Source organism: Schistocerca serialis, chromosome 1 (genome assembly GCF_023864345.2).
Source record: "Schistocerca serialis cubense isolate TAMUIC-IGC-003099 chromosome 1, iqSchSeri2.2, whole genome shotgun sequence".
In the NCBI taxonomy this organism is placed as follows: Eukaryota; Metazoa; Arthropoda; class Insecta; order Orthoptera; family Acrididae; genus Schistocerca; species Schistocerca serialis.
Window position 1 is genome coordinate 686,335,159 of NC_064638.1, and position 144,179 is coordinate 686,479,337.

Consider the following 144,179-nt stretch of genomic DNA (forward strand, 5'->3'; position numbering starts at 1 on the left):
TAATTAACCCTAACTAACCTAAAGACATCACACACATGCATGCCCGAGGCAGGATTCGGACCTGCGACCGTAGCGGTCGCGCGGTACCAGACTGTAACGGCTAGAACCACTCCGGCCGGCTGTGTAAAAGTGTGTGGGCTTTAAAGGCTTGCTTCTAATATGAGTAAATAAAAAAAGTCCAGGGCCTCTATGATATAGCAGTTGTGCCATATTTTATAGTTCTCGTTTGGAAACAGCTGCCAAAGATCACACAAATTACTTAGAAATTAATTAAATTTAGAAATCTGCTGACTCATGTGCCTTATAGGAGATGATGTTTTGCAGGTTTCATCAAAAGGTTTCTTTCTGAGTTCATCAAGTACTCGAAACGAATACCTCGTAAATACGTGATACAGAACTGTCATGTTGTCTTTTAAGGAAATTTGATGACGAGGACAGTGAAGTCTTTAGCACCCATGCTAAAACTTTATGAGAACAGTGTGGTTAAAGTCGCAAAAGTGTTGCCACGTGAAATATTGACTAGAACGTAGAGAACGCCCTAAAAGTATGCACACACACTCACACACGTTTTGCATCACCCGATTCCATGACTCCTGTAGATAGACGTTGACTGTGGATAGTGTATAACAGACACAGTCCCTTTGACTATTCAGAGATGTCACTAAACCCGCCCAAAGATGCAAATAACCATGGATGAGCAGCGCCTGTTAGTCGCAGAGGGTCCGACAGCCGATCAGTTCCAGTCATTCCACCAGGTAGGAGGTACACGGATCGTGTTGTCTGTAGTTCAACCATGCCTAGACGGTCAATACCTCGGTTCGATCGCGTCCGCATTGTTACTTTCTGCCAGGAAGGGCTCTCAACAAGGGAAGTGTCCAGGCGTCTCAGAGTGAACCAAAGCGACATTGTTCGGACATGGAGGAGACACAGAGAGACAAGAACTATCGATGACATGCCACGCTCAGGGCGCCGGAGGGCTACTACTGCAGTGGATGACCGCTACCTACGGATTATGACTCGGAGGAACCCTGACAGCAACGCCATCATGTTGAATAATGCTTTTCGTGCAGCCACAGGACGTCGTGTTACGACTAAAACTGTGCGCAACGGGCTGCATGATGCGCAACTTCACTCCCAACGTCCATGGTGAGGTGCATCTTTGCAACCATGACACCATACAGCGTGGTACAGATGGTCCCAACAACATGCCGAATGGACCGTTCAGGATTGGCATCATGTCGTCTTCACCGATGAGTGTCGCATATGCCTTCAATCAGACCATTGTCGGAAACGTGTTTGGAGGCAACCCTTTCAGGCTGAACGCGTTAGACCCGCTGTCCAGCGAGTGCAGCAAGGTGGGGGCTCGCTGCTGTTTTGTTGTGGCATTATGTGGGGCCGACGTACCTCGCTGGTGGTCATGGAAGGAGCCGTAATGGCTGTACGTGAATGCCATCCTCCGGCAGATTGTGCAACCATATCGGCAGCATAATGAAGAGGCATTCGTCTTCAAGGACGACAATTCGCGCCCCCGTCGTGCACATCTTCCCAATGATTTCCTTCAGGACAACGACATCGCTCGACTAGATTGACCAGCATGTTCTCCAGACATTAACCCTATCGAACATGCCTGGGACAGATTGAAAAGGGCTGTTTAAAGACGACGTAACACACCAACCTCTCTGAGGGATCTACGTCGAATCACCGTTGAGGAACGGGACAATCTGGACCAAAAGTGCCTTGATGAACTTGTGGATAGTATGGCACGACGAATACAGGCATGCATCAGTGCAAGAGGACGTGCTACTGGGTATTAGAGGTGACGGTGTGTATAGCAATCTGGACCACCACCTGTGAAGGTCTCGCTGTATGGTGGTACAACATGCGATGTATATATATATATATATAAAGTGAAAAAAGCGGTGGAAAGAATTGTTGAGGGATGACCAGCCACTCTGCAACGCACTAAAACCTCCAGCCTAAAAGCGTAGGCCACGATCCGGGTTCTTCAGAAAATTTTAAAAGCTGAACCACACTTGTCATCAGGTAACATAGAGGGCCAATGCCCACTTAAATTTGATTCTGTTCACTAATCACAATACAAAATGCACTCACTTAAAATGTGGCATACAGTAATTTGAATGTCACAGATGTCTCAGACTGGAGGCTCCTCTTTCCGAATAGGAATACAAGTGTTACAGGACTGTCCCCAATTCGGTGGTAGTTCAGGTCAACTTCAACCTGTCGGAGTGACCGGAAGGAGGAACGCCGTGTCCGTCTAGTTGGCTTCACCACCTGCATTTTGTTGACCCCAGTGCCATGCACTCCTTCCAGAACAATTGCATGGATTTCCAACTCAGCAGCGAAATGATATCTAGTTGGAAAATTGCATGTTGTGCCACGATATATTCCCTGTAGGCTTCCTTGGTGGCATGGTCAGCAAGTTCATTTTCCCAGCCCCCCAGATGCCATGGAGGCCAGCGGAATTTTACTTGGCATCCCCACTGTTGAAGGAAGTACAGTTAGTCCAGTATGATCTGCATTTTCTCTGCCCGGTACATATGTTGCAGTGATTGTAGGTCACTATGGGTATCGGAGCATATAAGAAACTGTTTTTCCTGAAGACGCCTCATCTGCTCTGGTGTCTTCACGATCGCATGGAGCTCTGGTGCAAATACAGTACAGTCACGAGGAAGGACAAACCCTGGGACACTGTCAGAGAATGCTCCTAAACAGCCAAGCGAATCCCTTTGTTTGAATGCATCAGTATACACAACTTTAAAACCGTGATATCCAAGTCTAAAATAACTCTGGACCTCTATGTATGCCATTTTAGCCGCCACAGTCTGATGACTCACTTAAAACTGGACGAACACTGATTTGGTTGGTTACAGCCTCACACACAAAAATGTTGTATATCAGGGTGCTGCTATCTTGTACAATGCTTGTGTGGAAGCTTATAAATCAAGCTGGAAGACAAGTGTTAAGTAATTTCTGACGTTATGTTTTTTACTCAGACTTCTTAAAGTATATAAATGTTGAACTCACCACTAATTCTCACTTGCTTCATTTTGTTTATAGAGGTGACGTGACAGGGTTTCAAATTTTTCTAAGAACTTACGAAATTTTCCTTGGGGGTCTATGAATAGTAATAATAGTGTGACTTCCCATTCACATGCTAGCATTTGTTCTGTACAGAAACTACTACACTGTGCAGAACTGCTATAAGGCTATAGTTCTGAATTTGTTATTACTTGACACGTACATCCAACTTTTGCTTTCTTGATATTGCTTGTGGGGTAGGGAGCTGCCAATTTATAACCTTCAACACTCAATAGTTCCTTTTCTGTGTTTACACAGAGCACAGAAAGACCATGTTCTTCAACAAAATTTCCCCTCCGCAATTCATTTAGGCAGGTAATAAAATTATTAACTTTTTCGTTCAGGCCTCTAAAATATATTGGTGCATGATGCTAAAGCGTATTCCCAAATCTCTAGTCTTTCAGTATTTGTACATCAGTTACTTGAAACTCTTTCAGTTCTGCGTGTCTGGTTGAAGATGGTAAGCTACGAAAAGGCGCTCCTTCCACAGGAATATTTTCAGTAGTTTTGTCATGTGTCAATGAGTCCCCCTCATTCTCTAGGCTTTCTTTCCCCTGCCTACTTACACATAGGCCATACTTCATGTATTCCTGTTTCCCAGCACCACGAACTGGGCCACATCCAATGTGAGGTCCCTCCAAAGCCCACAGTAACCCTCTCAGATCTCTTTTAATTGTTTTCCACCCTTGTTAAGATAAAAATGATCGTGCCGCTGAAGAGCTTGGACAAGGCTAACGATTGTGTCCACCGCTAATGCTCAGGTCACTCCTAATCCCGTATCTCACATTGTTCCTGGTCAGACCCTGTACCACAGTTATCAGTCGTTCACACTCTCTATTCAGAACCCTAGATAATGCATTAATGTCTTTACGACGTGGCCAAGGCTTGCACTTGGTTTCACAATAACTATGTCCTGGAATCGTAATACTGATTTTTCCTGCAACTGTTGATCTGCAGGCCTTCCCCGACTGCTACCTCTCAACAAGCCTTTTGTTTTCGTGACCGGTTTTACTTTCTATCCAGCCGAAATATTTGTTCCGATGCCCCCTGTCCTCATCTGCTGCTCGATAAGTCTCTTTACCCCCTATCTCACGTGACAAATCATATTTGTTATTCAGTCTACCACTGAACGAGCTCTGCGAACTAACGTCTCTTCTGCCATTTCCCGTTACATTCTGCCATGTCCCTGTTTCTTTTTCTTTCCTTAACTGCCCTAATTTAAATTTTGGTTGCTTCTTTTTCTCTATTAACTGCCCTAGTTCAAGTTTCGCCTCCTTGCTATCTACTTGAACGTCACTAATTCTGACTTCCATTTCTGCGATTTTTCTGTCTCTATTCCAAATTCTGCACATCCACTTTAGAGTCCAAATAGCTACTCCATTTCCTACCCCATTGCATTCGCCCTTACGAAACCAGAATTTACAGTCTCTACTGAACACCGCATCACTTACTAATCCACGACAGCAGCAATATTTAATGCACAAGACAGAATACATGTTAAAAGACACTAATGTTAAAGAATCTACAGAACTTAAATTTAAATTGAAATGCGGACATAACGTAAACAAAGTAACATTTGTCAGATATGTACCAAAAGTAGTTGACTTTCAAGTTTCTCTTGTGAATAAATCCGAAACCATTGTGTAAGAACAAATGATCATCGACTAAAATTTCATCCAAACCGCAACACGAATTCGGAAGTCATATATGCTAACGTGCATCTGCGAACAAACCCACTCGGGTAACGAAAAGATACTGTTTCCTGACGTTAATGAAATTAATGTAGATTAATCATCGTACTAATGAAAGTATCTGCAACGATACCGATAGGCTACGCTCTGAATTTACCATATAAAAGGTCCAGACCTTATACTAGTCACTAAAAGTAATGTCCCATGGTTGTGCACTCCCTTAAAGATTGTGTCATCATCCAGTTTCACATTCCTGAAGATTTATAGGACATGAATCATAAAACCTCAACTGCTATAATATCAACTGAAATCAAATTCATATCTGGCCTCATGACTGACAGAAGCAATTGATATAAATCTCCATGTTGAAATGATTCGTAAGAACTGTTCACGTTTGGCAAAGCATATCACCTAAAATGACAGGCCCCATACACCAATATACCAGGTACTCGTTGTCTAATTCTCTATAGCCTTACGATGACACAGCACAAAAACTTTTTCTATACACAATTCAGTCTTCAGTAAGCAATCTGCTGTCTCAACATTAAAAATCTTTTATGTATACTGAGAATATTAGAAGACCTGCCATATTTCCCTGGGTCAGTTCCAGCGTTACTTTTATGTTATGTTGCACATTTAGTTCCCAGAACAATGTATTGCATCCTATTTGGGTCCTACTGAGGTAACATTCTTCGAGCAAAGTACATGTTTGTGACGATACTCTGCATGATAGATTCTTTGGTGTTAGTCGACAGTGTCGTGCAGTACCCCTCCGATATCGAGAAAGACTGCAGCTATCAGTTCACTTTCACCTACTACGTGCAAAAAAAGTGAGCGTTTATTTCACGCTTCGTTATGGATCCACGATCACTTTTGTGTTGGGGTGAGTATGGTCCTCTACTACTTCAGTTAGGTAATATTCCAGTATGCTGTATTACGACATTTGCCATAGTTAATAAACAGCATGTCTTTCAAGAAAATTTGACAAGTTTTACTGTAGTCCACCATCGGGCGTAGCATCAAAATTTCGTAACAACGTTCAACTTGTATTTTTACAATTAAAAATGGTTGTACACAATGAAAAGGTTCATCCCATTGGTTAACTCTTACACCTTGTGCCCGAATAGCCCCGAACACCCACACTTTCATATCATCACCAGATCTCTAATTCACTGGAGACTACATTAGTGGCATAGTGCTCGTTCTAAATTATTTCCTCTTAACTGTGAAGAAGCTATAAAGTAAGAACCGCGTCAACAGCGGCAAATTTATATAACACACTACTGGCCATTAAAATTCCTACACCAAGAAGAAATGCAAATGATAAACGGGTATTCATTGGACAAATATATTACACTTCAACTGACATGTGACTACATTTTCACGCAATTTGGGTGCATAGATTCTGAGAAATCAGTACTCAGGACAACCACCTCTGGGCGTGATAACGGCCTTGATACGCCTGGGCATTGAGTCAAACAGAGCTTGGATGGCGTGTACAGGTACAGCTTCACATACAGCTTCAACACGATACCACAGTTCATCAAAAGTAGTGACTGGCGTATTATGAAGAGCCAGCAGCTCGGACACCAGACACTTTTAATTGGGGAGTGATCTGGAGAACGTGCTGGCCAGGGCAGCAGTCGAACGTTTTCTGTATCCAGAAAGGCCCGTACAGGACCTGCAACATGCGGTCGTGTATTATCCTGCTGAAATGTAGGGTTTCACAGGGATCGAATGAAGGGTAGAGCCACGGGTCGTAACACATGTGAAATGTAACGTTCACTGTTCAAAGTGCCGTCAATGCGAACAAGAAGTAACCGAGATGTGTAACCAATGGCACCCCATACCATCACGCCGGGTGATACATCAGTATGGCGATGACGAATACACGCTTCCAATGTGCGTTCACCGCGATGTCGCCAAACACGGATGCGACCATCATGATGCTGTAAACAGAACTTGGATTCATCCGAAAAAATGGCGTTTTGCCATTCGTGCACCCAGGTTCGTCGTTGAGTACACCATCGCAGGCGCTCTTGTCTGTGACGCAGCGTCAAGGGTAACCGCAGCCATGGTCTCCGAGCTGACAGTCCATGCTGCTGCAAATGTCGTCGAACTGCTCGTGCAGATGGTTGTTGTATTGCAAACGTCCCCATCTGTTGACTCGGGGATCGAGACGTGGCTGCCCGATCCGATACAGCCATGCGGATAAGATGCCTGTCATCTCGACTGCTAGTGATACGAGGCCGTTGGGATCCAGCACGGAGTTCCGCATTACCCACCTGAACCCACCGATTCCATATTCTGCTAACAGTCATTGGATCTCGACCAACGCGAAAAGTAATGTCGCGATACGATAAACCGCAATTGCGATAGGCTTCAATCCGACCTTTATCAAAGTTGGAAACGTGATGGTACGCATTTCTCCTCCTTACACGAGGCATCACGACAACGATTCACCAGGCAACGACGGTCAACTGCAGTTTGTGTATGAGAAATCGTTTGGAAACTTTCCTCATGTCAGCACGTTGTAGGTGTCGCCACCGGCGCCAACCTTGTGTGAATGCTCTGAAAAGCTAATCATATGCATATCACTGAATCTTCTTCCTATCGGTTAAATTTCACGTCTGTTCCATGTCATCTTCGTGGTGTAGCAATTTTAATGGCCAGTAGTGTACTAGTACTCGGCCACGTGTTGCAGTCGTTCAGTCCAGTTAAAGGAAAGGGAAAAAACATGTTCCTAATACACATGGGAATTGGATATACGTCACAGTATTCTCCCCCTTGTCCCTGTCCATCTTCCCCCTCCCCCGCCTCTCTTCGTCTATGTCATGCTCCTTCTCCCTCTCTCTATCCATCACGTCCTCCCTCTCTTTCTGCCCGTCTTCTGCACCCCCTCTCACTTCATGTCCCCCCCCCCCCCTGCCCTCTCTCTCTGTCCTTCTTTCTGCTCTGCATATCCATTTCCTCCCACAACTCTGTCCATCTCCTCATCCGCCACCCCGTCTCTGACCTTGAGCCTAGTTTATTGTTATTCCAAATTCAGATTCAGTAGTAGTATTCCATCATTGCCCAGTATGCTAGAAATACAATTTTGCTGTTTCCTGTGACACCATCTGTGAGGAAGAAAATAAAACAGCACAATATTCTGTAACGAATTTATGTTTATAAATTTGTATAATGAGAAAGAATATATAGGAGAAACAATTTGTCTAACGCATTAATAGAAAACCTGGGCATTGTTGTTTAAAAATACATGTATTTTATGTCTGTCTGAATGTTTAATATAATATAGTTTAAAACTTGAAGTAAATCGGCCAATAACTCTTCGAGACTTGAAATATATCAGAACATTCTGGAGGTATGGTTTGGGAGAGAGGGATAACTCACGCCAAGCTGTGCAGAGAAATAAAGGCAAGTATGTCATCGACTTTATTACATTGAAGCCACACAGCCGGTCTTGCCGTGAACTCGGCGATGACGCCGCGCAGCGTACCCCCTGCTCCCTCCAGTGGGACTCGTGGGCCCTATGTAGAGGGCCGAAGGGAAGCAGCCGACCGCCGCCGTTGTAGTGAGCCTCAGCAAACTCCGGCCATCTGCCCATGGCAACTCGTTCAGTGTCCGCAGCCTTGCACCCGGGAGGCTGCGAGTTCGTGCCCCGGCCCCACCCCTGCGGACGGCAGTTTGCAGTCCACCAGACAAAGTAACCAAGAGAATAGAGGCCAGCTGCCCTGTCACGCATCGTGCCGATGTAGCTCCTAGGAGAGACTCACCTCGCCACAGTGATGACGCGTCCGTGCAGTGGAAGCTGGAAGTGGCTTCAGAGGACCAGTTGGCCGCCGATATCCATCACCAACAGATTGTCGCTGTTGGCCTCCAATTTAAATAATCGTCATTCTGTCTTGTTCTAGACTCTGACAATATGGCGACATAACTGTCTGCTTTGAGCCTCCAGGCTCGCTTATTTATACATCTCTTCCCTATGCCTCTAACGTAGTTCTTCTGGAGAGGTGGGGGTACTAGTGGAGTGCTCTTTGCTAATTACGTCGGCTTTCTTCAGCCCGCTTTGGCCCCTACATATAGGTCACTAGCCGTTGTTGTAGCTGCAATATATGAGTTCTTCGCAGCATGTCGTGTCCTCTGCTGCCCTGATTATTTCATATTTGTATATAGCGCCTGCCACGCTGTGACTTCCCGCCTGTGAGCAGTTTCATAAATCTGCCTCGTAGAATCGTTTGCAAAATATTAACATTGCCCGTGCCTACCATCTGATGCGTCAGCCGGTCTCTCTTAACTACTGCCTTCCAACCATAGCTGCACGAGATTTACAAGAATTCCCCAAATCCACACCTTTACTTATTTGTGACGCAGAATATCTCGTACTTTCCGAAGAGATTCGTCCCGAATCTTTAACATTATGCTGCATCATCTTAACTCTAATAATTTATAAATTGAGGACAATCTCCCGAATTCACCATACAGGACTTCTGCTCACATTTTACTACTACCATGCAACCCTTATCGTACCCTTATACAGTAATTAAGACCTTAAAAATAATTGCTTCCCCGACCAATGCCGGTCAACCATTCTACTGGTAACTTGTGTGTTGGCACGTTTACAGTACGAAAAAGTCTGCTAGAAACACATGACAACTGGTGACCGACACACTCACCGCTAATACTTTATGCTCCTGTTCTTCCCGGAAATGGTGTACATGCTGCCACATTTGTTCCATCGAAATTTCCTCTTGCTTGGACGTTATTAATCTGTCCAATGACTGCAAAAGCTCTGTATTGAGTGAGTCATTTAAATATGTTAAATTGTGGACACGGATTACTCTCATTCTGACCAATACAATGTATTCCGTGACAGAGTCATAACAGCTGAGCCTGTGAGCGTAGCCAAGAGACGAATATCCTTCCCGACTACCTCACAAGTAATGCCATTAATGATCATTCCACTTTCCCGAAGCTCGAGTTTTTTCAACCCTACCGATCTGTCTCCATCGTAGCAATTCAACAATATATTTTCCGGCGTGAATACGGACTATATCCAATGAGCATTTGGGCTGTAAGAAGCTACTTCCCACAATTTTTCCCATTTACTTCCCCAGAAACAAACTCGCTTCACATGTCCACATTTGTGGACATCCGGACAGATCACAAATTACTCTATCACCCTCTCCCTCTTTCTGAGAACGTACAACTCACAAAAAACTGTATCATTTGTCATAACATGAAAAACCGACAACTCCGCAACAAAGGAAAACAACAAATATCCCTACGGCAAAAAAAAAACAATATTTACTCCCTGATGCAATAAACCAACAAATCACAACCATGCAACTTACTTACGCAACCTTAACCCATACGGCACATCGTGCACCTTACGTTGCTAACCAATTCCAGGTTCCTTCTTTTCACCCTTTGTAACATTCACTTTCCGATTAGCTGCCGATAACTGTGGTTTTCCCCCTACCATTACTTTAAACGGTTTTATGCGACTGACGTGTATAACAGAAGTTTTTGCGGAGAACTGTATCTTCGCTTTGACTGGTGAGGTCATTTCCATGACCTGGTATGGTCCCTGGTATTTTGTCAAAAATTTCTTCGTTTTCCCCTTTGACGTATAGGGACTAGTGACCATTAAAAATTATCCCAAGTGGTACTGCAGCAATTTGCCCATGCATCTGTGTGGTTTTTCCTAGTGTTCTAGCACCTATGTGTTTGCCTTTTGCACATTCCTCCAAACTTCCCTAATTCTCTGGCAACTCCCTCACCCACTCACCATCAGGTCATAATTTAGGAATCAAAACGTCAAAGGGAGGTGGCAGTTTCCTACTGTACACCACCTCAAATGGTGACAGGTCTGTTGCAGTATGAACCTGCGAATTATAACCACACTGTAAATAAGGTACATAGGAGTCCCTATCGTCGTGCTTGGAAGCTATGTAATAGCTTCACGTCTTTGCAATTGTCTTGTCTACGCAATCAATTTTCCCATTAGTCTGTGTATGAAATGAACTCGTCCGTAACTTCGTTATGCACAACACACGAGATAGTTGTTTCATTAAATCCAAGACAAAATTCGTTCCTTGGTCTGTAATTATGGTCTTAGGCACCACAAACTTGAATATGCAGTTGTTTACAAATGCTTGCTGGCATCGGTACTACTGCCAAAAATCGAGAAAAATGGTCGATGGTCGTGAGGACATGCTTATTTTCTGCAGGTGTTTTATCAAACGGCCCAAAGACATCCAAGCTCAACATAGAAAATGGGCTGGACGCCTCTGTTAGCCTTTACAATAGCTGTGTAAAATTTCTGATGTGTCATGTTGACCCTCTGCGTGCATGGCACACAGTCCTTAATGTAATGCTCCACGTCACACTTCCTGTTCCTCCACCAAAACTGCTCTGCTACATGTTTGTCCATTGCACGTCGGCCACTCTGACCTGACAACATATGGTCATTAGCTTTCTGCAAAACTTCCTTCCAAACTCCCTCTGGAATCACCATACGTGGTCCACACCTCGTTATTCTACACAACAAGCCCTCATGCGTAACGAAATGTGGCTGTGACTTAAATACCTGACACTCCTTATCCCTTGCCTGTGCCTGCTGTCACTCTTCAACACTCTTCCCTAGCGTACTTAACATTGCTATCCCGCGGCTTAACGAATCTGCATTTGTGTGTGATCACCCTGGTTTAAGGACTACCTCGTACTCGAATTCACTGTGCTTAAGTGCCCATCGAGTGAATCTACTAGATGGATCTTTCAAATCAAGCAACTATTTCAGTGAGGCATGATCCGTCACGACCTTAAGCTTCCTACAATACAGATAACATCCAAAATTTTTAATACCGTATATGAGCACCAACATCTCTTTCTCTGTTAAATAGTTACGCTCTGGCTTGTTTAACTGTCTTGAAGCGTCAGCCACCGGATGTTCACGACCACGTACCATCTCTTCCAAGACAACCGACTGCAACGTTTGAAGCATCACACGAAAGGATAAACTCTTTCTCGAAATCCAGGAAAACCAGTAATAGATCTGAAACTATTTTTTTTTTTTTAGTTCTTCAAATGCTTCCTGACATTCCTGCGACCAATGGAATTTCATCCCCTTCTTCAGTAGCTTGTCCAAGGGTCTGGCTATTTCCGCAAGGTCTTTCAGGAACCATCTATAATAATTACAAAGGCCACTGAACGACTATACTGGATATCGGATAATTTTGAACTGCATCTGTAAGACGAGGATCTGTCTGTATGACAAGCTCACTAATCACGTGCCCCAAAAGGTTTACCTGAGTTTGCGCAAAAGGGCACTTGTGCACACTCTTAAAGTGGAACATGCCGATTCTAGTCTACTAAAGCCATCATCCAAACGTCTCACATGCTCTGGTAAATATTTTGAACAGACAGTTATGTCATAGAGATTGACAAGTTTTTGGATTTATTCCTCTCAGTAGCCCATGTAACAACCGCTGAAAAGTTGCCGGGCGTTCTTTAGTCCAAATGGCATGTATTTGTAATGAAAATGTCCTGCTGGGACGGTAAACACGCCTACCTTCAGGCGCCATCTCCAATTGATGGAATCCACCCCTTAGGTCCATAGTTGTAAAGAACCGACAGTGACCCAGATTATCCAAAGTTTCCGTCATGTTTGGAAATGGATAAGCATCTGCAGTGGTTCGCTCGTTGAGATATCTGTAATCACAGCAAAATCCGTATTTCCGTATCCCGTCCGCTGGCCTTTGTGACACAATGACAATATTTGCACTCCAGGGAGTATCACTCGGTTCTATGATCCCATCCTGTAGTTGCTCAATAAATTCTTCTACCACTGGTTGCAGTTTCTTTGCTCTATGGTATGGCTTCCATTAAATTGTTGCACTTCCCCTATTGGTATGTGATGTTGCATCAGTGGGGTTGCTTGTAGCCTTCAATTCGCACCCCGGCCGTGGTGGACGAGCGATTCTAGGCGCTTGTCCGGAACCGCGCAACTGCTACGGTCGCAGGTTCAAATCCTGCCTCCGGCATGGATGTGTGTGATGACCTCATATGTTAAGTCCCATAGCGCTCAGAGCCATTTAAGCCGTCAATTCGCACAAAATGATGAAACCTCAGCAACAGGTTGTGAGCAGCCATTTGATTACTGCCCTTCAAATAATCTACTTTCCCTCGTAACACTTGCTTATCGACGTTTTGCTTATGGCTTTCCTCTAGGCTAGACTTATCGATTTCCTCGTCTTCCAAGACTTCCAGAGTTACTATTATTGTACCCTTTGTGAAGAATCAGTTCTCCTCCGCCAAAGTCATTCACACTAATCATAAATCATCTTTCACCATTAATGTCACTCACATGCGGATAAAACAATGAGAACTACCCAACTTTTCATTGCTTAAGAGCGGTACAACTACGTATAATGTTTTCTTCGGCAATAGATATCCACTGAAACCCACACCATCTTCCAGTACCTGCCTATATTTTATCCTGCTTATCGATCTTTACTGAAAACGTACGCAGTATAGTTGGTCTCACTCCCATGATAGATGAACGTTGTGCCATCGTCTCAATTGCAACTGCTCCCCCAGCTGAAACCAATCCCACTGAGTTCCCCTGTGCGTTTCAATAAATCAGTCTTAGCGTGATGTTTGTCGAGAAAGTCTAGCCCGAGAATCACTGAACAACCTTCTCCTACGCATGGTAACGCCTCCATGCGTTCGCTGAACTTAGTTTCCTGACTGAAAACTCCAGTGCTGCTGTACCCAATGATTCCACCCTATCATCGCCAACTCCACGTAACGTATACCGTGTTGGCCCCAGTCTCCTCCTCCTCACGAGGTCCAGACATAATTAACACATTCGCATCTGTGTCCACCAAAAATCTCTGTTTCTTGCCACTCACTAAGCCCACCAAGCTACATTCCATCCGTGCACTAACTTGTGCCCTGTTATGGTCTATCGGGACGGCCTTGCGACAGTTGAAGCAGTCCAATTTCCATTTAAGGGCTGCTTCCCTTGCCAGAGCTTTCCATCTACCTCTACACTCAAATGCCCTGTGGCTCACTATGCCACACACATAGGACTCTGGTACGTTACACTTCTTCTTTACATGTTCCTCCCAACTACAACAAAAACACTTGACTTCAGCAGCGAACACGCGATGGTCCACTCTCTTCTTTATGGCCATATCCGCTTCCTCTATAAGTGTTGCATCCTAAGAGCTGACTTTAAGTCATCTGGGTACCGCATCCGTACCCTCCGTGACATTTCAGCATGTATACTACGCAAAAAACCATCCATCGCTCTATTTTCTGCCTCCTGTAACAGTACCCTGTTAGTTTCTGCATTCTGGATCTGTACATATGTCTTTGCGTTTAGCTTAAATATTCTACCTGAGAATACTTCCACTGACTCGTGGAGCTGCATCAACAACGTAATTTCTCCCAAAAAAATCACGCACTTCTCTGTGTTTGGTACTGTTGGCTCACTCCTAGGACGTATGTGCTTTACTCGATGCCTCGTGGTAGACAACATAGGTTTGGCGTTCCACGCTAAACGCATATTAGCAACATACAGGTTTACTTCATCTGACCACCCGCGCTTCCGCAGCGTCCCAAATATCCTTAACGAAAATTGTTGCCCTACCCGAGAAAGGATTAGTCACAGGGACCACTGCCAGACAATACAGAACAGAAGGCACTCTCAGTCGTGACTTACTCTCCCGAGACTCCGATTTCGACTGATCATGACTCTCTTTACGAGCCTGTAACCCACGATTAAGTTCGAAATATTTATCCTTCATGCTCTCAAAATGCAACTGCATCTTCAGTAGTAGAACGTGTTTCCACCATTTTGCATACTCTACTTCGACCTTAATTAACCTGATTTTTTTTTAAAAAAAAGACAAAACACAAACTCCAATTTAATCCTACACAAAAAATGTAAACACAAATTAATTCTTCTGGCAAATCATCGCCCATCTACACTCAGTACAACTACTAGACAGATGACCCGTAAGCCTACATACAGAACAAACAGCTGCTACAGCTCTGGTAGACAGCAGCTCGTGCCCAGACAAACTGACACGTTGCTGGCACTAAATTATCCTGTTTACCGTTACCTCTAACCCAGGGTAAACGTATTGTGTTGGATAGCGAAACTTCGATCAGTTGTAGAATTTTGGAACACGTATTAGGTTTGAGTCAAATGACTTTTCTGGAGACTAGAAATCTACTCTGTAGGAATCAGCATGGGTTTCGAAAAAGACGGTCGTGTGAAACCCAGCTCGCGCTATTCGTCCACGAGACTCAGAGGGCCATAGACACGGGTTCAGACGTAGATGCCGTGTTTCTTGACTTCCGCAAGGCGTTCGATACAGTTCCCCACAGTCGTTTAATGAACAAAGTAAGAGCATATGGACTATCATACCAATTGTGTGATTGGATTGAAGAGATCCTAGATAACAGAACGCAGCATGTCATTCTCAATGGAGAGAAGTCTTCCGAAGTAAGAGTGATTTCAGGTGTGCCGTAGGGGAGTGTCATAGGACCGTTGCTATTCACAAGATACATAAATGACCTTGCGGATGTCATTGGAAGTTCACTGAGGCTTTTTGCAGATGATTCTGTGGTGTATCGAGAGGTTGCAACAATGGAAAATTGTACTGAAATGCAGGAGGATCTGCAGCGATTTGACGCATGGTGCAGGGAATAGGAACTAAATCTCAATGTAGACAAGTGTAATGTGCTGCGAATACATAGAAAGATAGATCCCTTATCATTTAGCTACAAAATAGCAGGTCAGCAACTGGAAGCAGTTAATTCCATAAATTATCTGGGAGTAGGCATTAGGAGTAATTTAAAATGGAATGATCATATAAAGTTGATAGTCGGTAAAACAGATGCCAGACTGAGATTGATTGGAAGAATCCTAAGGAAATACAATCCGAAAACAAAGGAAGTAGGTTACAGTACGCTTGTTCGCCCACTGCTTGAATACTGCTTAGCAGTGTGGGATAGTCTTTTGCATCCCTCTGTTAGACAGGGCCACATTGTGTCCTTTTTAATTGACCTACATTCACGTGATGGATGTATGATCCTCCAAAACACGTAGCTGGAAGAACAGTGATCTGCATTTTCAAACTGATACACATTACAGTCACGTCCAAAGTTCTAACTACAGCAGTCACATTTAAAGCAAGTGAATTCATTTGACGTATTACGTTGTATGTTCTATGGCGATGTGACAGCTTGAGTCATCGGTAACGTGCGCATTTTCAGTAAGGTGCTCATCTGACACTTTCGCACCACAGAACCTCTCTACAGCTATCTGAAGATCTCAGCGTGTTTTACTGCCAGAAATGTTCACAGAACAAAAAACTTATACCAGAAGATCGAGTGAATAGAAATCAAAAATGTTCGGTTGCATACTTTTTTAAAATTGTTATTGATCACTGGCTTTAACAGATCAATTTATATACCGATGTTATACTGTCTTAATCCACAGCGTCGCTGATATACACTGCATTTGGCTCGTTCGCGGCTTGGTCGGCTACGACGCTCCCCATTCTGCAATCAGAGGACTCTCCGGCCCCGATCACCGCAGACCAGGCCTCGTGGCTGGCTTCCATCAACTCGCTGACGGGGCTGGTAGCGACGTTCACCGCAGGCTACGCTGTGGACATCATCGGCAGGAAGAAGCTGATTCTCTCCGCCGCTGCGCCACTCCTCGTCTGGTGGCCAATGGTCGCTTTCTCAAACTCTTACGCAATGCTGATGGTTGCCATGACGATAGGAAGCTTATCTGGCGGCCTCATGGGCAGTCCTTCCACTATGTTTCTGTGCGAAATCGCTGACACCGAATTACGAGGCACGCTCATGATGATTCACACCGTGTTGATGAACTGCGGCAGCCTTTTCATGTACTGCATAGCGCCCTACTTGTCCGTTTCGACTGTTTCCTTCATGTGCACTGCCGTCCCCATTATCTTCATTGTCACATTCGTGTGGATGCCCGAGTCACCGTACTTCTTCCTTCTGCGAAACAGAGAATCTGAAGCTGTGAAGAGTCTCGTAAGGTACAAGGGCGAGTTGACACCAGAGGAACTGCGCTCGGAGCTTGACTCAATGTACAGAGCAATCCGACAGAAGCAAGAGACCAAAGGGAGGCTGAAAGACCTTTTCTTGGTACCAGTGCACCGCAGGACTCTGCTGATAATGTCCGGGTTCGTCTTGCTCCACTTGTCCACTGGTGCAATAGCGTTTGGTACCTACACGACGTACATATTCGAGAAGAGTGGAAGCGGTTTCGACGCAGATGTGTCTTCCATCATCGTAGCGGCCGTTATGCTTGCATCGAGTATTTCGTCGTCCTTCATTGTTGAAAGAGTTGGCCGGCGGCCGCTCGGGATTCTGGGCCTTACCGGGTGCGGTGTCTGCCTGACCGCCATGGGCGCCTACTTCTACGTGGACGAGGCCCAGGGTGAGGTGCCCTCTGCCTTCGACTGGGTGCCGCTCACAACCGTCATCGGATTCAACGTAAGACTGTTTTTATAAATATTTATGTCTTTTTTGAAACTTGGTTGCTGGTTCTACTACACTTTCACCAAAGAATGTCTTACGTGACAAATACGAAAACAACTGGATTTATGGAATAACCATGACAAGCTGTGTGGTTTGATACTTTCCATTGCAGGTGATCTATTCTGTGAACAGATTGTCCTCCTCAGTACAAGGAGAAAGGAAGGAAAATGTGACGAAAGGAAGTTAAGAATGAAGATTAGATCCTATTGACAACGACTACATTAGAGACGGAGTACGTGCCCGGATCAGAATGAAGGGGTAGGAAATACACCTGCATCTTCATGACTACCCTGTAATTCAAACTTAAGTGCTTGGCAGATGGTTCATAGATCCACTTTCAGACCATTCCTTGACCGTTACGCTCTCAATTAGCACGTGGAAAAAATGAACGCCTAGATCTTTGCGTGCGAGCTCTGATGTCTCTTATTTTTTGACGATGCTCATTTCTGCCTATGTAGGTGGGAATTAATAAAATATTTTCACATTTGGAGAAGAAAGTTGGTGAGTAGAATTGCGTGAAATGGTCTCGCCACAACGAAAAACGCCCTTGTTTCAATATTACCACCTTGAATAGTGTATTATATCCATGGCACTCTTCCCCATTTCGCGACAAAACGAAACTTACTGCCTCTCTTTGAACTTTTTCGATGTCCTCCATCAGTACCATATGATGAGGGTCATATAGTGCAGCAATACTCCAGAAGACGATAGTGTAGATGTAGTGTAGGTAGTATCTTTAGTGTATCTGTTGCATCTTCGTTCTGCCATTAAGATGCAGACTTTCATTCGCCATCCCCACTACATCTTCTATGTGGCGGTTCGAGTTTGGTTTCAAATGGCTCTGAGCACTATGGGACTTAACTTTTACGGTCATCAGTCCCATAGAACTTAGAACTACTTAAACCTAACTAACCTACGTACATCACACACATCCATGCCCGAGGCAGGATTTGAACCTGCGACCGTAGCGGTCGCGCGGTTCCAGACTGGAGCGCCTAGAACCGCTCGACCATCCCGGCCGGCGGTTCAAGTTTACGTTATAATTGTAATCCTGGGTATTCCGTTGAATCGACGGCTTTTACCTTCGTGTGATTTATCGTGTAACAGAAATACAACTGAACTTCTTTCCTTTTCTGGTACTTACGCGGGTCATCTCACTTTATACTGTTGATGTTCAACTGTCACTTTTCACAACATGCAGAAGTCTTGTCGGCATCATTTGTAATTTCCGTTCAACTTATGACGTTTTTATTAAGCGGTAACCGACAGTATCATCTACAACCAATCTAAGAAGGCTACTTGTTTTGACTCTTAAATCGTTTATGTAGATTAGGAACAGCACAGAGGATAACACATACTTAGGGAAACACGGATATCAATCCTGATTCATCCAGTGACTTACCGTCAGTTGCCACGAACTGTAACATTTCTCAAAGGAAATTAATAATTCTGTGTCAAAACTGCGGCGATACTCCATAGACACACATTTTGATTAGAAGCCGCTTGTGAGGAATGGTGTCAAAAGCCTTCTGGAAAGCTAGGGATATGGAATCAACTTGAGATCCCATGTCGATAGCACTCATTACTTTGTGTGAATAAAAGCCAATTGTGCTTCACAAAAAAGGTATTTTTCGAAGTATTTCATAATGTTTGAAGACGACGTGCGTTCCTAGTTCTACCGCAAACCGATGTCAGTGATATAGGTCTATCATTCAACGGACTACTTATTTTGTCGGCCGGTGTGGCCGAGCGGTTCTAGGCGCTTCAGTGTGGAACCGCGCGATCGCTACAGTTGCAGGTTGGAATCCTGCCCCGGGTATGGATGTGTGTGATGTCCTTAGGTTAGTTAGGTTTAAGTAGTTCTAAGTTCTAGGGGACTGATGACCTCAGATGTTAGGTCCCATAGTGCTCAGAGCCATTTGAATCATTTTGAACCACTACTTCTATTACCCTTCTTGGGTACTGGCGTCACCCGTGTCACCTCCCTCTCTTTAGTTCAGTCTATAGTAGGAATTTTGGTATGGTTTTCAGTAATAGGTAGACTGACTCCAGAGGAAGGTTTCGTCCAGAATTTATACCGCTGTGAAAACGGTGCCATTGCCATCTAGCAGTGAATAGCAGAACTCTTTGAATTCACGTAATGCTGTCTAACTGCATTGCAGCGCCACCGCCACGAGACGGACACGGGCTACTGCCAACTTCCTTAAACGAGTTGCCGTGCAGGACGTACCTCGACATTAAGCTGATAACAACATAGTTTTTTGTATAGAGTTCATGTTTAAGTGGTGTGAAGGGAAATGCGGGAAAATCTCAAACAGAAAATATAGCTTGTGCCGAACTGGCAAAGGCCTGTAAACGAAATTCCAGCAATACGCACTGAGAGCTACACATGCGAAATTGGGGCAGATATCTAGCGATTGCTGAAAATGGAACGATTTCATCAGCATACACCGAAAGAAATCTTACTGTTGTACAGTCTTGACCAGAAGACTTGCTTTTCTTGGGTGGTTTAAACCGCTTCGCTACACCGAGAAAACCTACTTGTAAATCACTCAAGTGGATAGCTGTTATTGGTTCGAATACTGGAATGTTCACGAAATCTTCTTCGGTGAAGAAATTTCGTGAAAACTATGTTTACTAACTCCGCTTTAGTGGCACTGTCGTCGGCAACATTACCGTTGCAATTGCACAGAGAGAGTACTGATTGTCTCTTGTCGCTTGTATAATTTACATACTAACAGAATCTCTTTGGATTTCGACACAGTTCCGTTGCGGAAAGTATTAAACGCATCTCGCACTCAAGTCCATGCTGAATGTCGACCTACTGTAAAACATCGCCACTAACGGGGATTTTGTACTATTTTTAAAAATCTGGCCTACTTTTTCCGTTGCTACAGCAACAGTGATCTCATTATTTTGTGTACCATGATGGATTTGTTCCTTCGTTTTTTAATTTACTTGATATGAATCCCTCAATTGCGGTCGATGCTATTTCCCTGACTTTGTCACATGTGGTCTTCACTTACATAGTTACTTTGGAAGGCGTCAAGAAAACTTTTATCTGCTTGAAGAACCGAGGATCTCGGACAAGACGAGACGATTCCTGCAGAAGATCTAACCGTTATGAACTCACGACGACTTGAACCCAGTACGAGAAAAACTGAAGTATGTACATTCCATCTGGCAAACAAACAAGCTAATGCGGAGGTCAGAGTGAAACTTAACAGAAACACTCTTTGTCATAAAAATACTCTAAGAACCTTGGTGCCACCCTTGACCGCACCCTTTCATATAGAAAACATCTTGAAAATACTGCTGCCAAGATAAAAACTTGTAACAATATTATTCAAAAATTATGTAGAATCACGTGAGGAGCTTCAGCAGATACCTAGAGCACATCGTCCATTGCGCTGGGCTTCTCAGCAGCCGAGTATTGTGTCCCAGTGTGGCTAAACAGCTGCCACACCAACTTGATCGACGTCCAGTTGAATCCCACTACGCGGCTTATAACTCGGACAGTCCAACCAAAACCGATTTACAGGGTTTCTCTGCTGAGCATCATCCATCCACGCGCAGTCCATAGAAGCGAGGTTTTGCTTAGGGAATACGGCAAGCCACAGGAGAATTTGGAATTACCTGTACCGGAAGACATACCAAGTCTACGACAAAACAGACTCCGTTCAAGAAGCCCACCATTATGGCAAGCAGAACAGCTAGATGCCGAGACATGTGGAATCGGTACTGTCAACTTACTGAAAATCATATAATACAAAATATAGTGCAAACTGCCAGACACATCCATTACATCTTTGTATGGTAAATGATTACTTTTGTACGTTACCGAACTTCATATGTGTATTTGCCTGAAGGTTATTTCGTACATTTTAACCTGAGGCAATTTTTTTCCTTTTGCTTGTTCTTTCAGGTCTGAACAACCGAAATTTTAAGATTACACATTACTGGTGATCTAGACAATTTAAAAAATTGGATTATATGTTAGAAAGAGAAGAAAAAACTGCTCGCGCAGATTCAAAGTGGGTGCAACACCTTGCACTGATTAACAACATTCTCCTCCTCGCCCCCCAGCTTTAACATTAACAACATTCTCCTCCTCGCCCCCCCAGCTTTAACTGTAGGGTACTGCAAATAACGTAAATGTCAGTGCAAAAAGTAAAAACGTATGAACTATTGAAAAACAATGTTGAAATAAATAATAGGAATCCACGTAAATTAAGTCATATAATGGAAAACTTAAATAATAACACTAAATCTCATAAATATTTAAAAATTTTAAAGAAATTAGTTTCCTGCTTCAGCTGTTATGTATTTCCTTTCTATTTCTATTCTGCTTACTGCTATGATTCGGCTGTGAAGCCATTCTCAAGCAATTACCTACGTAACAGGAAAACATAAACGGCATACAAATCACACAGCAACCATTGATTGCAGTCACCAGAATGAAATCAGACTAAAAACAGTATAAAAAGAGCACATACAATGTTTAACCCCTTCGCTGAGTATGATCTGGATTACAGTCATTTTCGTAGAGAGTCCGTGGTTGACCGGCCGGAGTGGCCGTGCGGTTCTAGGCGCTGCAGTCTGGAACCGAGCGACCGCTACGGTCGCAGGTGCGAATCCTGCCTCGGGCATGGATGTGTGTTATGTCATTAGCTTAGTTAGGTTTAATTAGTTCTAAGTTCTAGGCGACTGATGACCTCAGACGTTAAGTCGCATAGTGCTCAGAGCCATTTGAACCATTTAGTCCGTGGTTGGCATGACTACACTAAAGCAGATAAAAATTAAATATTGTTTAATTATCTGTAAAAATAGTAAACAGGCAAGACTTGGAAACGTCGTATAATAAAATGGTGCACCACATTACTTGAGTTGAAAGCTTAATGTAAATATTGTGTGACTAGGCCTCGCGTCGGGTAGACCGTTCGCCGGGTGCAAGTCTTTCGAGCTTGGATGGCGTGTACAGGTACAGTTGCACATGCAACTTCAACACGATACCACAGTTCATCAAGAGTAGCGACTGGCGTCTTGTGACGAGCCAGTTGCTCGGCCACTATTGACCAGACGTTTTCAATTGGTGAGAGATCTGGAGAGTGCTGGCCAAGGCAGCAGTCGAACATTTTCTGTATCCAGAAAGGCCCGTACAGGACCTGCAAATGCGGTCATGCATTATCCTGCTGCAATGTGGGGTTTCGCCGGGATCGAATGAAGGGTTGAGCGACGGGTCGTAACACATCTGAAATGTTCAAAGTGCCGTCAATGCGAACAAGAGGTAACCGAGACGTGTAACAAATGGCACCCCATACCATCACGCCGGATGATAAGCCAGTATGACGATGACGAATACATGCTTCCAATGTGCGCTCACCGCGATGTCGCCAAACACGGATGCGACCATCATGATGCTGTAAACCTGGATTCATCCTAAAAAAATGACGTTTTGCTATTCGTGCACCAAGGTTCGTCGTTGAGTACATCATTGCAGGCACTCCTGTCTGTGATGCAGCATCAAGGGTAACCGCAGCCTTGGTCTCCGAGCTGATGGTCCATGCTGCTCCAAACGTCGTCGAACTGTTCGTGCAGATGGTTGTTGTCTTGTAAACGTCACCATCTGTTGACTCAGGGATCGTGACGTGGCTGCACGATCAATTACAGCCATGTGGATAAGATGCCTGTCATTTCGACTGCTAGTGGAACGAGGCTGTTGGGATCCTCCTGAACCCACTGATTCCATATTCTGCTAACAGTCATTGGATCTCAACCAACGCGAGCAGCAATGTCGCGATAGAATAAACCGCAATCGCGATAGGCTACAATTCGAGCTTTATCAAAGTCGGAAACGTGATGGTACGCATTTCTCCTCATTACACAAGGCATCACAACACCATTTCACCAGGCAACGCCGGTCAACTGCCGTTTGTGTATGAGAAATCGGTTGGAAACTGTTCTGTACATAGTTCCGCGTAGTCAGCGTGTACGCAACTTTCCCACTAGAGCACGCCCCGCTAAGCACAACAGCGCAGGCCCAGCGCTCGTCCGTCTCCGCACTACGAGATGGCGCTGCCATAGAGACAGACCAAATTGTGTTTCCGCCGATCCGCGTATTAATATGTAACGCAACCAATGAGATTGCTGCTAACGTAGAACCTTTTCTCCTCGCGGATCACACTCGCGCGAGGTATTATTACAAGTGTACAGACCTCTGATTAGTCAGTCTGCATTTGTCTGCACCAGTCTGTACCAGTCTGCATTTATCTGCACCAGTCTGTACCAGTCTGCATTAGTCTCTACCAGTCTGTATGAGTTCTACATTTGTCTGTACGAGTCTGTAGTCAAGTTTCAGTCTGCGCCTAATAAGATTACCATATTCCTGTAAGATGGCGGCCACTGAGTGACGCGCGTTTCTTTGGCTCGCGAGTTTTTCCGCTCATTGAAGGTGTTACAGAGAAGTGCGGCAGTCTACAACGTGTGCATCGGACTAAACAAGTGTTACTTGCCGTGGTGTGTTGTTCTCCGTTGATTACCACAAGTGATAAGTGAGTGAAAAATGGGAAGAGCACGAGTAAGCGGCAGCAGGCGAGGCTACAGGGGCGCAGGCAGCGCGGGCGCCCGGTCTCCGGCGGTAGGTGAGGCCTCGCTTCCCGACATCGGGGAGCTCGTCCGGTCCCAGGTGAGTGCGGCGCTGCACAGTAAAGACACGCTAGACGTAATAGTGCAATCCATCACGGCCTCTGTGACGGCCGCGTTAATGGACAAACTGCAAGATTCTGTCGGGCGCAACAGCACCGAAATCCAGTCTCTTAGAAAGTCCCTGGCCGCACAAGAGAAAAAAGCCGCCGACCTAGAAGCTAAACTGTCTGCGGCCACCGATGAAATTGAGCAGTATCAGCGAAGGAACAGCTTGCGCTTGTTCGGGGTAGCTGAAAACGATCGTGAAAACACCGAAGACCTGGCCATTAGCCTCGTGCGTAAGAAACTTGGCGTGCAGATCGACGTGGCCGATATTGACAGAAGCCACCGTGTTGGGCGCAGGATACCAGGTGCGATGAAACCCAGGCCCATAATAATTAAATTTGTGTCATACCGGAAAAGAGCTGAAGTGTTTGCTCAGAAAAGAAAACTCGCCAAGAGTGGGTTTACCCTGAGGGAAGATCTGGCGCGCGAAAGACTAAAAGTTTTGAACACTGCGATCACACAGTTCGGCCTTCAAAATGTGTGGACCCAGGATGGCAGGATCGTAGTCAAGACGGAAGGAGGGAGGAAAACGGTGACGAACATGTCCGAACTGAAAGACTGAGCGAAATCTCGCGAGACACAAAGTCTCATATTGTACTCTGTCTAATATAAGTTAATTTTTATTCTTTCTTATCATTTTTTTACGTAAATATTGCTTCGTTATTTCTATATGCACCATAAGTACTCTATTTAAAATCAGTAAATTGTTTCACATAAATATTGCTTCTTTATTTGTTTATCATAAGTGCTCATGTATATTCACATTGTCAGTCAAACGGGAATTAACATTCTCCATTAACAGGAATCTCCTTAAAACCGCCTTTCTATATCTGTTATTTTCATCCTCGTCACTACCACTACTACTAGCTACTACTATTATCTTTTTCGTAACCACTACTGCCACTTTCCATCTTTCTTTTCGCTCCCTTCTCCGATACCTCCAGCTTGTCTTTCACCTTTAGCCCAGAGACGCTTGAGTCAGTCACGACCTTGGACACACCTGTAAATATGTCTTCCCCCGCGAAATCCAGTTTTTGTCCCTCTTCCGGCCAGCAGGTAGACGGAGCGCGCTCGGTCCTACAGGCGGCCACAATGGGACGGACCGGTTCCGGCGGCGGGCTCTTTGTGGCCCACGCGAACGCTCAGTCGCTAACGGCTCACTTTCACGAGTTCTGTGACCTGTTCTGCCAATCGCTGTTCCTTATTATCCTCGTCTCTGAAGCTTGGTTGAAACCAAACATTTCTTCCGACGCTATCCGAATCACTGGTTGCTCTCTCCTAAGGGCAGATCGTGAAACACGACGCGGCGGTGGTGTGGGTGCCTATGTTCGCTCTGATCTGAGACCTACTATACTGTGCACATCGGATGCAAAGGGCGAAGGAGAAGCAGAGTTCTTGTTTTTCGAAATAAATACGTCAAATCAGAAACTGCTAATTGGAGTAATCTATAAACCTCCAAACGTCGGTGCTATGTCCTCCTTTCAGTCTACCCTGGCCTCGCTCGTGACACTGTATGAGCACATAATCATTATGGGCGACACAAACATCGACTTACAGTTAAAATCTCCCTCTGCAGAAAAACTAAGGAGAGTGTTCCACTCCAATGATATGAGTTTAACACCGCTGGACCCAACTCATCACACGCCACACAGCCATACACTCATAGATATAATAGCAACAAAGCGATCAGATAAAATAATTCGCGCCAATCAGACATCCGCTCCAGGACTCTCTCCTCATGACGTGATATTCTTAAATTACTCAGTACATACTACCAAAGAAAAATCTCACCTGGTAACCCACAGAAACCTAAAAAATGTTAACCATGACGCTCTTCAAAAGGATTGCTCAGACATCCCTTGGCATGATATAAGCAATGAACCGACTTTAGACGGAAAAATTCGGGAATTATGTCGCAAAATTATTGCACTGTATGATAAACATGCTCCTCAACGCACTGTTAAGGTAAAGAGAGCTCCCGCTCCGTGGCTCACCACTGCATTACGCCAGTTAATGGAAAAAGCTGCGCAGTATCGGTTTAGGGAAGCGAAGATCTGACGCTGTTTATCAAGCGTCTGCAGAAGAATTAAACGATTTCTTCTCAACAGCTGTAAACTGCCACGCAGCGACAAATTACCAGCCCCAAGATACCAATCTCTCGAGAGACCAGTTTTTCCTAAAACACGTCACTACCGGCACAGTACACAAGGCAATTATGAGAATCTCTTCCGAGGCAGTAGGAAATGATGGAGTGAGCATTGGCATGATTAAGAACGTCGTAAACACTATTACTCCAGTTATCACAGACATCTTCAACCTGTCATTGTCAGTAGCACATATCCTCCTGAGTGGAAGCAAAGTTTAATTCAACCTATACCCAAGACTGACAACCCTAAGTCGCCAGGTGACTACAGGCCGATCAGCATACTTCCTGCAATATCTAAAGCCCTAGAATACATCGTCCATGAACAGCTGACGGATTACCTCAAAACTCATAACATCCACGACAAATATCAGTCAGGCTTTCGAAAGCACCATAGTACAGCAACTGCATTAATCAAAGTAACTGATGACATTAAACATGCTGTGGACAGACGTGAAGCTACCATCCCAACACTGCTTGACTTTAGCAAGGCTTTTGATACAGTTGACTTTGATATATTACTAATTAAAATGAAGCAGCTGAATTTCTCAAACAGCACAATACATTGGTTCGACAGCTACCTCAAAAACAGAAGCCAACAAGTCATTTGTGGGTCGGAAAAGTCATCATGGAAAAACGTGCGCTCTGGAGTTCCCCAAGGCTCCGTCCTTGGTCCATTACTCTTCTCACTGTACATTAATGATATTTCTTCAGTGATTCACTCCTGCAACTACCATCTATATGCCGACGACATCCAACTGTACATAAGTGCAAGCCCCAAGAACATTGCTGAAGCAGTAGCGAGTATGAACGCAGATCTTTGCTCTGTTTCTCGATGGGCACAGAACCTAGGTCTGAAACTAAACCCCAAGAAATCCCAGGTCATACTTATATCTCATCCAAAGTTAATCAGTCGGTACTTTCGCGAAATAGTCCCTCAAATACTCCTCAATGGTACCCAACTACCATACCAAAAAACAGTAAAAGACCTTGGAATAATCTTGGATGAACACCTAAACTGGGAAGAACAAACAGTCACAGCTTGCCGGAAATCGCTCTCCTCCCTACAGGCGATTCAAAAATTTAGAAAAATATTTCCAACCCATGTTAAACAAAAATTAGTCCAAACACTAGTCTTGCCTAATCTTTACTACTGTGATGTAGTTCAACACGGCACAAATAGTGAAAATTCGAGATGCCTCGAGCTAGTGATGAATGCTTGCGTTAGATACGTAAGCAATTTACGGTTGTATGATCATATCAGTCCTTCATACTCCCAGCTAGGTTGGATACGCCCACATAAGCCACGCGATTTCCACACGATGTACTTACTTCATCGATTTCTTAGCCACTGGTGCCCCCAATACTTATCTTCTCACATTAAACACATATCATCATTCCACAACCGCAATACCAGATCGGATACGTCTAGCATCTTGGCTGTACCTTTACATAACACAAAATCTTTCTTTGTGTCATTCTCCATCTCAGCCATACGACTATGGAACGCGCTCCCCTGTGATCTGCGTCTTATCCAGAACCACTCAACATTCAAGAGGGAACTCAAGACTTACATATTAGGGACGGTATAGCCACCATTGTTGTGCCCCTCTCATCTTTTTCATTCTCCTCTCCATCATAGCTTCGAATTTTACCATTCTATTTCTCTTCCTCTAACCTATCTACCTCTTCTATATCTCTTTCACCCCATTCCATCGTCTTATGTCTCTGCTTGATGAGAATAACTCACAAGCTTCAAGAATATAACGAGAAAATTCCCAACTAGCAATAGGACTGACATTCATAAAAGAAAAATGTTTACTTTCATATACATAGTCATTATTATTATTATTATTATTATTCTTGATTGTTATAATTATTTTTTGATTGTTATAGTTATCATTGTACTACTTTTATAATCTCTATTTTTTTTCTTTAACATTAATACTGTATAACATGTTATATGTCCTTAATGTTCCGTAGAAACTGAAATTTGTTGAATCTGAATATGCCTGGTTAGGTGTAAGAGAGGGCCTGAAGGCCCTAATCTTGCCAGGTAAAATAAATGCATAAATAAATGAATAAATAAATAGCCATGAAGATAAATGTATAGACACCTTTGTCAAGTATCAGAGATATATGTGAGAATGAGATTAAGGTACCAATACCAAAGGAAATTCAGACTGTCAGTTGGAAATAGCATCCAGAACCAAGTTAAGTAATTTTTATGCTTGTTATTATTTTAATAAATGTGTGTGAAAATTAATCAAGTTCTGTTTAAAGTTGGTCACCGTCAATCTGCTACTCTAAGCGTGCAAGTGGCATTTCTATCGTCTGACCTAACGGCAGAAGATAAACACGCCACGATAAGACCACGAGACATATTGCTGACACTCGCCTACTTCGTTAGAGCGACAAGTCAAATAATCTGATGGTGTGTGTACTGAAGGTCATACAGCACGCTCACCACAGAAACTTTCCTCATATCAGCACGTTGTACGTGTCACCACCGGCGCCATCCTTGTGTAAATGCTCTGAAAAGCTATTCATTTGCATATCACAGCATCTTCTTCCTGTCGGTTAAATTTCGCGTCTTTAGCACGTCATCTTCGTGGTGTAGTAATTTTAATTGCCAGTAGTGTACTTAATCTACACTATTATGTTTCACGGAAAAATACTTGTGAAGACTTCATCGAAAACTTGCCTCATGAGGTCCTGAGCTTCAGGGGTGAAGCACATTTTCATTTATCTGTTTGTGTGAATAAAGAAACCATCCGATATTGGAGTGACACGAACCCCCAAGAAATTTATGAACACCTTCTGCATACACAACGTGTGGCTACTGTGCATTATGCAAATTTGGTATTATTGGTCCATGGTTTCTCGAAAAGAACGGTGGGTCAGTTAAGATCCAGCTGACTGAGGAGCTTTTTATTCCTAAACTTGTGGGAGAGGTCTGGTTACAACAAGATGGCGCCACGGCTCACACAGCACGAACGTCAATGACTCTCTAGCACGAACGTCGATGACTCTCCAGCGCGAACACTTTCTCGAGAGTCTCATGTCTTTATGGGGCGATCTGCAGTGGCCAGCGCGCTCGTCAGGTTTATGCCCCTGCTTCTTATGAGGCTGTCCTAAATCCTTGGCGTATACCAACCATCCGTGTACTCTGGGTGAGCTACGAAACAATATTTGTACTGCTATTGCCAAAATAGCTGAGACGCAGGACAAAGTCGACCGAAACTTCCGATATCGACTGTCCAAATACATTCAGCAGAACGGAGGCCACCTTCAGGGTATCATTTCCAAACCCTAAATAAATAAAACTTTAAATGTGCCTCTATGTAAAGAAATGAGAATTAAAGTGATATCTTCAACACTTCCTGTTCTATGGTTTTTTTTAAAAATAAAGGAAGTTCCCGCACCGCTCCCTGTATAATGTGGTGGCCATCGCCGCGTCGAGCTTCAGTACCATTATATCATAAAACATGCAACCAGAGCTTAATATAGCCGTACTTTTGTAGTTACCAAGGTGCCTTAGCTCAGTGACCTGAAAGTAGGGTAATAATACAAAGAGCGGATTATTTCTGTTACAGGAAAATGTGGTACTGAATGAAATACACTCCTGGAAATTGAAATAAGAACACCGTGAATTCATTGTCCCAGGAAGGGGAAACTTTATTGACACATTCCTGGGGTCAGATACATCACATGATCACACTGACAGAACCACAGGCACATAGACACAGGCAACAGAGCATGCACAATGTCGGCACTAGTACAGTGTATATCCACCTTTCGCAGCAATGCAGGCTGCTATTCTCCCACGGAGACGATCGTAGAGATGCTGGATGTAGTCCTGTGGAACGGCTTGCCATGCCATTTCCACCTGGCGCCTCAGTTGGACCAGCGTTCGTGCTGGACGTGCAGACCGCGTGAGACGACGCTTCATCCAGTCCCAAACATGCTCAATGGGGGACAGATCCGGAGATCTTGCTGGCCAGGGTAGTTGACTTACACCTTCTAGAGCACGTTGGGTGGCACGGGATACATGCGGACGTGCATTGTCCTGTTGGAACAGCAAGTTCCCTTGCCGGTCTAGGAATGGTAGAACGATGGGTTCGATGACGGTTTGGATGTACCGTGCACTATTCAGTGTCCCCTCGACGATCACCAGTGGTGTACGGCCAGTGTAGGAGATCGCTCCCCACACCATGATGCCGGGTGTTGGCCCTGTGTGCCTCGGTCGTATGCAGTCCTGATTGTGGCGCTCACCTGCACGGCGCCAAACACGCATACGACCATCATTGGCACCAAGGCAGAAGCGACTCTCATCGCTGAAGACGACACGTCTCCATTCGTCCCTTCATTCACGCCTGTCGCGACACCACTGGAGGCGGGCTGCACGATGTTGGGGCGTGAGCGGAAGACGGCCTAACGGTGTGCGGGACCGTAGCCCAGCTTCATGGAGACGGTTGCGAATGGTCCCCGCCGATACCCCAGGAGCAACAGTGTCCCTAATTTGCTGGGAAGTGGCGGTGCGGTCCCCTACGGCACTGCGTAGGATCCTACGGTCTTGGCGTGCATCCGTGCGTCGCTGCGGTCCGGTCCCAGGTGGACGGGCACGTGCACCTTCCGCCGACCACTGGCGACAACATCGACGTACTGTGGAGACCTCACGCCCCACGTGTTGAGCAATTCGGCGGTACGTCCACCCGGCCTCCCGCATGCCCACTATACGCCCTCGCTCAAAGTCCGTCAACTGCACATACGGTTCACGTCCACGCTGTCGCGGCATGCTACCAGTGTTAAAGACTGCGATGGAGCTCCGTATGCCACGGCAAACTGGCTGACACTGACGGCGGCGGTGCACAAATGCTGCGCAGCTAGCGCCATTCGACGGCCAACACCGCGGTTCCTGGTGTGTCCGCTGTGCCGTGCGTGTGATCATTGCTTGTACAGCCCTCTCGCAGTGTCCGGAGCAAGTATGGTGGGTCTGACACACCGGTGTCAATGTGTTCTTTTTTCCATTTCCAGGAGTGTATGTATACACAAAACTGGCTATGAAAATGTTTATTTTCGTTAGTATTACACAGGGTATTCATGCAAGGTCTTACAGTTGTTTCGTACGTATCATCCCACAAGACTATAACTTCATTTAACTGAGTATGTAGATGGTACGGATTTGAAATTAATTGGTATAAGATTGAAGTTAACTTCCATCATTATTGTGCCTCATACATATAAAATTTGCGTAGCCCACATCAATTACAGTAACATGAAACATGTCCTATCTTTACCACGCCAGTAAAAAGACCAGTTCTTCAACGTACATTGTAACGTTGTGTAAGACACAGCTATTTTCTGAATGAAGTATCAACGTGCTAAATCGTAATAAACGTAACTCATAAATAGAATGAAAGTACCCCACTGATTAGTATATGTGAGAGCCACTCTGCCACAACGTTCAACATTTGACCCAAATAGATTTTGACAAGCCAACATGACTCACCCGCGTTTACCAATGCAAAACTGTTCAGAGTCGGCGTACGAGAGGAGCTATATTTAAAAAACATCACACATGCAAACCATTGCTGCCCCCAAATGTAAATATATCTCTTCCTCTGCATGTATTAAAGCAGCTGCTTTCGATAGGATGCCACTGCACACTGGAAGAAAGTATATCTTGTCCCTACCACGAACAAAATAGGAAGAAGCCACCGTTCTCTTCTTCATTTTGCAAAAGCATGGCCAGCGATTGCGCGCCTAAGCACCTCATTGGCTAGGCTGTTCACACGCCAGAGAATATCATCATCAACACTACCGCAGCAGGCGCCGTAACGAAAATCGATCAGAGGGTTCAAAGATAAGAGCAAAAGCCTTTCGGGATAATCGACTTGGAATAAATGGCTCTGAGCACTACGGGACTTGACTTCTGAGGTCATCAGTCCCGTAGAACTAAGAACTACTAAAACCTAACTAACCTAAGGACATCACACACAGCCATGCCCGAGGCAGGATTCGAACCTGCGACCGTAGCAGTCGCGTGGTTCCAGACTGTAGCCGCTAGAACCACTCGGCCACCCTGGCCGGCCGACTTGGAACAAACTAAATCCATGGAAGTTGGTAAATAGCCAAATACAATAAATAAAACTTTCAACCTACATAGACAGGAACCAGAATACAGGAAGTACATCTTTCTCAAGGTCCATATAGTAAGGAGACCAACGGTTTCCAGAAACAGTAGCAAGTCAGTTGCACATCACGTGTCCATAAGTGTTTGCCTGTGATACTTGCCAGGATGGAACTAAATAACGGCGGAAATTCGATCGAGCTGCCTAACGTAACGTGTGGTATGACATGATTTGTGCAGCAACTGTATACTTTTACTTGGATGGCAATAAGCAGCAGTGGTTCGAGAACCCGACCCTCAACTGTGGTCCCTGTGGTAGTGGTGAAATCCATCAACCCCCCCCCCCCCCCCCCCCCTCACATGCCAGGTAGTATGAGAAGAGATACAGCATTTTATAGCATCCAAAGCTGTCAGACCGAGTAATTAAGAGACAGCAGTCATGCACGTCGACCCTATACGTCAAGAGGTAATAAAGAATGTTGAAGAAGATGTGTATCGATCTTTAGCATCGATCTGCGCCATCAATGATCAATGAACGCGCCAGAAAGAATGGACTCGGGCAACTAGGACTTTTGACGCAGTCGTCAAACGACAACCCAGAAACCATGCTGCCAGCAGACCTGTGTGAACTAATTAATAATCAAGATCCAATGAAATCCAAGGATTTTAAGTCCCACAGTTACCGCCACCTTCATGCGCAGTATAAAGCCCCACAGAAGAATGACATCTGGCATCGTAGGATGTTCCAACATATCAGCATGTTGCCTTCTGTCAGCAAAATATCTAGTCACCACAACAGTTCTGTTTATGCCAGTCAAATGCAGACGATTATAGTCGATCTGTGGGACGAAGCCATACAGAGGTACCAGCTACTCACGTGGCCGACGAAGTCAGGGGGCCGGCCCGAGTGGCCGAGCGGTTCTAGGCACTTCAGTCTGGAGCCGCGCGACCGCTACGGTCGCAGGTTCGAAACCTGCCTCTGGCATGGATGTGTGTGATGTCCTTAGGTTAGTTAGGTTTAAGTAGTTCTAAGTTCTAGGGGACTGATGACCTCAGATGTCAAGTCCCATAGTGCTCAGAGCCAGTTGAACCATTTTTTGAAGTCAGGGAAACTAAGCGATGCAGCAGACTGTGGAGGTGAAGAAGCCACAGATAAAAATCCTCCATGAACAACAGTCACAAAGATATTAGGAAATCTCATTGATGTCTTAATCGATGATGGACCTGTTCCGGCACTAACTGACTTCATTTTCTGTAACATCGAATGCTTATCACCACCATCTAAATAAAACTACAGTCTGTAGCATGAAAATAATTGTGCTGAAAGCTGGAAGTGAGAAATGTGCCCAGCAAACAGGAACATGTATTGCAAGGATTACTATCAGTGACAGAACACAGAGCCTCGAATGTATTTATTTTAGCTGAATGTAGTCATAATGTTATTCTCAGAAGGGAATTCTTGCAGGGCATCACAGTCAGTTGCAGATTGTGGAAGATCAGAGCTCCAGACTGACGAAGCTACTCCACAGAACATCACATAACAGGCATTGCTCAGGGTGGCTGCTGGCCGGGATGGCCGAGCGGTTCTAGGCGCTACAGTCTGGAACCGCGCGACCGCTACGGTCGCAGGTGCGAATCCTGCCTCGGGCATGGATGTGTGTGATGTCCTTAGGTTAGTTAGGTTTAAGTACTTTTAAGTTCTAGGAGACTGATGACCATAGATGTTAAGTCCCATAGTGCTCAGAGCCATTTGAACCAACTTTGCAAGAACTGCTGCACTGAGATGCGAAATTTTCTTGGAACGAGGTGCAAGAAAGGTCTTTTCTTGCCCTAACGTACTAGCAAGTTCTCCAGTCCTAGCGTTGTGTGATGACAATGCCCAGACAGAACTTCACGTCGTTGCTAGTGGTTAGGGTGTAGATTCTGTCGTAGTGCATAATCAAGAAGGTGGTGCTGGAAAGACGATAGCTTGTACTTCCAAATTACTCTCCCTTAGGTCTGAAAGTAACTACCCTGCAACCGAGACAGAGTGGCTAGCAGTTACTTGGGTTATCAACAAGTTCAGGCTGTATTAATTTGGCAAACCATTCACTGTTGTGATGGACTGGAGTTCTCTATGCTGGTTGACTAGCTGAAGGACCCGTCGGGTAGCCTGGTAAGACGGGCACCGCGCCTTCAGGAGTACGACGTCACAATGATTTAGAAAACCAGATTTGAACACAAGGACGCAAACTACCTATTAGAATGTCGTTTGTCAGAATACAGCAGCGTGGATGAAATATCAGTCATTAAATGACATTGCTGCTGAAAAGAGGGAATATCCAATTTTGCTGAGAATCATATAAGCCTTGAAGAATGAGGAACCAAGCAAAGGAGAATTCCAGTTAATAAAAGGAACATTGCATAAGAGGAACTGTGATCCGATGGCGCAAAAATGGTTGTTTGACATACCAACTTAGCTACAGTCAGCTATTCTGGAGATTTTCAGTGACACCCGAGCACTGCTCACTTGGGGTTCGTGACGACTCTACACAGGATCGGACGTAGGTATCAGATGGGCAGGACTCTACCGATCCGTTAGGCACTACGAGAGCCACTGCATGGCATACCATCGCCGGAAGAATGTGATGCGATTGCTTCTTGGGCCTCTGGTACCAACTGCAACTGCAGCACCACCATACCATGGAATTGGAATCGACCTCTTTGGGACATTCCCGAAGTCGACCATGCAATCGATGGATAACAGTCTGCAGGGACTACCTCACCCGCTACATTATCACCAAATCTGTGCCGACTGCAGAAGATCGGGGAATTGCAAGGTTCCTTGCAGAAGACAACATCTTGAAACACAGAGCTTCCTGCATTACTGTCTCTGAGTTTTCAGTCGAGACTAGTATCAGAAGTAATTCATGTTATGACATCACCCACAAGATAAATGCCTACCACCTACAAACGAAGGGCTTACAGTACGCATAAAATACGTTGGGAGGTATGCTCCCGATGTACAATGATGTCGAATACAGAGGTTGGTATGCAGTATCGCCCCATTGACATTTGCATACAAAACAGTAAACCAAGATACTATGGGCTACACATTTCTTTCTGCTCCGAGGTCGCGAGGCCGAAAGGACAATGGATACAGTGTTCCCGTTTCTGTTCGACGATACTCAGGATGACTGCTTGAAACACCTTATCATGAGCATCAAAGAAGCAAGATAGGTGACTCTCATACAGAAGCTGGACGCCCTCTGCGCCACGCCAAGTACGAGCCAGCGAGATTCAGTCCAAGAGAAAAAAAATGAACTGTTATGTGTTTAGAGGTACGTAACGTTATGTCAGCGATTATAATATTGAGTCAGATCTACAGATAACTTGAAAGTATGAGCCCGCTTGTAATGATGACCCTACATCCACCCTGGATGCATGCACCGATTCTGTTGGGATGGGTGTAATACATATCTGGAAATCTCACTGTCAATAGGAGTAACTGATAGTTGATAGACTTGTTGATGAGCACTGTTTTTTCATTTTTTTTTCTTTTTTTTTTATACGAAAGGCACTACGACCCGGACACATGAGAGCTAACACCCAAGGATGCAGTATGTCCATAGTAGTCAGGAAATGCGCATACTGACAGTCTACATTGCTACCAGTCTTCCCCACCACCGCTCCCCCATCCCCTACCACACCTTCCTCCCCTCCCCAAATGACCACATTCCCAACCCTCTTCCCTCACTCTTCTAGGCCACATGTCCTACTTCAAGGGATAATGGCAGAGCCAGCATGGTTGCTAGATTTGCCCAAAGACAAAAAAGGTCTGCACCTGGGTTCCAGTTTGATTTATTAGCCTGCTGCAGCCCAGTCCTCGTTCCCTATAACTGTCAAAGGAATGAATTGTGGCTCAAGAGTAGTTCTTATGCATTACATCCACTATGCTGCTAGCAGACCTGTGTGTAATAATTTGTAGTCAACATCCAGGATTTTAAGTCCCCTACATGCCCTCTCCCCAAGGTCAAAGGATCACCTGCAGTCCACAGTGGCGGTCTGTATGACTTTGCAATTCAAGATGGAGGATCCATAATAGCAGACAGGAGATGGCAGAACTAATCCATCTGCCCTAATGGTGAAGGTTAGTGGGACAGATCCTGGTATAGGCTATACCTAGAACTATGATTTATTACTACATCATACGGTAGGGATGGGATGTCTAGCACACATGTAGGGGTCTAGGATGTTTATTATCACAGACTAGTTCTTTGCACAAGTTACCTGATATACAAACAATAAACAAGATGGAAGAACTATTCCACTCGTATGTGTGACAGAGTTTCTTACCATTTCACTTTTGCTTTATAGCATCTAAACTTTGGAGCTGCTGGATTCACTTTTTTAAACTAATCACACTCCCATTACATAACTGTTACACTGGAAGAGCTGGATTCATTTTTTAAACAAAGCAAACTCTTGCTATATAACAGTTACGCCACAGAGGCAGAGGATACGTTTTTTTAAGCGAATTACACCAATAGTCGCTGGTTCTATATGTTAAAACAATGAGCTTTTATGTTCAACTGTAACAATGTGTGAGTGTCGTATTTATTTAAATAAATGTTCTGCAAGTGACAGGCCCAGCCACACAAGACGTGACTGGCCACATGAGTCAACCAACACATGCTGGAAACCAAGGGGAGGAATACGAGCAACGCCAGCACCAGGCCCGCCTCTGTCCCCCACACTGCCTTAATGGCAGACTGCAATCCCCATCCCACACCACTCCCTCATGCTTTGGGTACATTCTTAACCTCGAAAGATGAAGGAGACTTCTCGCCAACCCTAGACCACAAGCTTCGTCTGAGCAGCTCATAAACACCGAATATTACATACGTTTCTCACCCACAGATGTTTCTAAAATTTAATTCCCCGATTTTTCCTTAAGGCTAAGGCTCATTTGATGCATATTTAGGTCTTACACTGGCGCACGTGGAATGGTGCAAACGCATGCTCACGAGTCATCTTGTATTGTTACAGTGTACTTGCACATGAAGAAGATGTGAAGATGCAAGTTACGTTTAGTAGCACAACGGCACAGTCATGTTTAATTTACGTCAGGAATCTCAACACACCTAAGGTGTGGAATGTATTAAACAATTACATACAGATTTCATACATCCCATTAATAGTGTATCCTATGGCCAATAGTGTACCATATAGTAAATGTCCAGTCTGTCTTTTCAGGTAGGGATAAACTATACATTGATTAGTGTCTTTCATGTTGTAAACAACATCTTTACATGAAATGGGGAGCAGAGACTTGGCTGAAAACTCTTCTACATACAGATATCGGGTGAAATATCATGGCTATTCTCTTCTTGGGAGCCATGGTATCTGGATCATGTGGAGGGACATGCAAAATTTTGGGGAGAAGATGAAACAAAGCCTGCAACGTGTTGGTAGAACGGTTAGAAGATACAGCATAGCTCAGTAATTTTGGGAGAAATATTGTGACTATCCTTCACTCTGGGAGCAACAGTCTCTTTCTCGCTTGGAAGGACATGTAAAATGCTGTGCACGAGGCAAACGAAAAACTGCGGTTTCTTGTATGAAAACTTAGATGACACAACAAATCGTTTGACAGAGACTGCCAACACTACAAATGCTCGTTCTTCTCTGGATTGTCATTGCCTGGTATGCGATCCTACATCGACATCTGCATCTACTTGACTACTCAGCAGTTCAAAATTAATAGTCTGGCAGAGAGTTCACTGAACCACCTTCAAACTATTTCTCTGCAGTTTCACTTTCAAACAGCGAGCAGGAAAAACGAAACTTAATCTTTTCGTGCGAGGTCTGCTATCATTAACCATTTCTCCCTATGAAGGTGAACGCCCACAACAAAATAGTTTCACATTCTGAGGAGAAAGTTGATGATAGAAATTTCATGGAAAAGTCCTCATGTTATGAAGAACGACTTAAAAAAAATAAAAAAACACCGATTGGCGTTCCAGCTCGCTTATCATCTCTCCTATTTTGCGATAATATAAAAACGATTTGCCCTTCTTTGAACATTTTCGATGTCCTTTGTCAGTCCTATTTGATGCTGATGCCACGTCGTGCAGCAATATTCCAGAAGAGAGTGGGCACGCATAGTGTAGGCACTCTCTTCAATAGACATGTAGCATGTTATTTGTGTTCTACCAATGAATCGTTGCCTTTGGTTACCTTCCACCAAAAATAATGAATGTGATCGTTCCAATTTAAGTTTTTTGTACCTGTAACTGTAATCCCTAAGTAATTAGTTGAATTCACAGCCTTTAGAATTGAGTGATCTACCGTGTAACCGAAATTTAGCGGATTCTATCTAATATGGATGGCTTCACATTTTTCATTATTTATAGTCAATTACCATTTTACGCGAAATAGAGATATATTGTCTAATTAATTCTGCAATTGGTTTTGATCATCTGATAGCCTTACGAGACGGTAAATAACAGAATGAATGATTCGTCACTGCACACAACGTTTTTCCACTGTTCAGTCGTCCAATGTTTACGCTCCTTACACCAAGTGAGGCATCGTTTGGCATTTACCGGTGTGATATGTGGCTTATGATACACCGCTCGACCATGAAATCCAGGTTTTCTCACCTCTCGCCTATCATAGTACTTGCAGTGGATCCTGGTGCAGTTTGGAATTCCTGTGTGATGGTCTGGATAGATGTCTGCTTATTACACATTATGACCGTCTTTAACTGTCGGCGGTGTATGTCAGTCAGCAGACGAGGTCGGCCTGTATGCTCTCCCTTCGCGTTTCCACTTCACTATCACATCGGATACAGCGGATCTAGGGATGATTAGGAGTGTGGAAATCTCGCGTACACAGATATGAGGCGGGGCGCTGAGGTTGAGCGGTTCTAGGCGTTTCAGACCGAAAGCCTGCGGCTGCTACGGTCTCAGGTTCGAATCCTGCCTCGGGCATAGATGTGTGTGATGTCCTTAGGTTACTCAGGTTTACGTAGTTCTATGTCTAGGAGACAGATGACCTCAGATGTTAAGTCCCATAGTGCTTAGAGTCATTTGAACCATTCTGAACGCATATGACACAAGTGAGCAAACTGTATGAGACAGGCGAAATACCCTCAGACTTCAAGAAGAAAATAATAACTCCAATCCCAAAGAAAGCAGGTGTTGACAGATGTGAAAAGTACCGAACTATCAGTTTAATAAGTCACGGCTGCAAAATACTAACGCGAATTCTTTACAAACGAATGGAAAAACTGGTAGAAGCAGACCTCAGGGAAGATTAGTTTGGATTTCGTAGAAATATTGGAACACGTGAGGCAATACTGACCCTACGACTTATCTTAGAAGCTAGATTAAGAAAAGGCAAAACTACGTTTATAGCATTTGTAGAGTTAGAGAAAGCTTTGGACAATGTTGAGTGGAATACTCTCTTTCAAATTCTGAAGGTGGCAGGGGTAAAATACAGGGAGCGAAAGGCTATTTACAATTTGTACAGAAACCAGATGGCAGTGTAAGTAGGCTGTTTAGGTTTTCTTATTGGTAACGCCACGTAGCGCTCTGTGTGAAAATCACTGGCTGTGCTGTGTGCAGTTTGTGGCTAGTTTGCATTGTTGTCTGCCATTGTAGTGTTGGGCAGCGGCAGCTGGATGTGAACAGCGCGTAGCGTTGCGCAGTTGGAGGTGAGCCGCCAGCAGTGGTGGATGTGGGGAGAGAGATGGTGGAGTTTTGTAATTTGTCATGAACTGCTATATATATTATGACTATTAAGGTAAATACATTGTTTGTTCTCTATTAAAATCTTTCATTTGCTAACTATGCCTATCAGTAGTTAGTGCCTTCCGTAGTTTGAATCTTTTATTTAGCTGGCAGTAGTGGTGCTCGCTGTATTGCAGTAGTTCGAGTAACCAAGATTTATGTGAGGTAAGCGATTTGTGAAATGCATAGGTTAATGTTAGTCAGGGCCATTCTTTTGTAGGGATTTCTGAAAGTCAGATTGCGTTGCGCTAAAAATATTGTGTGTCAGGTTAAGCACAGTCTTGTACAATTTTTCAAAGGGGACGTTTCATAGCAGTTATAAGAGTCGAGGGGCACGAAAGGGAAGCAGTGGTTGGGAAGGGAGTGAGACAGGGTTGTAGCCTCTCCCCGATGTTATTCAATCTGTATATTGAACAAGCAGTAAAGGAAACAAAAGAAAAATTCGGAGTAGGTATTAAAATCCATGAAGAAGAAATAAAAACTTTTAGGTTCGCCGATGATATTGTAATTCTCTCAGATACAGCAAAGGACTTGGAAGAGCAGCTGCACGGAATGGACAGTGTCTTGAAAGGAGGGTATAAGATGAACATCAACAAAACCGAAACGAGGATAATGGAATGTAGTCGAATCAAAGCGGGAATTAGGAAATGAGACATTTAAAGTAGTAAAGGAGTTTTGCTATTTGGGGAGCAAAATAACTGATGATGATCGAAGTAGAGAGGATATAAAATGTAGACTGGCAATGGCAGTTAAAGCGTTTCCGAAGATGGGAAATTTGTTAACATCGAGTATAGATTTAAGTGTCAGGAAATCGTTTCTGAAAGTATTTGTATGTAGTGTAGCCATGTATGGAAGTGAAACATGGACGATGAATAGTTTGGAAAAGAAGAGAATAGAAGATTTCGAAATGTGGTGCTACAGAAGAATGCTGAAGGTTAGATGGGTAGATCACATAACTAATGGGGAGGTATTGAATAGCACTGGGGAGAAGAGGAGTTTGTGGCACAACTTGACTAGAAGAAGGGATCGGTTGGTAGGACATATTCTCTGATGCATCAAGGGATCACCAATTTAGTATTGGAGGGCAGCGTGGAGGGCCAAAATCGTAGAGGGAGACCAAGAGATGAATACTCTGAGCAGATTCAGAAGGATGTAGGCTGCAGTACGTGCTGGGAGATAAAGCAGTTTGCACAGGATAGAGTAGCATGGAGAGCTGCATCAAACAAGTCTCAGGACTGAAGACCACAACAACAACATGACACAAGTGACACCAAATCACCTGACGACGTTCAAAGTCCGTGAGTTCTGTGGAGCGCCCCATTCTGCTCTCTCACGGATGTCTAATGGCTACAGAGGTCGCTGATATGGAGTATCTGGCAGTATATGGCGGCATAATACACCTAATATGAATAACGTATGTTTTTAGATGTGTCCGGATACTTTTGATTACATAGTGTATTACATATATACTTATGGTAGTCGAATCAGAAACTAAATTAGACCACCTCACAAAAACATGGCGTTTACATGCTTACAAAATCCATAAAGCAATAATGGAAGATAAACGACCCCACGAACATAAGCAACGTGGTTTTAAGCTAATAAAATATCTGGCAACCTTCCTCAAATCATCAAAGACAAACACAAGCAGACACATTTACTTATCAAAAATCTCAGAACCTGACAGCGGTAAAGTTCCAGAACAGCAAAATCATAAGATAAAAGTAATTATGGCTCAGTCGTTTTTCAGTCGCTCAGCATTCAAATGGAGTAGGTTGGATAAAGTAATTAGTGATATGATTAGCAACTCTCTTCTGGTACGCAATTTCTAATTACCTGTTAGGCGCGAACCTGGTACTTTGACCGTCTGCATATGTGATAGCGTTATGGTGATGTTCAAAAGTCAGTGAAATCGGAGTTAACAGACTTTGAGTGAGAGCAAATCGTCATTATGTCGAAGACAATTCCGACAAATCTACTTGAGGTATATAGTGAGTGATTCGTGGGGAAACTTTATCTGCTAAATATAATAAAAAGAAGAACTAAATTCATTTATAGAGGTAGGGCTGTGTTAAAGAATAATAGACCGATCTATCCCTGGGAGGTGATAATTAGACACTATGCGTCCAGAGAATGGTATCAACGAAGATGTTGATGGTGTTTGGTTTGTGGGGCGCTTAACTGCGCAGTCATTTTCGCCCGTACGAAGTCCTAATTTTCTACACAGTCCAATTTTTTATTTACAAGCCCGATCTAGCCACTGGCGAGTCGCGCAGGGCCCGCGGGCTGTATATGCCTTTCGGCCGAACTTGATATGCCATGGAGTGGCTGGTAGCCCTTTAAACGTTTTGTCTGTTTATTAGGGGGACTGGGATGATTTCATCATCATCATCAGCAGCAGCAGCAGCAGCATTCGCGACAGTGGCTAGACTGGATTGTGTAAAATTTGAACTGTGTCAAAATTGGGATTTTGTACATTGATGACCGCACAGCTGAGCGTCCCACAAACCAAACGTCATCATCATCTCTTTAATAGTTGTGGGCACAGATGTTACCAAAGGACGGAACACTGGTGTGGTCTTTGCTGTTAGTTCTTCTCGGTGGAAGTCACGTTATGCAAGGAGCTTTCCAATCCGATGGAAATTGTCTGATATGAGTCGTGTTGAGCGACTTAATACCTTGTAGCGTGGCCTTGGAAAGGATTAGGGTAACATGTACCAAACGGAGACAGTTTTTGATGCAATTCAATATTTTACGTTCAGCAGTGGATTCAATGGTTTGGTAATGGTGTATATTGTTTTAAGTGCGACCATATTTAGCCTTGGACAAAGTTTTTGAAGAGGATCATCTGAAGTGTCAGTTCATCTGCAGAAGCACTGTGGTTACGGGGTTGTATTAAGTGAGAATGACATTGGAATTTAGGTGGTACCTTAGTCTGTTCCTGTTTTCTGGTGTTGTGGCACGCTTTGACTCTCTTGGATCTGAAGTGTCAGTTCATCTGCAGAAGCACTGTGGTTACGGGGTTGTATTAAGTGAGAATGACATTGAAATTTAGGTGGTCCCTTAGTCTGTTCCTGTTTTCTGGTGTTGTGGCACGCTTTGAGTCTCTTGGGTCTGAATTCAGGCGCGCTTATCGTATTGTGGCTGTTAAGGTGGCCTCTGTACATCGGCTTCATGGAATGCACTGCCGTCTGGTACCCTTGAACTGAGTTGACTCAAGTTACGTAAATTACTGTTTGAAATTTGTAAATTTTCATGTGTGGGGCTTTGCTGAGTCAAATGCTCTTGTTGGAGATAGTGTCGACGATAGACACATGTTGGTCGGTTGTACAGGGATCGCACGTGTCATATTGAGCTGTCGTCTGGACTTGTGAAAATATAGCCCGTTGATAGCAACTGACTGGCACACTTGAGGTTCACGGGGTGTAATAAGCAGAAGGATGTAAAACTATTAATTGTTACCATGCAGATTTCTTATGTGTTCGTTCATTAGCCGCTTGTGAGCTGAAGAGTAAAAGCAATTTATTCCCTGTCTCAAGGTTAGTTACAGATTACTAGTTTTAATTGTGCAACTATTTGTTATTTAAATGTTTTTATACGGTGAACTTTTCTCAGCTTTTATTTATTTATATATTTACCTTTAGTACAAGTTGGTTCTGAGTACTAATTATTGCTTCTGCTTCTTTTTAAATGGCGTTCTTGGGCCGCTATGCATACACGTTCACTAACTGAATCACTTAAGTGTTTTGTAGCGTATACCTTAAGAGAATTTTCACTGCCTGTCTGAAGGCAGTATATCAATCTGTGGACTCTCGTTCTCTCATTAATTACTTAACTGCTCCTTGAGGCGAGATTTAAGGAGACTTGCTATGTCTGCCTGAAGGCAGCTGTGTAGATTTGTGCACCTGTTCACTTTATTTAGTTATATAAATGGCCTTAGAAGTGTATTTTAAGAATTTCCTTTCCCTATTTCTGTCGAGACAGCTGTAAGTTACTCTGTCTTCCGGTTGACCTATTAAATTTTTAACCTTTGCGATGAGTTATTGGTTCAAATGGCTCTGAGCACTATGCAACTTAACTTCTGAGGTCATCAGTCGCCTAGAACTTAGAACTAAGTAAACCTAACTAACTTAATGACATCACACACATCCATGCAAGAAGCAGGATTCGGACCTGCGACCATAGCGGTCGCTCGGTTCCAGACTGTAGCGCCTAGAACTGCACAACCACTCCGGCCGGCGCGATGAGTTATTCTTCTATGTTATCGTAAAGAGCCAACTGTTTCCAAACATTAATTATTTGTTCGTTTGTTAAAGGATTTTGTGAGTTTCGCTCAGTGCCCAAACAGGTATAGGCTTGACGCAAGGACCAGTACTTTGGCCGACTCTTTAGACCCTGCAAACCGCTCACTTGCCGAGGGCTAACCACGTGCAGGCGTGCGGACGACAGAATGATCTTTACTGGCATCATGTGCCCTGAATATTTATCCTCGTCACATGGGGCATCAAATAGTGGCTAATTTTTAATGCTCTGAGAACGCAGAGCTTTTATGATTACACCTCACTGCATCGCAGCATTCTTGCTGCCGATTCAGATCAACAGCAACGTTACCTCGGCTTCACTACTGTCAGAAATAGCTTTTTTCGTGCAGTTAACAATGAGAGGGAAAGGGATTGAACATGGTAAAGTATCACTGAATGTACACAGAAAAGTTGTTTAAGACAATCCTCTAAATGATAAATGTTTTGTCATACTTTTCACTGAGAATGTGTAGTATAATTATGAAACTGACTCGTGCGCATCGTGGGAGATGATCCATGGAACACGCTAGTAGCTAAACTAAATTAAACAACGCATGAACTTATAACGATAAGGTTCTAAAACGACATTATACAATTTATTTCTTGCCCAACCCACTCCGAATTCTTGGGCAATTCTCAGTGCCTAAATATCATTAACAGTTATACTGAACATACACTGTAACGATTTTGTTTCAGATATCGTTCGGTGTTGCCTCGGCCCCGGCTTTCATCATGTTCATCGGTGAGATATTCCACGTGTCCGTGAAGTCCGGCGCCATAACCATCTGCAACACGGTGGTGGCGGTCTATAGCTTCGCTCTGAAGAAGCTGTTCCAGGTGGTGTCGGACAGCGTGGGCGCACACTACTCGTTCTGGGCGTTCGCCGCCATGTGCGCGCTCACCGCCCTCTACCTGTTCCTGCTGCTGCCCGAGACCAAGGGCAGGACCTTCGCGGAGATCAGCGACGACATGGCCGCCCGCCTCGGCGGAGCTCCCCCCTCCAGCTACAACAAGGAACCCACAAAGGCGGCGTCAGAGCTGGCGTTGCCAACTTCTCTTGTTAGCAAACCATGCAGCACTGAAACCACTGTAGCGTAATACACACATAAAAAAAAGTTTTGCATCACCTCGACTCTGAGAGTTCCGGAACCTGTACATAAAATTGGGACAGAGATCAACATAAAAATCATTTGCGCCCCTTTTTATTGATCATGAAAACCACACCTCGCATATTGTACCACCACACAGCGAAACATTCAGAGGTGGTAGTCCAGATTGCCATACACACTGGTACCGCTAATACCCAGTAGCAAGTCCTCTTGCACTGATGCATGCCTGTATTCGTCGTGGCATACTATCCACAAGTTCATCAGGTCACTTTTGGTCCAGATTGTCCCACTGCTTAACGACGATTCGGCGTAGATCCCTCAGAGTGGTTGGTGGGTCACATCGTCCATAAACAGCCTTTTTCAATCCATCCCAAACGTGTTCGACAGGGTTCATGTCTGTAAAACATGCTGGCCACTCTAGTCGGCCGATGTCGTTATCCTGAAGGAAGTCATTCACAAGATGAGCACGATGAGGGCGCGAATTGTCGTCCATGAAGACGAATGACTCGTCAATATGGTGCCAACTTGCTGCACTCGCTGGACAGTGCGTCTAAGGCGTTCAGCCCGACCAGGTTGCCTCCAAACACATCTCCCACGATTGTCTGGTTGAAGACATATGCGACATTCATCAGTGAAGAGAATGTGATGCCAATCCTGAGCAGTCCATTCGGCATGTTGTTCGGCCCATCTGTACCGTGCTGCATGGTGTTGTGGTTGCAAACACGGACCTCGCCATGGACGTCGGGAGTGAAGTTGCGCATCATGCAACCTATTGCGCACACTCTGAGTCGTAATATGACGTCCTGTGACTGCACTAAAAGCATTGTTCAACATGGTGGCGTTGCTGTCAGGGTTCCTCCGAGTCATAATCCGTAGGTAGCGGACATCCACTGCATTAGTAGCCGTTGGGCGGCCTGAACGAGGCATGTCATCGAGAGTTCCTGCCTCTCTGTATCTCCTTCATGTCTGAACAACGTCGCTTTGATTCACTCCGAGACGCCTGGACAGTTACCTTGTTGAGAGCCCTTCCTGGCACAAAGTAACGATGCAGACACTATCGAACCGTGGTATCGACCGTCTAGGTATGGTTGAACTACAGATAACATGAGACGTGTATCTCCTTCCTGGTGGAATGACTGGAACTGATCGGCTGTCAGACCCCCTCCATCTAATAGGCGCTGGTCATGCATGATGGTTTACATCTTTGGGCGGGTTTAGTGACATCTCTGAACAGTCGGAGGGACTGTCTCTGTGATACAGTATCCACAGTCAATGGCTATCTTCAGGAGTTCTGGGAACTGGGGTGATGCAAAACTTTTTTGGTGTGTGTAGACTGGATTTAAGCCCAAAGTAGGCAAAAAGTGAAAACAAAGCATCTTAATAATATTTATGCACAACAGCAGAGTCTGGCCATTCGTTAACAGCGCTTCTAGAAATGGCACACAATTTAAGGTCAGCTATAAGCGTAAATGAGAAAGTAAAAATAAAAAACTACATTGATTTGGCATGTCAGTATTTCTGTATAAGTTTCAAGTCTGTAACTTACGTAGTTGTGGTTTCAGCTCTTAGTTGGTTGTATTCATGGTGTCCCAGCAGGACTGGCCGCTATTCATGGATATGAGAGGAACGATCATTCTAAGCAAAAAATGCGTACCTTTAAGATAAATGAGTGCTTGTTCAGTGTGTTGCATAGTAGCGAAGATGAACCAGTACTCACAGCTCTTAACCTCTGCAGTATCAACGTATGTTTTATAACGCACGGGACCATGGAGGGGGTGTGGGATGGGTGGCTTGGGATACTTTGTGTACAGCACAAAAATTTATAATTCAAATGTCTTTAATTTTCATTGACCTTTATTAACAAATCATATAAAGAGCTATATACGTGCAATAAAGGTCCAGAAACTATACATTTCCTTTAGCACTCCTTACAAAAACACATTTAGTATTTTTCACTTTTTTATCATTTAATTTATTTAGTCTTACTTTCTTGAGCAATACCTCTTTACCCATTGGTAGTAAAAGTTATTACAGAGTTATCGAAGTACATTACAATTCTAAAATATTATAGATAATTCAAGTTAAATACAGCAGTTTACATTGCATAGTTTGTGGGATCACTTACTCATCACTTTCTTCAGAAATTTCTTCACACTTGGAACATATAACAGTTTTCTTGCTGTGTAGATACTTGTGGTTTTGCTCACTTCATTGCACTTCGCTGCTTTTGACTGGCTTTCGTGACAATACAAATGACATCTTCCCCTTCCTCCTTTAGCTTCCTTTGTAGTGAAGGTCTGCTTCATATTCCATCTGAGAATACCTCCCTTGTCTGAAACCACACACATCTAGCGTCCTCTAATATTCGTAGCCCTTTATTCAAGTATGATTTCGTGAACTGTAGTCCAAATTCTTGAAGAAAAAGCTGTTACTTGTTAGAATTGGTCTTATTTCACTATGGGAAGACAAGCATAACCGTTTAACGCTGCTACGTCCACAAGAATGTAGATAACAGATAGCGGCCACTTTCTTGTCGCCCTCTTAGTTGAAAATTTTCTCACCAATCATCGACCGTGTCAACGCCACCTTTCGTCTCATGACAATATAAATTTATGACTGTTTTCCTCTTGTTTTCAGTAGGTGAACCATTTTCAGTGTCCTAATGTTGAGTCGACAGCAACAGAAGATTTTTTGGGGTTTTTCATGGGGAGTATAAGAAACAATTGTGTTTAGGCTATTCTCAGTACTAGAATCACTGAAAGCAAAGTGACTGGAATATAATTCTCTCCTTGATAAGGCTTCCAGTTCTTGAGGTTTATTTCCTATTAGCCTGAAATATTTCCACGAGAGTTGGCCTGTGATTCCTTCACAAGTCTTCAGCGAAGTCAATTGAAGTGTAATATCTATATGTTGTGACACTGTGCATTGAATTATGCATAGGAACAACCAGCATTTTACAACAGCTGCAGCTCAATGTGATTATTGTGGACTATTATTTTTCTTCCCTGCATACGGCTCCATGCTGAGAACACATCTGAATTTAGAGTCTATGAGCAATCGTGTAAGTATACCATACTTTCCTGGTTTTTCCTTCATGAATACCTTGAAGGCACACCTGCCACGAGAAAATAACATTTTTCATCAATAAAACTGTACATCCCAAAAGAATAATATCTTGGCAGAAATTCATTCATTTTATCAAATACTTATCGTACTGTAGCAAACTTGTTATGTTCCCTCCGTTTATTACGCGTCTCTGTGTCAACAAATCTTACTGTTTTAGTAAGCTGACAGAATCTAGTTCTACCCATAGTAGCAGTATAAACAAACCTTCCTGAAGTGTTGGACAATAAATTGGGGAATAGGCGACTTACTAACGCCCTACTTCTCCATAATAATAAGTAAACTTACACATGCCATGAATTCAAGTCTGTCTGTTTTGGGTAAAATATGTCTCAATGGTGCTTTATTGGTATGTTTCATAATGATGTTAACAATTTCTGGAGAAAAAATCTTTTCAGATGATTCTCTTATTGTTCCTACTTCACCTTCACTTCTTATGCCTTCTTGTTCTTTCCCTATGTTTTGCGCTATTCGCCGTGTGATTTTAGGTTTGGATGCAAAAACTTTCCCAGAGGTTGTAAAACACTTCTCACTGGCCTCATCAGCTGCGTCATCATCCGTTGCAGGTGCCCAGAGCTTCTCTTCAGAATCTGTTTGTACTCCATCACTGTCCACTGTCCACATTCCTCTTCAATTTCACTAACCACTTCGTCACTATCACAGAAATTAATTCCAGAATCTGTAGATTCTTCTAGGATGTCTAATACTTCTCTCAGTAAGAGAGTGACGCTACATTTTCAGCCACAGTTGTCTCTAACACTATGCAATACGGCACTGAATAAGAAGGAACAAGATACAGTCAGAAACCAAAGAGAAATTAATCATTGTTAAGCTCATTGTTGCTACCAACACAGAAATTCAATACCCAGAGGGTCTACACTGCCGTTGTCAAGTCACATCTACTGATAATGAGGTAGACTTAACGGCAAACACCACTTGACACAAATTAACGGATTACGTTTAGCTGAAATAAATGATGTATTTTTAAATCTGGTAGAGGAAATAATAAAAAACTATCTATATTTTAGAAGAATTTTAAAGTATGAAATACCAATCCAAATTACAATATTTACAAAAGGTAGGCACAAAGTACCGCCCTCTCTCCCCCGTCCTTGGTACTGTAAGGGTATGCACTTTAATGCACACTTATACTAGATATTTTTTATATTTTTCTGGTCCGTACTCCGACTTCTCGAAGTATGGAAAGCAAAGAACTGACGGTAGAGGATATTTCTTTCACGGGATCGAAGATGAAGAAATGTTCATATCTCTTAAAGTATCCCTTTTAGAGCCCATGTTTGCTACGAATGAGCGTTCCTGACATATCCTGAAAATCGAACATTCCTTCTGGGACACCCTGTATTTTGCAGATCTGCAGAAACGAAGTATGTTAATCTTAGAATGTTCCAGTGGTTCAAGCGTCAGACAATACAGTAGAAATGATAAGTGAATGCGAATGGGTTTGTCGACTGTTTCTGTAAACGATACGTCTTACAAACCAACAGAACACTGTTTATGTCAAGAGTACGAAAAAGGAATCTCACTGCAAGAAACTTTGGACTCAAACAACTAGTAAAATGTTATAGTGGATATTTTGTTAGTCCAAACGATTTTTGACATCGACAGTGAATAATACACTTGAAAATGTAATCTTATAATTTCCTAACATTAAAATCTCGCAGCAATGTAAGTAGCATTAATAAAATTGCTGTAAATAATGTTAATTTTGTCAGCACTTACTTTTTGATGGGTCTAAGTTCATTTACCTGTCATCAAAACCTGGTTATCAAGAAGGATAAAACATTCATGACACCAACTATTACTACCAATACTTAGGCTCATTGTGTGTGTATTAATCTTTCTTATTTGCCAGAGTTTGGTACAGCCTCTTATTAGTACGATTATAAAACCATGGACTGCCATTCTGTATTACGTGTCAGCAGACAATAATTTAATACATTTATGTGCATTTGAATCGCTAGATGATAATCCAAACTCACAACTAGTCGCGTAAATGCGTAAAATCTCCAGTAGAAATGACGTGACTGTAAATAGACTGATGGAAAAAAAAACAAAAATAATTAATGTAGAGTAATGAAATTTCGGGAATACATTTGTCTAGGTAACATATTTAAGTAACCAGCATCGCAAGATACAGGTTAATGTGAGAGGGAGATAAGCTGTTGCAAATGTGAAATGCCGTTATGTTAATAACAGAGATAAGCGGCAGAATGTTGAATGGTAGCTTGCAAACAAGCATTAATTGTGTTGTACAGGTGCCAATTGTCAGTTTGTGGAATGGAATTCCATACCTTTTGCTCTTGGTCGGGTAGTGCAGGGACGAATAATGCTGTTTGTGGATGACGTTGGGATTTTCATCCAATGATGTACCAAATGGTTCAAATGGCTCTGAGCACTATGAGCCGGCCGAAGTGACCGTGCGGTTCTAGACGCTGCAGTCTGGAACCGCGAGACCACTACGGTCGCAGGTTCGAATCCTACCTAGGGCATGGATGTGTGTGATGTCCTTAGGTTAGTTAGGTTTAACTAGTTCTAAGTTCTAGGGGACTAATGACCTCAAAGTTGAGTCCCATAGTGCTCAGTGCCATTTGAACCATTTTGAGCACTATGGGACTTAACGTCTGAGGTCATCAGTCCCCTAGAACTTAGAACTACGTAAACCTAACTAACCTAAGGACATCACACACATCCATGCCCGAGGCAGGATTCGAACCTGCGACCGTAGTAGTCGCGCGGTTCCGGACTGAAGCGCCTATAACCGCTCGGCCAGCGCGGCCGGCAATGATTTCCATATGTTCTCTATTGGAGACAGATCTGGTGATCGAGCAGACCAAGCCAATATGTCGACACTTTATAGAGCTTGTTGGGTTACGACACCGGTATGTGGCCGAGCGTTATGTAGTTGGAAAACACCCCCTGGAATGCTGTTCATGAATGGCAGTACAACGGGTGGAATCACCGGGTTGACGTACAAATTTGCAGCCTGTGTGCGTTGGATAAGCACAAGAGTGTCATACGAAATCGCACCCCAGCCCATAAATCCAGGTGTAATTCCAGTGTGTCTAGCATGCAGACAGGTTGGTCAAATCTCTGTTGCATCATAAGAAGTGCTGATTTCCTTCCGTACCAGGCGCATCATTTCAAGTTACGTGTAATTACGTTAAACATCACAACATTTGTATTAAAATGATCTTAACCTTTAATGTTAACATAGCCCTTTACCGCGGGGGAAGAAATCTGGAGAGACTTACACGAGCAAAATTATTTCAATACGCTCTTCTTCACTCTCCCTTAATATGCAGGTTGTAGTGAACTTTCCTAGGCAGATGTTCTAGCTGTATCATTGTTGTGTAAGTCCGCAACAGCTCGTGGTCTAGTGGCTAGCGTTGCTGCCTCTGGATCATGGGGTCCTGGGTTCGATTCCCAACCAAGTTGGGGATTTTCTTTGCTGGGGGACTGGGTGTTTGTATTGTCCTCATCTATCATCAGCATCATCATTCGTGGCGGTGGCTAGATTGGATTGTGTAAAATGTGATCTGTGTAAAAATTGGGACTTTGTATGGGGGCTGAAGACCATGCAGTTGAGCGCCCCTCAAACTAGTCATCATCATCATTATGAGCAACTTCAGAAGTCACTTCCTATTATTGTGTTGTGGGGTCGCAATCTCGTAATATTTTTAGTGATTTCATATTCGCCATTGACCGTACATTTATTACAATATCCACTATTACAATTTCGACCTTTTAGTCATTTTCATGGGATTATAAATGCTGAAAACAGCAGTAGTCACCATTAACAAAAAAATAAGTGTGTGGTGTTCGTTATTGACTTAAGCATAAGCATGAATTTAATTTCATGGTGTTTATTGCATCTGTCACGTAACGATGATGTATATGACAAATGTAGACACAAGCCATAGAGGCTCTCGTCTTTCTTAAGTTTTTATTAGTGGTGACTACTTGAAAAGGATAGAAAGATTGAAACTACAACATTGAATACTGTAGTAAATGTACAGTCAATATCGAATAAGAAGTCATCCAAAAAACTGCCATGAACTTCAATAAAACTAATTCGACGACATTTGTTGGCGTCTAACCCGAGATTCCAGTACGGCAGCAGTTAAATATTGGCGAAAGTAGATACAACATAATGGCCAACGGCACAAACGAATCTGAAATTTTATCGTTCGACTATGTTGTCAAAAAAACTGAAAAACATTAACCAACAGCTGTAACCAGTGACTGGTAACGGCTCTTCACATTTATCTGCACAACAAAATATGTTTACACTGTAACCGAAAGCGAAGGATAAAACTAAAAATTACGGAAAATCTTTTCACTGTATCATTACGCGACTGCCAAAAATGGCCACGAAATGCCCAGGAGGCCGCGAGCACCAGTTTGAGTAGCTCTGCCGGTTTCTAAGATTCACGAGAACCTTCTTCAGCCTCTTGACATCTTCCTGCCCACAGTTCCCTCTGAGTTGCAGATTACTTCTGCAATAAGAACAGTTTTCCCCCAAATATAAACGACTAGCTGAGCTTAAAATGCATAGAACCTTCTATTGATATGATTCACTATGTGAGTGAACACAAATGATATAGGAGCTATCTGAAAAGAATAACACGAGTGTCTGGCTCACAATTAACAGACAACAAGGACAAACGCTAATACGAAATTATTTCAGAATCAAACGATACCTGTTATATAGAGAGAATAGTGGCTATGTCACAAAGTTATGTAAGAACAAATTGTGTCCACTTGAAGGAATCAGAAAACTATTAGTAAGAAAGAAGAATTGGAATAGATCCAGCGGAAACTCGAAAAGTCGCTTCATAAGAGCTGGTCACAGCTGAATGTGCCAGAGAGTGGACAAACAGAAGGTGAAACAGCTGCTGGAATGACGTAGGAAGGAAAATCACCAGCGCGAAGGTATGTGAGTACGGCTGGAGACTTGTTATAACGGGAGCTTCTTACTTAACTTTATGGGGCTGTAGAACCAGGAACTCTCCGCAGGTAACCTCGAGTGTCGGACGCTGGAGCAGTACTCGCAAAACGTTAAGAGAAGACCACGGCAACCACGTGCGTGGTAAGATGAAGGACATTAATTGGTCTGCGAATTATTGTCTTCCGAATTCAACTTCCTTTGTGACGGAGTCGATGACAACGTGCAATCTTGAGAGCAACTATGGAGAAAAAAATCATTGGATAAGACTTTACATTCTCTTTTATAATAAAATACGACACGTTGGATAGTTGTTTAGTATTAGAATTATCACCAGATTGTTCTTTCTTTAACTGCCTCATTTTTCAATTTTTTTTATTTGAATATTTTCTTAAATTTATTAATGTTATCTAAATTGCTTAGTAAGTACAAGAAACATTTCAGACCTTGATTTTATGTCAGATCAAAATCTCTTGACCAATGAAGGTTGCTCTCTCAACACTGGAGACAATGTGTTGCAGATTGTCAGAGTTAATCGGGTGAAAAAGAAAAGTTGCTTTTTGTTAAAAACTGAATTATATATTTAGCAATGGTTGAGTTTCAGTAGAACATATACAGGTCACTAAAAACTACGCATTCGTACCAGTGTTACACAAACTACGTAATTACACTGAAGAGCCAAAGAAACTGGCACACCTGCGTAACATCGTGTAGAGCCGCCATGAGCACTCAGAAGTGACGCAACACGACGTGGCATGGAATAATCTCTTAAGTAATGCTGGAGGAAAATGACACCATGAATCCTGCAAGGCTGTCCATAAATCCATAAAGAGTACGAGAGGGTGGAGATCTCTTCTGAGCAGCAAGCTGCAAGGAATCCCAGATATGCTCAATAATTTTCATGTCTGGGGCGTTTGGTGGCCAGTGCAGTGTGTTCCTGGAGCTACTCCGTAGCAATTCAGGATGTGAGGTGTGTCTCATGAGCCTGCCGGAATTGTCCAAGTCGGTGGGAATACACAATGGACATGAATGGATGCAGGTGATCAGGCAGGATGCTTACGTACGCGTCACCTGTCAGAGTCGTATCTAGACGTATCGGGGGTCCCATATCACTGCATACACCTCACACTATTACAGAGCCTTCATCAACTTGAACAGTTCCCTGCTGACACGCAGGGTCCATGGAGTCATGAGGTTGTCGCCATGCCCGTACACGTCCATCCGATCGATACAATTTGAAACGAGACTTGTCCGACCAGGTAACACGCTTCCAGTCATCAACAGTCCAATGTCGATGTTGAAGGGCCCAGACGAGGCGTAAATCTTTGCGTCGTGCAGTCATCAAGGATACCCGAGTGGGCCTTCGGCTCCGAAAGCCCATATCGAGATGATGTTTCAATGATTGATTCGGAGTACTGAAATATGCAGCAATTTGCAGAAGGATTGCACTTGTGTGACATTGAACGATTCTCGTCGCTGGTCCCGTTCTTGCAAGATCTTTTTCCAGGCACAGCAGTTTAGCAGATTTGATATTTTACCCGATTCCTGATATTCGCGATACACTCGTGAAATGGTCGTACGGGAAACTCACCATTTCATCGCTACTTCGGAGATGCTGTGACCCACCGATCGTGCGCCGACTGTAGTTCCACGTCCAAACTCACTTAAATCCTAATAACCTGCCATTGAAGCAGCAGTAACCGATCTAACAACTGCGCCAGACACTTGTTGTCTTATATACAGGCGTTGCCGACAGCAGCGCCGTATTTTGCCTGTTTAAATATCCCTGTATTTGAATACGCACGTATATACCAGTTTCTTTGGCGCTTCAGTGTATGATAAATATAAAATACGAGCAATCGAGTGACTGCATTCCCACATACCCTACAATGTTGCCTCTCGTTAGCTCAGAGACGTAAGGCATGACTCGAATAAACTGCTTTCCGTTACTCATCTCCTCGTCTTTATAAAACTTTTGACGTAACGCATACGCAACACTTAAAATAGTCTCACTACAATGTTCAAAGAAATTTCGGACTTGCAGCTGGTCGTCGTTTACAACACTCTACGATATTTGGACTAGACATGTGCCATTCTTCATCAGGTCAGTCATCGAAGACTGAATAAGGCTTCCCCCGTTCCGTAAGGTGTGTTCCACATGCGTTAACATCGTGGTGACAGACCGAGCACACTACCAGGTGGGCAGCGTCTTCACTGATGGAACAGTGGAACTCCGGATTCCTCAGGGTTGCACCTGCAGCAGCCATCGACGTACACTGTCGTCTTTGACTAGAGCAAATCCTGGAAATGGTGAGATTTCCACGCATTATCCAGCTGGCAGCCTCTATCATGGTTCATCAGATTTTCCAGTATACATATTCATACGGATTCTATTACAATTAAATTCCAAAGAGATTTTATTGAGGGCAAAAGTATTGCTTTATCAAACTCCTTTGAATGTCCAGTGGAGAAAAGTTGTTCAGCAATGGTAGACTTTCCTTGTTGCAAAAGTAGAGTGCAGCATCCATGTTCAGAGCAGCGTTCTTCCACGGTGGTCGTGTTCTGGGCAATTTAATCCATTACGAAACAGATACGCATATTGCGACTTTTCACTGTCGTCAACTGTTTGCAATACATGAAAATTTGTGCCGGAGCGGGCACCTTAAGCAACTTCGGCTATCCGAACTCCCCTCCATGATCGATCCAAACTTCGAAATGTCACATAGTCACAACACTTATGTTCGCGCAGTTCCTAATTATTCCACAGGGAGAAAGATATAATTTCTCCATTTTAGCCCATTGAGGCACAGATACATCGTAGAAGGTTACAATGTCTGTGAGTGTACTGTGTATATTTCTTCAAATGCATGGCTGCCTGAACTGTTGAGTCGCATCATTTTGTTTATACATGAGGCCATAACGCACTTCATTTTTGATGAACGCCTTTTTTAAACACCTCCTCAGATTTCAGATTTTCTTTCACTTTTAGCTGTTGGGACACATTAACAGCTGCAATGTCTGCAATTACCCTTACCGACTCAAAAACCTGGATAAAGTACTTTTCAACTCAAGTGATCACAATACATTCTGTTTAAGAGTGGTACGTGATAACGATCCTTACAACGTATTCTTAGACTGACTTTGTCTTGGTTTGATACTTCGAAATATTCCCCTCCACATTCGACAATTGTCACAAATGTTTGTATTCTGTATACCGCTCGAGAGAACTTCCATCGAAATGATATCAAATTCAATGATGGACAGATTAATTCAAACTTTCGTCGGCTCAGTATTAAATGCTACATTGTAGGTAAGTAACTTATGACGCTTCAGAATAGAGCTATTTTATTACAGACAATTTATATCTTGGTATTAAGTAAGTGTTTTTTTATATTTAAAAAGGCAGTGAGAGAGTGGAGAACACGCTGGCAGTAGGAAACCTTCCAGTTTCCGGCACTTCGATGATTAATTATATTGATCTAATTTACGACAGTTATCATCTAGGAGAGAACCGACATCGTGGGTTGAATGGAAAGGCTCTGATAAACTGAAGGCTATTATTGGAAGCTGGTTCATGAATACTAGTTATTTGTTTTCTAGGAACCTAATTAACATGCCTCTTATCAATAAATGGAAGAGGAAAAATATTTTCTCATGACTATTTTAAACGAATATCTTTCTTTGCACCGCCATTTTCCGCACTAGCTGCCGTAATCAGTTATTATTAGTCTTACCGTGTTCTGCAAGTAAACCGTGTTTGATACCAGGCGTAGTTCGTTATATTTAGAAAGCACCTTCCGTTGTCATATTGGAAATGTGGATACACAATTCGTACAATAGCGTCAAACACGAAAAATTGCCAAGATTGAATGAGAAACAAAGTTTCTTTGAAACTCAATCTCCCCAAAAACGAGGAAAAGTCAGTCGTTTCCAGATTATGTAGACAAGAGGCAAAGACACCATAAGTAAAATGTACGCCAACTTTATGAGGAAAGCATGTTTATAATTTATAAAGATCAAAGTGTACAAACTTACTGTGTATTAGTGTTTCCAGAATAAAGACAGAAGGTGTTATGTAAATAAAAGCGAAATATTCTTCAAGTGTATTAAAATTGCGGCGAAAAACATTAACAATTGATTAAGATCAGTCATTTATACATATGAGAGTGAGTAAATAATAACGACTAGCTCATTAATTTCAGTAAACGAATACGGTTAAAGTGAAAAAGGCATCCAAGCTCATTTCATCATACGAAAATGTGCTTACCAGCAGAAAATGGTCCTATCAGACAACAAAAAAACACGAAAGTGCTCTGTTTAAAAGACTCTGACTGAAAAGTGGGTTACCAGCTGCCTCATTCTACCTTCCTCAGCACGTTCAAAAATTTTCCCAAAGATATTGGGGTGCTAACAGTTCCGCGCTCTTTTTAAGATGCAGCTCAGCTCTTACTCCCACACGCTCCCTTAGCTGCAACTCGCTCACACGCATTAGTCGAACGCTGTTGCCTATGCGTCCGCACTTCACTACCCATTCTCAAGCACTCATTCAGCCCAACTCATTATCTTATGTCTTTCTTTCCCTCTGTCACTGTCTTCTCTCAGACAGCGAAAGTCCCCTTCGTTCTGTTCTACTACTACGGCCTCCTCTCTCTGTCACTGTCTCCCTCTTGCTCCCTCTTACTGCTACTATCTCGTCGATTCCATCCCACTGCTACTGTCTCTTCTCACTGTCGCTTTCTCTCTCTTCGTCGTTGTCACTGTCCTACACTCTGTCTCACTTTATCACTGCCTCTCACCCACCTCCACTTGCTGCTTCTCTTTAGTCCTCTTCAACTGGGTCTGTCTCGTTCACTCTTTTCCTAGCACTGTTTTGTCACTGTCAGCTATTTTTCACTGCGTCCCTCTCTTTCTCTCACACTGCCATTGTCTATTTCGCTCTTTTTACATCACAACCACTGTCTACCATCTTCCAACAATTGTTGCTTTCCCGTCTCCTTCTCTCTCACTATAAAAAAGCGACAATATATTTACATGCCAAAATATAATGGAAAATTTTAAAGGGTTGTGTGGCAGGTAGAATTCGTAAAACAGCAGCATATTCGCCTCTTTCGTGCTCCGATACTACAACATGGGGTTCCCAGAGTGAATGATAACGGAAGCACTTTACAGCATATTTCTCCATGCTAACTATATTTTCGTCTCACCCCAGATTTTACGTGCATATTTTACGTGAGCAATTAGGATAAACTTGAACCTCTGGATCCCGGAAACAGATTAACATACCAAAAATATTTTCAAAGTTGTTCGAGATCTGAATCTTACGAATTCACTGAAAAAATTTCATGCATTTTCTATGCATCACCATTTGGGAATCTGTGGCTCGGCTTTGCTACCAAAAACCGCGTCTTTGGGGTGTTTCTCGATAACGGATACAAATTTCTGAAAACCAGAAGATGACACTTCTAGATAAAAGCATAGAGTTAGAGAATTAAACGTTGAAATTTGAGTAATTTACTGCCGTTATTAATTATTTAGATTTCGCCTCACACCGGAATTTACGTGAGTACTTCACTAATACATATTTTGTTACTTTGAACCGCTGTATCTCGCAAACAGAGAAAGATATCAATAAAATTTTCAAGGTAGTTCGAGACGAATTTCCTAGGAACACTCGTAAAGATTATATCGATTTTCTGCGTATCGGCGTCTCTGAATCCTCGGCTCGGTTTCGATGTGAAAAAATGGTACCGAAAAAAAGAAAAAAGCCATTTTTTGGGATCTCAAGAAAATTTTCGAATTTGTTCGAAATCGGGATCTTAGGAATATACCGTAAAAATTTCAGCTATTTACTGTCCATAGTCTTTCTGGAATCCGGGACGCGAATGGTACACAGAACTAAAAAGGATATTTTAAACAGGAAGGCGGCACTTCTATATAGATTGCCAGATAATAGATCGTTAAAACTCGAACAATTAATTGCGTTTACTTATTATTTAGATTCCGCCTCAACCGGATTTGAGGTGCTTATTTTACGTATAGTAGTAGGGTAACAATGAATCCCTGTACCTCATAAGCAGATAAAGATATGAAGCAAATTTTCAAGGCTGTTCAAGATCAGAATCTTAGAAATGTATCGCAAAAATTTCAGGCATTTTCTGTGCATTGCCGTCTCGGGATCCGCGGACCTGTTTTGGTTCAAAAATATGACAAAAAATATTTTTGGGGTTCTCTAAGCAAGCACTCACGAACTAATGGTGCCTCCAAACGCCCCTTAAGGCCCACCGAAGACACATCAAATGCAAGAAGAACCAATTGATTTGCTCCATTCTCCTGAGCAGGAGGAAGAGTGTTGTGTTCATACTATAGGATAGTGACCCTAAGACGATCCTTCTTTTCAGTACACAAATTGTCCCCTAGACCAAGGGGTATTGAAAACATTTGACTGTACTTGTCGATCAACAATAGAACCCGATGCATGAGCCTCGGAAGAGTCACGTTTTTATGCGCAACGTTTTGGAACATATTAGAGCGAGCATGCTGTTGCCCACGTACCGAGAAAATCTGCTACTTACTTAATTACAACAGCGATCATGATTGGCATCCTTCTACACTATACAGACATTGCAGTCAAAATCAGATAGTACTGAGTTGGAAACTTTATGCAAAGTAGCATAGGGTCACGAATGTCTTCGCAATTTAATATTTTGTGGCATCAGATGGAATTGAGGATGATATATTTCTTTGCCTTAATTACTTATTGTTCTTGTCTAAGATGTATAAGATCGACAGTATTGCTATAAAGTGCTCTTGAACTCAGAGGAAATGTCTGATGATAAGTTATCTGCCATGAACAGTTGCAAGACCTCTTGTTCAAAGACTAATTACACCCAAGCATCCGCCACTGGGTATTCTTAAGGAGAGATAAAATACAGTAGTGCCATTTGTTAATATTCACATATCTGATAAGCAGAAGAAAATAAGAACCCACCTTGTTGTAACTAACTTCTTCATTTTATCTGTAGTTCGCTATCAGGAGCTCGATTACACAAATGATCAAGCATTATTTACTTCATTTCTACAGACGGACACGAGCTCTTCCAGCAATTGTATCATTTCTTGCCGTTTAATAGCAAGCAAGATGCAGAAGCACAGCCGACGATTACAGTACATAGCTACAGTTACAGGTAAATGGGGTCCGCATTTTCTTTTAGAGATGATAAAAATTTATCTCAAAATTGGGATCAGAGTTGGTGATAGTTCTTGCTCGGGCTACCATTATAGAAGACCTTAAGAAATGGTGCAACGTGTTGATACAGATACCGAGATGAGGTATTATTCAGCACAACAGGATAATCTAAAATTACAAGAATTTTTTATTCCTACATGATGCACATAAAGTGCGTTAAATAAACTCTCCTTCTCCAGTACTACGAATTTCAGAAAATTACAGTTAACTACTCATGCGAGTTCAGTTAGGAAAACTGAATATAGTACCAATTAATTTAGTTCCGACGAATATGGTTGCAAAACCTGGCTCTAACATTTCACCGAAAGTCATTTAAACTAAATTATCAAAGCATTTGACAGCACACAAAAATGTTTGGTCTTTTATAATACAACATGTTCTGTACGGTTTTGTGGTTGTAATTAGCTACAGTTTGCAAGTCACTATCGTCTTTGTTGATTAGAACTTCTAGAATTCATTATCTTCGAGTGCCCAATCTTTGTTATTAATAGGGATAATACGATGAAAGTCTTTACTATCGTTAGTACCACCTCAGCATTTGTTATTTAGTACGTACCTGCGGGTGAACCTAAGATCAGAGCCTCAATTTATTCATTGTACTCAACATGGCTTCTACATGCTGTTTCTCAAGATGTAGGGGACATTTGATACATATTTCGAGTTTCCAAAGGTTAATAGAAAATACGTTATTTTAGTGCCTGTGTTGTTAAGAACAACGATGAAAATTTCTTTCAGATACGCATGCATAGCGGAAGAAGCATAGTATCGTTCTTCTTAACAACACAGGCACTGCAATATCGTATTCATCAGCCAACATCAGGCAGCGAATTTCAGCTAAAATATACTCCCCTGCTCGAGAATTAAATAATTCGTGTAGGGGTGCGGGCTGTGACGCAGGAACGACTACGTTCGGAAGTTTGGATACCTCCGTGAGTCGTGCATGGATAGTCAAAGTGGTTATGACGACAGCTAGCGTAAAGCGGGAAATGCTGCAGAAAGTTTCACTCTCGTCATTCCCTTCTACAATTTACTGTTGTTCGTATACGGAACTACGAATTCATTACACATTAATAAAAAGCAGTTTTTCGCCATAAAGAAAAACTGATGTAACAACGTAATTTAATGTTATTTTTATACTGCTGCTCTTTGGCATTGCAGTGATTATCATATACTAGTTGCTGAAGATGAGTGAAATCAAGGGTGAAAGGACTTCTGGAACAATTTTGTCGACGTCTATGGTATTATGGGTGAAGCACTCAACCATGAAGTCCACAGGATTGGGAAGGAGATCTGCTGCTGTCTTAATTTATTGTCACAGAAAACCTCAACTAGTGTGGCTAGTCAGAGATTTGGACCCAAAATTACTAAGCCAAAACTATTCCGTAAATATAAATTTCTAATTTTCGGTCCAACTGCATTAAAGTGTAGCTAATGGTCTTCCAATTCTTCGAGCTTTAGTAGATGAAATGTCAACACGACTTATTTTTCTGAACACCATATGAATTAGACTGTGTTTGGAAGTAATTTATAGGAACACTACTCATTTTTGTTGGGAAGATTTAGAGCGCACAAACATAAATACCAAAATGAGTTCAGACTAAATTATCTGTTACTGACAAAAAATATTGAAATTTTTATATTTTGGATCTATATTTGATGTGATCATAATTTAACTTTTAGAAATCACCTCATTTTTTCCGATTTGTTTTTCCTATCTCCTTATTTACTGTAGTGCATGCTGTTTTAATCTTGACACTATATACATTTGGTTTGATGTTTACAATGCAACATCTCATGTGTTTTAACCCTGTTATCATCTGTGTCCCTTGATGCTAAGTGATGTCTTCTCATACTTTTCTATGAGGTTTTGATTCGATTAGTCACACAGGGTACATGAGCACTTAATTTACTTAAACAACTTAGTTTTTAGGGCAACGATTTTTAAAGTATGCACAATAAATTATAATTTCGTTGCAGTGAAGTGTGTTTTGGACATTGTACCTGTCTGTATTTCGCAAATACTTAAAATTACTTCTCTTCGTTTTTCTTTTAGTTTTACAATGTTTTGATTTACTTCTTACAGCAGTTGAGGGCTATTGTCTTAGAGAGTTTAAGCTGCGGCAACGTCACGACGGTGCAAATATAAAAAATTTATCAACACAAGCACTATTTGTTTCCACAATTCTTTTTGCAGAACGTATATGACGAGGTCAGTCATATAAAGCAGTGAACGACTCAAGTTGTTTTTGTTGTTTTATTTTTATGGCCTTCAGCCCCAAGACTGGTTTAATGCAGCTATTTAATTCAGTAAACGTCTCTTCATTTCTACACAGATACTTCAACCTACACCCACGTGAACCTGCTTTCCGCAGTCAAGGTTTGGTCTCCTGTACAATTTTACATCCCTCCTACCTCTGCCACCCTCCCTGCTCAAAAACACGCACAGTCACACACACACATCACACTACACTTCCATCCATTATTTCGTAATGCCTCAGGATGTGTACTATTAACTGATCCTTTCTTATACTCAGGTTGTGCCATAAATTTCTAATCCCAAGTTCCATTCAATTACCGCTTCATAAATTACCCAAATATACCCATCTAATCTTCAGCTTTTCAGTTTAATACGAGTTCAATTGTTTCCAGTCTCTAGTTACTTGTGCAGTTTGTCATCCACGTTCATTCTCATATAAAACTACACTCACAGCAAATATCTTCACGAAAGATTTACTAGCACTTAAAGTTATATTAGATGATGACATATTTCTAATTTGCAGGAAAGTTCTTTTTGCTGCCTACATTTTATATCCTCTTTAGTTCTGTCCTTTTCAGTTATTTTATTGACCAATAGAAACACCGGTCTACAGCTTTAAGTGTCTCATTTCCTAATATAATTGGACTGCATTCCAGTACTTTTGTTTTTCCTTTACTAACATTCATGTTTCATCCTCTTTCCAAGACACTAATCATTTCCTTCCGCCAATCATCCAACACCCTTTGGCTCTCTGGCAATTACAATGTCACCAGCAAGCATCAAAGTTTTTATTTCTTCTTCTTAAACTTTAGCTCCTTCTCCAGATTTTTTACTGCTTGTTCTATATACGGAATGAATGAGATAGGGATGAGCAAGAGCTCTGTCTCCTTCTCTTCCCAGCTACTGCCTCAGTTTCATGTCTTTCAACAGTTGTTACTGTAATGTTGTCTTTGCACAAGTTGTAGATATCGTCTGGCTTTCTCTGTTTCATCTCTGATAATGCCATAATTTAAAAGTGTACCGTGTAGTCAACACTGCCAATACCTTTTTCAAAATCTGTAAATACTATAATAACAGCTTTGTCTTTTCTCAGTCTATAGTGTAAGATGAGTTGTAGAGGCAATATTGTCACACAGCTAATAATATTTCTCAGGAATACAAAATTAGGACCAACCATCTTCTCAGTTCTTCGATAGATTATTAAAATCAGTATTTTACAAACGTGATCTACTAAACAGTTGATTTGGTGATGCACACTCTTCTCAGCACTTCTCTTTTTTCCTATCCAGATTGTATTCTCTTATGTATAGCCTAAGTGTATTTCTCCTGTTCCATACATCCTGAATTTAAGGTGTAACAGTTGTGCCAAGGCTGGTTCTCCAAACGATAACAACAATACTGAGATGATGAAATCTATTCCAAATGTCTTATCACACTTAAATCTTTCAGTGGTTTCTCAAATCAGTCTCGTAGTATCACATCAACCATCTTGTCTTCATACACTTCCTGTATCTGCAAGCTTTAAGGCTGCAATTCGTCTAAACAAAGCAGCCATTTATGGACTTAATTTGTTAATTGTCGAGTAATTTGGTGCAACAAGTTCTAAATTTATCTATTTATCTTCACATGTTTCAGGCTCAAAAACCTTCATTCATACTTTGTTCTTGTGATAGTATGGACCAGTTAGTCTTTCTTTAATGCGTATTCCATGGATCATATTGGTGGCAGCTCACCATGATGTAAAACGTGTCATTACTTTCACAAATAAGATGCATTTTCTAATATATGGCTACATGATGGCCATTTACATAAATGGATTATTTGCTTCGATCTTAACTTACAACAAAATTTGGTAAATGTACTCCATCAGATACAGACTGTCTACTCAGATATTCATCAATGGAGTAATAGAGCTGTGAAGTAGAAATTATTTCTCTTTTTAATAATATTACTACCTGCCAGCATCACTAATTCACAAGTGAGATAGTAAAATTTCTTATAGATGCGTAATTTACTGCATTTTCTGAAAGTTGTCATGAAGACTTTTTTTCCAAATGTTATATTTATGAGTTTTCTATAATTTTCAAATAATAATTGATGCTGCACAAGAAATGTTATAAAACAGTAAACGTATTGTGTCGCTGTTGTTAGTATGCCTAATTTTTTAAACATCTGTCTACGTGAAATTTGAAGATGGATAGAGGCATTATTTGTGCAACATGTTTTGTGCAATGACTGCTTATGCATATATGTAGAACTGTCCCATAAAACTGTTAATATATGACATCAAAGAATGGAATAATAAACTAAGCTAATTGTCTGATGTTTCATCACTACAATCAGGAATTAGACATAGAGCAAATATACCTGACCTAAAGAAGTTCAGAAGGTCCATAATATGTGATTTCCAGTTAAAGTTCTGATCAATATGCAAAAACACCAATTTCAAGCAACCACATTTACATGATTACTTTTTCACATCATTGATACATAGTTTTACATACTTATTTTTCACTATCATTGATAATAACATTTCATGACTTGTACAGGACTTGAACGAACAGCAATTTCTCTGAGTGACAGAAAACTTACCAAGAACCAATTACTAATAATTTTTAATACTTCATTTTTGCACCTTACGTTGTTGCAGCTCATTCAGACTTTATTACGATGTCTACATCGTCAGTAAAGAGGACGAATTCTGCTTCTTATTTGTAAGATTGAATGTTATTCGTAGATACCCAAGAGCATGAGGGGTAACATCCTGAAACCTGTGGAACACCAGTAGTAATTTCTTCACACTCAGAAGAAGGTTTATCATGAGAACTGCATATACTGTCTGAGTGAGCCTTTATATCTTACCATTTAAATATGAAGTGGCCCTTTATTCATTATACTCTTACAGGCATAAACGTTAAACATGTTTTCCAGGCGGATATCAGCATGTGTATATTTTAAGAAATTCATGACACTAATGCTGACTTGTATTATACTTTATTCGGCAACCTGTTTCAGCTCAAGACCATGTTCATTTTGCAATATGTCATAAGTATCAAAAAAATACAGTGCAAGACGCATAATTTAGTTCAAACAGTACAGCGAAAGAAGAAGTAGGTGCTGGTCGGTTTGAATGAAGACAATGAGCTGCCTGTATTCCTCCTGTACTGTTTGAATTTAATTTTGCGCCTTGTACTGCATTTTGGTAAGATGAATGGTGGATATGTAATAACATTTTGACTATCACGAGCACGTTCTTCTACTGAAACCTGTTGGTGAATAAAATGTAATAGATGTCATCATTAGCGTAATGCCTTTCTTAAAACATAAACGTTAAGTCTTTGTGAAATAATATTGTGATGTGTTCAGTCAAATGCCTTAGACAGATCATAAGAAATGCCAGTAGGGGAAATCTTGTCATACAGATATTTTAAGACATGGTATGTGTAAAGGTAGAGTGAATGTACAGTGGAGAAGCCATCTGGAATCCAAATTGCTACTGACTCAGCATCTTAGACACGCTCAACCAGTCTTAAATATGTTAGTTTTTTTTAAAAAAACTTTTGACAAGGAAGCTAGTAATGAAACCACCAATAGTCATTCATATTTTAAAGAGGGATGTAACAATGTCAGACTTTAGTCTGTCTGGAAAGATACTTTATGGAAGTACTGCATTTAATATTATGCTGATTTCAGTACCTGTACTTTTCTTGAAATGCTGTTAACCCCAAGAGAATTTTTACTTTCAAGTGAGTTAATTATTTTCCTGGTTTCACTGAAAGAAGTTGAAATGCTCTTCAGTTGAATTATGAATATTTGTGGTATTGCAAGCTTTTTCTTTAGAACTGACCGTACAGAGTTCCTCAGTTACATTTATAAAGTGACTGTTAATCAGGTTTCCTATATGTTTGAAGTCATGGAACTTTCAGTTAACGTCTTTAATTACAAGGTCATATTGTTGCGTAATAAACTTTCCTGTTTCCCTTCCTACTACACTTCGCATAGTCTTCGTTTTATTTTCAGTATTACTAATGTCTGGCATTAGATACAAGCTTTTTGATTGTCTTGTAACTCTTCCCAGTAAACAACAGTACCTTATACAATATGAAAGTAGCTGCACATTTGTTTTTGTCCTGACCATCAGGTATAATTCTTACTTTCTATTACACTGTACTTCAACGCTTTTTGTTATCCATTGTCTCTTTAATTGCTGACATATTTGGCATTAGCTGAGTAACCTTGCATTGCCTGGGTAGTTATTTATAACTGTGCCCGAGAATTTGTACACATGGATTTCATTTTTTACTTCTAAAGCTTATATGTATCAATATTTGAAGTGGTATGATTCCGTACATAAACTAAGAGCGTGGGAAAAAGCCATGTAGACCTACCTGTGTGAAAATCAATCTACACTAAGGTCCACGCCCACCGGGAATTGTACGCTTAAGCGAAATGGTAAATTCTTAGGAATACGCCGGAGTCAGGGTATATTAATTCTCTCGCCTACACGACTACCCTCAAAATCTCCGCTTCTATGATCTTATGTTGGAGAGAAAGTAACTTTAAGTATTTGTGAGTGAAAGAGTCTCAGGATCGTGACAATGCATGACGCTGTCGATCTAAATCATATCGCACCTCGCTTTCGGAACAAGCTACCAAAGAGCGAGTTAAAGGCTGAAGCTGGTCTCGCCTCACGATCGATCTTCATTGGTTTCTTCAGACTGCACAGCCCTCAGTCTTTTAGATGTTTTGGTGTATTCAGAAAGACTCGACCGTTCTCTAGGCATTTTAATGGTAAACAAAACTAAATAAAAATGTAATGAGTAGGCACCCAAATCACAAAACAAACTTAATAAAACATCAACGTCATAAATTCGTTTTTGCTAGCAAAGAATACAAATAAAGCCAATCGAAAAAAGCAAAGCAATGTTGTCAAGTATTTAATACAGAAAGTGAAATCAGTAAATCCCGTATCGTAGCCAAGTAAATTCGCTGTTAGTTTGGATTTGTTAAGACAAGATCGCGGCGTTTAATTTTGTCAGTGACTTAAAGTTATGAAAAAATACATCCGTTACTGAGTTAAAAACATTAAAATGACATTTGTTGGTTCTCTGGTTTATTAAGAAACTAATAGCACCATCTGTTGGTTCTTTAGTGTACTACGCCATGATGATTAAACATCCGAACTACTAATCTGAGCAGCTGGTTTTAGATGAAATTTAAATTTCGATATCTTTTTTTCTCTGTTCCGATTCTGATGAGATGAAGCCCGTATTTTGATCCAAGCTACGCTCTGGCTTGCTGCCGGATCCTAAAATCAACGTGATTCAATATTTCGGTAATATAACTGTCCGCCATCCTCATTGCAGTGCTGCAGCTCCTGAGTCCCGCTGAAAAGTGATGTCAAGGCCCCAAATCGTCGTTCTGTATAGGCGTCTAATATAGACGACCAAGCCCATGCGCCGCCCATCACTGTTCCTGGCCTCCAGCACTAATTTGGTAGCGCCGCCCTTAGTAGAACATCAGCGGCAAAAATATATCGTAACTTGAGACTATTTTCAAACACTCGTGCGGGCCGCACCTAAGAACGTTCTGTTTTGATGCGGGGTATGGCTTCCACGTCCTGCTAAGCGGAAAACTATTGTCTCTATTAATCAAATTATCCTCCAACCTAATTTCAAGCGCCTCTTTATGAAAACTGTTCCAAAACCGGAAGTGTTGTCAACTGTCACAGTCTCGTCGAATTTCATTCGGTGTCCATCGTTTAAGCAATGTTCTGGTAACGCCAATTTTTCTTGCTGTTGTAGCTTCGTATAACGGCCATGTGGCACGCACCTGGCCTGAACTGTGCTACTAGAAAGGCCGATATAAGCCTTTCCTCACTGACACGGAATTTTATTTATGCCAGGTTTCCTAAGCCTCATATCATCTTTCACAGAGCCGAGTAGTGCCCTCATCTTTCAAGATACGCGGAACACTCTTAGCGCTAAAATTTCTTTAAATTCTTCTAATCTTAAACGATATGCCCCCATCATAAGGAATAAAGGTCACAGATCTATGTTGCTATTCATGCACCTCCGGGAAGGTCCAAACTCTGTAGGACTAAAAAAGAGAAAAACAGCTATGAAATGTGTAAGAGAGACGAGTTTCTTCGATTAAATTTCCTCTTCTCTGTTCATTTACGTAGATAATAACATTATTAGCTTTGTTTCTCCAGCCTCTAATATTTCAGTACCTAGCTAATGCACCCCTTCCACAGCAATATATACAAGAATTTTCTTATGTGTCATTGTGCCCCTTATTCTGTCGGCTAAAATATCTCTTAACCTTTCTTTTCTCTTCGTAATCCTCGAGTATTTTCATCTATCAATAACGTCAAGTGGGCCACCTCTAATTTGAGCTGCCTCTGAAGCCCACAGTAACCCTCTCAGTTCTCAGTTACTCGATTTACAGCTTTGTAAAGGCAGGGTTGATCATGCCGCCGAAGAGACTACATAAGGCTCATGTTTGTGTGCACAGTTACCGGTCCTAACGTGTCCAGGTCACACCTTATACTGTATCTCACATTATTTCTGGACAGACTGTTATACCAATATACATTGGTTTCCTGTGAGTTGCCCTAGGATAAACAATAATTAACAATTACAAATGAGTAACCAAAATGGTTGCGCTACATATTTGTGCTGGAATACAACTTACGTGAAACGTCCATCTGGCGCATTTGTTTTTGCAATTTTCTTGCTATGATATACGTTCTCAAGAATGTTTTGATTTTTATGGGCACAAGCGTTGCACTGCCTTGTAAACTACTTTCGTTCGGTCAAAAATGGAATTTTCAATGTGCACCACATGTTTTGATTTGCAACAAACGCGAACAAATACACAGACTACAAAGTATATGAGTGTCAAAGATGGCGCAATGCAAGGATACAAAGATATGGAATTTTTTTGGGAAAGAAATCGTAAATTACTGTTATGTTATTGTGAAAAGCGTTTGACATTAAATCTAGGGCATTACATGCAGGCAGAAACGATAAATACATGGGGTTTTGTGAATTATAGTACTACAAATTTATTTTATACAACGATAGAGATGTAAACGTGTGTAAGAAGTACGTGAAATCTTTATCTGCTATTTAAACATCGATGATCATAATACATCAAAATTCATTAGTATTTAGTACCATAAATAATATTTAGAGATTGGTTACTTTATCTGTACACCATAAAAACTGGCACAACTGTAACACGACTTTTATCTTCGTGAGTCGTTTCTTTTCGATCAAGTCGAAATCTCCTTTCTAGCAGTCGGCTGCTTCCTGTGTGCATCTGTTGCTGGATGAGGGTCTTTATCTCCTAGCTCACGTAACAAGTCACTTTTATTATTCTGCCTGACATTGAACGAGCTCTATAAATTTATCTTTCTTCAGTTGTTTCCTGTTACCTGTTCCCGTGCTGTAGTTCATTTTCCCTTCACATTGAACGAGCTCTATAAATTTATCTTTCTTCAGTCGTTTCCTGTTACCTATTCCCATGCTGTTGTTCATTTTCCCTTCTTCTTTAAGTCCTCTAATTTAAATTTGGCCGCCTCACTAATTTCCATTTCAGTGATTTTTCTGTTTGTCCCGCCAATCGTACATGTCCATTGAAGAGTCTCACCATCCCTCTTCTACCCCATCGCATTCTCTCATGTGAAACTAGAATCTGCAGTCCTCACTTACTAATCCACAACAGCAGCCGCACTTAATGCCCATGACAGTATATGTATTAAAATACACTTGTGTTAAAGAATTTATGAACTTTAAACTGAACTTGAAAACGAGACGCAATGGAAACGAAGGAGCACCTGTGAAGTTTGTAACGGCAAATACTTTACCTTTTTCCTCTCTCTGATGTACAAATATGGAACTATTGTATATGAACAAATGGTATTCGATAAAATTTCGTCCAAATTGCAATACGAATTCAGATCTCGTATTTGATAACGTACATCGTAACAAAACTATATCTAAAGAGAAAATCATTCAGGCTATAAAAATATAATGTTTCCATCTGTTAATGAAGTTAATGCAAATAAATCTTCAATGCTCTTACTACTATGTTTACCAAGGAAAGTATCCACACTGATAGCAATGGACTGCACTCTGAATTTACCATATAAAAATTGGAGCCCTTATACTAGTTAATATAGGGAACTTCCCATGATTTGCAGCGCACTTCCTTAAATATTGCACTATCATCCAAATTCCCTTCCTGCTGATATATGGGGCATGAGTCATAAAATCCCACCTGATAACAGTATCAACAGAAATCACACAACACAATCTTTAGTAAGCAATCTGACAGTGCCGCTATCACAATATTAACAATAGTTTATGCATACTGAGGAGATAACGAGTCCTGTTGTATTTCCCTAAGCTAATTCCAAAATTACTTTACTTTCTGTTGCACACTTGTTGCCCAGTACAATGTACTGGATTCTATCTGAGGTTACATTCTTTAATCGAAAGTTACATTTGGTGATACTGACAGTATGGTACAATATCAGTCAGATATCTAGAAAGACTGGATCTATCAATTCACTTGCTTCTATTACTTGCTAGTATGTCGTGTTAGAGAAAAATCGAGTATTTACTTCACCCTTCAGTGAGATGGGTCCATGCTCGCGTATGTGTTGGAGTGAGTATGATTTCTATACCACCATTCTCTATTTCATAGATTAGGCAACATTCTAGTATCCTGTGTTACGATATTTTGCGTAATTAATATACAACATGTCTTTCAATGGGTTTTTATAAGTTGTTTTTGCTGTGCTATTCTGTCGTTCACTCTCTAGAGATATTATTACAAGAACTATTGAAAATATAACACAAATTTTCTGATGTTGACAGAATTATTATTTTGGTGTTCTTTACATTTATTACAACCTAATACGCCATTTTTGCTTAGCCCACCTTACAGGAATTGTACGTGATGTACACACTACTGGAAAAAGAGCGAGTGCATGCTGGTAGGATTCACATTTACAGTGCTCTTCACCTGCGTGATCTGCTAAAATAGATTTTTGTCTGCTACTGCAAGACAATGGCACACGTTGCTCAGGAAAGTCGTACTAGCAAAACTCCTACACGTTGTAACTGCAATAAATCCACCCAATGATGGAGGTGTAAAGTCTAGCTTAGCATTGAAATTGAATTAATTTGACATGTTTGAGTATATTCAATAACAATCGTTCTCCAGTGTTTGCAAGCCTGATTCATCGATAGTATGGGAATTTTCAGTAATGACACTGTCACTTTCATGGCACTCTATTACGTGAAGATAGCGGCTAATTTTGTTGTCGAAAATGGTTACAGAAGAAACAATTTAAACAAAAAGAATGACTTAGGAAAACTGAAAAATGTTTGAGTACGTACTTGTTTTAGTTAATGTATAGGGTGAGTGAAAATGGTTTTACATCTTTGGAGTGATATAGATACTTACTGAGATAACCTACAGAATCGATGGGTGTGTCATTGTGTAGCGAACAACCTAAGTTTGATTGATGTTGTGCTTCAGTACCCCATTCCGTCAGTAGGAGCGCTAGCGTAGTGGACAGTTAAAATGGATACTTTCACTAAAGTGGATCGTACTCGCTGTGTGTTTTAATTTCACGAAACGAATTCTGCAATAACTGTTCGGCGTAAATTTCGCACCGAATACCCTAAATAACTTCCAAGCAAGCCTAAAATTTACTCTTGGCACAAGCACTTTGTTAAGGCAGTTTGTTCACTGCGACATGATAAATCACCACGTTGCCCGCGTTTTGATGATTATGTCGAACGAGTTAGGGAGAACTTTGCCAACAGTCCACAAAAACCAATGCAACGTGCACCTCGCGAGACGGGCACTACACAAAAGACTATTAGGCAAGTAGTGCACAGAAGTTTATACTTGAAACCGCATAGATTCGCAATGGCACAGCACATTAGTGTTACAGATAAGGTTCCTCATGGGTAAATCTGTGCGGAAATGTTGCATCAACTAGAAGACGACAAGACATCGCTGAATACAATAATCTTCAGCTATGAGTCAACCTTTCATATCAGTGGCATTGTGAACACAACTTCAGAATATGGGGCAGCGAAAATCCACAAGCAACCCCGGAACACGTTCGTGACAGCCCCCGAGGTAATGTGTTTCATGCCCTTAAGAAATGGGAGATGTATGGCTCTTTCATCGTCATGGAGAAAACTGTCTCTAGTATTGTGTATCTGGGTATGCTTCTAAGCTTTTTAACCAAGAGATCGATGAAGATGACCGAGATGGGATAGTTTACCACAAGCAAGACGATGTACCACCTCATTTCCTCACGAAAGTTCGAGCTTTCCTCGATTAATCACTTCCCAGATTGGTGGATTGGTCGTGAAGTGCCCATCGCATGGCCACCTGGCACCCCAGACTTGGCAACATTGGATTTCTTTCTCTGGGGTTTCATTAAAGACGTGTATATGTTCCTCCCCTACCAAACAATTTAGCCGACCTGAAACATCGAATCTAAGATGCCGTTGCACAAGTTACGCCAGATTTGTAGCAACAACTGTGGGAAGAACTTGATTACCGCTGGGATGTTTGCCGCAACACCAATGGAAGTAACATAGAACCAAAATGACACTTGACACTTTTGTGACACTTGAGGTTGTTTGCTACAAAATGCCACATCTACCGATTCTGTAATTTATATCAATAAATTTCTAAATCATACCAAAGTTTTAAAGTCCTTTTTGACTCAGCCTTTATCATTTCTCAAGTCAACATCCCTTTTTCTCAACACATACTAATGGTAAAGGGATGAATGAGGTATCGTTGGATGGATTTTTTTACTGGCATCTGACACTGCATAGCGATTTCACTGTAAAACTTTAACATGGAAGAGACTTATGTATTACAGTCAAAAGAGCATCGTGGATGCCTAGCTTCATTCCAGTCTTTTAAGGAGCTAACTTATTAGTCACGAATAAGAGACTATCCTTTTCATACTATCTTCTTACAAATACTATTCTATTTGTTTTAAAGTATTTATTAACTGAATAATTTGTACACAGTATTGTCATAGATAATAACTGTCACCATACCTGTCGTCCATTATTTCTGCCCATCTTACAAGTTCACCTTTTTAAAAAATACACTTTTCGAAACGACAGACACATTTGTCACTGTCGATTTGATTTGTGATTTACCTATTTCTACTACAGCCTAACATGTTCACATAAAATACGAAGTGCAATTAAAATCTCGGAACACAGTTAAGGGTTATTGTGGCTTTAGTGATATACCAAGTAAGAAGGAAACACTATGTTCTAACCTACCCATTTCGCATACATTTAATTCTTTGTATTTTATATGCTTATTTCCTATTAAACTTCTCTTCAACAACAAGTAAATGTAAATATTACTGTCAGAAGTTAGATACTACAAGCAATACTGGTATGACATTATTGTTAAGTACAAAAGTGAGAAATTTCGCAGGGGCTCCCTAGCACTTACTAATGACTGACTTTAAAAGGTTCATGGCTGCAATGGTGTTTAATGTCTTAATCCACAGGGTCGCTGATATACACTGCATATGGCTCGTTCGCGGCTTGGTCGGCTACGACGCTCCCCATTCTGCAGTCAGAGGACTCTCCGGCCCCGATCACCGCAGACCAGGCCTCGTGGCTGGCTTCCATCAACTCGCTGACGGGGCTGGTAGCGACGTTCACCGCTGGCTACGCTGTGGACATCATCGGCAGGAAGAAGCTGATTCTCTCCGCCGCTGCGCCATTCCTCGTCTGGTGGCCAATGGTCGCTTTCTCAAACTCTTATGAAATGCTGATGGTTGCCATGACGATAGGAAGCTTATCTGGCGGCCTCATGGGCAGTCCTTCCACTATGTTTCTGTGCGAAATCGCTGACACCGAATTACGAGGCACGCTCATGATGATCCACACCGTGTTGATGAACTGCGGCAGCCTTTTCATGTACTGCGCAGCGCCCTACTTGTCCGTTTCGACTGTTTCCTTCATGTGCACTGCCGTCCCCATTATCTTCATTGTCACATTCGTGTGGATGCCCGAGTCACCGTACTTCTTCCTTCTGCGAAACAGAGAATCTGAAGCTGTGAAGAGTCTCGTAAGGTACAGGGGCGAGTTGACACCAGAGGAACTGCGCTCGGAGCTTGACTCAATGTACAGAGCAATCCGACAGAAGCAAGAGACCAAAGGGAGGCTGAAAGACCTTTTCTTGGTACCAGTGCACCGCAGGACTCTGCTGATAATGTCCGGGTTCGTCTTGCTCCACTCGTCCACTGGTGCAATAGCGTTTGGTACCTACACGACGTACATATTCGAGAAGAGTGGAAGCGGTTTCGACGCGGATGTGTCTTCCATCATCGTAGCGGCCGTTTCGCTTGTATCGAGTATTTCGGCGTCCTTCATTGTTGAAAGAGTTGGCCGGCGGCCGCTCGGGATTCTGGGCCTTACCGGGTGCGGTGTCTGCCTGACCGCCATGGGCGCCTACTTCTACGTGGACGAGACCCAGGGTGAGGTGCCCTCTGCCTTCGACTGGGTGCCGCTCACAGCCGTCATCGGATTCAACGTAAGACTGTTTTTATAAATATTTATGTCTTTTTTGAAACTTGGTTGCTGGTTCTACTACACTTTCACCAAAGAATGTCTTACGTGACAAATACGAAAACAGTTGGATTTATGGAATAACCATTACCAATTCTGCGATGTGATGCTTTCAATAGCAGGTAATATATTTCGTGAACAGATTTGCTTTCTCGGTACAAGGAGGAAGGAAAGGAGGAGTGGTAGAAGAAGAAAGGTAAGAAGGAAAATTAGGCCATATTGATAACGACATCATTAGTACGGACCCGGATTGAAAGGGCGGGATAGGGAATCCACCCTGGACTTTTCATCTACAGTTACATGACCACTACGCAATTCACACTTACGTACTTGGCCCAGGGTTCACAGATCCACTTTCAGACCATTTCTTGACTGATCCAGTCTCGAATAGCACGTGGAAACAATGAACACCTAAATTTTGCTGTGCAAATTCTGAGTTCTCTTATCGTATTAGCATGGTCGTTTCTTCTAGTGTACTTGGGAGCCAACAAAATGTTGTCACATTCGGAGGAAAAAGTTTATGAGTGAAATTTCGCGAAAAACTCCTCTCTTTCAATGACTGCCAACCCATCTATCATTTCCGTGACAATCTCTCCCCTATTACGCGATCATACAAAACGAGCTGCCTTCTGTAAGTTTTCTCGATGTTCTCCGTCAGTCCTATCTAATAAGGATCCCTACCGCACAGCAATACTCTAGCAGAGGACGCACAAATGTAGTATAGGCAGGCTCTTTAATAGATTTTTTGCATCTTCTTTCTACCAATAAGACTCAGTCTTTGACTAATCTCCCCCAAATTTTCAGTGTGATGATTCCAATTTAATCTCTTACTACATGTTATCGCTAGGTATTTAGTTGGATTAGTAACTTTTAAATTTGTGTAGTTTATCGTGTTACCGAAATTTAAGGTAGTTTTTAGTACTCACATGGAAGACCTCACTTTTTATTGTTCAAGCTCAATTGCCACGTTTTCAACATGCAGATATTTTGTGTAAACCATTTTGCAATTTCTATCGATCTTCTGGCGAGTTTATTAGGAAGTAAATTAGAGCATCATCTGCAAATAGTATAAGAGGGCTGCTCAGATTGACACAAGTCGTTTATGTGGGTTAGGAATATAGCAGGGAGCCTCTGACAGTTCCCTGAGAAGCCACGTATCAATTTTATTTCCCTTGAGAACTTCCATTAATTATCACAAAATGTGATCTTACTGACAGGAAATAACAAACCCAGAAGCACTGAGACGAGACACCATAGGAACGCAGTTTGACCAGAAGCCGCTTGAGAGTAGCGCTGTCAGAAGCCTTCTGGCAACGTAGAAACTTGGAATCAACTTGAGATACCCTGTCGATAGCAATACTGCCTGCCAATAAAGAGCCAATTGTGTTCACAAGGACGATATTGTTTGAATACGTGCTACGTACCTGTTAACCGAATAGCACCCGTGGACTAGGGGTAGTGACTTGGTTTCATAATCAAGAACGTCTTCGGCCCCGGGTTCCCGCCGATGCTCAGAATTTGATTAATAACCAGCATTTTGATTAATAATTAGCATTGTCTGCCGAAGACTTCCTGCATAAGAATTCAATCTCATTCTGCCAAAGGCCTTGTCAAAGAGAGCGGAGGAGCGAACAGAGGTTCAGGGCACTCTCTTGTCCTAGGGGCGGGAAACTGCCCTTAATGGCGGAAGAATCAGCAATGATCAACGGCATGAGGATGCAGAAGGCAATGGAAACCACTGCATTAAAGACACGTAACGTGTATCCACAGGACATGTGGCCTGTAATTGAAGAAGTGTCATGATGGTCTCTCCATCGGCAAAAGATTCCGGAATAGTCCTCCATCCGGATCTCCCGGAGGGGACTGCCAAAGGGGAGGTTACTGTGAGAAAAATACTGAATAATCAACGAAATTATAACAAGTCGGGGCGTGGAATGTGAGGAGATTGAACGTGGTAGGGAAACTAGAAAATCTGAAAAGGGAAATGCAAACGCTCAATCTAGATATAGTAGGGGTCAGTGAAGTCAAGGGGAAAGAAAAGGATTTTTGGTCAGATGGGTGTAGGGTAATATCAACAGCAGCAGAAAATGGCATAACGGGAGTAGGATTCGTTATGAAGAGGAAGGTAGGGGAGAGAGTATGTTACTGTGAACAGTTCAGTGACAAGGTTGTTCTTATCAGAATCGACAGCAAACCAACACCGAAAATGACATTTCAGGTATACATGCCGACGCCGCAGGCTGAAGGTGAAGAGATAGAGAAAGTGTATGACGATATTGAAAGGGTAATACAGTATGTAAAGGGGGATGAAAATCTAATAGTCATGGGGGACTGGAATGCAGTTGTAAGGGGAAGCCGGCCGAAGTGGCCGTGCGGTTAAAGGCGCTGCAGTCTGGAACCGCAAGACCGCTACGGTCGCAGGTTCGAATCCTGCCTCGGGCATGGATGTTTGTGATGTCCTTAGGTTAGTTAGGTTTAACTAGTTCTAAGTTCTAGGGGACTAATGACCTCAGCAGTTGAGTCCCATAGTGCTCAGAGCCATTTTTTGTAGGGGAAGGAGTAGAAGAAAAGGTTCCAGGAGAATATGGGCTTGGGACCAGGAATGAGAGAGGAGGAAAACTAATTGAGTTCTGTACCGAGTTTCAGCTAGTAATAGCGAATACTACGTTCAAGAATCACAAGAGGAGGAGGTATACTTGGAAAAGGCCGGGTGATAGGAGAAGATTTCAGTGAGATTACATCATGGTCAGACAGAGATTCCGAAATCAGATATTGGATTGATATAGACTCAGATCGCAATATAGTAGCGATGGAGAGCAGGTTGAAGTTTAAGACATTAGTCGGAAAGAATCAGTACGGAAAGAAGTGGGATACGGAAGTATTAAGGAATGACGAGATAGGTTGAAGTTCACTAAGGCTATAGATACAGCAGTAAGGAATAGATCAGAGATCAGTAGGCAGTACAGTTGAAGAGGAATGACCATCTCTAAAGGGCCATCACAGAAATTGGGAAAGAAAACATAGGTACGAAGAGGGTAACTGCGAAGAAACAATTGGTAACTGAAGAAATACTTCAACTGATCGATGAAAGGAGGAAGTACAAAAATGTTCCAGGAAACTCAGGAATACAGAAATACGAGGCGCTGAGGAAGGAATTAAATAATAAGTGCAGGGAAGCTAAGACGAAATAGCTGCACGAAAAATGTGAATGCATCGAAAAAGAAATGATTCTCGGAAGGACAGTCTCAGCATAGAGGAAAGTCAAAACACCCTTCGATAACATTAAAAGCAAAGGTGATAACATCAAGAGTACAACGGGAATTCCACTGCTAAATGCAGAGGTGAGAGCGTATAGGTGGAAAGAATACATTGAAAGCCTCTATGAGTGGAAAATTTGTCTGATGTGATAGAAGAAGAAACAGGAGTCGAGTTAGAAGGGATAGGAGATCCAGTATTAGAATCAGAATTTAAGATCAAATAAAGCAGAAGGGATAAATAACATTCCATCAGAATTTTTAAAATCATTGGGGGAAGTGGCAACAAAACGACTATTCACGTTGGGTTGTAGAATGTATGAGTCTGGTGATATACCATCTGGATTTCGGAAAAGCATCATCCACACAGTTCCGAAGACGGCAAGATCTGACAAGCGCGAGATTTATCGCACAATCAGCTTAACAGCTCATGCATCCAAGTTGCTTACAAGAATAATATACAGAAGAATGGAAATGAAAATTGAGGATGCGCTAGCTGAGGATTAATTTGGCTTTAGAAAAGGCAAAGGCACGATAGAGGCAATTCTGATGATGCGGTTAATAATGGAAGCAAAACTAAAGAAAAATGAAGACACGTTCATAGGATTTGTCGACCTGGAAAAAGTATTCGACAATGTAAAATGGTGCAAGATGTTCGAAATTCTGAGAAAAGTAGAGGTAAGCTACAGGGAGAGGCGGGTCATATACAACATGTACATCAGCCAAGAGGGAATAATAAGAATGGACTATCAAGAACGAAGCGCTCGTATTAAAAAGGGTGTAAGACAAGGGTGTAGACTTTCGCCCCTACTGTTCAATCTATACATCGCGGAAGCAATGATGGAAATAAAAGAAAGGTGCAGGAGTGGAATTGAAATTCAAGGGGAATGGATATCAATGATACGATTCGCTGATGACATTGCTATCCTGAGTGAAAGTGAAGAAGAATTAAATGTTCTGCTGAACGGAATGAGCAGTCTAATGAGTACAGAGTGTGGATTGAGAGTAACTCGAAGAAAGACGAAGGTAATGAGAAGTAGTATAAATGAGAACAGCAAGAAACTTAATATCAGGATTGATGATCACCAAGTAGATGTAGTTAAGGAATTCTGCTACCTAGACAGTAAAATAACCAATGGCGGGCGGAGCAAGGAGGACATCAAAAGCAGACTAGCATGTGCAAAAAGGGCATTCCTGGCCAAGAGAACGCTGGCCGGAGTGGCTATGCGATTCTAGGCGCTACAGTCTGGAACCGAGCGACTGCTACGGTCGCAGGTTCGAATCCTGCCTCAGGCATAGATGTGTGTGATGTCCTTAGGTTAGTTAGGTTTAATTAGTTCTACGTTCTAGGCGACTGATGACCTCAGAAGTTAAGTCGCGTAGTGCTCAGAGCCATTTGGCCAAGGGAAGTCTACTAATATCAAATATCAGCCTTAATTTGAGGAAGAAATTTCTGAGAATGTACGTCTGGAGTACAACATTTGTATGGTAGTGAAACATGGACTGTGGGAAAACCGGAGCAGAAGAGAATCCATGCATTTGAGTTGTGGTGCTAAATACGAATGTTGAAAATTAGGTGGACTGATAAGGTAAGGAATGAGGAAGTTCTGCGCAGAATCGGAGAGGAAAGGAATATGTGGAAAACACTGATAAGGACAAGGAACAGGATGACAGGACATCTGTTAAGACGTGAGGGAATGACTTCTATGGTACTAGAGAGCTGTAGAGGGCAAAAACTGTAGAGGAAGACAGAGATTGGAATACATCCAGCAAATAATTGAGGACGTAGGTTGGGAGTGCTATTCTGAGATGAAGAGGTTAGAACAGGAGAGGAATTCGTGGCGGGCCGCATCAAGCCAGTCAGAAGACTGATGACAAAAAAAAATCTGTTAATAATGTATGAACTTCCGGTTTTACTTAGAATTTATTAACGTATCTTATGGACGTTGATCCCTTTCCGTAGTAGCATTTTGAGCTTCTTATTTTTAGAGAAATACGGTAAAGGTAACTTTTCTGTTTTGTCCAATAGCGATTATATGTATTGAAGCAGCCGAACTAGCCTTGAAGAAACGACAGTTTTGAACGTTGCGATGTGATAGTGTCTACCCAGGCAATGTTCACAGTCTGGAGGAAATTCCTGTCCATTGAAATTTGTTCGTTATATTTTTATATTTGGGTGCAAATGCCTTTCGTTTTTACGCGTGATGCTGCAAGTTAGAATGGGATTTTTATTTCCAAGTAACTACGTGGTCAACGAGAGGTTTATTTGGAAATTAATATTCAACTCTTTAAAACCTATTGTAAGCGAGAATATCGGCCTGCTGTTATTGTACGTCATTCCTATTGTAAGCTAATCACGGAGTACCTAAGCTATTTCACATCTCTTTCTGTCTCAGTTCCCAACATTGTCAATTGAATGTCACCCACATTTGGTTTTTCCGTCCAATTGTTCATACAGGCTAATATAAAATGTTTCTACTCAATACCGATAAATTCTTACAGTTTAAAGGCCTTTTCACATATCGGATAATTCGCCAATTACTCTACATGTGATACGATGTCGAACACATGATGCTAACTATGATGCCACCACTTCACAAAAATTCTTTATTACTTACTTTCAGCAACACAAATTCACATGAAAAGTAATCGGAATACTTTTAACTACAAAGGTTTTGACAAAACAGACCACTCCGTGCATACATACGATCCTGTCTACGGTTGAAACGACCGTCAGAAATACCTACATGCTGAGGGCGCACATAAAAAATGCTGTCGAAACATATCAACATTAAAGATACCTTATCACACACAGTTTAAAAGAAAACTGCAAGCAGATGTCCATACTCGGGGCAGCTCCTTGCACTGATTCATCCTTACCCCCCCCCCCCTCCCCCCCCAACCCCCACCCCGACTTCTACTGTGCACTAATGCAAACAGGATACCATAGAAGTCAGTGTAAAACAATGTAACTGTCATGAAACAATGTTGAATGGAAAAAATTAAGAGTCCACACAATACATGTCACACCAGTGGAAAACTTGAATAATACCACAGAAGCCAGCTATTATTTGGAAAATTCCCCTAAATCGGTGTTCATTTATTTCCTTTTTATTTTTATTTTGCATACTACGACGTTCCAGCTAAGTAGCCATTCTCAAATAACTACAAACATATCAGGAGAACATAATCGGAATACAAATTACAAAGCAACCACTGACTATACTCCCTAGAACAAAATCAGACAAAAAATAGAATAAAAAGGGCACTTACGATGTTTAACCCAATAACTACGTATGTTTTGGGTTACAGTCACTTGCATAGGCAATTCGTGGTGGCCTGATATAAAATATAGTAAATAAGAGTTAAGCCCTGTGTAAGCAGATGCAAAAATTGCAAGTGAACAAGAGTTGAAAATGTTTACCACATTAGCTAATATCGAAGCTGCAGGTATGATTTTTCGGCATAATGCAAACAATACATACAACTACGACATTTTCTACTGTCAGGTAGTACTGAAATTTGTACAGCGATACATCGTGGCAAACGAGACAAAGATAAACCCACGTGGGCAGGAACGCTCTATGCGTGGTTCATGTGATCTGTGATATTAACATAAATGTTAGGGGGAGACGGAGGGAAGGATTATTTTCTCTTTATTCCATGTCCAATTATCGTAACCGATGCTGTGTAAATATAAGCTGTGCAAATAATACCACTATAATCCCTGTTGTACAGAATTTGCAATAATAAAACGAAATAAGACAATGTACAGATCCCCATGTTTTCTTCTCAAACTGGAGCCATTAAGAACACTAAGATAAAACGATAAACAATATAAATACATACATTATCTTCGTAACCTTTTAATTTGATATACTATATATTAATAAGTACAGTCAAGTCCACATTCGTGGTTCTACACACAATAACGCATACTAAGATTGCAAAACGACAACCTTTCGTCCTTTCAATAAACTATCAGTTCTGGCAAAATAAAAAATTTGACAAACGATGACAAAAATGATAAACCAAATTTATTGGTACTGGATTGCTTCTCCAATAATATGTTGAAATGATTCATCTGGCACACAAAATTTTTCTGTTAACAAAAATCTTATAATTTACTAAGTGAAATAAAAACAAAATTTTGAAAAACACAGCCCTCAGTTGCGAACACAAATAATTTGTGACCTAGGTTTCGGTGTCACAAGGGACACCTTCTTCGGACAAAATTAAAACTAAATGTTACAGCATAACGAACCAAAAAATACGAAAGCTGCGGTCATACCTGACAGCGTCAGATATCAGAATTAAAATAAAGTGCAACAGAGGTGCAAGCCACTAGGGGCTGCCATGTTAAAAACCTTAAGTACAAAAACTAAGTAATGTAGGGAAACACATACTCATACTTTAATAAAGGATTTTTATTTTTGGAAATTTGTGGTAAGTTCCTATGGGACCTGCAAAGGTCATCGATCTCTTGGCCTACACACTAGCTAATCTAATTCGAAAAAGTTAGCTACACTTTCCAGATACTTCTCTACATAGTCGCCGCTCAGACTTAGACATTTGTGGCGTTATACCATATTTCCAACACCATCATCATAGAAGGCAGCCGCCTGTGCTTTCCGATAATTCTCTACATTGGTCTATAGCGTGTAGCCTGCGCCAAAGTGTTGTCTTCGTATTCAGCGTTTCATGTGAACACAGATGATACTTCAGGACGAGCCAATTAGGGCTGTGTTGTGGGTGATCGAACACGTCCCGTCGAAAAGGGTGCAGAGGCGTCTTCACTGCCCCTACAGAGTGCGCCTGAAAACTGCCATGAAGAAGGAAGTGTGTGACAGTTGTGTTAGGTGGGCTGCATTCATTAAGGCGAAGCCTCTCAGTAGGCCCTCCTACTTGGCAGAAGACATCTTTGTTTTAGGCACCTTTACTCGCTCACAGTGCGCTCACAACTGAAACGAGTGTCGTGATGCGATCGACAGTCATACTAGAGACACTACCCAGCACATCTGTGCGAAGCTTCATCGGGTTTTCACTGTGGTGTCTATTTCACGACCGATCGGAACTTACTTTGTGGACAACCCTCATATATCTCATATGATGCATGATTGTTTACTATTATACTTCGTACTCTCTCTGTTAAGCCACTTCCTATTAACCATGTACTTCTTTTATTCTGACAACACTCACTTTCACACTGAGATACACATCCCTCCCCCCCCCCCCCCCCCAACATTTTTACGATTGTGTCTATGATTTTCAACAATAACATCACCAGTTAGCACAAATTCCACTTCATAGCTCGTTTGGCACTTTCTTAATTACTTCACATACAGCTAAGTGTCTTCCCCACACCTCCTAGTCAAGCAATCTGATTTACATATTACAAAGAAAACGACTCTACATATTCCTCTTTGACACCTCATTCAAAAAGAGAAAAACCTCATGTACTCTCAGCTGCCTTTTCGATCCCACAGTTCCCAATGTTATCATTCCCATGTTTCGAATTAAAGTTGTCATTTCTCCTAACATTCTGCATCACATACTTCCTCTCTTTATAATTTACTTTTAGATTTTGTGCAGGCAACCAAATACACATTTCATGGTGTTTTTGTAGGCTTCAAACACAAGCCAAAATTTCTTTACTTTGCAGAATTTTTACATTTGCTGTTACATTTAGTCTTTCTGAATCTGTCAGCAAGGCGAGTGCCTAGTACCTCTGTACGGTGATGGGGAATGGCTACAGCCTGTTGGGAACGACCTCGTCCAATGTACACAGATAGGCTTCGTCCCACAGATCGACACACTCGTCTGTACTTGACTGAATTGAACAGAACTGTTAGGATGATTGATATCTGGTATTGTAGGGTGTCCAAACATATCACCATGTTGCGCTCTATCATCTAAACATCAGTTCTTCTGTGGAGCGTTATACTTGTCAGAGGAAGTGGCTCTACCTGCCTTCACCATTTTCTACATGCATTGGTCGATTCCAGAGCTGTCATTTATGTCTGCAGCATAAGTTTGAGTCGGCTGAGACGACGCTTCCTGGAGGGTTTATCTGTTGGTGGAGATGGTGCTAACGGTGGACATCCTCTTCGAAATTCTCTATTATCTGAACATCCTCCCTTTCAAAAGCAACAAAGGGCCAAACAAAACTACTGCTACTAATTCTATAGATCTAGTGATCACTACACTTTGTCTCGACCTTAATCTATAGAGGTAGTTGCCTTCATTTTCTGGTGCATTTCACAAGCTGTTAATCTCATATCCACTTTCAGAAATCGTTAAATATGAGACTTGTTTGCGAATATGCAAATGGTCCAAAATGCCCATAGCTCTCATGTTCTAAGTCTAAAAATTTATTTACATGATGGTCCGAGAAACATAGGCTCCCATCTTCTAGTTTTTTGTCCTTCCTCCTAAGTAGAACACTCTTGTGCAGTTTATAGTAGATTTTATTCTTTGGATTATCACCGTCACAATGTTTGAATTACTACAAGTATTCATCTGGATTGTACTCACACCTTATACTGTGGAATACATTTCAGTGAAATCCTCAACTTTAACTTTTCAAAGTACAGTAATTTCATGTCATTCTTGTCTTGTAACCCCTCGTCATCATCCCCACTCACACTTGGCATCCAAGACAAAGCATCCACTATAATATTCTCATCACATCTCACATACCTTATCACCATTTGAAATACCCATATAGTGAGACTGCTGTGTCACAACCTACAATTTGTAAGAAAGCTTCATGCTTGTGATCTGCGAATTCATTAGTAGTGTTAAAATTTTTGGAATCCCACACGAAGCAAGTGGTTCCAATTTGGACACACTTCAGTTCCTGTCTAACGCTGGCAATATTTGAATACCAAATCCAAATGTTCAGTGAATCTGTCATCCCTTCCGATGTCGACTGATTCTGAAAAACTTGGACATTAGCACACATCCACAAGCATTTGGAGTGGTACAGAATACTAAAATAACGAGCATTCCTTTTCAGTAGCTGCATTAATTAAAAAAGTGCCCCTCTAACAAATCTGCATTTTGTTGGTGGTTCAAAGCCTTCTACAGCCCTCAGATGCTCACGATCTGATTCCCTCCCCAGTCCACTAATAACATATCGCAAAGACTTCAGTTCTTCCTTAGAGAGTTCTGATTTTGCTAACTTTATCTTCATTCCTTTCTCGTTCAAAGCATACAGTGACTCGTTCAACAAATTACAATGTTCTTCCCACTTTGGCCTCGAAATCAAAACATCATCCACCTGAACGTTTATTCCACTCAACAGAGCTCTTCCAAATAAATACACAAACTTTGTGAAGGAAGAAAGTGTACTTTCTTGACTCTTCTACAAGTATTATATTCTAATAGCCGTAAGTAATGTCCAGCAGTCATAAGTGCTTGGTCCAATAGCACTACGGTAACATCTCCTCCATGTTGTCTGGGCTATCATTCTGCTGTACTACACTTTCATTCAAATTGCATGTATTGATGACTGTTCGCACACTCATATCGTTCTTCCTCATAACTACCAAATAGTTATTATGCACAGTTAGGCATCATACATACCAACCACTCTATATTTTAAGTAAAATATTTAGGAATATTGACCATGGATCGTAAATGTAAGATATGGCATCTACGAAATTTCATTTTGCTATGATGGTTCAACGCTGAACCGTCACATGGAAATACGCGTGCATGTTTTCTGGCATAAATTATTCTCTTTGTATTAGCAACAGCATAAGTGATTGATGATAGTTGTCCTTTCGCCTCTTAGTCTTACTTGACTACAGGCGAACGTTAGTGAAAAATTCCCTGGAGTGAAGTAGTAAAATGACCTTCAAACTCCTCCTGATTCCAATCACTTTTTCCAAAAAGCTGAAGTCTGCTGTGAAGCAAAGAGCACTACAGAGGATCTTTTCCAACGATTTATCGCAGAATGCACCGTTATAGTACCCTCTGACACGATGTTGTTCAAAATGGTTCAAATGGGTCTGAGCACTATGGGACTTAACTTCTAAGGTCATCAGTCCCCTAGAACTTAGAACTACTTAAACCTAACTAACCTAAGAACATCACACACATCCATGCCCGAAGCAGGATTCGAACCTGCGACCGTAGCGGTCACGCGGTTCCAGACTGTAGCGCCTAGAACCGCACGGCCATCCCGGCCGGCTCACGATCTTGTCCCTTCGTATGTCTCACGAACGACGATTTCAAGTGAGGATTACATCACAAGAACGAGAATTTGATCACATATTGAAATAAAAAACTGACCTAGATTTCTTTAAGAAAAGTTTATACCTTGTAGGTAACGGACTGTCACCAACTAAATGTGCGTAAAATATTTAGTCAATTGATATTTTCCATACACTTCGACTAACACTCCAATTAACAGAAATCGTAGCTCACATTACAACTCTTCCATGTAAAATAAGCCAAAAAGAAAGAGATTTTATTTCAATAGCCTCGGTCTGTCATCTAGCTGTTTGTAACGACTGAGCCTAGCATGAAATGAGAGTAGTGGCTTCCAGATCCCCATACAACTAACCAACTGTAGTGCCCCTATTTAACAATATGTCTCATATCATTTTGATCGCTTTCTTTTCTTTTCGTGTAACATGTCAAGTCAACGCCAAACAAAACATCATTTCATTGATGCCTGGGCTAGTTTGGAGCTAATAACGTCACATGTAAAATCCCATAGTGCTCAGAGCCATTTGGACCCATTTGGGCTAGGCTGTTTTTGACGAATAATAAGTCTCCCTACCATCTATGGTGACTGATAAAGAAGTGCAGCGCCCAAAAGAAAAGAATGAAACGAAATGAAACGTTACGGATTGAGAGGGTCTGTGATATTATTTCAGTGATTACAATATCGAGCCACTCTATAAAAAACTTGGCAGTATGATCCCACTTATCAGTGTAGCATTGCATCCACTCTGGCCTAAATGCATACACTGATTCTGTTGGGAACACTGTCAGAAATCCATCATATCCTCGTCTCTAAAAGCTCCTTGATATATCGGGTATTGGGACGGGTACTGAGCTGAGATGTTGTGCTTGTGCCAGTTCTGGATATCTTACTGCTTTGGGAGTAACTTAGTATCACGCAGAGAGTTCATAGAGACACGTGCCTTGTGTGGACGAGCATTGTCCTTTTGACTAAAGGCACATCGATACTATCACGTGAGAGGTAACACACTAGGACAAAGAATGTCTGCAGTAATGGGAAAATGAGCATATTGGAACAGTCTGCTTTGTTACCAGGTCCCCCCCCCCTACATCCCTTCTCTTCCCCACACCCCCTCTTACATCCTCTTCTCATCCCCAGACGTCCATCTCATTACCCTTCACCACCTCTAAACAACTTGTACTATTGGTGGAAAATGACGAGAAATTCAAGGGCTTTTGGCCTATGCACGAAGGATACTGGCACAGACTGCATGGTTATTAGTTTCGCCAAAAGATAAAATAGGTGTGCACTGGTGTACAGGATGATCTGTTATACTACCTTAGCTGACAGAAAAATTAATTATGATCGAAGAGAATTTCTTGTGTGTTAGACCACCACACTGGTGTCAGACCTTTTTGAACTAATTATGTTAATGTCACAGTCTAAAACATAGTATCCATCATGGAGTGTCCAGAATGGAGATAGCCCACTTGCCTTCAAGGTTAAGGCTGAGGCAACACAGGCCCTGGTACACGTCTCCTTCTGATACCACGATTTATTATTACGTGATGTGGTGGGGAAGGGATATCTAGCTCACTTGTCGGGTGCACAGGACTGATTTTATGAACAAATTCCCGTACATACAAATAATAAACAAGTTAGTGGTTCTAGTCTACTTGTGAGGGAAATATTAACAATTTCTCTCTTGTTATGCAACAACTATATATTAGAGATGGTACATTAATTTTTAAACTAGTCACACTCTTGCTGCTTAACTATTACACTGTAGAGGAGCCAGATTCATTTTTTAAACGTGCTGTGTAACAATGTAACAATTACACTATGGAATCATCGGACTCATTTTTTTTAATTAATTACATTGATTGCCAGTGGCTTAGTTTCAAAACAATGGGCTACTATATTTAACAATTACCGGAGCTTACCCAGACATGCGTGTAGCAGTATGTCAGAGTGGTATTTATTTAAACAGATTTGCTGCAAGTGGCAGGCCCAGCCACAAGAGATATGATTGGTCACATGAGGCAACCAATGCATGCTGCAGGGTTCGGCCACCATCCACAGTGCACTGGTCACTATGAGAACTGTTATGCATCTGCAACACGAAGGTAGGAATACCGACCACCCCCGCACCAGGCCTTGCCCCCCCCCCTCCCCTCGCCTTAGTGGCAGACTGCAATCACCATCCCACCATGCTCCCTCACGCTTTGGGTACGTTTTTTACCTCCAAACATGGAGACATTTACCAGCCAATGACCACAAGCTTCCTCTGAGCAGCAGACAGATACCGAATATTACATATGTCAGACAAAAATATTTCTAAAAATTCAATTTTCCCATTGTTCGTTAAGGCTGGGGCTCAGTTCATATTTGATATAACTTAGGTCATACAATGACGTGTTAGAATTGGGCAAACGTGCAGCAGAAGCTGATGTTTCCCAGTTGCCTTGTCTTGCTATAGTGTGATTGCACACAAGGAAAATGGGTGTTACGTTTAATAGTGCAACTGCTCAGTCATCTTTAATTTTGGCTATTAATTTCAGTATATCTAATGTTTGGAACGTATTAAACAATTAGACGCAGACACACCCATCAACCCAAAATATGACAATATGATAGCGGTGAATGACTAGGACCCCACAAACGGAATAAAAGAGTAATTATGACACAGCCATTATCCACTCGTTCAGTATGCAAATGCAATAAGTTGGATAAAGTAATAAGCAATATGAATAATAAATCTTCTTTGGAGCGTAATTTCTGATTAACGGATGGGGTGTGGACAGAGGTTCAGGGCATTGTCTTGCCCTTGGAGTGGGAACAGTAAAATTGTCATGATCATCTCTTCGTTGGCAAAGTTTCCGGATTAATCCCCTTTCCGATCTCTGGGAGAGGACTGACAAGGGAGAGGTGACCGTGAAAAGAAGTGGAATAACGAAAGAACTAACGAAAGTGTAATATTATACGGGTTTGGGCATGGAATTTCAGATTGGGGGGGGGGGGGGACGTACAAACTATGAAAGGGGTAATGCTAATGCTCATTTTAGATAAGGTGGTTGTCAGTGAAGTGAAACGGAAAGAAGACAAGTATTTCAGGTCGGACGAATATAGGGTAGTATCAACAGGAGCAGAAAATGGTATAACTGGAGTAGGATTCATCATGAATAGGAAAGTAGAGCAGTGAGTGAGTTACTGTGCACCCATTCAGTGATACGTTTTTTCTCATAAGAAACAACAGCAAACCAACGCCGACAATTACAGTCTACGTATGCATGCCGAAATCGAAAGCAGGAGATGAACAGGTAGAGAAAGTATATGATGATATTGAACGGGTAATTCAGGAAATAAAGGGAGATTAAAATCTAATAGACATGGGGGATTGGAAACCAGGGAAAGGAGTAGAAGAAAGGATTACGAGAGGATATGGTCTAGATATAAGAAAGAGTTATGGTAGGCAAGAAGAATTAGTGAGGAAAAAGATTGAGTTCGGCAATAAATTTCAGCTAGTAACAGCGAATACTCTGTTCAAGAATTACAAGAGGAGGAGGTATATGTGGAAAGGCCCGAAGATACGGGATGATTCCAGCTGTATTATATCATAGTCAGACAGAGATTCCAAAATCAGGTGAATTGTAAGAGTATCCTGGATCAGATATAGCCTCAGATCACAATTTAGTAAAGATGAAGAATAGACTGGAGTTTAAGAAAGTCGTATGGAAGAATCAGTGTGGAAAGAAGCGGAATACTGAAATACTGAGGAAGGATGAGACGTGTTTGAAGTTCGCTAAAGATACAGATACTACGATAAGGAATAATACATTAGTCAGTTCAGCTGAAGGGAAGTATATACGTCTGAAAGGAGCGATCACTTATGTTTCAGAGACAAAAGTCGGTAGTAGGAAGGTAACTGCGAAGAAACCTTGGCTAACAAAAGAAATAACGTCAACTGATCGACAAAAGAAGTAAGTACAAAAATATTTATGGAAATACAAAAATACAGCAACATTATATCCAAGGAATGGAGAAAATAGGAAGAGCAGAGTAGCCAAGGCGAAACGGCTGCAGTAAAAATGTGAAGAAGTCGAGAACGAAATGGCTGAAGGACTGATCCCGTATAGAGAAAAGTCAAAACAGAATTCATTCAAATTAAAAGCAGGGCTGGTAACACTAAGATTTCAATAGGAATTCCACTATTAAACGCAGAGGAAGGAGAGGGTAGGTAGTAAGAGCACACTGAATGCCTCTAGGAGGCGGAAGACTTGTCTAATGACTTAAAAGAATGGAGTTGATAAAGAAGACATAGGGTATCTAGAATTAGATTCCGAATTTGAAAGAGCTCTAGAAGACACGAGTTGAAATAAGGCGGATAGGATGAATAACATTCCATCGGAATTTCTGAATTCATTGGGGAAAATGGTAACCAAACGACTTTTCAGGTACGTGTGTAGAATCTATGACGCTGGAGACATATCACCATACTTTCGGGAAAATGTCATCCTCATCATTCTGCAGATAACAGGAGCTGTTAAGTCGGAGAACCATCACACAAGCAGCTTAATAGCTCATGTATCCACGTAGTTGATAAAAATAGTGTACATAAGAAAGGAAAAGAAAATTCAGAATCTGTTAAATAACAAATGGTTTGGCTTTAGGGAAGGTAAAGGCATCAGAGAGGCAGTTCTGATAATGTGCTTCGTAATTCAAGCAAGACTGATGAAAAATCACGACACCTTCATAAAATTTGTCGATATAGAAGAAGCATTGTGAAATGGTGCCAAGCGTTCGAAATTTCGAGAAAATTAGGGGTAAGCTACAGGGTAAGATGGGCAATATACAATATAAACAACAATAAGAGTGGAAGACTAAGAAGGAACTGCTCGGATTGAAAAGACAGGGACGTAGTCCTTCGCCACTACTGCTCCATCTATATATCGAAGAAGTAATGACGGAAATAAAAGAAAGTTTCATGAGTGGGATAAAAAATCGGGATGAAAGGATATTAAAGACAATATTCGCCGGTGGCAATGCTAGCCTCAGTGGAGGTGAAGAAGAATTACAGGATATCTTGAATGGAAAGAATAGCCCAATTTGTACAGTATAAGAACAGAGAATAAATCGAAGAAAGACGAAAGTAACGAGAGGTATAAGAAATGTGAACATCGAAAATCTTAAAACGAAAGTTGGTCGTCGTGAAGTAGGCGAAGTTAAAGAACTCTGCTATCTTGGAAGCAAAATAACCCTTGATGGCCGAACTAAGGAAGACATGAGAAGCAGACCAGCACAGGCAAGAAGTGCACTTTTGGTCAAGAGAAGTCTGTTGGCATCAAACATAAAACTTACTTTTAGGAAGAAATGTCTGAGAACGCACTTTTGAAGCACAGCATTGTGTGACAGCGAATCATATTCTGTGTGAAAACTGTAATAGAAAAGAATGAAGCATCTGAGATATGATGCTACAGAAGAACTTAGAGAATTAGGTAGACTGATGTAACAAAGAATGAGAAGGTTCTATGAAGAACCAGCGAAGAAAGAAGCATTAGGGAAACACTAACAAGAAGGGGCAGAATGATAGGACATCAGATAAGACATCAGGGAGTAACTTCCATGGTACGAGAAGGCTGTAGGGAGTAAAAACTGCAGAGGAAGACAGAGCTTGCAATTCACGCAACAAGTAATCGATGATGTAGGTTATAAGTGCTACTCTGGGATGAAGAGATGCACATGACTCATGTCTGGGTAGTAATTCATGGCGGGTTACATCAAACCAATCAGAAGACTACTGACTCAGAAATAAATATAAAAATGTAGTGTTACAGCTGCACACTGGCTCATGGGGAAACTTCATCTCTTAAATATTATATTGTAAGAATAACTAAAATTAGTTATATCCATAGGAATGTGTTAAAGAAGATTGATACCATGCTAAGAAGGTGATAGCTAGAATTACTATGGGTTAAGAGAACAATGTCAACAAAAGCAATGGGATTGGAGCTGCAGAAAGCTTATATTCATTCAGCAACAATCCCGTCCATGTTTCCCATTAACTCTTTCTACACATTTTAACGGAATGTCTATATACAACTCTAGGTTTCTACCATTTTAACAACTAACTTAGGGACATTACATGAAGCTGTTAGCTTGTACGAGAATAGAACTCGATGACTCTTTCACAGCAGTAGAAGTAAGTGACACATCTGCTGTATGTCTATCTTATATACATTGTCATAAAGCCCATATTAGAAAAAGAGGAAGCAATATAAATAAACTCCCTATACAAAATTATCACGATAAAATATAGCTTACACTCATTAAATTAATTTGGTTGCAGTTGAATCGTTGTGCTCCCACAAACATGAAAAAAAATATTTATGCATTGTCTTGAACACCACATACTGCATACAAGAAGACATTTCATATATCTGGAATACTGCTCATAGATGATTTAAAAGTCTTTGCTTAGGTATTTAATAGAAGAAAATATCCTTTCACATCTGCAGTCATTAAAGAGACGGTCAAAATATGTGTTTAAAGGACAGTTTACATAGAGCCAATGTATATCAGGTGGAAGAAGTCATCATAAAGGTTAAATGAGAAGATGAATTTGTGAAACATGATGTTTTTGATCCGAAATCAGTGAATTTTGTGCCAAAATCGATTCGTATAAAAGACTCTTTTCCGATTACGAACAGTGTTCTTGGTTACAGAAAAAAAAACAAAAAAACTGTAACATACTACTGCATGTATCACCATGTTCTACCAAAGTTGTGAAAATTTGCTGCATACATTTCACAGTTCAAATCGAATTTTCATACAGAATTTTAAGACTTTACCACTTCAGCAACGATTAGTCATTAAAGGTGGTTATCCCAATGGTTTAAACTCTGCAAATAGTGTTCCACTGTGTCAAACACACTCGTGTGCGTTGTGCGTGTACAGTTCTGTATAATACATTTCAATGTAATTTGTTTTGCAAATGAACCCAACACCTCCACAGTATAGTTGTTACACAGCAAAAATATGATTTATCTAAACAAGTCAATCCAGGATCTCCACAGTTTGGTTCTTATGTAGCAAGAGTGCAACTCTTAAAAAAATTCTCTTACAAGTACAAGTGGACTAGACTGCCATCATGTATATAGTTTTTACGTTAGGGAGCTTCTTCAAAAACTCTGCCTGTAATAATAAAATACTCTAGACATCCCATAGGTGTGCTAGAAATTATCCCACTATTGTATCAAGGTATCAAGTAATAATAACTCATCGTGTCATGTGCAGTTGTGTACCAAGACCTATGTCCCCTTGACTTTGACCTTCAGGCCTAGTGAGATAGTTCTATCTTGGTCTGCTAGCTTGGATCGTCTATTTTGGATTGTGATGTCACAGAGACTACCATCTTGGATTGATGGTGACTCTTTGACCTCGTGTGGGATGTGCCCTGAAATCCTTGGGTTCGATATCAACTTGACTCTAAATTAGTTCAGATAGGTGTGCCTCTAGTGTGGGGTCATAAGACAAGAATTCTTCTTGGATCATAATTAATTCTGCTGTCAGCCATTATTACACAAGTCATCCCTTTCGCAGCAACTTGATACATGAGTACCCTGCATCTCATTAACATGCTAAATATCACAAGTGCAAGTTTTAGCACATCAACAAGTCTTGAGTTGTCCGAAACCTTACACTTCTTACCACAGTGCCACCGATTTCACATACATGTGGTTCCCTTCTGTCATCTCTCCCTCCCTCCTTGCCACATTTGTGTAATGTCAGGAGCTGTGCTAAGATGCGTACATACATGCATACAGACCTGGTATGCTTAACGTCTCAGACAAGTTCGGAGTTGTTGATGTGTCCAAACCTGCGCATGTTTTTGTATTACAGTGGTGTGGGTCGTGCATGTATGAGTATGTGGTTACCATCAGAGGGAGGCGGGGAGCAGCTGTACACTAGTGTACTGCCAAGAACAACTAGGGAAGGGATGGTCTGTAACACTAAAAAAATGTGTGGTATCTTAAAGATATATCGTTTCTTAAGAAAGAATTTAATTTTTTAGGCTAATTTGGTTATATTTAACTTTTTAAATATAAGATTAACTAAGTCTCCATGTTGAGTTGCCGAGATTACTGTATAAACAGATTCAGTTGGAGTATGAGTAAGAGTTGCCAATATACACTCAAAGTATGTGAATGGCTTAACAAAACTACTATTCAGGACATAAAAGGCGAAATTAAAATATCTGAATGCTCGTAGCTAAATGAAATCTGTAGAGTGTATCATAAATGATGTAAGCACTATGTCGGCCTTCGTGTAGCTTCCAGTAGTAGGGAGATGGAAACTGATCATCGTATGTTTTGCACCCTCATCATCGGACTTTGGACAAAAATGTTGTATATGGCCTTCGCAAGACAGTGTCTGGTCTTGTGCAGGGTAAAGTACCAGGGAAGCTGGCTCTGATTAACGTATACTCTGTGCTCTGATCTTCAGACTGTGACAAACTGTATGCTGACGACCAAAACACGTTTTTGACAAACAATAAAGACAATTTAAACTAGGAAATCAAAATGATTCAATTAATTCGAGGACCAACTGTGCATTGCTCGAACAGGGTACAAAGATTAAAGCACAGTTAGTTTTTGACATCAAGTGTACCTTAAACTGCCGGCAACCATAAAAAACTTGGTTTCAGGTAAAGTACAGTTTAAACAGAGTTGGAAAGACTTCTTGATAGGCAGCTCCTTCTACTCTGTAGATGAATATCTTACCAAAGACTGTTAGGCCAGCCCAAATAAAAAATGTCTGTTACAATTCATTTGTGACAGCACTTGATCACAACATCAAGATAAGGTACTTTGTATATGATAAATTTATTAAAAGTGTATAACTATGTTTCATTCTGACAGTGTGTTAGTTCTGTAAATATTAATAGTTCCAGTTTACTGTAATATATTCACATATTCTGACAGTCTCCTGACAAATGATCAGGGAAGTGGGAATTACATTCAAATGTTTTACGTTTTTTTATGCTACACTTTCTGACTTGTTCCATACCCACGATACTCATCTAATTTTTGGGTCTGTGGAACGAAAACTCAATCTCATCTAATCTAATCTCTACCTGTAAGATGCACAAGTAGTGCCAGTATCTCTACATATTTTGATAAAGAATATATACACTTTTGTTGCGCAAATAACATTGTGGCACTTAACTTGAGGGTCCATTGTGCTCTGCACAAAGTGGGTACAAAGGCCAAAACAGAGTTAGATTTTTGCATCAAGTGCCTCTTAACCTGTAACTAACAGAAGTAGTGCCATTATCTCGAGATAGTTTGATGAATAATACACACACTGTAGATGTGGCACTAACACTGCAGCAGTTAATTTGAATATCCATTGTGCGTTGCACCAAGTGGGTACAAAGAGCGAACAACAGTTATGTTTGAGCTACAGAGGACCTGATTATAATTGGCTGTTTCATTCTTAATGACCGTAAAATACTGGGCTGTGATTGTGACAGCAAAATGTGTGTGTGTGTGTGTGTGTGTGTGTGTGTGTGTGTGTGTGTGTGTGTGTGTGTGCCAACTCACATTCTGTGCCCACTTCTCCCCTCCTCTCTCACCCAAAACCTAGACCTGGATGAAGGCAACCTGGACATGTGACATCACAGTTGGGCACAGAGTTTACAAACTGTGAGCCAGAAATCGCATAGATGTACTACTTTGGTCATGCAGAGACAGTTTTCTTTACGTCAATTAAAGTAAATGTTGGGATGATTGAGTTGTCAAAAACACTGACAATTTTTGCCTCAGTTCAAATTCGCTCTTCACCACTATTGACCTGGCTGTTGAGGCAACATTAATTCTTGTATTTCTTTGGTTCAAATTATTGTGTTTGTAAGATCCCGAACTGAAAGCCACATGATATAGATTTTAAACGTGTAGCGTCCGTAACTTTTGCATTAGAGATAGAATCACATTTTACGTATCAATAGTAAAAAAATTTACTTATTTGTTCCACATTTATTTAATATTGCATAATGCCTTCATGTTCTGGGATAATTTTTCGTTCAGAAGAAAGTGTTTGTAACACATATATTCGTAGTAAGGGTTTTTCCTAGTGTTCAGTGTAGTTGTAGACAACCCCATAGCACATTTCCTTATGTAGTATGTTCTGCATAGTCAATCATAGTTCGAAAACACCTGGAAGATTCATATATATAATTCTAGATTACTTACGCTATCCACCACTCATCCTTAGCGTTGTACATACAGGACCAGGGAGTTCAGTCCAAAACATCTTTACCCCGACCCCAATGATGCAAGCAGTGTGATATACAATAAAATTAACTAAAAACCCAAACAGAAATTGTATCTGCTGGACAGCTACTGCTTGTGTAAGAAAACAATAACATGGTTTGTGTGTTTGTGTGTGTGTTAGTGTGTGTGTGTGTGTTTGTTTTTAAGGGAGAGTGAGAAAGACATTGAACACAGTTAAATAATAATGAGGGTGTGTAAAAAGATGAGTTCTTTATGTAAATTTGTAAATCATCAGCATGTTGTCACACTTTTAACTGATAATGCGTATGGTAAGTTTGAACCTGACTTGTAAGCATCGTCTGCATCTGGCCATCCCTCAATCGCTCCTCCAAGCAAATGCCAGGATGGTTCCTTTGAAAGGGCACACCCAATTTCCTTCCTCATCCTTGCAGCAATCTGAGCTTGTGCTCTGTCTCTAAGAAACTCGTTGTTGATAGGACGTTAAACTGTAATACAGCACGTAGAGAGAGGTCGCGTTTATGAGAGATCAAATACACAAATAGCTAAACTGAACTGAACAAAAATTCTGAAAGGACATTTAATATTTTACTCCCTACCTAATCCCCTTCCGAATTACTGTAGAATATACAGGGTGCTTAAATATCAGTAATAACTTAACTGAACACATACTGTTTCAGGTATCGTTCAGTGTCGCCTCGGCCCCGGCTTTCATCATGTTTATCGGTGAGATATTCCACGTGTCCGTGAAGTCCGTCGCCATAATGATCTGCAACACGGTGCTGGCGGTCTACAGCTTCGCTCTGAAGAAGCTGTTCCAGGTGGTGTCGGACAGCGTGGGCGCACACTACTCGTTCTGGGCGTTCGCCGCCATGTGCGCGCTCACCGCCCTCTACCTGTTCCTGCTGTTGCCCGAGACCAAGGGCAGGACCTTCGCAGAGATTAGTGACGACTTGGCAGCCCGCCTCGGCGGGGATCCTCCCTCCAGCCACAACCAGGAAGCTACAAAGGCGGCATCAGAGCTGCCATTGCCAACTTCTCTTGTTACCAAACCGTGCAAAACTGAAGCCAGTGCAGTGTGATAGACTCGATTAGCGATCGATATATGCAAAAACTGATACTGTTAACGATATTTAGGCACAACAGCGGATCTAACCTCCGTTAACAGCACGTGTAAAAATGTCGCACAATTTGACGTCGGTGAGAAATTTCTCTAGAGACAGTATAAAATATTACATTAGTTTGTCCTGTTAGTATTTCCTTAATAGTTTCAGTTCTGTAACTTAAACAGTTGCAGTTTCTTGTCTAGGTAGATTGTGTAGATTGTGTATCTTGCAGGAACAAAGTACGCTAATCTCCAGGAAGGATCAAGCGTCAAATAACACAGTAGAAACGATTAGTGAATGTGAATGGATTTGGCGTCTGTTTCCTTAAATGATACATCTTACAAATCAGCTGAATACAGTTTATTTCAAGAGGATGAAAAAGGAATCTCGTTGCAGGAAAATCTGTACTGTAAAAGTTGGTAAAATATTATAAATGAGGATGTTTTTCTTAGTTCAATCAATTTTACAAAATAAAAGGTATAGTAAGGAATACACTTCAATAAATAATCTAACGGCGAAACAGCCTCTTTAATGACGCCAGTTACTCGCGCATCCAGCACAACCCAGGCACAGGCTGACTGTGTATCCATTTCATCCTTGGTTTTAGCCAGAATTTGGCAGAGTCTTTTACTGTTACGATGATAAAACCGTGGGGAACTATATAATATTATGTCGCAGCAGGTAGAATGTAATTCAATTATGTGCACTTGAACCTTAAGATAACAATTTACAGTCACAAATAGTCGAGTAAATCAATAAAATGTTCCAGTAACAATGAGATGATTGTTGTAGTTGTCCTTGTCCTGCGTCTACACAGGTATGGCAGGATACTTGTCAGTGAGACGCTTTTGTCTTCTACGACTTTATTCGTAGTGGCGTGTTTTTAAATTAGTGCAACGTCAGTCAGGGTTTGCTTGAGGGCCAAACAAAACAAATAGCCGCTTGAGGCACCTAGATGAGAGAGGCACCACTGACACTCAATAGCAAAATTTGTTTACAGAATGCATCATAGTATACAGAAGAAAACTGACACTGATGAAAGTATACAACACTCAAAGCAAAAAATTTCCTGTAAGCATGGGCTGGCTGTGAAAGTTTTTCTATCACCTTCTGTAAGCAACATAAAATCTTGAAAAGATGTTATTTCTGCAAAAACAAATACTGTTGGTTAGGAGCTGGCCACACCACTGCTTTTCAGCAGTTGAAACATTGCTGGTGCAGGTAAGACCTTATTTCATGGGTTGTTTATAAACTCGTTATACCACAGTAACCTTTAATTGTAACATACAGAAATATCTTACAGAAATGTTTGATACAGAACTGAATGTAGTACATCTTCAGGTTTTATTCACGCCTGACATTGTTATTCCCGACGTTCCCGCTAGGTGGCATGCGCCGATGGGTTACTCCAACAGCCATCATGGAGTTGTATAACGGCGCAGAGTGTGCGAAGTCTTGTTAATGGTTTCTCATTTTCAAATTCGCTACTGCAGTTCAGAGACAATTCAGGACTAAATGTCGCAAGCCACTACCTCAAAGACCAATTGTTTTTAATTTCTACAATCGTTTCACCGAGTCTCTGACGCAGCACTTAAACAAGTTCGTCAATCTTACATTCGTAGTCCAGGCAAAGCAACGAGATGTGCCAGCTTAGAATAAAATATGCCTAATGTTATAATATGGTAGGTATTATGGAAACGCCTGTCATTCAAATTCTACAAACTGGAACTGATACACGTCTTGAGAGGAAGTGACAAAGAAAAATGAGTGATATTGTGTGCAAATGCTTAAATAAATTCAGGTTGGAGATGAATTTCTTAATAAAATTGTGTTCAGTGACGAAGCCACGGTCCATAACTGCAGTAAAGTGAATCAGCGTAATGTTCAGACTTGGGATCAGCAGAAACGTAATCGAATACGTTCGGGATCGCCTAAGGTAAATGTCTCTTATGCTGTGAGCTGTAACAAAGGTTACTGTCCTTTCTTTCTTTCCGAGTCAACTGCAACTGGCCTATCGAACCTGGACATGATTGAAAATATCTAATGCTTCAGTTACAACACGCTTCCCGCGACTGGGTTCCCGGGTTCGATTCCCGGCGGGGTCAGGGATTTTCTCTGCCTCGTGATGACTGGGTGTTGTGTGATGTCCTTAGCTTAGTTAGGTTTAAGTAGTTCTAAGTTGTATGGGACTGATGACCATAGATGTTAAGTCCCATAGTGCTCGGAGCCATTTGAACCATTAGTTACAACAGGATATGGGCACGGAACTTTATTTTCCAGTAAGATATTGCGCCAACACAGTAAAACCTTGAAGTTCTCGCGTTTCTTTGTTAGGAATATGTCGACTTGGATTGGACGTGGTGGAGCAATAATCTGGCCACCACGATCACTTCATTTAACCCCCAATGGACTTGTGTCTATGGGATTACATTAAACACAAAGTGTTTGTTCCTCTGCTGCCGGGAAAAGTCGAAGAGCTGCGACAACGGATAGCACAAGCAGTTGCCACCATACATCAAGTCCTGCTTCACAGGATTTGGTAGGAAACTGATTACAGACTTGTAATTTGTCATGTTACGAAAGGTAGCCGCAATGAGACACGTTGAACATTTCTAAATAGAACTTCAAGTGATGTAACAAACATTGGGGCGGTGGGTGGATTATTATTTTTCATCGCCTTTTTACGAGAGCCCTAAAATTATTTTTCAGGTCAGCCAGAAACTGATGGAAAACGTACTGACCAAAATTTCCAGTCTGCCAAGTCCACATTTTTCTGGCGCTCACTGAAAGAAAATGTTTCCGCTCGCTATTTACTCAGCGGGATTAGGAACTTTGACTATAAATCTAAGTTTTGAATTCTAACAGATTATTATATTCAGGAAAAGTTCACACGTACAAACACAATAACATGCCTGATAATACTAATAATGTCCCTATCATAAACAGCTGTAGTAGCAGTTCAGAGGCGACCTCTACAGTAAGTTCCAAATAGAACGATCTATCGCCCTGACTTCTTAAAGACAAAGTTAATTGCTAGCCACAAAAGTGGAGAACAATCTCACCACTTGCCACTCGGTTTTCTCAACATTAGGGGCGGCACAAAGACAGTTACTGCCGTGAAATCTAAGCGATCCATGTCAGTGTACAGTCCTCGCGAGTTCACTTCCTCCTTTTACCGAGAACATGCGTTTGGTAGCTGCCTGACTGTGACGTCATCCGAGACAGCGTATGCCGGCGTTTGACTGACACGGACAGATTGATAGCTCGGTGCGAAGCGTCTCTCCTCACTTTTTTCTTTTTTTTCGGTAGATTGAATTACAGAGTCACAGGTGGATCTCGCTCTTATTGTCTCGGTGTAAGGGTAAATTTGTTGTATCCTACGATGATGTCATTCCAATGACATCATTGGAGTGCACGCTGAAGGTGTGGCGGTGTCACTTGAAGTCCCATACCAACCGCCGACGGTGGAACTTCAAGGTAGCAGGTAATAGGTATCACAACTACACAGGTACTGACGTTGGTGGTGGTACGATAGTTGACACATATCGAGTGGTCGTATCAACACCGACACTTCATCAGTGGCCGTAATAGGGCTCAGGGGGACGAATAATGAGCTGATTCGTGTTGCGACCGATGGTATAGAGCGTCGTATCATCGGCGTATTGCACCAGGTGGCAATGTGAGATGGCTGGCATATCATTAACATAAATGTTAAAGAGGATGGGAGACAACACAGAGCCTTGTGGGGTACCCATCGACATGTGACGTAAGGTCATCACTGTCTCTCTGGCCGTATCTATACACGGGCGCAGCGGGCGACCGAACGGAACATCTGTTGTCAACCCTTTCTAAGCACAGTTAGCCGCATCCAAATGACCGCTTGTTCAGACGCATATTATGTAATAACTCTGTTGCGAAACAATTTACAGTCTTCAAAAATTTTATATGAACGGAGTTAGGTTGGTTTTAGTTACTGAAAAAGTTTCAGCTCGACTGCATTTAAACTTTACCGGCTAGAATTTTTAGAACGAAACCGACAGTAGAACATGACCTCTGAACTACTTTAAATGTCCTTGTATTGATTGTTATGTACATGAAAGTCTTGAAGCTTGGTGCAGTTGTAGTATTTAAAGAATGCAGTCAACTGGTGTACTTAGAATTTTTTATCACGATTACAAATAATATGTAATCTATTACGAAAAAGGGCGTTTCTATTCCAGGTTTGGTTTTTAGTAAATTACTTGACAACTATTAGAGGTAGCTGAATGCAGCCACATAGTTAATGCTTTCATATCAAACTGAAGCTACATAAGAATTTTAATATTTCTGGATCTAATATTTAGCGCTTTCAATCTTTCATAAAAACGCCGATTTTGACCGAAATATTGCTGCAATCAAGTCGAGACATGTAACAGTTGATTGCACATCCTGAACAGTCGTTATCTTTCTAGCTGCGTTAATTAGCGCCCCTTATTTTTTCTTAAAAACAGTGTATTTAGTGAAACATATTCATCTGATCATTCTGATTGATTGGTTTGAAGGGACCAAACTACAGAGGCCATCGCTCCGGATCATTCTGAGATTTAACAGTTTTAACATTAATACACTGAAGCATATATTGACTAAGTTTGGAAAAGTTACTTTAATTTTTAATTTCATTCTTAGATTATGGCTCAATTCTTTGTATGCATTGCACGGGTGCGCTGTGATGACGTGGCGCTAATAACAGTGAACTGGGGTAAGTCCCGGCACATTCGCTCGCCTCTGTATTTCTCAAATGATACAACGCTTGTTTCACCACATCACCCCCTATTCATTTTTGTCAAAAAATTTATTTCTGAAGAAAATTAAATATTAGAAACAAGTGACGTTACTATGGCTAACTTTTTTAAAAAGAAATTGATTTTAGCAAAATTTTCCTTAATACTATAACCACAAAAATTGACCATACACAAATATACATACACAAGGAAAAACAGGACACAATTAATTTGGGCAAATCATGTATATAAATGACACAGAAATACGAAATAAAATTATCCATTGTTACAAAGTTATTTTTGTGATTTAAAATTTTCAATCCTTGCCTCAAAAACAAGCACACAAATCATTTTACTTCATTATTAAGCTGGAACTACAGACTTTGCACATATATATATATATATATATATATATATATATATATATGATCCCTTAATTCAGAAGGATGTAGGCTGCAGTAAGTACTGGGAGATGACAAAGCTTGAAGCTTGCATGGGACAGAGTAGCATATATATATATATATATATATATATATATATATATATATATATATATACATATGGGAATTAACAGAATGTAATCAAATGGTGTAATTAGAATTTTCTGTCACGATTACAAATGATATTTAATCTATTTTAACATTTAGAATTTACTACTGCAAACTACCTCTCATATTCTCTTGTAAATCATCATTCAGTTATAGTCATTTTCGGGAATCAGTTTTAACTAGGAAGACATTACAAACTAATAGCATATGTACAACATGAAGACTTATATTCCTTTCTTACTATAGACAGAACAGAGGAAGCGAATGAAACTATAAAAGGAAATAAAGTTTCATCTAACTGGGACCACACAGTACACCAAACTGTGTATCTGCCAAAGAGTCTCAAACTCTCTACGCAATCTAATCATTGTTGCTTCTGAAGCGCTTCAGATCTACAATGTTTCGTGGACCTAGTTCTTTCTTCCTTTTCGGATTCTCCAAACGGTACGCGTCTGCATGAGGCTCACCTATTATTCTGAATGGTACTTGATAAATATGCATAAACTTCTTTGTTCTCTCTGCAGTTCTCTTACATTTTTATTTGGTTTTTACTAACAGTAGTTCAACAATGCTAAAACTAGTGGAGGAAGCTTGAGCGTCATGCCATCTTTATCCTGTCCAAAGCTCTTTTACCAGAAATTTGATTTGTTGACTGTACTCTAGCCTAGTTTCTTCCAGAATATAGCTCCCATGTGCATTGGCATCTTGCACAGTATTACCGAATTCAGTATCTTTCTACAAGTATCCCTCAGTCCTTATTACTCTAATAGGCAGTTTCCATGCTTCATTACTATTGCCTATGTAATTTCCTATGAAAAGTTCTTTGATTACATGACAGTCGGGTAAGGTTAATACTAAGTGGTTCTGGTCAAAATCAATCCGTCCTTGATATTTCGTTAAGAATTCTGTGCCAATTAACATCTCAACACGATTAAACAAGGATGATTTGTTACTACCAATTGCTATCAAAGCTTCGTGTTGTACTGGTCTAGAAGCTTCTCAAGTAGCACCTATTACTCTTAAACCACTTACTTTCATGATAGTTAGTTCATTCTTATTAGAAATAGACTCAAAGACTGCCTGGGACAAAGCACTTGCTTCACTGCCACTATCAACAAGAGAATGCAATGTAACTCTGAGATGTTAGTTTTTGTTTTAGGGTGAGTTGTTGTAGTCTGAACAGTTTCGTCATAAAAGTCATTTAACAAATCCTTTTCAATCTTTTTCCAGCTAAGGTAATTTTATTCAGTGGCAAGTACATGGGGTCACCAATCTCTACATTTCTAGCTGCCTGTTCCAACGTGTCCACCAATTTTAAATCAAAGCACTTGACAACGTCCTCTACTGTTGTTTGCTATACATCATCTTCGTCCTTACATGATTCTCTGTAACGTTTTCCTTTTTCTTCTTGACCCATTTTTCTAATGTGTCCAAAATGCTGTCAAATGTGTAACACGAGTCGTGTAGCACATCACTGGTACTGTCTGCTCCTATTTCATCATCCACGTTGCCCGTTTGCGTGTGCTGACTGACTGTGATATATTATTTTGTAACTTATAATTACTTCTGAAGTGATAGAAGCTGGACGACTTCAGGCTGTTAATGCTTTGTCTCTAGCCACTCCAATAATACTAATAATAATAATCATCATTATTATTACAATAATAATAAAGCTGTGTACAGCACTGTAGTAGCTCTTCTGTAGTTACTGCTATATCGTGTTATCAATTCATTTATCTATTTCGAAGCGAGTAATTAATGAATTTCTTGACTACTGCAGTACTATTCGCATTATGGAGAAAACATTTTTTGACGTATTTAGCATTTGTTAGGTATATGTCACACTGTTATCATCAGCGATGTACGGGAAAAAGCACAACGTAACTTTGTAGTGCGTGGGCTACGTGAGAACTCTGTAACCTCCACCGCATTATGCTACAAATTCCGAAAAAGTCGTTATTGATAACTTATATAATCAGCATTAGAGTCTTACCAAATTGTGATAACAGTAATGATCTTCTGAAAATAATTTAGCTTTGTGTCCGAAACAGAATGGAATCGTTTAGTTTTTACCCCTTAAAAATTTCATTTTACTTCGGGGGGGGGGGGGGGGTAATTATCCCCAGTTTGGCAACCATTGATGTAGTGAAACTTTATTATCATTATCATAACGTCTGATATGTAGTCGTATAGCCTGTATGATGAAAACCCTTATTCCGAAGTGTCAGGATTCAAACATTTTCTGGCACTTCCTACAAGTCGGCATTCTGACAGAGAATTAAAAAAAAAATTAATTACTGTTCCTATAAGTCAAGAAAAATCGAATTCCTTTGTATATGACTACGATTTTTGAAATATTCTCTAACATCTCCTGAGAGTTGTACTTAATGCTCTTGCACGCAACAGACAACTTCCTCGTCTTGCCGCTCCAGCTGCATTAATATTCTGCATCCAGCAACACACAAAAATAATTCAAACAAATACTGTGATCCATGCAGAGTGCAATGCAGGGTCACAACTACTGATGCAGCTATTCCCCTTTCTCTGCTTTATAGAAATTAAATGATCAGGAGGGGCTTAGTCAACAAGCCTAAAGTGTTGCAAAAAATGAAAGGAATCATTAAAAACTTGGCATTTACTATATTCTGAAAATTGACGATTCACACACTGACGAACTTTACTCGGACCTATATTTTCCTTGGATTAGAAAAAACTTGAATTATTCCACAATGTCTTTAATCAGTAATCACGTATCTGGTCACAACAAAGATATGAATATTACTTTCAATGAGTGCATACACAAAACTGAAAAAATTCCTCCAGTCCGCAAGCAAAAAGGCAGTTTATCAAAAATACTTGATTAATACAAAAACGTCCTCCGACTCCACTAACACGGTTAGGGCAGGCTGCGACCTCTCCTGACGCGCTGTTTATCTCCACGCCAAGCTGCGTCCGACTTCCCTCAACAAGTGTTCGCTCGCTACCATTCACGACAGTAATATGTCGGATTCAGAGTTTGTGTATGCACGCAGCAGCAGAATCAATAGTCAACTTTCTGAATAATGATATGAATGTCCAATTTCCAACATTGTTTGTCAACATTTATGATTTTTAAAAGTTGTTGAGTGATTTTATTTTGCAGTTAAAACATAATGACGGAGTGATGCTATGCTGTAACGGAATGGTGATCATTGTGGAGGTGAAATGATGAAAATGGTTATGGGACCCTATGGAATCGCTGGTAACGAACTGAAGCCAGTGATTTTGAGAAAGGGTGAGGGTGGAATACCGAAGAATGGTTTGAGGAGGTTCATTGTGACTTTAATTTGAAGGAGTTGGAAATTATGGTGGAGAGGGTGGGTATGTCATGAACATGCGTGGAAAGTGGAAAATGGATGTAGTGGCACAGCATTGTGCCTGGACTGGTGATCAGTGGATGGGATATTTTGTGGCAGGACTAGGTTCTGAGATTAATGTACTGGATGCGGAGGTGCTCAAAGAAGAGAAGAAGGTGTTGACAGTGTGTGAGCTGGTATAGGATGTGAGTAAGTGAAAGTAGGCAGGTGTGAAGGTGCACCACTTTTCACGGTTTCAAGAAACGTAAATTTTAGGGGATGAGGAGATCCAAGCAACATCCCCTGGCGTAAATTATGGTGAGATGGAAGATGAACGTATATGTGAGAATAATGGTAGGAGGATGTGGATCCCAGCTGTGACCTGTTGATAGTTTTAGTATGTTTACTCTGTTTCAGGCTTTGTGTTGGATTTAACAGCCAACACAAAGCCTGAAACAGAATGTGTCTTCCAAGTTAGTTTTCTGACAGAGTTCAGTCCTAAATAATTTACCGAGTTAGTGCGCGGCATTGGTTGGTTGGAGGTGGCGAGGTGGATATATGACCACAAGAACGCGGAGTGGTGCGACCAAAGATGGTGGCTTGGCCTTTTGTGGATTTACTTGAAGTTTCCACGTAGTACACAATTTGAAGAAGACATTCCAGTGGTGCGTGTGGGAGGCGTGGGAGAATTGGAGGGTTTGGTGCCGTCAGCATATTGCTGGCGGTAGGCGGGGTCTCGTAGTCTAGCAAAGCCTACAGCAGTGCTTCCCATGGCGAGTCAAACAGGATATGAGCCAGACGGGCGGTCCGCGTGCTGGCGGCGCTCGGCCTTTCTCGGCTTTACTCGGTCCTTTTCGGGAATACCTGTTTACCCATGGTACGAAGGGTCTTCACAGGTCTAGAGAATGTTTGCACAAAAAGTGGCAGTCCAGTGATCTATCATAACAAGGCTAAAAACGAATAGGAATGACAGAGGACTGCGTTGAGAGTACTCAATATCTGTTACGTAATCGCCTAATTGACAGGGACCTCAAATTTGCTATAAAAGGCATACAACACTAAGCAGAAAGAATTTTGAGATTCAGTTGACGATGTAAGAGCAAAAAATTGCAACGATCAACGAATAACAGTGATTGTTCTGTACTTCGAGAAGTACTTTTGCTGAATTTCCAAGCGTAGAACACGTGAAGGAATTGATGGTACAAATAGAAACATTTCTGAAACCATGCTTTATTTCATTGTCAGCTGCATCAGTTTTTGAGGGAAATGAACAAAGATTATGGAGACTGCAAAGTACGTTCGTTACGTCCGATATTTCGGTTTAAAACCCGCTGTTGATGAATTTTTTAAGGAACAAGGAGTATGACAACGAAAATTAGAACATCTGCAATGGCTTGCAGACCTCGTTTTTTAAGTGGACTAGAGTGCACACTGCCCACAGTAAGAAGTTACAAGGTGAGGAACAATTTATTTCTTATTTGATGGAAATACTTCAGCTTCACAATTAAATTTTGTTACGTCGTTCATGTAATTGTCACAAATTCAGTGAGTTCAAATATTCATCTTCCCTTCTTAACCAACCTTGAAATTTAAGCGTTACAGATACCTCATTTATTTGTAACATTACTTCAGTATCACAAAAGTTTAACACCGTTTTATATCCACATAGAAACTCTGCACTCAAAATTACTTCCGTCGACAAAAGAGGGAAAGTTTGTGTGGTCACAGCAATTTCGATTTACTCTGTCATTACCATTGCGTCTAAAATTATCTTCATTGCCATAATGACTGTATTCATGCGATCCGCAATCTCTGCTCCTGTACTGATAATTCCTAACGCCGCCGGAATCATTTCTTGAGCGTCTATAATATGTACAGTAGGGCTTCTGTCTTGTATCACGCCTATTTTCGTCGCGTCTCTCATCATATCGTTCGCGCGAATTCCATCTACGTTCTCAGTTACGCTGCTCACGGTAATTTTCCCAATACTGATTATTATTGTCTCTTTGTGTTTTGTCATTATTGTCAAATTCAAGTTCCTGCAAAAGAGCTTCAATAGCTTCCAAGTCATCCTTACAATGTCCTGCCAAAACTATGTGGCGTACTCTGTTAAGTAATTTAGTCAGACAACGCGGATTAATTCCGACGGGCTCACGGATTGGTTAAATATCTGTTCATGCGCATCATGTTTTCGAAGCACTGCACAGGATTTGAAAAATTGGATTCTTGATAATTATGCTTCATGATAATGTTATATTTCACGCGATCTTGAGTTGTTTCGGACCAGTAAGCGGAAAAGAATGCGTGATAAAAGTCACCGTACGTGTGACATTCACGTGCAAGCGATCTCATTCTTATCTCTGGTTCTCCTTCGAGGTAACTGCAAATGAATTTCAGTCCGTGGCCAATTGACCATGTTGGTGGTAAAGAATAGTCAAATTGTTGTAACCATTCCCTTCGGTGAATTTCAATGCTAGCATTGCCAAAAATTTTAAATTTCCTTATTGTGAGAAAACGTTTACAGTCAAAACCATCGTTATTGCGTGTCCTGCAATCATATCACGTCCACGAGAGAAGTGATCAGCATTTCCAAAATTAGTGCGTTCACTGCGATTTCCAAAGCGAGGATGACTGTACCTACTGGTATCACCGCAAGCCATATTTTCTTCGATACTGGCGAGCTGTTCCTGCATCTTTCTTAAGTCACGTTTATTTGCTGATTAATCATCTGCCTTTCCTTAAAAGTTACAGAGACTGAAATATTTCCATATCAGTAAACGGAACCGGCTGAGTATCGTCTGACCTTTTATCCGAATCACTGATCATTTGCGTCACTCTCTCTGATAATTCTTCGATTCGTGTTGCAACAGTCATAAAGTGATTTTGTACCTTTGAAACTTCTATGTTAGTCTGTAACTGTAATAATTCGAACTTTCGTGTTAATTCCTCTATTTGCAATTCCTGTTGTGACGTCTGTTGTATCATCTGAACATCACCGGACTGTACATGATCAAGAATGGACTCAAGATTATTATCTGACCTGAGTTCCTCACGTATCTGAATTTTCAACCGTTTCGACAATTCCTCGAATTTACGATTTAAATTGTCATTAATCTCATCCCGAAGCAATTTGAAGTTCTCTTCCTGTAATCTGAAATTTTGTTCCTGTTTGCCACTAGATTCGTTAATCTTGTCATTTATCTCGTCACGAAACAATCTGAAGTTGTCTTCCCGTTTGCTAATAGACTCGTCGATAGTGTCGTTTATCTCGTCACGCAACAATTTAAAGTTCTCTTCCTGTTTGCTACTAGATTTGTTAATCTTGTCATTTATCTCATCACTAGATTTTTTAATGTCACCAAGTTGAGCTAGTATCAGTTGTATAGAAGCAAAATCTGAATCTCTCATAGGCAAATCGGACTGTGTTACGATATTTTGATCGCCTGAATTGCGTGTAGTTCCCTGCAGTTCATCAAGCATGATCGACAAATAATAACCTATACTCTGATTATTCACAGTATTGTTTGAAAGTTACCTGACTTCGCTATCCCGAGCAGAATTTTATAAGCTATGCCTCAAATTTTGCGAATCTTCATTTGAAGCTACTTCTACTGTCTTGTCCATTCCTTCATGTGCTCTACTTTTCATTGTGGGAATAAAGAAAACGGCACAAAAATGCAAAACTACAACTCAAAACTGTTAATTTCACTGGTACAAAATAAATACTAAACTAGAAATTTGCTGAAATAAACGTTCTGAATTAACGCAAAGCAGCGCGCGAGCAATTAAAAATGCTATGCAAATACTACTGACTAAGTGCTATTGCATAACGTTTTCCAAATGCAGTGGCAGGACTAAGCGTCTCTAACTGCGAAATTCTTCACAGAAACGAAATCCTGGAAGGCTATTCGACAGGTAAAACATGTTCGCAATTACTCTTTTTCTAAAACGTACGGAAATGTGACCCTGACGTTTCGTCTCTGCCAATTATATAATTCTGATTGAGAGTAAACAGAAATGTACTCCCACGAATTATAAAGAAATAAATTCTCAGGCATCTGACTGCGAGTCTTAAAATATCCTCTAACGTCTCCTAAAAACTGTTCTGCAGTGCTCCTGTACGCAACAGACATCTTACATCGTCTGGCCGCTGCAACTGCGTTAACAACAACGTGCCAAAATATTTCAAAAAGCAGTACTGTGATCCATGCAGAGTGCAATGCATGGACTAATTGCAACAGTTACTACCATACTTTTATACATAGATAAAATGAGCAGGAGGTGTTTGGTCAACTAAACTTAAACGATGTAACGAAAAATGAAAAACGGATAGAAACCTTTAACCTACTATATTCAGAAAATTTATGATTTAAATGCTGACAGACTTTACACGGACTTTTAATTATTCCGCCATGTCTGTACTTAATAAACAAGTTTCTGGCCACAACAAAGATACGAATATGACTCTGAGTGAATGCAAACATAAAACTGACAAAATCCCTCCAGTGCGCAACCAGCCAAAAACTACCTGCAGCAAGAACGACAAATTACCAGAAAATCCTCAATTAATACCAAAGCCTCCTCTGGCGCTATTAGCATGATCGCGGCAGGCTTCTCCCTATCGCACACAGCCTCCGACCACTTCCGACTCCCCTCGTCGAATGTTCGCTCGCCACTACTCGCGATAATAATATCTGAGGCTCAGAGTTTGTGTATACACACAGCAGAACCATACACGTCCAACTTTCGACCATATTGGCAAACGATACAAACTTCTCTCATATAAGCCCGTGCTTCTTCTAGAATGTGTAGAAGCGATTCTACTTGAAACGGTGAATAATTTTTTGACGTGATTTCTTCCCTGCTTATCCTATACACGGCGCAAATCTTTTCAGCTGCCTTCGCTGCCTGCTACCATCAATTTAATTATATGTGCACAAAATATCACAAATGCAGACTTTTTCCCCATTTTACACTCATTTTTCTAACGCTTAAACTACAGTCCTCGATACCCTCAAACATACAACATTCAATAGCTCAAGACTAGAAAAATTTAGTAAAATTACAATTGACAAATATTTTAACATGCCTCCCGTGAAGTTATGCACCAACCTACTTTTTTCAGGTACAGTTGTCCTTCTTGGATTATAAACTTCAATATTCTTCATATAAAATGCTGCGTGAGAAATAGCCACTACCTCTTCCCTATGGAATTATGTGAGACGAAATGTGGTTTAAAAACCTAAAGGTGAGAGGCCTTTCGGTTTACACTGCACCACATTTATGAGTAGACCATAAACACATATGTCAGAATAGAATCACAAGTCGAAAGCAACACTTCCAGCAGAAATTTCCGCATCCTACCATGTTCCCAGTTCGTATATCTTGCTGTTATGTGATTTTATTTTATTAATTACAGAATGAAGTCAAAAGCATGCGCTGGGTAGCCAAGCAGTTAGTGAATATCGATGGCGAAGGTACCTATTGGAGCAGTGTAGGTTGGACAACGATAGGGGCGGAAGTCATATCAGGTTGAAGCTCTGTCACCAGTAACCTTTCTTACACATTTTTTTTATTAATTAGCCGATCGTCACGTAAGGTTACAGAACACTCTCATGTCTCCCCGTTCGCCAGGTCTGAACCCTTTGAAATGATACATTTCTGAGTTAGCGAGCATTTCGCTCTCATTTAAGTATATGGCTGAAAGAGTCAGCCTTCAGGAATTGTGAAACGAACCCTGTCGTCAGGGTCGGGTGCCACAAAGGGCGCAGATTCACTACGAGATGGGGAAACTCGCAGATGCCCGTTGTCTATTGAGGCCTAAGTGCTGTAGTGTGCCAATGAGACAGACGAGAACCTACGTCATAGGGAAACGCAGTAGAAGCCGTTTGTGGCCAAGGAGATTTAGCAGTGTTAAATATGGCGGACCTAAGATCGGCCATAAAGGGAAACATTTATGAGAATTATTTAATTCTGTAATAATGCAGGGAATGAAGCCACAGTAATTTTAATCTACCATCCTCCATAAATTTTCATGGTGATCCCAATAAAACTTGAATATTGATCATATCTATAATAGTTTAGGATTTACTATTAAACTGAAATTAACAAGTTTTGTAACAAACACCTGAATGCTAAAATCTGAACGCTTTGGTCGATCTTAACGATAGACATTTCATATAGAAGCACATCATTAAAATGACAAACGTTGTAAATATCAACTCTATAACTTTAATTGTTTCAAAGATATAGTAAATTTAAATTTTCAGTATTTTCAGTTAAGTATCAGATCATCATTTCCTCCACACAAAACACATTGGACGATGACAGCATGACACCTTACTGAATCGTTAGGTAATAGAATATTTGTTGCAGAGATTAGTGCATATCACTTACATTTGTTCTTCATTTATTTAGCAGAAAGCACATTGGTGCAAGGCTACTGGCCGTGACATTCAAAGTTAAGAAAAGAATGTAAAAGAATATAACGTTTATTATGTAATGGATATTATTGTTACTTTATAGAATGTGAAAGTGGTCAAGTTTTGATTATTTAAATATTTTACAATGTAAAATAATGTAGAATAAGCTGTAGCCAATCAGATGGACGGCTTCAGGAAAGGGAACTGCCCTAGGCAGTTGAGCGAGGATACTCGGTGCGCCGGAAATGCGGCCTGGGACGGGTAGAGGGACGGTGCTGGTGCAGACGCGACAGCGGTCAGTTCGGCTGGAGACACCAAAGGCTACAGTTCGGATCGAGACGCGAAGGCGGACAGTCGGTCTTTAGGCAGCTAGAAAGTGAAACGACTTGGAAAATGTCTCGTTGTGTGGTATCTTTGTCTCTGAGCGGTGAGCAGCCGCGCGCCTAGTGTGAATTCCAGCTTTTAGTGTAAATATCGAGGTGGAGTATTGGACGTGTGTTTCGCTATGAAATTATCAATGGTCGAACTGTGTCAAATGGATACACGCTCGAGTGTAATAGTAATTCTAAATACAACCACTTTCGCTATTAGTTTTCTTTCTGAATAAACATTATTCTAACCAAATCGGAACTGTGTGGCTTACATCATTTATGGGTCATTAATTTAGTTCCTGATATTATTATTACAGTTATTATATGTTATATTAACTTTGTATTTTGCAAGCTTGCTATCAGCCAGACAATTTAACCAAAGGGTCACAAGTGTATAATTTAGGGCGTGTAATGCGACACGTGCGTTTCAACCCCTAGACGACTTTGAGCCAAGACATTTCGACGAAGAGGAACTGCATATGGGCCCGAACATCTGTGAGGTGTTAGCTCGCAATTTCCATCTTTCATTGTTTCCCACAGATACCGAACTACTCAGGGTCTCCACGAAAGCCGTATGTCTGGGTTCGAATCCTAGTCCAGCATAAAAATTTCTATCCTATCGTTTCAAGTTGTAGCATGCGCAGACCAAACTGCAGGTGAAAAATTATTATGATTTCTAACGTCTCTCCTTGCTCTGTCAACGTTAACGATGGGTTCCGGTTTCAACTCCTAGTCAGACACAGAACTTTCGTCGTATCATTTGAGTTTCAAAACGTTTCACTCATAGTCATTGGTGAAACGGAATTCGATTGTCAACGTCTCTTCATGTGTAATCAGCAACAAAGATACGTGTAAGGTCCGAATCCAAATCAGCACAGAACTTTTTGACATGTTGTTTCCAGTTGAGACATGTGCACATCACGCTAACGATGAAATAAATCGATATTTAACTTCTATTCGTGATCAGAAGTCAACGACGATAGGCGCTGGGTTCGAAACTTGGTAAGGTAATTTTTTTCGTCTCGTCATATCAGTTTCACTCATCTCGCTGCTGGTGAAAAATTACGATTTCTAACATTTGATTGTGGTTAGTTAGCAATCCGATCAGGTGTTGGGTTCGAATCTCTGTCCTACACAAAACTTTATGGTTGGTTGGTTTGTGGGATTGAAGAGACCAGACTGCTAGGGCCATCGGTCCCAAAACTTTATGACATGTAATTTCATCTTTAAAAGTATTCACACTTTGTTATTTGTGACTGAAACCACATTTAAGACTTTTCGTGGTTAGTTAACAGGAACAATAGTTGTTGGATATGAGTCCCGAACCCAGCCCAGTACAAAAATTTTCTTCATAAATTCTACATAAATTTTCTTCATGTAATCATTAAGTTGCTTTTTGATATATCATTTACTGTAATAAATTTGAGTTTACAAGAGTACGGTTGTGTCCAGCACCTTTTCGGACTGTTAACTAAGCACAATCAAATACTAGAAAACTTTTCTGATATTTGCCATGTCGTGGTATTAATTTGCACCTGGATTGAAAGCCATTCAGAGCGGTTATCTCTTGCGGCCTCTTGTAGTGATCGTTTTGTTCAGTCAAACGAATATACCGAAAAGAGAGCAGAAGACCTTCAAGACAGATGCATTATGTGGGTTGCGAACAAAACTACCGATTTCCGTCATATTCCGATAATTCCTTCGTGGTGCATCGTATTTTTTTGTCTTTGCCTTAGTGTGTAATTAAACAATACTGAACATTTTTTTCGTTTCTGATCTGTTTTGATGAGAAGTATGAAATATGAAACCATGTCGTACGTAGTGCAGTTACATTGCCATCTAAACACAGTAATTTTTGAAAATATTTCTTTTGGAGAACAGCGGTTTATTTTTATTGCTTAAAAATGAAAATGAAGAGTCACAACCACAAGAAACTTCTTTTTTATGGGGCTAGCGGTTTCAGTCTGATTTAGACCATCTTCAGACCTACCACGGTGATGGCAGACGATGGTGGTGAAACGAGCAGGCGCTACGATTCCATGAAGTCTACCATCATGGTGGGAGGTCTGAAGATGGTCTAAACATTCATTCATTCAGGCGATCAGGCCCAGTGGAATGCGCGCCACCACAGTTAGAGATCTCCATCTGTCTCTGTCTTCTGCTATCTGTCTCCAGTTTTCCGTGACTCCCAGCTGCAACAGGTCTTCTCTCACACTATTGATCCACCTTTTTCTATGTCTTCCCACTGGTCTGCTGCCTGATGGGATCCAGTCCATTGCAATTTTGGGCCTCCATTCTACCTACATGTCCAGCCCATTGGAGTCTTTTGCTTCTCATCACTCCCCAGATGTTAGGCTCCTTGTACAGCTCTTCTAATTCTGTGTTATGGCGTCTTCTCTATTCTCCAGTAGTCTGATCTCGGACTGGTCCAAATATTTTCCTGAGGACCTTCCTTTCAAATGTAAGCAGTCAGTTAAGATCTTGTTTTCGAGTGCTTCAGGTTTGAGAATCATAAAGTACTACCGGCATTATTAATGTCATACAACTGTAGCTTCTGTTGCTGAGAGACACTTCTACATTTTAATATAGGGTCGAGAGAGTTATAGCATATGTTTCCCGCCTGCGGTCGTGCTTTTATCTGTTTCAGTTGATATTACTTCTGTAAAAATTGATCCTAGCTATTTGAACTCTTTCACACGTTTATACCTGGTATGGTTCACAATTAAATCTTGAGAGTTTTGTATCTTTCTTCCTATGGTTATATACTCAGTTTTTTCAGAGCTAATTTGTGGACTGAGCCTAGCTGCCAATAACTTCAAGGTCAGAATACTTCTTTTCAGATCTCCCTGTATGCATGCTAATAGTGCAATGTCATATGCATAGGTCATGTAATGTGTTCATTGCCAATTTGAATGTCTTGGAAGTTTTCTTTGTTGAAATCCCGCATTACCTTCTCAATTGCAGGTGATAACCGACCTCCTTGGCTTGATTGTGTTACAACTTGGAAGCTTTCTGTCATTTTATTGCCTACCTTAACCTTAAGTTTTGTGTCATTTAGTCATACCTCTAACAGTTGGACCAATTTCTTTGGTATAGCAAACTCTGTCATTGTTCTAATCAAGCTAGGTCTATGTAGGCCTATACTGTCATAGATGGTCTAAAACAGACCGAAACCGATAACCTCATAAAAAAGAAGTTTTTTGTGGTTGTGACTGTTCATGTTCATTTTTAAATAAATAAAGCTTTTACAGTTTCCCCCTGCTCAAGCTCAGACAGCATGTGTGGCAGAGTGTGAACCAAGGCTGAGCACTATGGTATGTAAGCCAGGGCATGGCTTGCCAGCAGAATTCTTGCTTATTCCTGGTCTACAGTGTATAGTATATAAAGGAAGTGGGGCAGTACAGAGCCTCAAGACACAGTGAGATGAAAGATGAGGGACTGGGTGCGGATTATTGTGATATAGTTAGTTTGTTGGCTAGTTAATTATATAGTTACATGTTCCATAGATCATTTAAACGTTTCTTTTATTGAAAAAAATTGGATTGAGTCAGTTCACAGGATATGTAGGCATGATTAGCATTAACATTTATGAATGTACTGTTATTTTTATATGTAGGATGGTGATGTGAGGAAGATATTGTAAGGTGCACTTAGTTAACTGGGAGTAAATAGGTTTGTAGCTTGAATTGCAATCCTGAATGCTATATCTCATCAAAGGCTTGTTTGGGTATCAAAGGAGACAAATATGATGGATTTCTGTTCATTCAGCTGACTGGACCTAAGATGAGTAAGGTGAAGAAGTTGGTCGTCGATGGAATAGTTGGGATCAATGTCACATTGGGTATTTGAGAATGGCAGGTGGGTTGCTCAGCGCTGATGGATTCGACAGGTAACGACAGTTTTATGGATTTTGCTGGAAACTGATGCGAGGCTGATAGAACAATAGGACGAGGTTTATGAAGTTGCAAAGCGTCAAGATTTTATAGACCTTACATGAGCTTGATCCATAAAGACAGTACAATAGAGTATGACATCCTCAGAAAATAATAATTATATTATGTCAACAAAAAGCAATTGCAGTAATCTCATGTACTGAAAATTAACAAAACAGTGACTACCAGTATGACAGGGGCACGCATAAATGAGTTAAAGTGAGGCACATTTTGGGGACGACCCAAGCAGGTGGTTAATGGCATTGGAAAAACCCCTTAACAAGAGAATGGCGAGCTTCAGTGCAGAAAGGCATAAGGCCAGAACAATACATTATTCCTTTTAACATAAATACGGCTGGGACCGAGGGTAGGTGGCTGGATGGCTTTAACAGAACTAGACAGCGACTTCGCAAGAAAAATAAAATTCACCTCTAACGAGATAGCAATTGGCTGAAGCCATACTGAGCGACACAGACGAGACATGGTGGGGAGATCCCATTTATATAAAAGCATTTTGAGAACTAAAATTCCAAAGGAAATCTCTCTCGTCTCGCGGCAGACTGCAAAAGTGCGTGGAAAATAGCGAGGGCATTGAGAGCTTTGCTTCTGCGAAGTGTGGACGACATGCTTCATGTATCATGGCGACAGATAGTAAAGAGGTAGTTAATTAGGGAACTTTCGAGGGCAAAGAAATTGTGCACGTCACTCCACCCCTTAGCGAGTGTGCAATAGCCATTATTTCGACTAGGGAAAAATTAACGTTCTTGAGTGAATTCAGTCAAGGCCAGAGTAGGGAGTTAGAATTTCAGATCCAGCACGGAGACAACGCCGTTGCAGATCCCGCTTGGTAAATTATCATCATGCATTAGGCCACAGTAAATGTTGAGTCGAGGTTTTGCTCACTTCAACTTGCGTATGCTTTGACTATTGAATATCAAAAGCTAGGATACTAACCTACCCTCACATTGAGTACATGAGAGTTTTTCATTAGTTTAAAAAATAAAATTATTCTCCACCAACTCAGTGCATTGACCAGCTATGCCATTGTAACGCAAGTTTGCTGATGAAAATTTTTAATCATTCTTGCCAGTGATAAAAATTTTCTAAGTAGAGATAACGAATTTAATAATCGCCAATTCAATATGTCCAACAGTTAAATACTTTGTTATTGAGTGTTGGAAGTAACTGAACATGATTGTTGTGTATCACTTGACCCCTGAGAGCAGCACAGTGATAAATTATGTATAGAATGAAAAAGGGAATAACTGTTTTGTCTTTCTAGAATAGATCCCAACTTTTCACTTTTATCAATTTATGCATTTTAGTTGTATGACAACAGCATTTCTAATTGCACCTAATATTAGCTGCATTGCAGGGCCAGGTTCACATTTACCTTGAATGTCTGTTTAACACCCTAGGCTTGAGAAGTCAGTTCAGATGTTTTGTCCATTTGTGCACCTCACAAAGGTGGTCCACCAGGTTTCAGATAGAGCAGTACTTTGGATGTTTTCCAAAGTTCTGGGTAGTGACCTGTGTACATGATGCTATTGTAAACGACGGGAAGGGTTTCATGATAGACTGTTGACCATTCTCTTAGGTGGCGGTACGTGATTGTTTTGTATTCAGGAGCCATGTATCGCTTTGTAGCGCTTCTTTGTAATGTCTTCAGCTGTTACTGGTGTGGTTAGTGCTGTTCATGGAGTGCTGTGTAATACTGAAAGTGTGGTGTGAGAGGTGGTATATCCAAAATTGCACGTTCATCTGTCGATTTAAAAGATTGGTACCATATAAAGGTGTCTCCATGGTAGGATATGAAGTAATCGGTTTTGGTGTCGTAGTTACGAAGGGATCTGTTGTTGTGTAAGGTGGAATACGTGGAAATAGAGTTGTTTCCAGAGACCCTACAGAATGCTTTCCAATACTTTGAAGAGTTTATACGAATTTCTTTTAGTTTAGTTTAGTTTAGTTTAGTTTAGTGGCAGTTCCGACGTCGTTTAGCTTGTAAGTAACTATGAAGATGTCTCTGGAGTTCTCGGTGGCGTGTGCGCATGTCTCTATTGTGAGTACGAAGGAATTCTCTGTAGAGACGATGGTTTCTTGAAGCAGACAAGAATAGATGGAGGGATAATTGGACGGCTGTAGAATACAGTGAGAAGCAAAAATGTCGCACTTGGAGGTCGACATGCGATTCCTCATCCAGGCTCAGGACAAACGTTTATTGGGAAAAATAAGACTGAATGCATTTTGAAACATGTATGAAAACAATGAGCTGACAACACTGCCAAATTGTGCAGCGCATCGAAATGTACAGAGGAACATGTATCAGTCCACACTACCGAACCAGCTGTCGTAGCTCACTGAGCAGACTGCTGGGATCCGCCACCAAGGACACCATGATGGGGCTATGGCAGCTTTACAAGCAGGACATCATATTGTTACATGACAATAGCCTTTCACATGAAAATGGGATTCATTACATTTCACACATGTGTGTATTAACCGTGTAGTGCATTACCATAACTCGTCCTTCCAAGCTCATGTAGGGCGGCTTCCCAATGGAGTGCACAAATGATGAATACGGCGATATGCTTTTGGTGCTCAGTGCATCCAATAACCAAGCTGCTTCTGCTGCTCGTGCATGTGCTGAAAGTTATTTGCTCTGACTCAGTCGTTCGTTCCTTCATGAGCTTTAAAATGTTTGCCTGCTTTTTACTCAAAACTGAATGTATTGTCCTCTGTTATAAATTGCAAACAGCCTGTCTCAGTGTACCCCTTTACAGAAGGTACAGGTGCAGGTTATTAAATGAAAACTGTAGATCAAAAACCACTACCAAAATCAAACTGTGCACTGCCCAAACTAATTGAAACACTGAAATTACTAGCAAGACTAGGAAACACACACTGTTCAATGCCGCATTGAAAATCTGGATTGGAAAGAAAATGCTTAGAATCTGCACATGAAAACGTGACATGAAAAACGAAAGAATGAACAAAATATGAAAAGAATCTCACCTGAAAAATTACAGCATAATCACCAAGAGCACAGCATGAAGAAATCGCGCCAGCTAAAATATGCTACAGTAAAATTAAACTAGTGGGAGAAAGACTGGGGTGATTTTCTCATACAAAAAAATAAAAAAAATAAAAAACTTCTTACCTGATATGAAAGTCTAATCCGTTCATTATAATGACAATGCTGTATTTTAAACTCTCATTTGACAAGAACATATAACTCACAGAAAACAAAAAAAAATAATTTCTTAGGAGAAGTATTAAAAGCCCATACTTTTAAGATAATGAAAATTGAAATGAACTAAACTGAAATGATCTAAACTAAGGTGGTGAGATGGACCGTTCTGTGGCAAGAATCGCTAACAATATCAGTACATGCCAACAAATAAATTTATTACCTTAAACACATATCCATAATGTAAATTCCGTCTCTCTGTTCCTTAAATTCTGCGCCTGTAAGTCCTTCCGTCAGATTAAGAAGTCCTAATAATTTCCTTCACGAAAATACCCCTCCAGTATGCACTATGCTAAAAGTTCTGCCAACTTACTCCATGTCCAACACTCGTCTACCTTCCACTCTACAACTGAGCCAAAGATAAACCAATTAAGAGATACTACTGTCACTGTCATAAGTCGACCGTTCCACAGATGTCACATGCGGCTCCTTCGACCTCGTAACATGAAAATTCCACTCTTTCTGAAACTATCCGCAAATAAATGTCCAGTCCACCTATAATATATCCCCCCTTCACAATCCCCCACCCCATTTGATAAAATTTTCGGACGTTTTTATGTTGTCTTGCACAAGAAGTGAAAACTAATAAAATTTCACAAGGCACATAATCACAAAACATTTTACAAAACATATAAATTGAAAACATGTACATAAAGAAACTGAACTTGTGGTTTTTCCGTAAAAGTCTGTGCACAGGATATTGTCAAGTTCTGATTAGGCACACTAATATGGCACTTAATCGTCACATGAAACTTGATTGTAGAATGGAAGTCATTGCAGTCCATATAAATTCATATCACAATTAACATCTTAACAGTCCGTGATTTGCTTCAATCACTACTCACCTCTATATTTGTATATGAAGCTGACATTTCAATCTCTTGAAGACCACTCGTGAAGTAATGTCGCAAATATTCCAGGAGATTAACCAGTGAGCGGTGGAGTTCATCCAAAGGACCAGCACATACTCATCTTGAAGTGGAACATCTAATAGTGCTTAGAGCCTGGGTGGGCGACTAATAGAAGCTTCTCTTGCAGTGGATAATTAAGCAATAGCTGAAGTCTGACCAAGCAATCAGCATAGAAAACTGTCTGCTTCTGACCATGACCCATGTTGTTGGCAGTGGTGAACTTTCCAGATCAGGAATGTTACAGGAAGTTCTTATTTGACCAACATGATATCTTCTATAAAAAATTAACATCTTCTCCAACCTAAATTCCTACACTTGTTGACAATTATCTCTTGCAAAAACAACTAAGGTTTTAGAATGACAAGGAAATTGTATCTTGCCTGTTAATGTCACATATTGAAGAAAAAAATCTTAGTGATCCGCAGAAAAACACAGTACAGGTAAAGAGACAGGCCTTCATTCACTAACCAAACAGAAAGATATACCTAATCTGAGAAAAGTGTGCACTACTTGTTTTATCTCTGGCACTTGCAAAAATAGTACAAAGTATGATACTGAGGCTGGCACTTGCAAAAATATTACAAAGTATGAATCTGATGTGCAACATTTTTACATGACACAGAATTTTGTCCACAAAAAGAATTACATAAAAAATATAAGAAATCACTTAAAACATGAAATATAAAGTTACACAATATATAGATAATCTGGAAAACTCAACCATTTGGAATAAACTGTTCATAAAAAAGCAAAAGATATGACATATGGGACAAGCAAGGAAATCACATAAGATACAAATAAGAAATCCATAAATAAGTAACATAGTAGAGTAATAAGAACAAATGTGTATGTGCTCAGAAGAAATCGAAAACATATTAGAAATTGGCATCTTTACATTTAAACCATGAAAAGCGAAAAAATATAACCTATCACTAGATAATACACTCTTTGGTACCAACATTATCACGACTTCAAAATTTCAGATATCTACCTTGAATTCATGACCATGTGTTTACGGATCCAAAAAAGCAGCTGTCATAGAGTCAAGTGTCAAAAATCATGTTCACCCAAAACTGTCGAACATCCCATGCATGCATCATATTATTTTCATCCTTCAACTTCTTAAATATCAAAGAACTTACTTTTAAAATCTCTTATTTGTCATTTACATTTTCCTGAAATATCATATTGTAATCATATAACATCCATAGTACTTAAATTATACCTCGAATATTGTTCAAACTTCATACCTTCATACTTCAGCCTATCCACATTCTTAAGACCACAACTCAAAACCTGTTTTGTCAACTATGCAATTTTCAGATCATCACATCAAATAAATTAATATTCTTTTATTAAACATTATACCACACATCATCATATAAAAACATTTAACTCTCATTTTCTCAACCATGGTTGACTACCATCTTAACTTATTGCTAACTCATAAGTTTCTACCTAAGATCTATTACTTAAAGTATGGAGATGTTGCTAAATTTAGAGTAGCACATCACACTCACTCACACAAAATGGAAAAAAGGCAAAGCATCTAACTATAAGCAAAACAGGCACCAAGCAAAAGAAAATTTGCTGTTATGCATGCAAAACATCATTCACAAGAAATGTTGTACTGAGGCTCACTAAAAAGAAGTGGCAAACCATATTCCACCTAACATCTTACTAACGCATACATCAATTCATTCAGGTGTTGAAGCAAAATTTTCATAGAGTGTGTAAATCATTCAAGGGTGACATCAACACTAACTCACTTCTTAGCTTGCAATATACTAAATGAAACATGCTTCCAGCAACATGTGTCAACAGAAACAACGTCCCTAATCACCATTACCTCAAATTTCATCAACATATATCATCATACTACACATCATAAACTTCATCACATGTATCATAAAAATAGCACCAATGGCTTCAACGCAAAAATAACTTCATATCTCATAAAATTTCAATACTTTTCCAATACAACGCTTTTTCGTCGATTAGTCTACACAAGGTGGCAGATTACATAAGCTGTATCATTCACTGCTTACGAAGAAAATCATTAGTAGTACGACTTCCATTCTTCACTCAAAACCTAGAAACATGAGTAGTGTTTACCACTGTACCTTACATACTTCATGAAATTGTACACAGCTCTCTCAGTATACTTATATATCATATACCAACTTAGTAGGAAACAAAATTTCATTGCGTCCCTAATGAGTTACAAAGGATTCCATATATATCACTATCTACAGTATCAAGTATTTCCAACACAGTATTTACTCAACAAATCGCTTTGTGTGTGATTGGTGGTGCATTCCGTTCGATTTCTGTGTATGTAGTGTCTCACCTTCGATTGCATTCTCGTGCACTATTCTTTTAATTCTGTACAGTCTGTTGTAGAGAAGGAAAAATTGCTAACTGAGATATTTACCTTTACCTGATGTCAGATGAGATTTGACCAAAATGTTTTTCCTACGTGGAATCGCCTGACTTATGCCCTCATAAAAGAAGTTTTCTGAGTTTTTCGGTTCTTTTTGCAGTATTTGTTAAGGAGAGTTGTATGACAGTTTTGTGTTGCAATTTTCTAGCACGAGGAAACTGTACACGTACTTTGATTTTGTCTGGCGGTTGTTGGTTTTTCAACACTATGACTGGTGGCAAAGAAGTTGAGTAGTGAGGAAGCTCATTTAAGATATCTTGAAATAAAGTAATATATTGTCTCAGTTTCTGTCTCGATGGTTGCAATAGAGTCCGCACAACTTAAAGTCTTTCATTATACGTTCTGATGGGTTTGAATGTGGAGAAATAATGAAATAAATATTGGCTAGACCTTCCATATCTTTAATGTACGTAGCCAAATACTGAATCGAAACTAAAGACTGTTGTCTGATGTGACCTTGTCAACTTGTCCTATATGGTATGAGAAGTTGTTAATGAAATCTTTGGAGGCGGCCGAAGTGGCCGTGCGGTTCTAGGCGCTGCAGTCTGGAACCGCGAGACCGCTACAGTCGCAGGTTCGAATCCTGCTTCGGGCATGGATGTGTGTGACGTCCTTAGGTTAGTTAGGTTTAACTAGTTCTAAGTTCTAGGGGACTAATGACCTCAGAAGTTGAGTCCCACAGTGCTCAGAGCCATTTGAACCAAAGCTTTGCACATTGTTTTAGATCCATCCTTACGCAAAGGGGTTAGTGATACAAATTTAGACGTCAAATACTCAAATGCGTCAAAAACATAAGGAAAATCATTTCTGGATCTAACTAGAGGTCGTAGCAAGTCTATGGCTTCTAATTCTTTTAGCTTGGATACTATGGTTGGAAACAGTGGAACACAATGTGAGATGGTGGGATTTGGCTTTTTGACAGATTTTACACTTCACAAGTAGTTTTCGTATTTTCTTTTCCCATATTTTGAAAATAGAACGTTGTCTGTAATTTGTGGAAACACTTCTGTGGTCCGAAATGCGCGTAGCTTAAGTGCATGCATCATATGAACTTACTGACAAATTCCACTGGAATATACAAGATCCAAAGTGTACCATCGCCAGTGCTAAGTTAAGAATATAATTTCTTAGCAAATAAAGCAATCTGATAGTTGTATTTCTCATTCTTTAGATTTTTCAATAACATCATTCCATATGGGATCTTTATTTTGTTTTTCTACAAGTAATTAATCTGAGATGAAGTTTTCGAAAGTGACTTTTTGTAGATAAAGCAAGCGAAAATATGTGTCCTGTGAAGTATCTGTGTTGTTATCAGCTAAACCAGTTGGGGTACGAAATACATCATCAGCAGTGGGTTGTTTCTTTGAACTTACAAAGAAATGAACACCCTTAGCTGCTTACAGGCGTTGACATACGTCAACGGGGACAGATGAAAATGGGTGCCCCGACCGGGACTCGAACCCGGGTTCTCTCGCTTACGTGGCAGACGACGCTCTATCCATCTGAGCCACCGAGGACACAGAGGATAGCGCGACTGCAGGGATTTATCTCTGGCACGCCTCCCGCGAAACCCACATTCTCAACGTATTGTCCCGCACGACATTCGTAGTGCCCCCGCCCATTATACTCATTACTCGCGGCGCGTTGCTGATTCACGTAAGAGTTCGTTCACTGCTTGTGCATTTGCACAGTAGAAGAAGATGGTCAAGTAGCCGGTGCGCCTTAACCATATATTTACTGAGATGGTATCTGTTCTTCCGGACATGTTCCCAGAGAGTAATTGTACTTTTGTCAACAGCAGATGATCCATAGACTTTGTACAAGCGTTTATGAAAATTCGCACAGTTTCTTTATCTGCAGTGAAAAATTCAATGACGGTACGTTGCATGTAACGTACATCCCCTACACACGCCGTATTGAAACAGTCCTGCAGCTACACTATCTGTTGGAAGTGACGGAAACTTGGCGCGCTCACTCAGAAGACTTTAAATAATACACAAATAACTTTTCGCATTCGTAACACTGTTTTCAGCTGAGAAAGAAAATGCGGCGCATTACTTTCTAGGCAGCCTTCGTACTTAACGCAACTGGAAAACGCAAATACACTTTTGGACAATATTTCCGTTCTCAATGTGCTCTTGGAAAAGATGAGCTCCGATTCCTATTTTGGAAGACTCTGTAGATAAGCAGAAATCTTTTGAGGGGTCACGGTGAGCTAAAATAGATGCGGTGAGCAGTGCCTCTTTTAGCGAATCGTTATCTAATCGTGCTTCTGCCTGTCAAAGTAATGAGTCAAAATTTTCAATTTCAAGAATCTAAGGTAAAAGTTTACTACTCCTAAAAAGCTTCTGACTTGTCGTTTAGTGGCTGGTGGTGGGATTGCGCTGATTGCTTCTAGTTTTTCAGGGTCAGGAGCAATACCTTCAGGTGAAATGATATGGCCTAAAAACTTTACACACGCCCTACCAAAATCTGATTTTCTAATTTTTTTGTCAAACCTGAATCTTCTAAAATGTCCAACAGATTCTGCAGCACGGGAACCTTCCCGTCTCGGGAATTCACTTCGGGATGAGACTTCGCAGGTTGCTAACATATCTCAAGGATATCCACTCATAAAAGTCATAAAGTGCACTATCCAGAAAAATTCCGAGAGAACGGGCTCTAAAGTTGTAAGCATAGCTCCTAAGCACCTAAATTTTGGTCAGATATAGCATTCCAGCATACAGGTGAAATAGTTCAGCCAGGAGCATGCTATAACTTCGTGTGGCCGATGCGGGTGCGATCCTACCTCCAGGCCAGCTTTTATTTTGTTTTCTTAATTGTTTTAAAAATTATAGCATCTGTTAAATAAAGTTAATGACCTAAAGTATTATCAATTAATGATAAATACTTTTATTTTGTTTATGAAATGGCTGTCAGAGGCTGCTCAAAATGTGAATTACACTCGTCTATACTTTTTAAAAAAATTGAATAATTTCAAATGCATTTTAATGGAGGTGAATTAAAGCGTTAATTATTGTCATTACAATGTTATTACAAAATTGGCGATATTATAAGCTGTGGAAAGGTTATAGATATTCGTTGTTAATTCGAGGAAGCAGTGTCTTCCTGGAAAAGCGGAGCATAGTCGTTATTGCCCTATTATATATACAAACAGGTACAGGGTCAGGAAGTGTCAAGACCTGCACGGAACTAATCGAACAATGGGCCTTACCTGATACAGTGCCAGTTCACTGTTGACTTTCGTAGAGATTGGAGCGTTCTGTACTGTGAAATATTGTAGGAGTTTTCACAATAGTGTGAATTAAAAATGTCTGTCAACGAAAACACGCGAAAGGATCAGATTCATTACACAGTGAAGCGCCGAAGGTGATGTTAAAATATGTGGTTGTTCATTACGAAAGCTGTGCTTGCTGCAAATAATTTGATTGCATCGGAATCTTCAACGACAATTTCTCGTAAAGTAATGTGGATGGGAGAAGAAATTTACAGATGTTCTATGGATATGTTGGCTGAAAAATTACTTGTGACTAATGATTAACTTGCTCACGATAATTAAATCTGTGAAGCTGAACCTTTCGGTAAGTGCGTGGACCACAGCGCATCGGATGAATATGAACCAGAAGAAAAGAAGACAAGAGAAGTAGACCGTCTTTGTTTGTATTACAAAATTAACGTTGTTAATATCGCAAAGACTCACCAACGTGACAACTATAAACGCTATAAAAAGTATGCAGCTCGTTAAGAAAGAATGAATATTTATCCCAATGGGAAGAACAAATAAAAATGGAGTCAATATGTTGTGTCACCGCCAGACACCACACTTGCTAGGTGGTAGGCTTTAAATCGGCCGCGGTCCGGTAGTATACGTCGGACCCGCTTGTCGCCACTATCAGTGATTGCAGACCGAGCGCCGCCACACGGCAGGTCTAGAAAGACTTCCTAGCACTCGTCCCAGTTGTACAGCCGACTTTGCTAGCGATGGTTCACTGACAAATTACGCTCTCATTTGCCGAGACGATAGTTAGCATAGCCTTCAGCTACGTCATTTGCTACGACCTAGCAAGGCGCCATTATCATTTGCTATTTATCTTGTGATGCACGTACCGTCAGACCGATGTTTACCAATTATGGATTAAAGTTAAGTATTCCAGCAGCTACGTACTTTTTTTACTAGACTCAACTCCTTTAACTGTTCCAGACCTCACGCCAGCCTGCGTGAGCTTAAACGCGTGCCTTTCGGCTATCTCATAGTGGCTTGGCTGTCTTGCCAAGTCACAACACAATAAATTTGATAATTACTCAGCAACCAAATCCTGGACGTATGATCGTTTTGTTGAAGCCCGAGAGAATTATCAGCAAGTGGCTGCACGGAATTTACAACAGTGGGCATTAGCAGCAGCACATCAAATGGTTCAAATGTCTCTGAGCTCTATGGGACTTAACAGCTGAGGTCATCAGTCCCCTACAACGTAGAACTACTTAAACCTAACTAACCTAAGGACAGCACACACATCCATGCCCGAGGCAGGATTCGAGCCTGCGACCGTAGCAGTCGCGCGGTTCCGGACTGAAGCGCCTAGAACCGCTCGGCCACCCCGCCCGGCAGCAGCACAACAGATTACCATTTAGAAGTTAAAGCTTCTAACAGTTGGGTTCATAGGTTCAAAAATAAGCACGGTATTCGTCAGCGAAAAGTGACAAGATTTGCTTCAAGTAAAGAAGTAGCGACGGTCAATGAAATCTTGGCTGCTGCAGACGCTTTTCGGACCCAGATATTAAAATTGATCCCGAATTTCAACAAAGATTTTTTTAGCAACACTGACCAGTCAGATATTTGTTGCAGGGTATTTAAAAATTGATTTTGCTCTCTAGTTTTACGATTCTCTGACAAAATACTTCAGTTTCGGTTGTTTTTTCTTTCAAGGATGTCACTATCAGTCGGTGTACAATAGGAATCTGTCTGTCAAAGGAAGTAAAACTATTTTTGTCAAAAGACACGACATGAATAAAGTGATGCATACATATACCGCTCAATATGCTCTCACGCTCCAAGCGCTTGTTTGTTTACAAGAGGCAATCGGTAACTTTGGTCCTCGAGTTCAAGAAACTGTAAAAGAATATGAACAAAATTTTTTAAAAAAAGTTGTAATAATGTCTTCCAAATCGGGGAGGCTAACGACAGAACTGTATACTGACTTTCAGAAGTGTTTGAAGTCTTACGTGAGTCAAGAACGGTTTCTGTTAATTATTGACAATTGGGATGGACAAGCAAAGACTGAATTATATGACGAAATCTTGCAGGATGACGAGAAATCACCAACATGTACGATAAACGTACTCCTCTTGTTCAACCATGTGAAGCCTATTTTTACAGACAAACAAAAAAATTTGATAAATCGTATACAGAATTGCACTTACCTTATTGAAAATAATGGAGAAATAAATTCTCGTGAAGACTGTATAAAAACAGTCTGTCATCAGTTATCATCGACAATTTTTAAGGAAATGATCCTGGAATGCTGGCAGGCTTTCTGATAAAAGAGAAGTTTTCAGCAATGGCAACGAAGTAGGTTTTTCAACAGATCTTTTAAAAAAGCGTTGATCCTGTAAACAATCGTCGTTCATAAACTGTACAAGATGCCAAATTTTTTGTTTTGAATGTTTTTATGACTATTAGCATTACGGCCCTTGCACATAAAATACAAAAGTGACAAATGAATATGACATTCTAAAACTTTTTATGTTATTGAAACTCCACCCAGAATTTTGTGACATTGGTAATTAATTTACCTCCATTAAAAATGCAATTGAAATTATTCAAAATTTTCAAAAGAAAGTATTGATTGATGTAATTCATATTTTAAGTAGCTGTAACAGTCATTTCATAAACAAAATAAAATTATGTTGTTAGCTTTATTTAACAATTTTTATAATTTTTAAAACAATTAAAAAACCAAAATAAAATCGTACCGGCAGTTAAGTAGGATCAAAGCCAGGTCTCCCACATGACAGTCCACCACACTACTGACTGAGCTACTTCTCTGCTACCTTGTTACTTCTGACTTGTATATGAGGTGTGAACGAGCTACGTTTAAAACTTTAGAGCTCTTTGTTTCAGAATTTTCTGGATAATGCACTTTAAGACTACTGTGATTGGACACCATACTACTAACCTGCGAAGTCTCATCCCGAACTGAATATCCGAGACAGGAAGGTCCCGTTGTAAGGTTTTGTTATGTGTTGAAGTTGGTTCTGCTATCAGAATATCGTGACGTAGGTGGTGACGTGTCTCTTTGGATGGTCTGGAAGAATAAATGCTGCTGATGGAATTTTTAAACCAACTGGTAACACGCCCCAAAGCATGAAAAGGCTTGTACTTCCTCCAGTCAGGACGTAACTCTGTTGGCCAAAAACTGAGACGTTTGTCTACAGATGACACTACACCATTCGTAAGCCATAGAAATTTTGTAACAGTTGGTCAAGCGTCAGGGGTCCGCTGTTTCCGGAAGGGTATAATACTGATCTGACGCGAGTCCAAGACCAACCTAACTGAACCACCGCTTTTCTCAACGACGTGTAATGGGCTGTTGAAGCAGCTGACAGTTGACTCAGCAACACCGTTTTCTAAGATGGACTATATCGCAGCCTTCACCTTTTCTTGGTAATGAACCGGTATTACATAAGGTCTTATCTGAAACTGATATTGAAATCCCTTGATGGTGCTTGGTCTATATGTAAACCCTACCACATGTCCTGGTAAAATTTCGCTAATTTCTTTCCTGTCATGTGCATCACAGTACTTTGCGCTTCCTCGCTCTTTTGCTGGATTAGTGTACTTAAATTGGCTACCAGATCGTAACTGTCCTTTCTTGTACAATGATTAGTAGTATTACTGTTAACAGAATCGGGTGTGCATTGAAAAGAATCGTTAAACAGGAAACATAGGCGACTGATCTCTTCTTCTTGTGAATTTAACTAATCTCCAAAATTTAAAACGACATGCTTACCCAAAATTGTTAGACTAATTTCTGCATCATTTAAGTTCGTTACTGATTTGTATTGATTAAAGAAATTGACACCTAAAGTTATTTGACTAGAGAGTAAAGGCACAATCAGAAAGTTCATAGCAAAACTATGTCCCTGACAAGTAAATTCCAGAAATATCTCGTGTTTAACGTCAACAGTTTTTCCCGAAATGGTACCTTGAATTTCAATTTTCCTAAGAGGTAGTGTCGGGGAAGGTACTGTTTTTATATATTTAGTATGCGATGACTTGCTGATGACTGATATTGCACTACTTGAGTCCAAAACTGCGGTAAGTTGTTATTAGCAATGCAGATGTCGATTACAGGGTGTACGATTTCTTTTGGTCCAACTTCGTTTTCCTAAAGCAGAATGTCCCTAATATGTTCGAATTGCATAAAGTTAATGGTTACGGCAGCAGAGTCATCTGTTCGCTATCTTTTCCCTTCAGCTACCGGGACCTGATGTCATTGTTTATTCCTTTTAACCTGTCGCTGTCATTAGGTGTCGGTGATCGACTTCCTCTGTCTGCTGTTGCGGTGACGATCTACTAGAGTGCTGCCATGTAGACTTACTTTGCTGACTGTTATTCTAATATTTGTTGTTGCCTGAATTTCCATGCTTATGTCAGGTGTTGTTTTCACCCGACTGATTACATTGCAGATTATATAAATATCTGTAATTATTATTTTAGTTGTTATTATATTTATGACTGCTTCCAAAACGATGTTTATTTCCGAAACAAGAATTCGAATCGCGGCTTCTGAAACTGTGCCTGTCTTTGTAGCTGTTTTGGTGTCAGACTTGCGTGCCGTAATGATGGCGCCTATGGTCGCATCTTAACCCTTTCTACCTTGAAATTTATTATATCATCTACCGTTGTTCCTACTGTCATGACCATGTGCAATCGTAATTATCAGGCCTGTGACCAGCTGTTTAATTCCAACTCTTGCAAGAGACTCAAAAATTCTTCTAAATCGTCCATACATCTGCTTGCCAAGATTATTTTAAGTAAACTAATAGGTAATTTCGTGAGGCAAATTCTAATAAACTCAGGTGCGCTGGAATAATGTCACAGGTATCGGTTGCGGCTTATCGTGTCCTCTAAATACTGTACTGCCCTCGAGAATTCCGATTGTTCAAAGTTGTTCAACATGATTATACTGTGTTTGATACTATCCTGCTTTGATGTAAACCAGTATGCAGTTAAAAATGCCTGGTAAAAGTCGTCACCTCATTGACAGTCTCTTATGATCGATTGTAATCTGACTGCTGGTTCATAGGTATCCGCACATGAATCCTAGCTTGTGTTCAAGGGGGCAGTTTAGCGGTAACACATAGATAAAGTGATCAAGCCACGCCCTAAGATGAATTTCGTTAGTGCAAATTCGGAAAGCTTTGAACTTTCGTACAGTGAGGAAGTGTTCACAATCAAATCTCTCTTTGGGCCTTGGTGCTGCGTTTTCGCGGATGCGTCAAGCGCTCTGTTCGCTGTCGTGTCTTGACATGTAAAACTGTTCACGTTAGTAATTTCCCAAACGCCATAAGTATTTACTGTAGTCTTATTTTTCATATTGTAGACTTGTGTTGCTGCGTATAAACTTGTCTGCAGTTGTTATTGTATTGTTTAATATTTCTTCGAGCACGCGGAAGTTGTGACTGTACGGTTTCAGTGTCTTTCTTTTGTTGTTTGTTGACATTTATCTGGTTTTTCTTTAAATGTTTCAAACGTTGGTATTCCGCTGTGGTCACGAAGTCACAAAAATAGCGATCATTGCTGGCAGACATATTTGTCATCTTCGTGTATACTTCATCTACTTATTCGGAGATGTTACTTATTTGTTCATTCTGTACTTCTGATTGTAAGCATGCGGTTTCTACTTTTTTAAGTAATTTCTTTGACTTTCTCTTGTCACAATGCGATCTGCTCTTTTACCTCAGTAACTATGTAGTTGGTGACGACGTCTCTAATTTTCTAATTTTCACCATTATTTCTGCGCAGCAGATTTTTTGTGTGTTGTTATTTTGCTCAATGTCAGTTTCTAAGACTTGTAATCGGTTAGTAATATTGTCAAACATTTGTTGCAAATCTTTCCTTATTTCTTCCCTGAGTTCACCCGAAAAACTTTGTATCTTTCCTTGCGTCTTCTTAAACTGCTCATTGGTTTGTTCTTGTGATTCTTTATCGTCTTCCCTCAACTGCTGAAACCAAAAGGCGATGATGTAAAATGGTGATAATACAAGCACGCAAATGTAAATGACAAACAATCGAAATCAGCTGATTGTTTAAGAACCAAGGTGAAAAATGGTACAGTATACTGTAATTACTTTTCCACATGAGTTATCCATTTTACCTTGTACCTGAATTGGTTTTAGTTCATCACACCACCACACAAAACGACGGCGAGACGAATAATAATTGAATAGTATGATCGTTCCATTAATAATAACCTCTGGTTGCTTCCCTGGGTGTTACTTTAAGACACGTGTAACAGTGCTTTAGTACATAAACAGCAGGTGCCGATCAGGTTATTCGTGATATTGGCCTTCACCTGTCTTCTCCGAACGAAAAAGACATAGCATCAGTAGACGTGAGCGAATATTGTGGGTGGGCCTCGAAGAACTTGCCAGGGCAGGGCTGTAACAGCCATCACTCTCAACAGAGTCGTCGCTTCTGCTGGCGACCGAAGCCATAAGTCTCTTTACAGGAGAACTCACCAGCGTACGCCAGGTGTAACGGGAAGTCTTGCACAGTGACTTTACACCTAAGTATCATGTCTCACCTGCTGTTCTACAACATTCGTCGTGGTTGCGTCCTTACATTTGATTGACCGAGCGAGGTAGAGCAGTGTTTAGCACGCTGGACTAGTGTTTGGCAGGATGACGGTACAAATCCGCATATGGCCATTCTGATTTCCGTTTCCCGTGATTTCCTTAAACTGCCTACGGCAGATGCCGGGATGGTTCCTTCTCCAACCTTGCCTAACCTGAGTTTGTGTTCCACCTCTAATGACCTCGCTGTCGATGGCACGCTAAACACTAATCTCCTCCTCGTTACACCTGACTGATCAGCTTATTACGGGTTATCTGTTAGCAACTTTCGTTGCTCTTGTGTAACGCCCACATTTTCTACGCTAAAAAAAACAGCAAGTCACCAAAAAATGTTTTCTCATTGTTTGACTTGGAGATTCCTACCTCCACGCAACACAGTAATTTCTTACGTCCCACTCTTCCGCCCGAGAGCCTAGACACTTTGATAGACCTTACAAACACATGGTAAGCACCCTATAGACATTATCTATTAAATTCTTCTATTTATTCCATATCGCACAATTATATACGAGGAATGTCCAGAAAGTAAGTTCCGATCGGTCGCGGAATGGAAACGACTACGAAAACCCGATGAAGCTTTGCATCGATGTTTTCGACAGTGTCTCTAGTACACCTGTCGGTTGCATCACTTCACTCTTTTCAGTTCTGAGCGCATGGTGATCACATAAAGATGCGTAGAAAATAGTGGCTCCCGCCAAGGATGAGGTCCTGGTGAGAGATTTCGCCTGATATTATGTGGCCCACATTACAGAACGGTCATACTGTTCCTACTTCATGACAATTCTCGGTCGCAATCTGCAGGGGCAAAGAAAATGCTCCTGCAGCGTTTTCGGTGGGAAGAGTTTGATCTCCCGCACTACAGCCCGTAATTGGCTCCCTCTGTGTTTCATCTCTTCTCACGTTACTACTGACTATGAAGACAACATTTTGGCACTGACAAGGAGCTATTGAAAAGCATAGAGAATTGGCGGGAAGCACAGGCCGCTGCCTTCTATGACTAGGGTATTGGAAAGTTGGTACAACACTACGACAAATGTCTAAGTCGGAGTGGTGACCATGCAGAGCAGTGGCTGAAAGCTGTAGCTAACTGTTGCAGATAAAATATTTCTGATTATCACAGTGGTTTCCATTTCGCGATCAATCGGAACTTACTTTATGGACAGCCCTCGTAACTGACGAATACGTGTACTCTTATAGTAGCGGCATCTAACGAACTTAACGACAAAAACATTTTGTGACCACTCTACAGCAGTTTGTTAAGAACAGTAGCACTGATAACAAAGATGACTCCGCTGACACTGTGGCCTAGTGTGCTACCATATTTTAAAAATGTGCAGCTATGCTAAACTGCGACGATGCTAAACTGATTTTGTATTTATCTTTTGACGATGCCATTATGACTCCATTACATTAGGACACGTTTTTAAAACAGGTATGCCTCGTCATATTTAAAGCACATGTATTCCACATTTATGTTGGTAATACTTTTCATCGTGGTCTATTTTATTGTTTTAAAATGTAGACAATCCACTAGTCATATTTGTATGTCCAGCCTTGCGATAGATGTTTCATGGGACTTCAGCCGTTCACTTTCGTAATAAAATGAAACACCTACAGCCCTTGTTTTGATGTTACTTGCTATATGGCAACCAGTTACGGTGACCCAATACAAGATCTTCAGGGCGTTTCTGACGCTGAGAGGGTGAAATCCGATAATATACACGATCCCACCAGCGGCCAACATCTAAGAACTGGCTTCGGTAGAACACTGTAACAGCGATGTTATGTCAGCAACCATCGCATTACAGTATTGAGCAGAACCCAGTTCATAAATATTGGTCACTGGTGGGATCGTGTACACGATCAGATTTCACCCCGTCAGCGTCAGATAAGACCTGAAGATCGCGTACTGAGTCACCGAAACTGGTTGCTATATAATACAGTAATATCCAAACGACGGCTACAAGTGTTTCATTTTATTACGAACTAGTCGTAGTAGTGTTTCTTCCCTTTTCTGCTGCAGATCTGAAGATCGTCATTGCTGATCGAAACCGGTCGTTTACTTTTAATGTACCTGTTATAAATACATGGAACACGTGTTTTACATTCTTACTTTTACGTGGTAAGTATTACACATCATTTTATGTTCTATGGTCAGCAGACCCGCACAGTCCTCTCCCTAAGTACGCTCGTTAAAGACTGCCTACTTAGCGTGGAACGTCTTAACAGCAAAAGTGCGGTTATGCTGGGCGTGCAGTCGCCAGCCACCGATGTTCATGGTTAGCGTCCTAGCTTGCCAGACAGGAAGAGGATCAACAGCATGATCAAACCAGTGCACCGTATTACCAATGCTCGATCTGGAGCACTAACCACTAGGGATGTGGTTAATGCTATACTATTTGTGAAGGCTAATGGCCCGGAATCCTTTCTTCAGATGAAATACGGCGTCGGGGGATTTCGTCCAGCTTTCATATAAATTGGTTGACGATTAACGCCGTTGGCTAAACTACAGCAGACTATCATGTCTGTCATTTCGCGCGGGGAATAACAGGAATCACTTCAACTGTTTAAGTTGTTCACACTCCATGAAATTATTAATCTTGTCCTGACACGAGCACTAACTCAAAACTACGCATGCGGAATGGCTGCTGTAAGAGGCAGTTGTAAAAGCAACGCAGATCAGCTTCTTGTACTTTAAGAGGATGTAAAATATTTTGAAGTAATAGATGTTTTGTGCCTCTCTGAACACAATGTAACCAGAGGGTTTATAGACAAGCATCATTTTCGTGACGAGTTAACATGGAAAAAGGACGAATTGCAACATATAGACATTGTGTCCAAGCTATTGTTGCTGAGGCTATGTTTCAATGTGTGATGCACGAATGTCAGTTCTGCTGCAACCGTTCTGCTTAATCCACCTGTGACTGACCTACCTCTAGGAGACAAAGAACTGGAAATTTTGGACGACTCCTTTGTGTTCTTCTTCTTCTTTCTATGACCTACTGATATTAAAAATATTTATTACTAAATTCAATTCATGTTTACGTAATTTTCAGTTGCACCCAGCAAAAAAAAAAAAAAAAAAAAAAAAAAAAAAAAAAAAAAAAAAAAAATAAGAAGTCGTACTGCGGAACTGACTTACGGCTTAGCTATAGGTTTTGCATGCTTAGAACAGTCGGCATTGCCGCCATATGCCACACTAAATTCCGGTTTGCAGATGGAACAAAAGGCTTTAAAACAATTGGTTTTCTCAGAACTAATCCTGGACTACGTTTCTTCCCAGAATGATCGGTAAACACACATGATTTTATATTTTTAGTTTTTTTCCTGGGGGGGGGGGGGGGGGTGATCTCACTCAATCGTCATCGCTTCTCATATTAAAAAAGGTAATCACAAACTCTGAACGTGACCAGAACAATGCTCACGCACTCTACCTTATCGTAATGTGGTCTTTTATCCAGTTTCCGGGTAGCCGGCCGGCAGAGCAGTCGTAACGTAAGCGCTGTTGCCGGTTTACTTTCCCTGTTCGTCCATTCCGTGTCGTCTCTCCTAAGCTTATGTGCAGCGGCGTGAACGCATAACAGCCTGGAGTACTGCGCCGCCGGGCAGCCAAGAATAAGCCGTAAGGATTGCTACTCTACCTCTCTTATTGCAAAGGCCTGACTTTGTTCTAAATAGGTTTTACTCTTTTATCGACCTGTATTGACTTTCATAGTTGATGAATAACTGATTGAAATATTATTGTAATAATTGTCATAGTTTAAAGTTTTCACATTTGAAGATTGTCTTGTAGAGGACAGGCGTGCAAAGAGCAGGGAAGGAAAAGTACCCTGGGTTGCAAGTACATCATTACCTGATTTCTGATTTTATGTTTAATTGACAACGCATGGACACTTGCTGATTAGATACTGCCCATAGATAGGAATCGCGTGCACGTTAGAAGCACTTTACTAAGCTCACAAGTGAACTAGTGAAAATAATTACACTTGTTTCAGATCTTTTATGTTCTCTACTGTAGCATCACAAGATGGCCTCTAAATGTCGAAACCGGTTATGATTGTACCATAGAAAGGTGATAGTGTCAAAAATTTTAAACAAATAATACCTTAAAATTGTCACAATATTTGTGCTACAAGATGTTTGGAAGGTATTACAGTTAAATGATTATTTGTTTGAAACAAAGTAATAACCATTTGGAAACATTTTACTAACACATATGACATACCAACAGATAGATCAGCACTACACAATGAGCAAGCATGGAAGCGCAATATGCACAAAATTTAATTATAAAATTATTTATAATATTTAATTCAGCTGCGCAAAAACAAAGAACTGTCAACATGGACACTATCAGTTAGCTCGAGGACGTTGGTACTACAATAGGGACTATACTGTAATGGTTTATATAAATATAAATCATTTAGTTTTGTAAGAACTAAGAAATGTGCTTTTACACACGTAAGGGTGCAACGGTAGGTACAGCACAGACATTCAGTTGACTAGCTCCTGTGACCACCTCTCAGAAGGAACGTAAATTGATAAACGGAAAAGATAATCTGTAAATATTTAGATATGGGACAAGATGTAAAAATATGTAGTTTTATGAATATGTTTATTACATATGTGTGATTTATGCAAATGGATGAAAAATTGTATTATTTCAATAAGACGGCACAGCGAAAGTAGCGACCTTGACTGCAGTGGTTGGTCACGCAACTGAATTCTGGAATAAGCGAGGAGAGCGTGGTTTGTGATCTTTCGTCGGATGGCCTTAGGCGGAAGCTTGATGAAGCTGGGCGGTCGTCGAGCCGCAGTTATTATAGTTGCTCGGTATAATGATATTACGGACTTACGTGACTTCACCCGGAGGCCTGGTGGAACAGTATTACATGAGTGAGTAGAAGAGCTTCTAGGAGTGACTGAATTACCTTGCTCCTTCAGTGCGTCTTTTGTGGAACTTTTGTGAGCATTGCGTAATACAAGAACTGCGAATTATGTGTTACAGACTCAAAGATTGGTTAGCGTTCGAAATTTCTATATGTAACTCTGCTTGCTTTTCCATGGTTTGTCGATCGATTTATTTCGGTATTTGCAGTAACTTCATTTGCAATTGTATGGTCACCTTTTCTTCTTTGCTTGTTATTCTTTTACTTGCAAGAATTTTAAACGCAGAATTTAGACCTGTGGATTACACTATATTAGCATTCCTTAGGACACAGTACGTAATTTGAGTTTTTAATTTATTTATCTGATTTTAAAAGTGCTTGACAAACCAACGCTTAATCAAATTAACATTTCGATAACTATTTTGCTAAGTCACATCAATGTTTAAATGTTACTTGGGCCAAAAAGCAGCAGTACACAAACAATCCTTCAATATAGTCGAGCCACAATTGTTGTAGGGTTTATGCTTACCCAGTCACTTCATTTGCGCGAGCATGCAACTGATTGACTCGTCCGAAATTGTAGCTCAGTGTTTTCGCACCTCTAGTAAATTTTCAGCTGCCTACGAGAAATCCAGACACATTAACGAACTGTCTCTTAGACAAGAATAAACAATGGTTTTTTTATGTAAAGAGATTCTGGCAGTAAAATGAAAATGAATCATTATTTGGCTGTTTCAATCTAATTTCAATTGTGAATTTTGTAACTCGAGTACAGCAAGATAACAGAGTCGTGACTGATGACATTTTTACAGACAGTGCTCCTGCTGAAACAAGTAATGTGTACCATGCCGTTAATCGACCATCTGATCACAATGTACAGTTAACGGTAATATAAAGTGTACCACCTTACAGCTCTTGAGGCACACTCATACAAACCAGTGAGCCTTAAAAGTGATACAATGTTTTAAGCTGGAGTTAAAAGATGTGATAGAGATGAGGTATGTATGGAAGGAGATGCTAATGTGAAATTCAGTATATCCATACCAACACTCTGCTAATATTTGAAAGTAACTTTTCTAAAACATTATCCAGGAAGTCCTTTAAAAACCAAGTAACCCATGCATAACAAAAGAGACCAATGTGAGATATAACAGCACAGATGAAATTTATATAGAGGCCAGAGCAAGTCAAGTTCTGACATCATTTGCATTTTACAAAATTTTACAATATTTTAAGGGAAGTCATTAAAATGTGCTGAAATATGGACATCATCCACAGAAATGTTCAATGCAGATAATAAGATTAAAACTATGTCAGATAATGAAAGGGGAAGAAGGACATCCAGCTAGTGCACAAGATAATACAACTGAACTGAAACACTATATTGTAACTGATAATTCACAAGTCGTGAGTATTTTTAACAATCTCTTTCTACATGTAGTAGCAAACACAGGATTTAACGGTTTGGTTGAAGAACCAAGGGAATACATTACACAGACCTTTAAGCAGCTAGAAATAGCATCAACATTCCTCTCTGAAATTAACTGAGTTATAAAAATTGTCGAAAACATAAGCTCATATAACATCGATGGATTTTTAGCATAATTCTAAAGAGTTATTCTAACTTAATAAGTACTGTCCTCAGTGATATATGTAGTGCATGCAAAAAAAAAAGAAAAATATGACAATAAAAGCTGAAGTAATTATCACCCAATTTTGTCACAGACATCTTTTTCCAAAATATTCGAAAAATTAATATACTCAACAATAGTTTAAGTAGAAAAAATTAACATAGAACGCCATCTTTCACATTCCAGAAGGCTCCTTCGACTCAGAATGCTATTAATTCATTCACTCACCGAATCCAACATGTATAATAATGAAATGCAGGAAGCTGGAATTTTTGCTATATTTTTCCAGGTGTCTGATGGAGTAGATGTCAGAAAAATTTAAATTTTATGGAACTAATTGCTTTACACACAAGTGGTTTGAATCATACCTAACAAATACAACGCAAAATGTTGCGCTGAATAATTCAGACAGTGAAGAAGAGAAAATTTAAGTGGCCCACAGGGCCAATTTTCGTTCTCCTATTCTTCATATATGTGAATGACCTTTAACTTAACATTCATCAAGCACAACTGGCACTGTTTACACATGATAATAGTGTTAGAATGAGCCTCATTAGAGAGAGAGCAACAGGAAAGCATTTTGCTGATGTTTTTCAAAGAATTACTTAGTCGTTCACTGAAAACGGGCTCTTCCTAGATTTTGAAAAAAGTGTACTATGTTCATTTCTGTATAACAAACAGAGGTATAGCACTAAGTGGCGTAGCGTACGAACAGGAATCAGTAAACAGGGTAAAATGTTCCAAATTGATGGGTGTACATATTAATGGAAACTTGATCTGGAGAAGCGTATTACTGACTACGTAAACAGTTAAGATCTGTTATTTTTGCTTTTCGCATAATTGCTAGTCTTTGAAAGAAATTAATCAACCTGCTAACATATTTCGCGTACTTGTATTCAATAATAATTATGGATTATTTTTTTGGGTAACTTATAAGATACAAGGAAAGTACTGATCGAACAAAAGCGAGCACCTTGTACGCAGCCCATTAAGGAATAGGCATTCTAACTGCATCTTCACAATATATATATTCGCGAATCAAATTCGTCATAAATAACTCATCACAATTTGTGGAAAACAGTGATGTCCACATTCAAAACAGTGGAAGAAAAAGTTAAGTGTATAACCCATTATTAAAGCTGCCAGTGGGTCAGAAAAGAGTTCAGCATGCAACAGCGAAAATTTCTGATCATTTACCGAGAAACGTAATTCGTGGCTGGCCGCATCAAACCAGCTGGAGGCTGATGACTCAGAAAAATCTTCTATAACAACATGAGACCTTTTCTTAAAACATCCTGTGGATATGCATTGACATGATTAAGCAGGTTGAAATAAATGTAGAGTAGTTAATTATGTACGTAAAGTCTTCCACAAGATGTAGCGTGAAGAGCTGCATCAAACTGTTCTGCTCACCGATGAGAAGAGCAGCAACACTGGCTATGGTATAGTTGGCTGTCGACTGTCTACTCACAGAATGTAATAATGATATATACAAGGCATGAAACCTTAAATATTTCATGCCATAATGATGTCCTATTCCTAACGTAAGTGATACATAGGTTTCTGCTGCGATAAGTTACCAATGTTACTTTAACTCCTCTTTCGCAACAAGAAACAGCTGTTATCATCATACAAATACTGCAAACGATACGGCCGGATCTTCTTTGCACAGACTTGTAAACAAAGCAGTGTACCGTTGGTCATGCTCTCCAGGCAGTTAACACACATGTCAGTACCCTATTCTGCGTCTACCAGTTCCTAAAAATATTTTCCCTACGTGTATCTTGTTCTCTGTCATTTTCTTCGCAAAAAAGAATATTATGAAGTTAATAACTATGCGTTTTACTTAAGAGGCATTCCCCTCAGATCTTGACTACAGATACTGTAACCACTCCATTGTCGTTATTGATTGCATTTTTATCTGTATCGAAGTTCTGTTTGTTTCAAAGAGTTAAAGTCCACATTGCAGTTGTCTTGGTGTTATGTGACTGTAACGGTTAACATGATCGTAATCAGTTCTTCCGTTCACAGAAATGTCTATTCGTATTTTTGACGCACTTTTTTTTGGAGGGTAAATTTTTTAGTAAGTATAGAGAGAATGTGGCAATTGTTATTAATTTTTGTTGCAGCAATAACGGTGATGTATTTTGTACTCAGTCCAAGAAACATCCTTAAACATCAGAACTCCTTCAAATTATTTTTCGCAGACTTACTCAGGATCTGCGTGTACAACCTTGATAATTGATTTGTTTTAACTAAATGTTCATGATATTTAAATCTTGTCGGCATTTTAGGTGGTAGAGCTATTCATACTACAACAATGACTAGTTCAAATATTCTTTGTGCTTTCCGCGTCTGGTAATTTTATAAAATATTGTTCTTTCCGCTTCTAACCTTTTTAAGGATCTCAGAAATGGATAATCTGACAAATAAACTCTCCAGACGGCGTAGCGTTTTCACTTTCCACCACTGTAATAATTATTTGCCCCTTCAGCGTAGCATAAATTCACAGTTACGATTTGTTGCTTCGACAGTAATCAGTGTTAAATCATGCGGTAGACATTTCAATACGAGACGTAAATTCGAACAGACTAGCGTTTAGTATGAGACATTCACAATATTTTTTTTTACAGTCATACAAAATTGAAATAATAATAAAAGGGATTGGGGACAAAACGGCGTTATATTCTCGCGGTTGTTGGCCATCGGCTCATAGTTCTCGGAAATGGTCTGCTTCCTACAAATATATGAAGTCGTAGTGTTCCGACCCTCGCTCTTTTAACGTAAAACAGAAAAAATAATCATTTTGTGATTATTTACACATTACAAATTCCAAAAAAACATTAAAAATTTTTATAAACAAGTTTTTGTCTTACGACGCTCTGGCAGAAAGGACATTGGAGAATTCTGTGAATCTCACATCAAAATAGTGTGAATGTCGCATATAGGACACAACAAACGGCCAAGCTATAACCAGAAACTTCTTTTTTTCTGGACTATTTTAATGGTTTCATTTTGTCCGCTACCACTCCTGTTCCCCTCCTGGTATTCTCATCTCTGCCCTCTTCCTACATCCAACAATCTCGTACTAGTCTAAGGTTTACCACACCTACAGCTTTTACCATGTACTACTTGTTACACAAAAAAGTTAG

The 144,179-nt window shown here is 40.8% G+C and overlaps 1 protein-coding gene across 1 annotated transcript; it reads left to right on the forward strand.

Annotated features, from left to right (window-relative positions):
* Window positions 1-8,270: 8,270 nt before the first annotated feature.
* LOC126424796 (facilitated trehalose transporter Tret1-like) lies at window positions 8,271-98,676 on the forward strand. Its single transcript, XM_050087619.1, has 3 exons — window positions 8,271-8,313; window positions 16,309-17,339; window positions 98,255-98,676. Exons 1-3 carry the CDS (start codon window positions 8,271-8,273, stop codon window positions 98,654-98,656), a joined length of 1,476 nt encoding a protein of 491 aa, XP_049943576.1. The 3' UTR covers window positions 98,657-98,676.
* Window positions 98,677-144,179: the final 45,503 nt, after the last annotated feature.

Excerpts from the sequence above, each read along its gene's own strand:
- LOC126424796 (XM_050087619.1), top strand. The coding sequence starts at position 8,271 with ATGACGCCGCGCAGCGTACCCCCTGCTCCCTCCAGTGGGACTC. Across the intron at positions 8,314-16,308 it reads TGCTCCCTCCAGTGGGACTC|CGTCGCTGATATACACTGCA; the intron begins GTGGGCCCTATG and ends CTTAATCCACAG. Across the intron at positions 17,340-98,254 it reads CAACCGTCATCGGATTCAAC|GTATCGTTCAGTGTCGCCTC; the intron begins GTAAGACTGTTT and ends ATACTGTTTCAG.